The 144,179-nt window shown below is 46.1% G+C and overlaps 6 protein-coding genes, 5 non-coding genes and 2 pseudogenes across 17 annotated transcripts; 6 read left to right on the top strand and 7 right to left on the bottom strand.

The window, feature by feature from the left end:
• Positions 1-19,834: 19,834 nt before the first annotated feature.
• On the bottom strand, positions 19,835-22,025 carry LOC125519591. The gene is made up of 2 exons (XM_048684341.1): positions 21,959-22,025; positions 19,835-20,693 (listed from the first exon to the last, which is right to left on the bottom strand). The coding sequence occupies exons 1-2, from the start codon at positions 22,023-22,025 to the stop codon at positions 19,885-19,887; spliced, it is 876 nt and encodes a 291-aa protein (XP_048540298.1). The 3' UTR covers positions 19,835-19,884.
• A 20,046-nt stretch (positions 22,026-42,071) lies between these two features.
• TRNAP-AGG lies at positions 42,072-42,143 on the bottom strand. Its single transcript has one exon. It is a non-coding gene; the product is annotated as a tRNA-Pro (tRNA).
• Positions 42,144-44,799: 2,656 nt separating this feature from the next.
• On the top strand, positions 44,800-47,248 carry LOC125520123 (annotated as a pseudogene).
• Positions 47,249-49,111: 1,863 nt separating this feature from the next.
• On the bottom strand, positions 49,112-49,183 carry TRNAP-AGG. Its single transcript has one exon. It is a non-coding gene; the product is annotated as a tRNA-Pro (tRNA).
• A 3,829-nt stretch (positions 49,184-53,012) lies between these two features.
• On the top strand, positions 53,013-57,667 carry LOC125522815 (delta(24)-sterol reductase). Of its 2 annotated transcripts, none has more exons than XM_048687850.1 (3): positions 53,013-53,144; positions 55,360-56,617; positions 56,985-57,667. In XM_048687850.1, the coding sequence occupies exons 2-3, from the start codon at positions 55,376-55,378 to the stop codon at positions 57,426-57,428; spliced, it is 1,686 nt and encodes a 561-aa protein (XP_048543807.1). In that variant the 5' UTR covers positions 53,013-53,144; positions 55,360-55,375; the 3' UTR covers positions 57,429-57,667. The 2 variants fall into 2 exon arrangements, with proteins under 2 accessions (XP_048543807.1, XP_048543806.1); XM_048687849.1 differs by lacking the exon at positions 53,013-53,144 and adding an exon at positions 53,524-53,680.
• Positions 57,668-58,024: 357 nt separating this feature from the next.
• LOC125522816 (gibberellin-regulated protein 2-like) lies at positions 58,025-58,997 on the top strand. The gene is made up of 3 exons (XM_048687851.1): positions 58,025-58,338; positions 58,433-58,511; positions 58,628-58,997. The coding sequence occupies exons 1-3, from the start codon at positions 58,252-58,254 to the stop codon at positions 58,813-58,815; spliced, it is 354 nt and encodes a 117-aa protein (XP_048543808.1). The 5' UTR covers positions 58,025-58,251; the 3' UTR covers positions 58,816-58,997.
• Positions 58,998-59,308: 311 nt separating this feature from the next.
• On the bottom strand, positions 59,309-66,277 carry LOC125522813. 6 transcript variants are annotated; one of them, XM_048687845.1, is made up of 8 exons: positions 66,069-66,277; positions 65,840-65,927; positions 65,031-65,143; positions 64,881-64,924; positions 60,965-63,643; positions 60,688-60,789; positions 60,396-60,567; positions 59,309-59,908 (listed from the first exon to the last, which is right to left on the bottom strand). In XM_048687845.1, the coding sequence occupies exons 3-8, from the start codon at positions 65,124-65,126 to the stop codon at positions 59,702-59,704; spliced, it is 3,300 nt and encodes a 1,099-aa protein (XP_048543802.1). In that variant the 5' UTR covers positions 65,127-65,143; positions 65,840-65,927; positions 66,069-66,277; the 3' UTR covers positions 59,309-59,701. The 6 variants fall into 6 exon arrangements, 5 of the variants coding, with proteins under 5 accessions (XP_048543802.1, XP_048543803.1, XP_048543801.1 ...); XM_048687846.1 differs by having other exon boundaries at positions 60,965-63,722; positions 66,090-66,273; XM_048687844.1 differs by having other exon boundaries at positions 66,090-66,273.
• Positions 66,278-75,528: 9,251 nt separating this feature from the next.
• TRNAP-AGG lies at positions 75,529-75,600 on the top strand. The gene has a single exon. It is a non-coding gene; the product is annotated as a tRNA-Pro (tRNA).
• A 1,937-nt stretch (positions 75,601-77,537) lies between these two features.
• On the bottom strand, positions 77,538-78,247 carry LOC125521763 (annotated as a pseudogene).
• A 24,742-nt stretch (positions 78,248-102,989) lies between these two features.
• Positions 102,990-103,061, top strand: TRNAP-AGG. The gene has a single exon. It is a non-coding gene; the product is annotated as a tRNA-Pro (tRNA).
• A 3,840-nt stretch (positions 103,062-106,901) lies between these two features.
• On the bottom strand, positions 106,902-107,612 carry LOC125523845 (agamous-like MADS-box protein AGL80). The gene has a single exon (XM_048688912.1). The coding sequence runs from the start codon at positions 107,610-107,612 to the stop codon at positions 106,902-106,904; it is 711 nt and encodes a 236-aa protein (XP_048544869.1).
• Positions 107,613-114,600: 6,988 nt separating this feature from the next.
• Positions 114,601-114,672, top strand: TRNAP-AGG. Its single transcript has one exon. It is a non-coding gene; the product is annotated as a tRNA-Pro (tRNA).
• Positions 114,673-122,094: 7,422 nt separating this feature from the next.
• Positions 122,095-123,423, bottom strand: LOC125525969. The gene has a single exon (XM_048690972.1). The coding sequence runs from the start codon at positions 123,421-123,423 to the stop codon at positions 122,095-122,097; it is 1,329 nt and encodes a 442-aa protein (XP_048546929.1).
• Between the last annotated feature and the right edge of the window lie 20,756 nt (positions 123,424-144,179).

Genomic DNA, 144,179 nt, shown 5'->3' with positions numbered 1-144,179 from the left:
CGCACCTAGCTGGCGGCCTGTCCTGCTCGAGGAGGCGGAGGACGAGGGGCGCACGTAGCTGGCGGCCCTTTCCTGCTCGAGGAGGCGGAGGACGAGGGGCGCACCTAGCTGGCGGCCCTTTCCTGCTCGAGGAGGCGGGGGCTGCCGAGCTCAAGCACGGCCACGACGACCCACCTCGGCAGGTAGCACCTCCATCTCCTCCGCCTCCTTCCTCTGCTCACTACTGCTGCTGCTAAGTAGAGGAATATGTGATGCAAATCCTCTTGTGTGAAGGAATTCTAGAGGGATTTGTATGAACAGAGAGAGAAGATGAGTTTAGAATCCTGGTTCTTTAGTTAGATAGTACCAATCATAGTAGCCGGAAACGGGGAACGGTGGGCCGTCCCTCGATCCGGATTCATCGACCCGGAATCAGATTCGGGAACAAGGGTCAATTCGGTAAGATTCGATGCGGATTCGGCGTTTTCGCAGCTGGATCGTCGATTCAGGTTCGGCGACTCGACAGTCTTGGTTCTTGAATCGATTGAGTAAGCAAAAGGTCAGCCATATCAATCATGAACTCCTCGTTTTAATTTCTGCCCCGTTCTTTTCCACTCCTCTAAATAACTTCTTATTCTGCTCTCCAATTACTCCAAGGCTGCTAATAAATTTTCCATTGGGAAGGAGATAGTATATTTTAGTCTTCATGAATCGACGATGCAGCCAGTTCCCTGTATAAGTACTCCCTCGGTCCCTCCCAGCCAGTTGCTCCCCGCACCCGTAAAGATTCACGTTCCTCGTTCCATGGTACCGTACCGGATTCATTGTACCGGAATTGATTGGATCGCGTTTCCGTTTTAGAAAAATCGTTCTAGAGATGTATACCCTCACTGTACCCTATTTTTTCCAGCCCCCGACTCTCGTCCCCCGTTCCCGTTCCTCGCTCCCACCGTACCGGAAACATGGCAACTATGGTACCAATAGGGATTGGTTAATTTTGCTGCTACTACTCGAACGGAGATGAGGAGCGAGACGTGGGTGAGAGGAGCTGTGGTGAGCGCCCTTCCTTTGCCTCCTCTTGCTTGTACGCCAACATGTGAGAGCTGGGAGGAAGGGGTGAAGGCCATGGAGGTCGTGGGGGAGAGGAACAGGATGCCAGGGGGGAAGAAGAAGATGCCCCACTCGTTCCTGGAGTTGGTATTCGCGTCATTTCATTGTATGCCCCTTGTTCTTCTTGCTCGTTGGCTGCTGCTCATCAATGATTTTCTTTGTTTTCATGCAGATTGGTCCGCTGTTACCGGATTCTTGTGCTTTTGGTCGATCCCCTGGTCGGTGGTGCGTCCGTTGATATGTGCATGCGCATCATTTGGTAGCAGCCTGGTGCGTCTCCCTTTGTGGATCTGCAGGTCAACCCCTTTTCTCCTCTTCGTTTCCACTCCTCTTTGTTTCCGGGGCTAGGTCCACTGCTGAATGGTGATATGATTGGTATGCAGTTTGGCCAATGAGGACCTTTTGTTTCTTGTCTTTTTTCTGGTAAAGGGAGTATTATTCTCTTTGCTTTTTTAGTGGAATGTGCCCCTATGCCTTTTGTTCCTTGCCTAGATCCTGGTAGGACCTACAATTGTCGTTTCTTTGTACATAGATGCTGGTGGTTTTGTTCCGTTGTGCATGAAAGGCTAGCTTCTTTGGAATTAGTGGGCTAGCTAGGTTCCAAGTAAGAGGGATGTTTGTTTATATTGATTGGTCAGATTGACCCCAAATCTCCAGGATGGACGTGAAGGTAATCGCTTGGCTAAGGGTGTTTTTGATTTCAAAGTTCAGGGCAGAATGCAATTGCAAAAATTGGACTTCAGAGATGGTACTCACTTTTGCCATGACTGCATTTGCAGAATTAGTAATATATAGCTCTTGGGAAAGTAAAGTGTGTATACATATAATCTGAAACTGGTGTGGTTCTTTCAATCCTACCTTGTTATTGTTGAGACACACCATAGAACATGTTATGCAAAGAGTATTAAAATTGGTAAAGTGCAAAGTATCCACTCAGGTGCAACTAGCTGATGCTTACGAAAGGATTGCAGTGTTGCTTGATTTTTGTCATACTGAATTCTGATATGGGCGAATAAAGGCTAGGTACAGAAAGAAATAATAAGTAAGAAAATTAAATTTATAATTGTTGATTACAAGCATGCATCTGTATGGATTTATGAGATTCACAAAAGTTTGACTGTAGCAAAAGATATGACATAAAGAAAGCCGAGCCACTGCACATGGGGAAATAGAAGATGATCCTATATGTTTGGCTAGCCTGAGTGACACGATAAGTTCCTGAGAGCCCTGTGTCAGAACAGAGTAAGGTTGCAAAGAAATGCAAGACAAACACCATAAAAATCTGCTAGAGAGCACTAGAATTCCAACAACAAAGGAAACAACTGACTCACTATTTGCTTCATCAGTACAGAATCTGTACAACGCAAATGGTAATCTCACAGAGAGCACTAGAGTTTTTTTCCTGAATTATGGCTATCCTTTATAGTAGTAATGCTAATTTGAGTCGATATATCGGTGTTCCATACCATCCTAAAAACGCGTCTCTGGTGACAGTCATAGTTCTTAATTTTCATTGGATTTCTATATGGTTTCTAAATATTTGATGCTCTGAATATTAAGGAATTACTTAATTTCTAAAATATGTGCATATCCTGTTATCATCGCATAATTTTAGTGTGTATGTATAGTTGATTAATATTCAAAATGTCATGCTATGTAACCATGGGGTTTAGTTTTGCATCATGCTTGCCTCTGTAGTTTTGCTTGCTTATTTGACTTGCTGTTTTGATTCAGCAGCATTGCTTTTCAGATAATGTAGGAGAGTGGAAGGTTCATGCTCATTTTTCTTTTTTGTATTTTTTCTTGTTCATACTTATACTATTTTTTCTTGCAAACCTGTACTATTGAAATAGAAAAATCATCTTGTGTTGTTCAGACCCATATACTTATCCTGCAATATGTGAATGAATGCTTATATTGGCATCCTGCTGTAGAAAATGGTTAGCTTAGCAGCAACTATTGTGTCTTCTAATTATGTCGCCTCAAATTTGTAGGAACGCCACTGTTGCTTTCGAAATGCTATTGGATCTTATAAAGATTTTTGGACCTGTTATTCATTCAACATTGTCAGCTAGCTCACTCGTTGGAGTAGAACTTTCAAGCCGAACAGAGGTATGCTCTCCAACTTTACTCGGGGAAGGGAACTGGGTGTTGCTAAGAGAAATGTTTTAAAAACTTGTGTTGCTACAAGCCACTCAGGAACTCAGTCTGAGGTGGCGAGTTGGTCGCGAACTTATGTTTTGCTTATACTGGTCCTGTCCCTGATAAGGGTGTGTATCAAGTGTTTGACAATTTAGTTCTGGCATGTTGAGTCCATGGACAAGTATGGATTATTCTCTTTAGCTTTAGCCAATTTAGGAGACAACCGTTGTTTCCTGCACATTTGCATATAGTTCCAGTTCATGTTCTTCTAATTCTAGATGAGGGTATGAAAAATCCATGCTCTTATACATTAATACTACTTTACTTCATATATGTGTCTTGATAAATATGCGAAGGATGTGAGGTGTCGCTGATGAGACCTTTGTGCTGGCCGGTGATCGTGGGCAATGTTATATAGTTAGTTTGATATGTTATATGGTCCAGCTAGGTTCGAAGGAATGGGATTTTTGGATCAGTCCCATATTCATGTTAGTTTTATAACAAATCGGTGAAAATTACTTCTGTGTGTTGTTGCTTCAAGTTAAAGTTTGGTCACTTGTTTTAAGGTCTACCCTGCCGTCATTTCTATAAAAAATAACCAAATTCTTTTATTTATAGTCGACTGCCATTTTTCCTTTTGGCTATGTGTTGGTGGCCCTTCATCCGCGGCTGCTCGCGGGCGCTCCCGCAATGCCGCTGGTCCAACAGCGTGACGCGGTGGTGGTGGCCATGGCATTGCCAGCGGCTCTGCCTCTTGCGGTGACTTTGTAGAATACAAGTCAAGTTTAAAGCTTTCGACCACGACGGCTGAAAAACCAGAGATCTTACACTAATTCAATAATTTTATGAACCAGAGATCTGCATCTTCCGCATAATATTACCTAGACACTGCTTCTGTCTTTGTTGATATATACTGTTTACTAAACGGTTTTTTTCTTCACATTTTCTGCTCTTGAATTAAAGATCTCTTACCAGTTAATGGCATATATTTATAGACATCTCATGTAAATATAGAATTTGATCAAAGAACGAATGAGGAGTCTCCATCATAGACAGTTTTTTGTATTTCGATTTGCGCCATGTATTGCCATCACACTAACTGAACCTCTGTTTATGTTCTATATCTTTATCTGAACTTTGTAAAATAATGATCTGTTGAAAAGTTTAGAGGTGGTCACTTTGATCTAATAACTGCAAGTCTTCTACAATTTATTTGTCCCTCTAGCAGGCTGACGGAATTAATCTTCTATCCCTCCCTTTTGAACCAGCAATAATCAACATTGGTAAATTTCTGTATATTTAGTTGATTATTGTTTCACCTCCATTTATTTTTGATAGAGGAGGACATGTTAGTGATGGATGTCTTGGTTTTGTCCAAAGCATTTGTTGTATTTTGTGAATACTGGTGATGGTGGAGTACCCATACTTTCAGGAGCTTTTGTGTGATAATGGTTTGGAAGAAGATGAATCAGAGGAATGATTGCTGGAAGTACTTATGATTTCTAGGCTTCTATATTGTTCTGATGCTATTTTCCTCTTGCTGTCATTTACATTTGTAAAGAATCACTGAAAACTGTTTTTTACACCGGAGAAAGTAATGACAGCTTTTAAAATGGAAAATTCACACCAAGATTATTTTGGGGTGTTCAAATTTCACTGAAAAAACATGTTTAATTTTGTTTTAGCACGGCACTGCATTGATGAGTTCTTGGGAGTATTTGATTGTCTATTTCTCTCATGTATATATATTCTCTCTTATGTATCTATTCTCAGTTCTGGACAATGTTTTGGTATATGCTCATCTACTAATTTCCGAATTGTTTCCTTTCTTAGTGTTCTCCAATGATGGAAGGGGGGATTCTAATGATTTTCCTGTCAGGAGGAAAGTAAACTTCCAAAATTTGCTGGAGCAGGGGGTATGCCCAAATGAGTTCTTGAAAGGATAGGATAGTGAGGTGTTGGAGCCTGTTCAATTCTTTAGTGATGACCCTTCCAAGATCATAATCAAGAAGTTAAAAACAAGACAGTGAGGTACTGGAGCCATCAACTCTACATTAGTGGTATCCTTTAAACTTCATTCAGACATTAATTTCTTAGCCAAGAGTCAGAGTTTCTCAGCAAGACCACACTGGCCCGCTATATCAATTTTTTAGGATAAACCAAATAAGAAAAGTCTGCATTATCTTATCAGCCAATAGTGGCATATGCATACAACTAGATGTCGATGTCATGACAGGCAAGAAATTTTTCCCATCACAGCAATTGGAGACCACATAGTAATGCCTTGCCAAACAGACTGGTACTTCCTTAGTTCTTTAAATAATTGGTATCCTTCCATAAAAAACACACCATGTCAGCATAAATACTTTTCCAAATGTTTAAACTAACATGGCACACTCCTTTAGTTTTTGGGTGTTTGTTCTGCCATACCATCTATATGTGTGTAATTGTGTATGTTCCTGATAGATAGTTTTGTTTTGTTGTGCAAATGTCCTAATATTTTCTGTCTAATGAGATTTCTTCACACGCTTTTCCATTGTTTTGTGTTGGTTGTTTTCCCCACATGGTGTTAATTCCTGTACGACCAAATAATACAATGGAACACAGAAAACACATATGCATGCACTTCACTTCTTTATCAACACCATGTGTGTCATCGTGTTGATTTATTCTTTGTTTTACCTGGATAGACGGTTATTTGGTTGATTTCTCAGCCGCGGCGACAATGAGAGAAAGTGTGTAGAGCAGGATTACCATCATTTCAGGATACTGTGAACGAGGAGAGGTGACTAACAGTAGCAATATGTTAATGATTCTTCCCCTAAAACTGAGCTGAGCTGATATGATAATTTAAATATAGACAATTACTTCATATGTTCTGACTATGGGATATGCTTTTCAAAAGCTAGGTGTACAGTTGTATGGTGATGTGTTTTTTGGCCTCACCATGCTCTTATTGTTTTGCTTGTTGGTGTGCAGGCTGGCCAATGAGGGCTTTTTGTTTCTCATCTTATTTCTAGCAAAGGCCAAAAGTATCATTCTCTTTGCCCCGGTCATCTCTGCCTCTGGTGGTGCTCTTGGAGGTGCTATACATCACCTTCTCGTCTCCTTGGCCGCTTCGGTGCCCGTGGAGTTCGTGCTCGTCGGCGGGACGGTGCAAGGTGCAACTCCGATGCAGCGACATGGATGTGTGGCGTAGGAGGCGGTTCCTCGCTGGTTGGATGGCGTTCAGGCGCAACCTCGGCGCCCACTGAGTACTGCCTCGGCTACAACCTCCCTTGGTGAGCTCCATCATCCTCCTGTTCCTCTGCTTCGGCTACTATATGGAACATGGCCGTGGCTATGTTGATATAATGCTTGTATGGTTGATGCTCTGTAGTTGTGGATCCATGCTTGAGCTCTCTCAAAGCTCAGGCACTCTCGGCCGTCGGATCTTTTTCCTGATGCGATCTGGGCCGTTGGGTCTCGCCCTCGGTTCACCTCGTTCGTCGGATCAAAACTGATGCTATTGCAATGAACAGTGTGCGCCCCGGGCGCACCGAATGACGCATGGCTTTGTGATAACCAGTTTGTGGTTGTTGAACTGTTCTATGTTGGATGGACTTTCTGTTTTGGCGAGCCCGCTAGAGTTGCTCTTAGCTTGCGCGGGCTATGATGATCGACTATGGCTGATATAAGCATGCTCTCGAGCAATTGAGGCACTTGTGGGTATTAAGTTGGACCCCTTCCCCCTCTCGTTTCTTTGAGCAATTTTGATCATGTGCTTATTTTAGTGGCTCTGTCCTTGGATGATCATTTCTGATGAGTGATAACCAGGGCAGTTTCACTTGTAAGAACATATTGATCTGGTGATGGAGACGCTAGGGGAAGGTTCATGATTGAGCAAAGGCGAATCTGAGCCCATTCAAATGCAGTTCTGGTCTCAAGCATAGTGTGCTATGTTTTTGCCGTTCTGTATTTGTATTTAGCGCCTCTTTGGGTTGTACATTTCCACAATAATAGCTTCAAATCTCTTTTGCTATTTGAAACTGCAGTTTTGTTAAGGGTCACACATACATATGATGTGTTCACATGTTAGTTGAAAATTGGTGAATTAAATATATATATCTCAGCTACTATTGATAATCATGGCTAAAGCAAAATTTCTTCTTTAAGTTTGCTTTCCATATACATGTGTTACTGCTTGTGAATCTCTACAGTTCATGAGAACTTGCTGCAGCTCACAGTAGAGCTAGCACCAAAAATTGTTGCTGAGCTGGCATTGATCCTTAAGAAACAGAGGTATGCCCATTCTATTGTATTCTGTATGTTCTGTTTGATGCATCTTGAATCTGCTTTTCCACACGTTCAGCTTCTAGCTCCAATACAACACCTTCATATTACCTGCCAATTCACAAGTGCATGTTCTGTATCAAATATAATTGTTCCCTGTGTCGAAACATAGATTATGCATGGTATAGGATTCCAGCTCTTTAACCCTTTCTCCAGGAATATGGTTTTTTCTTCACTTTCAGGTCAACGTTACTCAACTTTTCTTTGAGTGACGAGGAACTTCAACCATTCTTGGCGAAGGACTGCTATCTGATTGTCACTAGCCTCCTGTGTAAATGCTTCACTTTCAATATTTTGTACTATCTCGCTGCCCTATGTGCTACCCAAGCCTGATCTATTAAACATTACTTGGTCTATTCCTTTGTGTCGAGCTTGATGTGCCTCAGTTGTACTCTGTGATATGTACTTTGATAAGAAAATTCATGAGGTTAAAGATTTGCATTGCTTTTGGTGTTGAACTGTGCATTGGTTACATACTTCAGGGCGTGCTTCTTAATGCGTTACCTGCTTGACAAAATGTTGGGACCGGCACCCTCGCGCCAAGGCGTGTTGCCGATCTAGTTTATTATGATACGGTATCATAATATGATACTGCACTCTCTCTTTCTTCATTTAATGCTATGACACCTCATCAAAATTGCCTAGTTGACATGCATAATACTACTAGCTATGATATTTGTTAGAGTTTAATTAACGTGTGTTAATTATGGGGTAAATCTCCCCTTGTAACTGCCATCTCTCCCGAACGGATGCCTCTTCATGGCATCCCTTCTCCTTATATAAATGCCTACAATCATCTAATGAAAGAGATAGAGGATTCACTTTTCTCTCAACACGTTATAAGCACGCTCCTAGCCAAGAGCGATTTGGCCGAGAGAAAAAGCAATGGGAATCGGCGTCCTCGACGATCGAAGCACGCGATGCAGCCCTAGCGCCGTCGTCGCCGGCCGCAACAGGCCGTAGCCGCTCCTGGCCGCGTCCGCGCCGCTCCCCGGCCTCCGCGGCCGTGCCGAGCCTGTCCGCGCCGCCAGACTTGCGCCCGCGCTATGCAGCGCCGCGCCCGTGGCCACCCAGCGCCATGCCGCACTGCGCCTTGCCGCACGGCCCCCGCGCCGCTCACCGGCCTCTGCGCCGCGTCCCGGCCTCCGCGGCCGAGCCTGGCCGTGCCTGCTCCGCCTCGTCTTGCCGCCCGGCCCCGCGCCGCTCACCGGCCTCTGCGTCGCGTCCCGGCCTCCGCAGCCGAGCCCGCCCACTCCCGCTCCAGGCTGTGGCCGTGCCCCGCCCGTGGCGCCTGCCCCGCGCCACGCCGCACCCCGATCCCGGCCGCCACGCCGAGCCCCGCGCCCGGCCGTCCGCCGCGCTACGCCGGCCGCCCTGCCGCCCGGCCACGCGCCCTCTAGCACGCGCTTGGTCTTCCGACCTGCGGCTGGGCAACGCGGCGGCGCCCTCCGGCGTGGCTCCCCGCAGCAGCGACGGCGACGCGGCCCTCGGCTCGCATCCGCGCAGGCGGCGCCCGAGGAACGGCCCTCGGCTGGCCCTCCGGCCCCGGGAGCGGCGGCGCCCTCCGGCGTGGTTCCCTGCAGCGGAGATGACGACTCGCCGGGTTTTCCCGCTCCTCGCCGATGAGACGGCCGCCAGCAGCGGGGATCAGAGGAGCGGTTGCTCCCGAGGTCTCCCCCCTGCCTTATCCACTCCAGGCGGTGGGGCTGGGCCGCCTGTAAGGCCGTATGGGCCGGCAGGCCCTTGTGTTCTCGGTCCATTTTAAATCCTGCTGAATTAATCATATATTTTCTTGATTAATTCGCATTTTGTTCTATTAACAGTGGTTTAACTCTGTTTTAGACACTGTTAATTTTAGTATTGTAAATATGTTGAGTACTATGTATTCCATATAATATGTTGATGTAATATATCTCCAAGTTTCTTACATGTTGGGATTAATTACATCTATTATTTGCAATGTTGATGTAATATATCTCCAAGTTTCTTACATGTTGGGATTAATTACATCTATTATTTGCAATTGAGATTTTCTTTATCTCTTGCAAAGATAAATTCAGTACCTCTGTAGTACTGTTTCTCCGTTGAATACGAGGTATTCCGGAATATTTCTATGATGTATCTATTTCCATGTTAACCACATGTTGAGATTAATACGTCCATTTGCATTTAAGATTTTCAATTTCTTGCAAATACATATGCAAAATTCAAAGTGTCATCCTTAGCAATTTGAGATTCACACTAATGATTTCGAGCCATCTTCTTGAAATCTATTAATTTTGCAACATTGAGATGTATTTATATTACGCAATATGTAATATAAATAAATTACCGGTTTTTCACCGGAGATGATATGTTCTATGTGTTTACCACATTGTCATCCTTCATGAGCATGTCACGGCGGTCGAGATTGATTTCTCCCGGACAACAAACTTGTAAATTTTTGACAATAACATCTTCCTCATTATATTAGGAAAACACAAGGTAATGAGTTGCATCTACTGCCCATGTGCAGACTACCTCTATTACTGTGAGATCTGTATGATCTTCAATGTGTTATGTTCCCACAATTGAGGTTGAGCATTTTCAAGTTATACACTTGAGTCAAATTTTTGCATTCTTATTACAAAATCATGATGATTTTTAATTTATTTCTTGTAAATTAATTATCTCTGGTTTGCCCCTATAAGTAATCGATGGCTAAAAATTTGAGGCACATGTCCTCAATGGCCACAACTTACTTTTTTTAGAAAAGGAAGATGACCCCGGGCCTCTGCATCTGGGAGATGCATACGGCCACAACTTACTTAAGCGGGTCATGGACATCAAGATCAGTCTTGCATCCCATGAGATAGTGCGTGCAATCCAAGCCACGCCACCGGGACGCAAAGGACCTCAAGGGTAATGGTTTGAAACTCACTTCAAACCCTCAACCTGACACCATCAAGCTGTCACGAGACCCTATGAGCATGGAGAGCATGGTGGTTGAATATGCATCAACCGATGTGTTTGGAGACTATACATTTAGTCCCTTAGTCTCCTTAGTGATCTATTTATATCTGTCCATTTATGATGTTCTAATAAGAACATGATTATTATTGTCATCATATATTGTATATCACAATATATTGTATCGGCATTTTCATACAAATCCATGTGTATGTATTCTATATATCCGACAGTGATTTCTTGAGAATCTTCATGTCTATATATAGATTTCTATGGGAGTCAATTCGATGAAAAATGATATGTGCCTTGTGGACATATGCACCACAAACTCTATATTCAGGGAAGTCCAATGTTTCCACTCTCATTGAGAGAAAGGAGATATTTTACAATCGCTAGACGCGATGAGGTATTTGTTGGCTCAACTCGAGTCATATTTACTATCCCTGTGGGTACTCGAGTAACGTCGGGATGCTTCATTTCTTCCCAGGTTTAACTCGTACCCTACTAGGCTATAGAGATATTCGTCAAAATGGTTTCCATAGCGAAACTTATGCTGACAAGAAAGAGAAATACATTCTCTTTACCATATGCAACGGATATGGCAAGCACATTCTCTATGTATCATCTGGATTGTACTACACATACTACAAAAACCGTAGCACATGTTGCACCCAAGATAGTTTTCCAAAATGTCTTGTACATGAAAAACTTGGCATACTCGCCTTGGTCATCGAGACATTGGGTTGAAACCGAAACTATCAGCAATTCCGATAGTTTATGATTATTATGATGCTAAATTCTAACACCATTTGGATTTTATGTGCACTACAAGTGACATAGGGAAGCTAATTTTAAGGCTTGCACACCTTAAAGTCTATGTTGAACCACTCAGACTCCTTGAATGCATCAAGTTGAGGTAAGTGGCTCTTCCCATCCATTGACTAGACTATTCAGGTATTCCATGGTTCTAAAAGACATATCTACATGATGGTCTTAAGTGTGTACTTTATTCACACGAAACCATTGGCTCATTATCCTGACATCGATTTCAAGCAAATCGAATGGATAACATTGCAGAATTCTCCTTGAGGGCCTTCTCTATGGCTTTTGGATCGAAGTTTAGCAATTTGTCCTAATGTCTAGACTCAAAATGGTTTGGTAGAATCCTATCGAAAGAGTTAAGCTCATTGCATTATCTTTACTTTGGAATTGCAACTTACCAACTTTACGTTGGAGTCATGCAGTTTGACACGCTCATGACAGAACTGCATAATAGTATTCCCCTCTATCTTTGATATGTGGATATCTACCAAGTATTTCCTATCTGCGGTAATTCGGTTGCATACCGATATCACCACCTGGCATACATCATTGGCCCCTCAACATATAGTTGGGATCTATGTGAGGAATAACTGTATTACCGTCAATACCTCAAGCCCCTCACATGGGGAGTTATTCAAGGCCAGTATGTTGATTCAATGAGGAATATTTCCAGGCATTAGGGGGAGACTTCAAGTACCATAAAGAATGCCAGGAAATTAGTGGAATGTTCAACACATTTCTACCTCAAATCAATGTACTCAAAGAGCTGAACCATGCGTTCAGAAGATATGCAACACATTGCAAATAACCTGCCAGATTCATTTACTGACTATAAAGGTGTCACACAATCCTACAATCCTGCAAAAGTACGCCTGAAAGAGTGGAGATACCAACAAAATCCACTCCACTCCCCGTTCAAAGCAACAGGGGGAGATGTATGGCAGAAGTACATTAGGATTCAGCTTCTCGCAAGCAAGGATATCAAGGCCTGTGAATCAGTAAATGCAAGTCAACTTCACGTTGACAGACACCTGATGGGCATTATACACCCGGTGGACGGGAAACCTCCACCAACCCAGGTCATAGTGCACACAATGACCGGGACATCAGAATACCCGACTCAATCGCATTGGGAAATCGCGAGCAGTCACCATGGGTAACGATATTTCCATTAACTATATATTGATATATAGATTCTGGAGAAACATATAACCGGAAGTCTATAATTGTCGACATATATTTCTCAACTAGATTAAAAAACCTTTCAAGTGATTCAGATCCAAAGACCATGGCCATGGCAAAGTGTGAACAACACTCGGACTGAACTCAAGCAAAGGGTATAATCTAGGTAGAAATGATCTTGCTCAAAAATGGAAAGGTATGCATAAGCAATACCTGCACCAGTTTTCTTCTGGAAACAGAATTGAGAATAACGAGGTGGTGAAACAAAGAGCAAGTATTGTAGCACAAGGGTTCACGCAGATACCCAACTATTCTCCAGAGGTGGAATCTCTTTCCGATAACTTATATCATTGGCAGTACAAAATCATCTATCTCTGCAGTTGATAGATGTAGTGATTACATATCCATGTGGATCACTAGATTCAGACATATATGATTGATTCCCGATGGAATCTCACTTCTGAATCGAAATGCAAAATGCAACATACATTGTGTAAAAATCAGTAAGTCACCATACGACTTATTGTTGTCAGTACATATGGTACAACCGACGTAGTGAGTTTCTTATACACAAGGATTACTCCTACAATGATCATTATCCATGTTTGTGTGTCTGTAATGACGACACATGTAATCATCTAAATGACGGAGTTGAAAATGAAGGATTTGGGTAAACCAAAATACCGCTCGTTACTACAACTTGAGCACCTTCATTTATACATTATGGCACACCATGTTGTCTATATCCAAAATATATTGGAGAAATTCATTGTGGATAAATCTTATCCATCCATAATTCTCATGGTAGTTCATTCTCTAGACGTAGAGAAAGATCTATTTAAACCAAGAGATGATGGAAATGAGATATTGGAACTCAACGTTCCATAATGCCATTGGATCCACCAAACACAATTGGTTGGTACTCAAGAATGTCTTTCGATATCTCCAAGGCATCAAATATCTTGTCCTGGTTTTCAGTTTCACAGGAATATGAACACCGATATGATTTGATACATCGATCAGATCCCCACTATGTCAAATCATGGACAAGTTTAGTGTTCCTACTAGGTGTGGTAGCCCCCTCATGAATAGTCTTCGAAACAGACCTCGTGGCTACATCCACCAACCATTATCTCAACGATAATGTCTCTTGTGTTGCCCGGATGCAAACAGGTTATGTAATAAGTAATGTCGATATATTGCATATCATGCAAGTCAAATCATGCGACTGATTTGTTCACGAAGTCTCTATCAACATCTACATTCCAGAAATATGTTCATGGAGTTGGTATGTGACGGCTTCGGAATATGCAAGAATTAGGGGGAGTATCTTCCTGAATTGTTCATGTTCAATGCATCATATTATACTCTTTTTCCCTTCATGAGTTTACTTTATAGGTTCTCATAAAGGTTTTTAATGAGGTAATATCAACACAAGATCATATGCCATACTTTCTGTTTTCCCCACAGGGGTTTTTAGGAAAGTATATGTGGCATATTTATTATCCTCTAAACTCTATGAGTTTTCTCGTATTGAGTTAAAAGAGACAATAACCATTATATGTTGCATCATTTTCTCCTTATTTTCACTAAATTCTGAAAATAAATACATTAAAATGTGCGCTACACAACAAAGACAAATTTGGGGCCTTTTAACATATGTACTGTTCATCTATAAAGTCCATGATTTTGGGTTTTTTGTACATCTCGCAATTCAAGGTATTTCATTCTGAAATTTTTCACACATACACTTTACATCCTTGCATACATGTTTTTTTTCAGAAACTTTTTTGAACTATAATTTATGAATTTCGAATTATTCAAAATAAAGGGCTCCATGGAGCTCGGTCTCTAAAATGCCCTACTCATTATTTTCCTTTCTAATTCGAGGAGTGTGTATTTGTTGTACCACTATACCAGTGTATCCACTATCTAGACCATTATTTTTCCTTTCTAATTCGAAGAGTGTGTATTTGTTGTGCCACTATACCAGTGTATCAACTGACTCGTTTGAGCGTGTATTTGTCCGGACGTTTGATGGGGGCTTACAAGATGGGATGTGTTGCAGCAAGACTGAAATCTATGGGGTGTGGTGCTCGGTGGCGGCTGCGAGGGTTTGTAATGGAGACGGACAGTGGACGATGGATATAACAACCCAAGTACACAACAACACTGACAGCCGGGAAACACGAAGGGGCGGATTTATTAGAAGAATTTAAAAGAGTCAAGCAGCCATTCAGTGACAAATATTGGTCAATTTTTGTCTCTGGGACACAATATCACAGGCGGGTCATTTTTAGACCGGTCTGCAATGAGAATTCTGCCGAGCCACAAATTCTTCATCATTGATACGCCTGACCCGGGCGGTCAGTGATGAGCAGGCGGTCAATGATAATGCTCATCACTGACACATGGTCAGTGGCCCGTCAATGATGAGTGGTCAGTGCTTTCGAATCTATAGTAGTGAGAAGTTGTGTCGGCTCGGCATCTTGGAAGTACTCATATGGGTAAAGTGTGTGAGTGTATGTGTGTGTTGTTGGATATCTCGCACCTTCACTATCAAAGTCAGCCTTTTGTATTTGTTTACTATGTTCTTTTGTAGCGGACAAAGCATGGCAACTTATCTTGTTTTGTTTATCTCATCTTAGTCAATCACAACTGATCAAACATGGAAACTTTTTGATAGATGAAATGGATTCTTTCTTTTTCATGTACTTTTCGGCCTTGTTTTTTTGTTATCCGGTTCATGAAAGACTTTCAAAATCATAGTAATACAAGAGTTTGTGCAATAGGACAACAGTGCAACATTCACGGGCTCAATACGGGGCTTTTACATTGTCACTCTCTGAGTTGGCAGGGGTTGATTGGATTAAGGGGGGATATTGGGCCCCACACCCACCTGAAAATCAGGAGGCAGGTTTATTAAATGGAAGCAGCCCATAAAAGCATGTAAACAGCCGTGCGCTTAGCATTTTTGGGATTTGAGCCTGTTAAATTCTTTTTTCGTTTGACCTTTTTTGTTCCTTCCAGCGATGTGGTTTTTGTTCAAGTAATTTTTTTTACTAGTTTGGTACAAAATTAGTGTATTTATGGGCCTCACCAATAGGAGCAAGACTTGTGTTCGGTCCATTCATTTGGATGGCTTGATGGGCTTTGAAGGATGGCATTGCGACGAGTGAAGCTTACGGGCACATCGTGGGGAAATCATTAGCATGCGTATGATATGTCTCGCTCCCGTGATATCGGGAGCGATATCGGGGGAACGGTCATGCGCTATCGCGCCCAATTTGGTAGGTTTAAATGGACGCCAAATTTACAGATGGGCAAATTAAAGTCGGGCCAAAGATCTGCTAGATATTCGATCGCGTTCACAAGTACTAAATAAGGCAATCTTCTTTGTACCTGTCACAGTAAACTCTTACCAAATCACGGTAACCCCTCCACTATAAATCCACCCCTCCTCCCTCACCGAAACCAGCAACTTTCTTTTCCTTTGCTGGTTTTATCATCTTGCCAGCAATGCCTCGCAACGGCCCTCCCTCCAGTACATCCCCCATGACTCGACTCGGCGTGATAGATTCAAGAAGCGCCTCAAGGGCCTGATGAAGAAGGCGGATGAACTAGCCATCATGTGCGATGCCAAGACCTGCGTACTGGTGTACGAAGAGGGCAAGGCGGCGCCGGAGGTGTTCCCTTCCCACGCCGAGGCAATGGGTATCCTGAATCAATTCGAAAGCCTGCCAGAGCTGGTGCCGTGCAAGGAGGCGATGAACCAGGAGATCTTCATCATCAAGCGCATTGAGAAGCTCCGAGACCAAGTCGACAAGACGCGCCGCGAGTGCCAGGACAGCGAGATCAGGTACCTCCTTCACAAAATCATGCATGGCGACCCATCGGTCCTCGTTGGCCTCAACATCGAGCAGCTCACCAAAGTTGGCTACAAAGTGGACGTGCTTCTCAAGAGCATCGCTGAACGCATGGCAAAAATCCATTCACAGGCGCCATCGCCAGCTCCATGTGTCACCACCGGCAACATAGACATGGGGTCTCCTGTTTTGTATCCGGCACCACCTCAGTAGCAGGAGGGCTGACTTGACACGGTGAGCTTCGGAGGGTGCCTCGACACCCTGGTCTAGAGTGGCTACTGAAGGAAATATGCCCTAGAGGCAATAATAAAGTTATTATTTATTTCCTTATAATCATGATAAATGTTTATTATTCATGCTAGAATTGTATTAACCGGAAACATAATACATGTGTGAATACATAGACAAACAAAGTGTCACTAGTATGCCTTTACTTGACTAGCTCGTTAATCAAAGATGGTTATGTTTCCTGACCATGAACAATGAGTTGTTATTTAATTAACGAGGTCACATCATTAGTTGAATGATCTGATTGACATGACCCATTCCATTAGCTTAGCACCCGATCGTTTAGTATGTTGCTATTGCTTTCTTCATGACTTATACATGTTCCTATGACTATGAGATTATGCAACTCCCGTTTGCCGGAGGAACACTTTGGGTGCTACCAAACGTCACAACGTAACTGGGTGATTATAAAGGAGCATTACAGGTGTCTCCAAAGGTAGATGTTGGGTTGGCGTATTTTGAGATTAGGATTTGTCACTCCGATCGTCGGAGAGGTATCTCTGGGCCCTCTCGGTAATACACATCACATAAGCCTTGCAAGCATTACAACTAATATGTTAGTTGTGAGATGATGTATTACGGAACGAGTAAAGAGACTTGCCAGTAACGAGATTGAACTAGGTATTGGATACCGACGATCGAATCACGGGCAAGTAACATACCGATGACAAAGGGAACAACGTATGTTGTTATGCGGTCTGACCGATAAAGATCTTCGTAGAATATGTAGGAGCCAATATGGGCATCCAGGTCCCGCTGTTGGTTATTGACCGGAGACGTGTCTCGGTCATGTCTACATTGTTCTCGAACCCGTAGGGTCCGCACGCTTAAGGTTACGATGACAGTTATATTATGAGTTTATGCATTTTGATGTACCGAAGGTTGTTCGCAGTCCCGGATGTGATCACGGACATGACGAGGAGTCTCGAAATGGTCGAGACGTAAAGATTGATATATTGGAAGCCTATGTCTGGATATCGGAAGTGTTCCGGGTGAAATCGGGATTTTACCGGGTTACCGGGAGGTTACCGGAACCCCCCGGGAATCATATGGGCCTTAGTGGGCCTTAGTGGAAAGGTGAAAGGGCTGCCCATAAGGGCTGCGTGCCTCCCCCCTTCCCCTAGTCCTATTAGGACTAGGAGAGGTGGCCGGCCACCCCTCTCCCTCTTTCCCCCTTGGGAATCCTAGTTGGAATAGGATTGGGGGGGGAGTCCTACTCCCGGAAGGAGTAGGACTCCTCCTGCGCACTCCTCCTGGCCGGCGCCCCCCCTCCCCCTTGGCTCCTTTATATACTGAGGCAGAGGCACCCCAGAAACACACAAGTTGATCCACGTGATCTATTCCTTAGCCGTGTGCGGTGCCCCCTGCCACCATATTCCTCGATAATACTGTAGCGGAGTTTAGACGAAGCCCTGCTGTAGTTCATCAAGATAGTCACCACGCCGTCGTGCTGACGGAACTCTTCCCCGACACTTTGCTGGATCGGAGTCCGGGGATCATCATCGGGCTGAATGTGTGCTCGAACTCGGAGGTGCCGTAGTTTCGGTGCTTGATCAGTTGGATCGTGAAGACGTACGACTACTTCCTCTACGTCGTGTCAGCGCTTCCGCAGTCGGTCTGCGTTGGGTACGTAGACAACACTCTCCCCTCTCGTTGCTATGCATCACCATGATCTTGTGTGTGCGTAGGAAATTTTTTGAAATTACTACGTTCCCCAACAGCTACCCCGGCACCAGCTTCTCTTGCAGCGATATGATGATGAAGATGCAGTCGTTTGATATGGGGTTCGGTTCGATTCCTTTCGCTCCCATGTACCAGGAGGCCAGCTACATGCGCCGATCTCATCTCATTTTTATTTGGCTTTGGTGGTTAGTATGAGACATTCAGTTAATTTCTTGAAATTGCTATATTCGTCTATGTGCATCATTGTAATCATCGTGTTCTTTGAACCAAATCATATTTAATTCCAATGTAATCATTAAAATTGTTATTCAGTTGATCTCTTCCCTATGTTGTTTGTTTGATCTCTATTGTTTAGTTGGTCGTAAATCTTGAGTTGCACCTATTTTTTGTGTCAGGGCCGTGTTTTCTTAGGCATAGTTGCACCAGCTACATGCTAGACAATTGATTGATTGCTGAATGTTGGTTGTGTGTTGGGAGATCTATTGTTGGGGCCTTTAGTTTCATGCTATTTTTGGTGTATGCTTTTTTGTGATAGAAACAAGTTGAAGATTCGTTCTCCTAGAGCAAGCTAAATGTTATGGATGACTTGCCTGGATAAATATTTGTGAATTAATTATCTTTTATGACTTAATTACATGGTGACAGCTCGCCAAGCGCAAACATCAGAAATAGCGATGATCCACATTGTGTTCTTGTTAGTTGTAGTCATGTTCTCTATTCTTCAGACCATCCTCTGTTGTGCTCTCCTTAGTTGGAGACATGTTCTCTGTTCTTCAGACCATCCTTCATTATAGAGACGCAAAGGTGGACAACATTTGCTGGTCAAGACGATATATGGCTGATCCAAGGTGACAAGGAGACATGGTGGCCTCTTTCTCGCCTTCATGCAATCATGCTGGTGGTAGCCGAAATCTTGACTCGTTGTCGGCGCTATCCCATGGCTTCCCTGAGGCTCTCATAGCGCCTATGGCTAAGAGTTTCTCTGCACCTCTCCTTCCCACCAGTCCTCATTGTCCCACTTACCTGACCTCCTTGAGCATGTTAGTACGAGATTATGAGCTATTTCCATGATGTGTTGTGGTGTGAACAAGGTTATTTTCTCTCTCAAGATTTTTGTAATAGACCGGTTACCATATTTACACTGCTTCCCGAGAAAAAAATGTTACCTGCTAATTTGACTGAAATTGAACATAAAAAAGGGTCAAATAACATCCATGTGTTACTTCTAACTTGTAGTATCCCATTGTGCAGGGGCAGACCTAGAGAGGAAATGATCAGGTGTCCTAGCATATAATCACCCATAAATTCCATTTGAAGATGGGGTGTCACACACTAAACTTTTCAAGGAACTTACTCTTAAGACTAATTCTGTAATTAGGTGAAAATCTCCCCTTGCCCAAACTGTCGTTGCGGTTTGTCCCGCAACCGATGCCTTCCTTCGATCTCCTGGAACCGACGCCCCCTCGAGGGATCGTCGTGTCTCTTCGGGACGTATAAAAGGGGGCATGTAACCATCGATCAGTGGATTCGATCATTCTGATTCAAAACACGTTATCATGCATGTGGACAACCAGCAAGAGCGAGAAGAAACAACAGAGGAAGGAGAAGAGAGGGAGCACTCGCCGTCGGTGAGATGACAGGCCTCGTCTCCTTCTTCCTCCGTCTGATCTGCGAGGATGGTCGCCGCTACCGCTTCATTGCCCTTCATCGCCATGGAGTTGGTGGCCTCCGCCGTTTCCGTCGCCGGATGCAAGCCATCTGACGGTTCGGCCGCAGCGCCGCTGGACATGTCGCCCCTGGCAGCCACCGCGCCGCTAGACGCGCCCGTCGCGGTGCTCACCACGCCCCTGGACATGGTCCCCGTGCTCCTGGACGCGCCCACTGCGGTGCTCCCCGCGCCTGTGGCCAGGCGCCCATGGGGTACGACCCTTGGCTGGTGGCCGGCCCGAGCGCCCCCATGATGCACGGGGTCGCTGCCGCGCCTGCCTTGCCCACTGGGTCTCCGCCTCCACCACCTCCTCCGCCGGCCGCATGGATCCCGCCGACAACGCCGACGCCTGATGCCCTGGCCGCTGGCCCGAGCCTCCACCCGCCTGGCTACGCCCCGGTGCCGATGCGCTCGACGGTGAACGCAGAGGAAGCGCTCGCCTTCATCTCCGCTCCATCCGGCGCCTCTTGTGTCGTCCGCCTTGGAGTCGGCATGGAGGGCGCCGCCGCCGCCGCTGGCACGCCTCAACAGGAGACTGCCGCGGGCTCGAGCAGCCGCGTGGAGCGGCGCTTCGACCGCCTCTTCGGGCGCGCCGTCGCATCCCTCGACCGCTGCCTCGGTCGTCGCCCAGGCTCATGGGCTCCGGCGAACCTCGGATTCACCGCTACTCCACTGCGCTAGGCCTCCACCGTCGTTGTCTCCTCTTTAGATGAAGAGGCCTCGTCGGTGTCGCGTTGCTGAGACCTTGAAGATGCGAGGGGAAGTGCCGGCGCTCGTCACAATCGCCGGCGACTAGGCTCCCTCCTCCTCGCGAGCGCAGGTGCTGGTGGGGGATCGAGTGTGGTGCGGGTCGGGGCGGGTCCTTATCCGTAACCGCCCCACCCCTCGCCTCCTCTTATGCGGTGAAGCCTCGGTCGGCTACGGGCTGCGGGCTGGCCTCGGTCGGCTGTGGCAGCCCAGGCCCAGGCGACCGACACGCTTCCTATTTTTTATCTCTGTTTTTATTAGTCTAGTACTAATTATTGTATATGGTGCAGTTTTAGACTATGTTTAGTATTGTCTAGTACTTAGATTGACTACTACTTACATTCTAGTCCTGTTCTAGATTTATTCTATGTTAGGACTTGTGTAATTATTAGTAGGTGTGTTTATATTATGTAATGGATTGCATATAAATAAAGTACCAGAGTTCATCTGGGAAGAATGACATGTTCTATGTGTTTACCACATACCCAGTTCTCTTGAACATGTGCTTGCGATTGAGATCATCTTCTCTCGCATATCAAACTTACAAATTTTTGAATATTTCTCCCTCATCTTATTTGGAATCACAAGGTAATGAGTTGTGATCTACTGCTCATTTGCAGACTATCCTCTCTTACTGTGAGGTCTACGCTTTGTCATTCTCGACAAACGATTACCGCCAACGTGTATTCCTTATATCTGAATTGTAGCATACACAAGGTAATGGCGATGTAGCCTATTACTGTGAGATCTAAGTGATCTTCAAAGTGTTATGTTCACACAATTGAGGTTGAGAATTTTTCAAGTTTACACTTGAGTATCAATTTTTTGCATTCTTATTACACAACCATGATGGTTTTTAATTTACCACCCGTAAATTAATTATCTCTAGTTTCCCATGTAGGCGAAGATGACTGCCAAAGAGTTTGAGGAGCTTGCCCTCAATGGCCACAATTACCCTACATGGGCTATGGACATCAAGATCAGTCTTGCGTCCCGTGGGATAGCGCGTGCAATACACCCCCGAGACTCCTCTCCTAGATGGGGCCACGCCGCTGACAAAACAGCAGGACTATGTTGCCTTATTCATCATAAGGCACCATATTCATCCAGATCTCAAGTCTGAGTATTTATAGGAGGAATCTCCTAGTACTCTGTTTCTGGCCCTCAAAAGGAGGTATGAACAGCAGAAGGCAGTAGTCCTGCCCGAAGCACTCCATGATTGGACTCATCTTCGTCTTCAAGATTTCAAGTCCATTGGTGAGTACAATCATGTTGTTCATAAGATATGTTCCAAACTGCGCTTTTGTGAGAAGGAACCTACTGAGGGGGAGAAGATAGAGAAAACTTTGTCTACTATGCTCCCTTCGGATAGGATCCTCCAACAGCAATACCGTGCTCGCAACTACATTGTCTATTCCGAGCTGATTCACATGTTACTTCAGGCTGAAAAGCATGATGAGCTACTCGCTAAGAATGGCTCTCAGCGCCCAGTTGGGGCACAACCTTTACCTGAAGTTCATCTGAATGTTGCAAATAGACAAAAGTTTAATGGTACCTCTCAAGGTAAACAATCCAATCCCGAGCATAAGCGAAAGCGCAATGGGAACAGGAGATCTAGACACCCAGGCAAGGGAAAAGGCACTTCAAAGCCCAGGTTTGATAAATCTAAGCTTTGCAGCAAGTGTGGATGCTACACGCATTCTACTGAAAAGTGCACAATGCCCAAGCATCTGGCTATGCTGTACCAGCAATCCCAGGGACGCAAAGCACCTCAAGGGAAAAGGTTTGAAGCCAACTTCAACCTTCATCCAGATAGCGCAAAAGGAGCTGGTGATTTGCACGATGTTCCTCCTGGACCGAGCAACGCCATGGTTCCTTATATGCCTAAGGATACTGCTGAAATGGAGAACACGTTGATTGAGTACACCGCAAACAACGTGTTTGGCGTCTTCGACTAGTCCCACAATCTCCTTAGTGATCTACTTAATTATGTCCATTTGTGATGATTGTAATAAGAACACAAGTTTATTATTGTCTTTATATTGTATTATATCAGCACATTTGATATAATAAAGATTGTATTCTGCATATTACTATGAGGTTTTCTTATTGAAAATTCTTTGTTTTATATAATTTTCTATGGGGACAATCCGATGGGAGAGGAACTATGCCTTGTGGACAGTGGTACCACAAACTCTATACTGAGGGAGATGAAATATTTCCAAACTCTGAAAAATATGAATGGAGATATTCTAACTATCGCTGGATGCAATACAGTGATTGTTGGTACTGGACGTGCCATATTCGCCCTCCCAAGCGGTACAAAAATGACGATTGAGGATGCTTTATTGTATACCGACTCATCATGTACCCTGATCAGTTATCGATATATCCGTACGAATGGTTTTCATATTGAAACCCATGAAGACAACAAAGAGGAGTATCTACTCTTTACTAAAGATGACGGATATGGCAAAAAGGTACATGAGAAAATTCCTTCTCTATCGTCTGGTTTGTACTATACGTACATCAAACCCGTGGAACATGTTGCATACAAAGTAATTTTTCAGAATGTTAACGCATTCCAAACCTGGCATGATCGCCTAGGCCATCCTGGAATAGGGATGATGAGAAAAATTACTAGCAATTCCATTGGTCATAATTTGCTTGAGTCAAAATTTCCTCAATCTTCTGATTTTGTGTGCACATATTGTGACACGGGAAAGCTAATTTTGAGGCCCTCACACCTCAAAATACAAGCCGAACCACTTCAGTTCCTTGAATGTATTCAAGGAGACATTTGTGGTCCCATTCAGCCATTATCTAGACCTTTCCGGTATTTCATGGTTTTGATTGACGCATCTACACGATGGTCACATGTGTGTCTTCTATCCATACGAAACCATGCATTTGCCGAGATAATGAGGCAAGTCATTAAGTTGCAAGCCCATTATCCTGAAAGTCGAATTAAGTCAATTCGAATGGACAATGCTGCATAATTCTACTCATGTGCTCTCAATGATTATTGCGTGGCTTTGGGCATTGAAGTTCAGCAGTCTGTTCCATATGTCCATACACAAAATGGTTTGGCTGAAGCATTGGTTAAGAGGATCAAACTCATTGCAAGACCTTTGTTGACGAATTGCAACTTGCCAACCTCTTGTTGGGGTCACGCTGTTTTACATGCTGCTGACTTGATACAATTAAGGTCAACTGCATATCACAGTTCTTCCCCTCTGGAATTGGTACGTGGAAATCCTCCAAGCATTTCCCATCTGCATAAGTTCAGATGTGCTGCATACATCCCGATCTCACCACCACAGCAGACATCTATGGGCCCACACAGGAAGTTGGGGATCTATGTGGGGTACAAATCGTCGTCGATTATCAAGTACCTGGAACCCCTAACTGGGGATCTGTTCACAGCCCGTCACACTGATTGCATATTTAATGAGGAACATTTTCCGGCATTAGGGGGAGATTTCAAGTACCAGAAAGAATGCCCGGAAATTGATTGGAATGCTCATGCCATTTCATTCTATGATCCACGTACCCATGAGACCGAACTTCAAGTTCGGAAGATCATTAATTTGCAACATCTTGTAAATAATCTGCCAGATTCATTTACTGATTTAAAAGGTGTTACAAAATCCTTAAACTTGGCCAGAAACGCGCTAGAAAGAGTGGAGGTACCAATAAAAACCACTCAACTCCCTATTCCCAAAAAGAGGGGGAGTAGTACAGCCTCTGACGTAGAGCATGCTTTTAGAAAGCAGCAAAGGAAACCGAGGAGAAAAAGCTCGGAGTTAGTAAATGCAGGTCAACTCAATGTTGACAAACACCTGATGGGTAGTATACACCCAGTGGAAGGGCAACCTCCACAACCCAGTTCTAGTGTGCACAAACTGACTGGGACATCAGAACACCCAGACTCGATCGTATTGGGAAATCACGAAGAGTCACTAGGGGTGCAGGAAATTTCCATCAACTATGTTGATTCTGGCGAATCATTTGACCATAAGACTACGACTGTCGACGTATATTTTGCTGAAAAGATTGCAGATACCCTTCTCACTGATCATGATCCAAGGCCTATAGTTGAGTGCCAAAAGCGCTCCGATTGACCTAAATGAAAGGATGCAATCCAAGCAGAAAGTGCCTCGCTTAACAAAAGAAAGGTATTCACTGAAGCAATACCTACACCTCCCAGTGTTTTCCCTGTGGGATTCAAATGGGTTTTTCTCCGCAAACAAAATGAGAACAATGGGGTGGTAAGATATAAAGCAAGACTCGTAGCACAAGGTTTCACGTAGAAATCCGGCATTGATTTCACTGAAACATATTCTCCGGTAATGAGTGCAACCAATTTCCGATATCTTATATCCTTGGCAGTGCAAAATCGTCTATCTATGCAGTTGATGGACGTCGTGATCGCATACCTTTACGGGTCACTAGATTCGGACATATATATGAAGGTTCCTGATGGAATCTCTGTCCCGAATAAAAATGCAAAACGCAACATGTATTGTGTAAAGCTGAATAAGTCATTATATGGCTTAAGGCAGTCAGGACGGATGTGGTACAACCGACTCAGTGAGTTCCTTCTTCAGAAAGGTTACTCCAATAGTGCTGATTGCCCATGTGTTTTCATCAAGAAGTCCTCTACAGGATTTTGCATCATTTCTGTGTATGTTGATGATCTCAACATCATCGACAGCACACCAGACATTGATGAAGCACGCAATCACCTAAAGATGGAATTTGAGATGAAGGATTTGGGTAAAACCAAATTTTTCTTAGGTATTCAACTTGAGCACCTCCCCTCAGGAATCATGGTACACCAATCTGCCTATATCCAAAAAATATTGGAGAAATTCAATATGGACAAATCCTATCCATCTAAAACTCCCATGGTGGTTCGCTCTCTAGATATGGAGAAAGATCCGTTTAGACCAAGGGATGATGGAGAAGAGGTGCTGGGACCTGAAGTTCCATACCTCAGTGCCGTTGGAGCGCTTATGTATCTTGCAAATTGCACAAGACCTGATATTACATTTGCAGTGAATCTACTTGCTAGACATAGCGCAGCTCCCACCAAACGGCATTGGTCTGGAGTGAAGAATATCTTTCGATATCTCCAAGGCACAAAGGATCTTGGTCTATTTTTCCAGTTCCAAAAAAATCAAGACTCTGATATGATTGGATATGCATATGCCAGTTATTTGTCTGATCCCCATAATGCCAGATCTCAGACCGGTTTCGTGTTCCTACATGGTGGCACTACTATATCATGGAAGTCTTCGAAACAGACTCTGATGGCAACATCTACCAATCATTCTGAAATAATTTCATTATTTGAAGCAACATGTGAATGTGTATGGCTTCGCAGAATGATAAACCACATACAACAGTCATGTGGAATTGGTTCGATAGGATCACCTACCATTATCTATGAAGATAATGCGGCCTTTGTTGCGCAGATGCAAACAGGATACATCAAGAGTAATATAACCAAGCATATTTCTCCTAAATGGTTTTCCCCCCATAATCTTCAGAAAAGCGGGGAAATAAGCATTCTGCTAGTCAAATCATGCGACAACCTTGCTGATTTATTTACCAAGTCTCTACCAAATTCTACATTCCAGAAATGTGTTCATGGAATTGGTATGCGAAGACTTAGGGACTTGCAGGTGTCAGGGGGAGTCTCTTCTTGAGATATCCTCATTGTAATGACATCACATTATGTTATCTTTCTTTGTGAGTATATGTTTTCGGATCTCATCAAAGATTTTATGAAGAACTTTTGAAGGAGAATCTTTTGAGATGATAGAGCTTCCCGGACAATCGTGGAGATGATCTACATGGTCAAGCGTATAGGGGGAGTGTTAAGACTAATTATGTAATTATGGGAAGATCTCCCCTTGCCCAAACTGTCGTTGCGGTTTGTCCCGCAACCGACGCCTTCCTTCGATCTCCTGGAACCGACGCCCCCTCGAGGGATCGTCGCGTCTCTTCGGGACGTATAAAAGGGGGCCTGTAACCATCGATCAGTGGATTCGATCATTCTGATTCAAAACACTTACAAAGAAAAAGTTTTGCAACCGGTGTCCTGTGCACCCGAGTAGTTAAACATGGGTACGCCCCTCCCATTGTGTGGTGTTATCAATCCTTCGTGTGTGTGTGTGTGTCATGGTGTTATTATCGAATCCCATCCACCTCGTGTTTTTGCCCTCTCTCTCTCATATGGGTCCTTCGTGGTTTTTAAAAAGCAAAAAAGGAACTTACAAAGAAAAAGTTTTGCACAGGGTAGTTAAACATGGGTACGCCCTTGCCTTTGTGTGGTGTTATCAATCCTTCGTGTGTGTGTGTGTGTGTCATGGTGTTGTTATCGAATCCCATCCACCTTGTGTTTTTGCGCTGGTCTCCCCCCCCCTCATATGGGTCCTTCATGGTTTAAAAAAAAGAAAAACTAGGTACATAACAAAATTTGAACCGGTGACCTGTGTGAAGAGACGAGGTACACTAACAGCATGGCTAGGTGTCGTGGTTCTAAGTATGACAGTAGAATGGGGGTAGGAATGTAGAGGCAAGATCCTAGCTATGGAGGAGTTGTACATGCGAGTTTTACGAGTTCAGGCCCTTCTCGGAGGAAGTAACATCCCTACGTCTCGGAGCCCGGAGGCGGTCGACTGGATTATATGCGTGTGAGTTACAGGGGGTGCGAACCGTTGTCCCTGAGAAGGGGGGTAGCTTATATAGAGTTCGCCAGACCCCTCCCGCCCTCAGTTACAAAGGGTTTAAGGTACATAAAGGTAGAGACGTTACTGGTAACACCTGTAATAAAAGTACATAAATGACCATTAAAGCTATGACTTAAATCCTGACCGTTGCAGAGTGAGTGGCTCTTAGTCTTCTGGTAGTCGAGCGGTTGTTCGTATGGTCGAGTGTCTTCAAGACTATCGAGTGGAACATGGCTTTATGGTCGAGTGGACGATGATTTTTCTTCGACTGCTTCTGGTTCTTTAAGGGATGTCCTTGGGGAGGGTATCTGGATCAGATCCATGACCCTACCCTAGGTACATAGCTTCATCATTAGCCCCCGATTGGATCAGGGTTTGAGTGAGGAAGGAGTTGAGAACACTTCCGACTCATTCTTCATGCTATGAGTATATCTTCCTCTGGATCAATGAACTGAGGGGATGACATCAACTTCTTTTTCAGTCGCCTTGGTCCATTCTTAGTTTTTGTCGAGTGAACCTTCACGGTAGAGTTCCGAATGACGATGTGGAAGATGTTTTCCGTCTGACAAGTTGCTCTGCTCTCCGTGGATTTCATGGGATTCAAATTTTGGGAAGCGCGCCGGACGGGCGAGGCCATGGTAATCGAGACGGATTAGGCAGGTCGCCTCGGTCCCCGTGCCACCTTTTTCGCCACGTATCGCGCACGCGACTGTTCGGGATTTGTTTAGATCGTCTAGGCCTACAAGTCAGTCACTCGGGAATGACCTTATAAGAGACACCGGACCGGGCCTTTGAACAGCGCGCCCTCATTCTCTTTCTTCTTCCTCAGACTTCTCCGTCGCGCCCGCTTCCGCTCTCGGCGTCGCAACCTCGCTCGGACTCGATCCGCCGCCATGGGAAAGGAGAAAACGGTGGCGTTGGAGCGCGCGAAGAAGGAGACCGCGAATGCGAAGGGCAAGAGGACCAGCCAGGGCGAATCCTCGTCAAGATCCGGCCTGCCGCCGGGCTGGATCCAGGGCTACTGGATCCGCTCGACGATCAGCCAGGACGACCTCGACGACCTGGTGGAGGGGGGACTGATCCCCCACGAATCGGCGTGGCTCCCGGGGAACGAGACCGAGCCACAGCCGCGGGAGGGTGAGTGCGTTCTCCTTGCCACTCACGTCGACCGCGGGTTTTCTTTGCCTCCCCATCCTTTCTTTCGTGACTTTTTGAACTTCTTCAGGGCTCAACTCCACCACTTCACTCCAAACACCATAGTTTATCTGGCTGCCTTTGTGTCAATGTGCGAAAATTTCTTGGGTTGTCTACCGCACTGGGGTCTCTTCAAACACATATTCACCTGTCGCTCCCAGTCGGTCAAGAAGGCCAACCCAAGTGATGAGAGGACGCACGTGATCCGGATGTGCGGGGGCCTTGGGATCTAGATGAGGAACAAGAGTACCTTCCCAGCGATGATCCTTCCCGACTCGGTCTGGGGCTGGCAGTTGACTTGGTTTTACTGTAAGGACCAGCCGACCCCGGGTCAGTCGACTGGACTTCCCCCCTTTTCCCTGGCTCGAGTGGAGAAGCCCTCCTCCTTGAGGGTGATCCCAGAAGAGAAGGCACAGGTCAAGGCGTTGGTCGAGCGGGTCATCCAACTTCTCCGCAACGGGGTGACTGGGATGGACCTGCTGGAGGTCTTTCTCAGTCGACGCATCCAACCGCTTCAGGCCCGTGACCATCCGATGTGGATGTACTCGGGACTCGAGGACTCCACTCGGATCCACCCGGAGGATGTCAGCGAAGACACGGTGAAGTGGCTGAGGGGAATCACTAGCAACAAAGACAATCCCCGTGGGTCTAGGAGGGTGATTCCATTCGACCACTCATGCCAGCCGGAACAGGTATGATTCTGCTTTACCAAGTATCTTCTCGATTCCCTGTGTGACATCTTGTTGATGGTCGACTGTATTTCTTTTGCTCGTTGTCCTTTCAGGCTCTCATTGATATGTACTCGATGCCCAATGGAGTGCAGGAGCAAGACGTCGAGGAAGTAGCGAGCGGGGGCGAGAGTGGCGAATGGCACTCGGAAGCAGAGGAGGACGAGGAGATCGACGACTCGAGTGATGACGAAGAGGTCGACTCGCCTCCTCGCAGAGAGAGGAGATCCAAGCACGCTCGTGACCCGACGAGCACCCCGGTCCTGGTGACCACGCCGACTGTGCAATCTTCGAAGCGCCCCGGGCATCTTCCCCAGCGCCGATTGAGAAGGCTCCGAAGCATCTCAAGGTTGTGCTGCCTCCTGCTCCAAAAGCATCGAAGGCCACCTCCTCCAAACTACAGAAGGCTTTGCCCAGAATCAAAGTGACCGTCCCCACCATCTCCGGGTAATCATCTGATCTGTTCTTTTCGTCGACTCGAGCAATAGAATGTAACCGACTGAGTGTGGACATTTGCAGTGCTGCTACATCAGGAACCTCTTCCTACCAGTACCGAGACGAGGAGATGGAAGATGCGGTTACCTCCAACCCAAGTAAAAACTCTTATTATCTTGTTCTTGATTACTTGGTCGATTGAATTCTAGCGGTTCACTTGGGGTCGACTGAACTTCTCTGCAGCTCCACCCAACGTCATCGATCTCCCAGATGATGACGAAGATGTGGCTCCTAGGCCCAGAAAGAACAAAAAGGTAGCCGCTGGTAAGATGTCTCAGCAGGGACCAACAACAACACCAACCGTCCGTCAATCTGAAGACGCGGGCGGGGCCTCTATAACTTTCGATGTACCCTTGTCGAGTGAGCGCCCCGCACCGTCGACTGTACCGGTGTTTCCTTCAGTCGTCCAATCTCCCGCCCCGGAGCTCCAACCTGCTGCACCTGGGTCGTCTGCCCTCTTCTTCACCAGCTACCCTGTTCCGGAGAACCAGTCGGATGCGGCTGCGGAAGCCATCCGTCAGGTTAACGTGATGATGGAGCATATGAAGGTGGTGCACGAGAATAGCCAGGCTGCTTACGACGCCAGCGCTGCTCTCCAGGCCAATGTCCAGGTAAGTAGACTTTCGACTGACCTTGTTCTATTAGGATATGCTACCTGGAATATTTTCTTCCATACAATCTCCAGTTGTTTGCGTCGAATCTGTACACCCACTGGGTGTTTTGTTGTCTTTGGTATTTGTGCTCTTCCACTCGGTCTGGGCGAGTAGGATCTGAACCGGTGGGGGCACGCTAAGTGCACCCACTGGTTGTAGTCCCTGAGACCGCAGTCGACTGCTGTCAGTCGACTGGGGTCTGAGTTCTTTCTTCCTTTCTTTTCTTCCACTCGACCCGGGTGGACCGGTAGAATGAGATCTGAACCGGTGGGGGCACGCTAAGTGCACCCACTAGGTGTAGTCTCCGAGACCGCAGTCGACTGCTGGCTGTCGACTGGGGTCTGAATTTTTTTTTGACTTGACCCGGGCGGACCGGTCGAGTTGGGTCTGAATCAGCGGGGGCATGCCAAGTGCACCCGCACGCCAAGTGCACCCGCTGGGTGTAGTCCCCGAGACCGCAGTCGACTGCGTGCAGTCGGCTGGGGTCTAAGTGAACTCTTTAAGTTTTATTCACTCGAAAGTAAATAACCTTTGATCATGTCGATTGACACGTCTTTTGCCTCCTGCAGAAATCTTGTACTCTCATTTCCAAGTTTGCTGAACTTGAGGATAAGCAGAGGCAACTCAACCTCGACTTGGAGCTGGCCCAACAGAATTTGAAGAAAGCTCAAGATGAAGCTGCTTGTATGGAAGGTAACTGCCTGTCGACTGTTCACGTCGATCGTCTTTTAAAATATTTCTTCGGTCTCTTGTTTGATCCGATTGCTTCTTTTGCAGAGAAAATGAAGTTGGCTCTGGAAAAAAAGGACTCGGACCTTGCAGCTGCACAGAAGGGAGCCCAGGATAAGACTGCCCTTGCAGACCAGAAGCTGGCTTCAGTCGGAGCGTTGGAAGGGGGGGTGAACAAGCTGAAGTCTTGTCTCAATGAGTCTAACCGAGAAGTGAGTCATCTGAAGAAGGATAAAATTGTCCTGAATGAAAAGCTGGAGTCTGCGGTCCACAAGAGGAATGATACGGAAGCTTATCTGAGAACTCTTGCCAAGAAGCTCTACCTTATGCTGGAAGGTACTCCTTTTAAACCGACTGTGTTGATGCTTGCAAATGAATCCTGTCCAGTCGACTCACTAATGTTTTGACTGGAGAATTTTGTTAAGACTTTGACGAGGAAACCGGAAGGGTCGAGACGGGTCTGGACCCTATAGCTTCTCCAGTTTGCGACGAAACTGCCATGAACGTGCTCCGACTGGAGTCTCATGTCGCCAGCGCCACAAGTTACCTCACGCATCTGAGGGTGGCAGTCTCACGAGTCAACTCATTGCTCTGGCCAATGGCGACGCTTCAAAATGACCTGGAATCTCTGATGGCTCGACTCGACGAGATCCCTGATCGAGTGCAAGAATGGAAGAAGTCCTCCGCCCGATGTGGTGCTGACGTGGCGATGTCCTTGGTACGAGTCCACTGCAAGGAGGCTCGTGAAGACAAGCTGGCGGCGATCAAGGTCGCCAACACCAAAAGGCATGACTTCCAGTCCTTCATGGAGACTTTCATCGCTGCTGCCACTCGGATCGCGGATGGGATCGACTTGGACGAATTCGTCGAACCTGTCAGCCCTCCTCCTGCCGAGTGAACAAACTTATGAGATTTGAATATGTCTTAAATTTGCCTCGGAATGCCGAGTGATTGATGTAACCATTAAACTCCTTCGGGCTTGATGCTCGAATACTTTTGATTTGCTTCTTGGAACTTTAGGATTTATCCGAATTGCTTTTGAGTATACTTGCGATTGCTTTCGGGGTCTGGTCCATTGTACATGTGGCGTAGCTCGGAAGAGAAGGTTGCAGTCGACCTGCGTTTTGCCGTCCATGCGGACAAGGATGGAGCGTATATTGTATTTGTGGCTTAGCTCGAAGAAAAGGGCCGCGGTCGACCTGCACCTCGTCGTCCTTGTGGACAAGGAATTTATAAACTTAGGCGAGTGCTGGACTGCAGCTAAGCCCCCGAGTGGGAGGATTGCTCACCACTCGGTAGGATTTTACAAACTTAGGCGAGTACTGGACTGCAGCTTAGCCTCCGAGTGAGAGGATTGCTCTCCACTTGGTAGGATTTTATAAACTTAGGCGAGTACTGGACTGCAGCTAAGCCCCCGAGTGGGAGGATTGCTCACCACTCGGTAGGATTTTACAAACTTAGGCGAGTACTGGACTGCAGCTAAGCCCCCGAGTGGGAGGATTGCTCTCCACTCGGTAGGATTTTACAAACTTAGGCGAGTACTGGACTGCAGCTAAGCCCCCGAGTGGGAGGTTTGCCCGCCACTCGGTAGGATTTTCTTTCGAGCTTAGGCGAAACGGATTCCCGGCTAAGCCTCCCGAGTGAGAGGCTTGCTCATCACTCGGTAGGATTTTCTTTCGAACTTAGGCGAAACGGATTCGCGGCTAAGCCTCCCGAGTGAGAGGCTTGCTCATCACTCGGTAGGATTTTCTTTCGAACTTAGGCGAAACGGATTCGTGGCTAAGCCCACCCACTGGGGGATTTCTGAGGTAAATAAAAACAACAACAATTGTGCGAGAAGACTGAAAAGCTCTTGTCTTTGACGAACAAATTACAAAGGTACTTCTTATTACATTTTATTTGAACGAGTGCTTAAGTATAAAAGGGGCGAAGCAGCTCCGCGTTCCAAGCCCGTAGCTCGTCCTTCTGATGCTCAACACTGTAAATATGGTATGCTCCATTGTGGAGAACTTTGGTGACGATGAAGGGGCCTTCCCAAGCTGGGGCAAGCTTGTGTGGTTTCTGTTGATCCACTCGAAGAACCAGGTCTCCCTCTTGAAAGGTTCGACCCCTCACGTTTTTGGCATGGAATTGACGTAAGTCTTGCTGATAAATGGACGACTGGATCAAGGCCATCTCTCTTTCCTCCTCTAAGAGGTCGACTGAATCTTGTCAGGCCTGCTCTGCTTCCTCTTCGGAGAAGAGCTCGACTCGGGGTGCGTTGTGGAGCAGGTCACTTGGCAGAACAGCTTCGGCTCCATAGACCAAAAAGAAAGGAGTTCATCCAGTCGACCGATTAGAAGTTGTCCTCAACCCCCAAAGAACTGACGGAAGTTCGTCGACCCAAGCGCTGCTGCGTGTTTGAGATCACGCATCAGTCGGGGTTTCAGTCCTTCGATAATTAGGCCATTCGCCCTTTCTGCTTGTCCGTTCAACTGCGGGTGAGCGACTGAAGCATAGTCGACTCATGTGCCTTGAAAAGCGCAGAAAGCTCTAAACTCATCAGAATTGAAGTTCGACCCGTTGTCAGTGATGATGTTGTGTGGAACTCCATATCTGAATGTCAATTCTCTGATAAAACTGACAGCGGTGCTGGCTTCAAGATTCTTGATAGGTTTAGTTTCGATCCATTTGGTAAACTTGTCGACTGCCACGAGCACATGAGTGAAGCCGCTCCTACCAGTTCTCAGTGGCCCAACCATATCCAATCCTCAAACAGCAAAGGATCAGACGAGGGGAATGGTCTTCAGGGCTGACGCTGGCTTGTGAGACATGTCCGAGTAAAACTGGCAGCATTCACATCTGTCGACTATATCTTTCGCCATTTCATTTGCTCGTGGCCAATAGAATCCGGCTCGGTATGCTTTAACCACGATGGCCCGAGAGGACGCATGGTGACCACAGGTCCCCGAGTGGATGTCGTTGAGGATCATTCGACCTTCTTCTGGCGTTATGCATCTCTGACCGACTCCAGTCATGCTTTCCCTGAACAGTTGTCCTCTTATCACAGTAAAGGCCTTGGATCGACGGACGATCTGCCGAGCCTCTTCTTCATCCTCTGGGAGTTCCTTCCTATGGATGTACGCAATGTATGGCACTGTCCAGTCAGGAGTAATGACCAGAACCTCCATGATTAGGTCGACCACGGCTCGGACCTCGACTTCAGTCGGATCTGTGGCGCTCTTAGGCTGCGGGGGCTCTTCCGTAAAAGGATCTTCTTGAACTGTCGGTGTGTGAATATGTTCCAAAAACACATTGCTGGGAATGGCTTCTCTCTTGGAACCTATCTTTGCCAAGTCATCGGATGCTTGATTTTTCAGACGGGGTATGTGATGGAGCTCTAACCCCTCAAACTTCTTTTCCAACTTCCTCACCGCATTGCAGTAACCAGTCATGGCTGGGCTTCTAATGTCCCATTCTTTCATCACTTGATTGACCACCAAATCTGAGTCGCCGTAAACCATAAGGCGACGGACGCCGAGTCAAATGGCCATACGTAACCCATATAGGAGTGCTTCATATTCTGCTTCGTTATTGGAGGAGTCGAAGTGAATCTAGAGGACGTATCTGAGCTTGTCTCCTCAGGGGGGATACCAGTACCACCCCAGCACCAGAACCATTCAGCATTTTGGATCCATCAAAGAACATGGTCCAGTGCTCCGAGTGAACTTGAGTCGGTAGTTGTTGTTCGATCCACTCGGCGAGGAAATCTGCCACTGCTTGGGACTTGATAGCTTTCTTTGCCTCAAACTTGATATCTAAGGGAAGGAGTTCAATCGCCCATTTTGCCACTCGACCTGTTGCGTCTCTGTTGTGCAGAATCTCCGACAATGGAGCATCGCTGACGACTATAACAGAGTGATCAGAGAAATAGTGTGCAACCTTCTTCGTGGTCATGTAAATCCCATAAACAAGCTTCTAATAGTGTGGATATCTCTGCTTTGACGGAGTCAGAACTTTAGAAATATAATAAACCGGGCGCTGAACTTTATAAGCTTTTCCCTCTTCTTCCCGCTCGACCGTAAGTACTGTACTGACGACATGTCCAGTGGCTGCTATATAAAGCAGTAAAGGTTCTTTGTTGATTGGGGCAGCAAGCACCGGCTGGGTGGAAAGCAGGGCTTTTAGCTCTGCAAATGTTGCATCAGCTTCAGGAGTCCACTCGAACTTATCTGATTTCTTCATCAGTCGGTAAAGAGGCAGTGCCTTTTCACCGAGGCGAGAAATGAATCGACTTAGGGCGGCCAAACAACCAGTAAGCTTCTGGACATCATGCACACGCACGGGGCGTTTCATCCGGAGTATAGCACCCACTTTCTCTGGGTTAGCGTCGATCCCTCGTTCGGAAACGAGAAAACCGAGTAATTTTCTGCCCGGAACTCCAAATGTGCACTATGGATTAAGCTTGACATCATACCTTCTGAGGTTGGCAAAGGTTTCAGCAAGGTCAGCCAGTAGGTCGGAACCTTTACATGACTTGACCACAATGTCATCCATGTATGATTCTACGTTCTGACTGATCTGAGTGAGCAGGCACTTCTGAATCATCCGCATGAATGTGGCTCCAGCGTTCTTCAAGCCAAATGGCATAGTGACATAACAGAAGCACCCAAATGGGGTGATGAAAGCTGTTTTTATCTCGTCGGGTCCGTACAGACGGATCTGGTGGTACCCGAAGTAGGCGTCCAAAAAGGACAAACGCTCGCACCCCGCGGTCGAGTTGACTATCTGGTCGATGTGAGGGAGAGGAAAGTGATCTTTCGGGCAGGCCCGATTGATATGTTTGAAGTCGATGCACATGCGAAGTGAGTCGTCCTTCTTTGGGACCATGACAACATTGGCTAACCACTCGGAGTGGTAAATCTCACGGATAGACTCAGCTGCCAAAAGCCGAGCCTTTGTTTCGCCAGATGACCGGAGTGGTAAATCTTTGGTGAATGTGAATCGACTTTGTTTCGCCAGACGACTGGAATGTTGAATCCGTGGCGGGCTTCTTGGCTCGAAACAAATCACTCGGATCTGCACTTTTTTTGTATTCTTGCAATTCTACTGCGGCCATCTGTGCATCGGCGATCTTTGAGCCCTTCTGGAAGCACTCTTCCGCCTTCTTCCGACTACCAGTGATAGTGATCACCCCTTTGGGACCAGGCATCTTCAATTTGAGGTACACGTAACATGGTCGAGCCATAAAACGTGCATAAGCTGGCCTGCCCAGAATAGCATGATAGGCACTCTGGAAATCCACAACTTCAAATGTTAACTTTTCTTTGCGGTAATTCTTGGAATCACCAAAAACTACGTCGAGAGCAATCTGGCCGAGTGATGCAGCCTTTTTGCCAGGAATGACCCCATGGAAACTCATATTACTTTCATGATAGCCTTTTTGTCTGGACATCGGAATGCCCATTCCTTTCAACGTCTCTGCATACAGTATATTCAGGCCACTGCCACCATCCATCAGAACCTTAGTCAATCGGGTGCCTTCGACTACTGGGTCGACCACCAACACTTGCCTCCCGGGTGTGGCTATGTGCGCTGGGTGATCGGACTGGTCGAATGTAATGGCAGTCTGGGACCACTTCAAATAACTGGGTGTCACCGGAGCGACCATGTTCACTTCTCTTTTGATGACTTTTAATCGACTTTTACTCTCAACGTCAGCGAAAATCATCAGAGTGGAATTCACGTGGGGATAACCATCATCATCCTCTTCCTCATCCTCAACCTTGTCTGCTTCTTTCTCCTTTTCCTTGGGTTGTTTCTCTCGGAATTGTTGGATTAGGAGTCGACACTGCCGAGTGGTATTCTTCGAGTAAATGAAGTTACCCTCTTCATCTTTTTTGGTGTGGATGTGGCATGGCAAATCCAGCACATCATTTCCATGTTGATATTTTACTTTCTTGGGGTTCCACGGCCCTTTGGGCTTCCCCTTGAACTTTCCTTGAGTCACGGCTAAGGCTTCACCAGGAGCGGCTGGCTCGGCTTTGCGCTTCTGCTTCCGACTGGAGTTTCCTCCTCCGGTTTCATGGGCGACCGTTTTGTGCTTGCCACTCCGGAGTCGGTCTTCTTCTTCACCGTTGGCATACTTGGTGGCAATTTCCATCATCCGAGTCAGAGTCATATCTCCTGTCCGACCGAATTTCAGAGTCAACTCCCGATACTTGACACCTTCTTTAAAGGCACAAAATGCCTGATGATCAGACACATTTTCCACCGTGTGGTGCAATGTGATCCATCTCTTGATATAATTGTTGGAAATATGCCCTAGAGGCAATGATAAATTAGTTATTATTATATTTCCTTGTTCATGATAATCATTTATTATCCATGCTAGAATTGTATTGATAGGAAACGCAGATACATGTGTGAATACATAGACAACACCATGTCGCTAGTAAGCCTCTAGTTGACTAGCTCGTTGATCAATAGATGGTTACGGTTTCGTGACCATGGACATTGGATGTCGTTGATAACGGGATCACATCATTAGGAGAATGATGTGATGGACAATACCCAATCCTAAGCCTAGCACAAGATCGTGTAGTTCGTATGCTAAAGCTTTTCTAATGTCAACTATCATTTCCTTAGACCATGAGATTGTGCAACTCCCGGATACCGTAGGAATGCTTTAGGTGTACCAAACGTCACAACGTAACTTGGCGGCTATAAAGGTGCACTACGGGTATCTCCGAAAGTGTCTGTTGGGTTGGCACGAATCGAGACTGGGATTTGTCACTCCGTGTAACGAAGAGGTATCTCTGGGACCACTCGGTAGGACATCATCATAATGTGTACAATGTGACCAAGGAGTTGATCACGGGATGATGTGTTATGGAACGAGTAAAGAGACTTGTCGGTAACGAGATTGAATAAGGTATCGGGATACCGACGATCGAATCTCGGGCAAGTATCATACCAGTAGACAAAGGGAATTGTATACGGGATTGATTGAATCCTTGACATCGTGGTTCATCTGATGAGATCATCGTGGAACATGTGGGAGCCAACATGGGTATCCAGATCCCGCTGTTGGTTATTGACCAGAGAGATGTCTCGGTCATGTCTGCATGATTCCCGAACCCGTAGGGTCTACACACTTAAGGTTCGATGACGCTGGGGTTATAGGGAAAGTATGTATGCGGTTACTGAATGTTGTTGGAGTCCCGGATGAGATCCCGGACGTCACGAGGAGTTTTGGAATGGTCCAGAGGTAAAGATTGATATATAGGAAGTGTGAATTTGGCCACTGGAAGTGTTCCGGGTATCACCGGTAATGTACCGGGACCACCGGAAGGGTTCTGGGGGTCCACCGAGAGGTGCCACCAGCCCCGGAGGCTTTCGTGGGCCAAGAGTGGGAAGGGACCAGCCCCTAGGTGGGCTGGGGCGCCTCCCACCAAGGCCCAAGGCGCCCTCAAGAGGAGAGGGGGCAAACCCTAGGGGCAGATGGGCCCTAAGGCCCACCCTAGGTGCGCCCCCTCTCTCTCCCCCTTGGCCGCCACCCAGATGGGATCTGGGGGCTGCCGCCACCCCTAGGAAGGGAACGCTAGGTGGGGGCGCAGCCCCTCCCCTCCCCCATATATAGTGGAGGTTTTGGGGCTGCCCAACACGCGAGTCTCTCTCTCCCAAGGCGCAGCCCTACCTCTCTCCCTCCTCGTCTCTCGTAGTGCTTGACGAAGCCCTGCAGGAGTACCACGCTCCTCCACCACCAGCACGCCATTGTGCTGCTGCTGGACGGAGTCTTCCCCAACCTCTCCCTCTCTCGTTGCTGGATCAAGGCATGGGAGACGTCATCGGGCTGCACGTGTGTTGAACGCGGAGGCGCCGTTATTCGGCGCTTAGATCGGAATCGACCGCGATCTGAATCGCCACGAGTACGACTACCTCATCTGCGTTCTTGCAACGCTTCCGCTTAGCGATCTAAAAGGGTATGTAGATGCACTCCCCTTCCCTTCGTTGCTAGATTACTCCATAGGTTGATCTTGGTGATGCGTAGAAAATTTTAAATTTCTGCTACGATCCTCAACAATAATCCCTCAAAGTCTCATTCGGTTTCTGAACACAACACTGTAATTCAGTCAACCCTGCCCGCCGTTTGCAAGTACCTTCGAATGTTCTGACAAATACTCGGGCAAGATCTTCCCAAGTATAAATACTACTAGGTGCTAACTGATTCAGTCATGCTCTAGCCGAGCCCTCCAACATCAGATGAAGGTGTTTCATGGCCACTTCATCATTGCCGCCACCAATCTAGACAGCCACTCGGTAGTCTTCAAGCCAAGTGTCCGGCTTGGACTCACCAGTGAACTTACTGACTCCAGTCGCCAACCTGAAGTTGGGTGGAATAACTGCAGCCCTGATGGCTCTGCTGAAGCACTCCGGGCCTGAGACATGCACCCTGCTGCTGGTTGGTAGATCTCTATCATGACCTTCTCGGTGAGCCCTGTTTCTGTCGACCAAGCCCTGAACGAGAATAGATCTCGCATCAAAGCCTGGTTCTCTGGGGTCGACTGGAATCCCTCGCCCCATACTGTGAGGGTGCCTGTCATCATGTTGCCGAGGCACGTACGACCCACTCCTTGGGGGATGCGTAGGCACTCGACGACGATCATCGCGATCGACTCGGTGATCATACTGCTCACGGTTTCTGTACTGATCTCGTCGATCTCCACGTCCCTCACGCCTCGGGGGCGATCTTGGGTTGTGAGCCGACTGAACAGTGTCTGCAACCACAGATCTGCTATGGATCTTATTCCGCGACTGAGATACTGATGTGTTCTGCTCTCCCGCCGCACGGAGAAAGGCTCGGATCTGCACCAGACCTCGACCAGCTTCCGACTGGGAAGGTTGGATCGATTCCGCTATTCGGGCTGCAGCTGCGAGATTCTGGATCGGAGTTCGGTATACCTGAGTCGGAGGCGGAAAAAGTTGACGTCGACTGGATTCGGGAGCACGCTGTCGAGCACGCTCGTCGAGTGCGCGCTGGAGATTCTCCAGTCGAGTGCGCTCAGACAAGTTGGCTAGGCGCGCCTCCTCCAAGGCCTGGGCCTCGGGGGTTTCTCCAACGATAGGAGTGTGAAGCGCATCCATGTTCCGGCGGCGAAATTCTTCTCTCCGCTGCGAAGAGAGGGGTTCGGGGCGGTACTCTTCATGAATACGCGATGGATCGCCGGCCCCATCGCCTCCGTCTTCACAGGTGAAGCCAGGAGGACTGCGTGGTCCATTGACCATCAAAACTTCCGTCGCTGGGTCGCTGTTGTCGCACTCGAATGCAGTATCTACGGAGCCAGTCGACAGATCGAACAGGCCGTAGAGGGTTTCGTCGGGCTCGATTGCCGCGACTTGAGGGGTGGCCGACTGGCGAGCCACCGCATGCTTCACCCACCGCTGAAGCCTCGATCGACCGGAACGTTTGCTCCGGCGGGCCGCAGGGAGGGGAAAAGCTACAGGAGCCGACTGATACTGGGTCGACGGCTGCCGCAGGAGGACGCCGCGGACGCACGCGTGAAAGTGTGTTGTTCCGCGGGTGGGGAGCGCTTCGACGTCGAGTGGAGCCTCCTGAAGCCAAGCGGAGTCGTCGGCGATAAACACGAGCGCGCCGAGACGGATCTCGCGGCCCTCAGCCAAATCTCCGCCTGAAACCATGATGAAGGGGATCGGAAAAATTGCAACCTCTCCAACAATTTGCTAAGACACCTGCCCCACGGTGGGCGCCAACTGTCGTGGTTCTAAGTATGACAGTAGAATGGGGGGTAGGAATGTAGAGGCAAGATCCTAGCTATGGAGGAGTTGTACATGCGAGTTTTACGAGTTCATGCCCTTCTCGGAGGAAGTAACAGCCCTACGTCTCGGAGCCCGGAGGCGGTCAACTGAATTATATGCGTGTGAGTTACAGGGGGTGTGAACCCTTGTCCCTGAGGAGGGGGGTAGCTTATATAGAGTTCGCCGGACCCCTCCCGCCCTCAGTTACAAAGGGTTTAAGGTACATAAAGGTAAAGACGTTACTGGTAACGCATGTAATAAAAGTACATAAATGACCATTAAAGCTATGACTTAAATCCCGACCGTTGTAGAGTGAGTGGCTCTTAGTCTTCTGGTAGTCGAGTGGTTGTTCGTATGGTCGATTGTCTTCAAGACTGTCGAGTGGAACATGGCTTTATGGTCGAGTGGACGATGATTTTTCTTCGACTGCTTCTGGTTCTTTAAGAGATGTCCTTGGGGAGGGTATCTGGATCAGATCCATGACCCTACCCTAGATACATAGCTTCATCACCAGGCGCATTTTGTGTTGCTAATGGGGCAAAAACTTTGGAGACTTTTCGGAAAGCAGTCCTTCCGTCCCTACCGACAGAAAAGGAGGGCATCCAAAAAAAATCGATGGTACATAGCAGTTGCATATTAAGGTGGAAAGCCGAGTTTGAACCAACCAGAACATCAAATGTGATAGACTCACTCAATGGGCACAATATAAGATTATTCGATGCCCTTTATAAACCAGCATTGGACAAGTGCCTCGTCTCCTTGTAGAGAAGGGTATATACATCTCCGAATTCAATGCTACATAACTGATATTGATATTCATGGCATCTGATTCGCTTAGCTACACGAACAAATTCTACTACTATACATGTACAAATGGTAAGAAAAAATCTACCATATGTAAAAATGGTAAAAAGGAAAAATAAAGAGGGGCATTCCGAGAATTGAACTCAGGACCTCTCGCACCCTAAGCGAGAATCATACCACTAGACCAAATGCCCTTTCATGCTGCCTTTCTCCTAAGTTCTCTTTGTTATTCTCTTTGTTTTGTTTATCTTTTTTGGACTTACTAATTCACAACTAGCTGTCTTGATCTAGACCAAATGCCCTAGGATGACGACTTTTTCCTAAAGCATTTATTTAGACACATGCGGGGGACAATAATCTGGATCTGAGATCGAGTCAACTCTTAATGAACCAGCTAATTCGATCGATCAACTGAGGTAGCTTTAGGTTGCGCTACACACATGGTCTCATCGATCCCATCAACTACGGCCGGCCTCAGCGAGATGCCGATCGATGGATCGATCCACCGATGGCAGCTAGCAGCATCCAGGACGAATTTGTTTTCGGATACATCGATCAACTCGCGCGTTACGCAGGAGCTTAAACAAGTGGATAAGTTGTGATTAATCAAGTAGAGTAGCGATTTTTTGAATCTGAGACGGCGTACGTTTACCCCCATCCACATCGAGCCATCTCCATCGTCACATGCCAATGCCTCCTCCATAGCCGTTTCATCAAATCGAATCTGATTAAGCAGCTAACTGCATCGGCCGATCGTCCTTGCATAGCACACACATGCCCATGCCCTACCTAGCTAGCTTGCTAGCTAGAATTATATGCTATGTATCCAGACCAGTAGTACTTCCCCTTTCGTTGTTTGTTTGATCTGGCATGCATTGCACGACCGACCCACGCACGACGATTCCATGAACCGCACCCTCGGACATTGTCTGCGTCGTCCGATTCGCCCGTGCCGCCTGCCTAACGGCCTCTCCACTGTCTGATAATGCTCATCACTAACGCGTGGCCAGTGGCCCAGCAATGATGAGCGGTCAGTGTTGTTCGCCTCTGTATTACTAGTGAGGTGTGTGCCGGCTCAGTATTTTGGACGTGCTCATAGACGTAGGATGTGTGTGTGTGAGTGTATATATGTGTATTGTTTTCGCTTCTTACTTACGGTTATTTTCAACGTTAAGCGCCGCCGCCTCCTCCTCCTCCAAGAAAGAAATTTAGGGTACGTGTCTCTCGCCGGCGCCGGCGCAGGTCCGCCTCGTCTCCGGTGGCCCTAGGACCATGGAGGCGCGGTGGATCCTGGCAAGGGCCGGCGGGAGGGCTCCGTTTTTAGTCTTTTTTCAATCTTGATATAGTTTGTGTCATGCTCAGGAAGATGAGACGGCGGCGACTCCCTGAAGATGGAATAAAGGTCTCCCCGCCTAGTCCCCGTTCCGACGGTGCGTCTAGTATCGTTGTAGGGCATGTGAAGGTGTGTCTCCGGCAGATCTATTTTTAGTGGATTTGCTCGGATCTCGTCGTTGTTTTTGTCTATGTTCGTGTGTCTTTGGTTTGGATCCTTCCGATCTATGTTATTTTTCATCGGCGACGGTTGTTATTCTGGGGTGCTGGTCCTATGGGGTCTTAGCACGACGACTTCCCGACTGTCTAGTACAACAAGTTATGCCTGTCTCCGGGATGGAGGGGCGATGACAGCGGCGCGCCTTCGGCTCGCTTCAGTGCTTATAGTCGTCGCTAGATGGTCTATGGATCTGGATGTAATTTTTATTTCTGGTGTTCATTGTACTGCCATGATTGACGATGAATAGATTGAAAGTTTTCCCGCAAAAAAAAAAGTGTATGTGTGTGTATTCCTGGATGTCTGGCAGTTTCATTGCCGTCCGATAATGCTCATCGCTAGCAAGTGGTCAGTGGCTCAACAATGATGAGGGGCCAATGTTATTCCATTCTATAGTAGCGAGGTGTGTGTTGGCTCGGTATCTTGGACTTTCTCGTAGGAGTAGGATGTGTATGCATACGTTTATAGGCGTGAGTGTGTGTGTCTTCTTGGATATCTCGCAGTTTTATTATGAAAGTCATTGCAATCTTTTCCTTTGAGTTATATGTTCTTTTGTAGCGCACAAAACATGGCAACTTATGTTGTTTTGTTTATCTCATCTTAGCGTCAACCACAACTAATCAAACATGGCAACTTTTTGATACATGAAATTGATTCTTTCTTTTTCATGTCTTTTCTGAGCTTGTTGTGTTGTTATCTGGTTGGTGGAAGACATAGAAAAATCATAGTAATATGAGAGTTAGTGTGATAGAATTTTAGCCTGTTCATTTTTTTATTTTTCCTCCGAGCTTTTTTGTTCCTTCCAGCGATGTGTTTTTTGTGCGAGTATTTTTTTACTAGTTTGATACAAAATTATGTATTTGTTCGGTCTAACTGATACGAGCAAGGCTTGTGTTCGGCCCATTCATTTGCACGGCTTGATGGGCTTAGTGGGATGGCATGTGTAGCATGTGAAGCGTTCGAGCACGAACAAACACATCATGTGGAAACCATTAGCGCGTTATATCTCACTCCTGTGATATAAGGGGGGACGGTCATCGCTATCGCTTCCAATTTAGTAGGTTTAAATGGACGCCAAATTTACAAATAGACACAATTAAGATTGGATCGAAGATCTGCTAGATATTCGATCGCGTTCACGGGTACTAAATAAGGCAATCTTCTTGGTACGTGTCACAATAATCTCTTACCATATCATGAAATTATTTCCTAGGCGATCCATCCACTATAAATCCACCCCTCCTTCCTCGCCTAAACCAGCAACTTTCCTTCCCTTCGCTAGTTTTATCCCTTTGCCAGCAATGGCTCGCAAGAAGGTGACTCGCAAGGCGACCCTCCAGTACATCACCCATGAAACGACTCGGCGCAATAGATTCAAGAAGCGCCTCAAGGGCCTGATGAAGAAGGCGGACGAATTATCCGTCCTGTGTGATTCCAAGACCTGCGTACTGGTGTACGACGAGGGCAAGGCGGCGCCGGAGGTGTTCCCTTCCCACACCGAGGCGGTGGATATACTGAATCAATTCAAAAGCATGCCGGAGCTGGGGCAGTGCAAGGAGGTGATGAACCAGAAGGGCTTCATCAACAAGCGCATTGACATGCTCCGGGAGCAGGTCGACAAGACCCGCCGTGAGTGCGAGGACGGCGAGATCAGGTCCCTTCTTCACAAAACCATGCATGGCGACCTCTCGGGCCTCATTGGCCTCAACATCGAGGAGCTCACCAAAGTTGGCTACAAGGTGGACGTGCTTCTCAAGAGCATTAGCGAACGCATGGCAAAAATCCATTCCCAGGCGCCGGCACCGGCTCCATGTGTCGCCACCGGCAGCATAGACATGGGGTCTCACGCGTTGTATCCGGCACCACCCCAGCAGGAGAGCCAGCTTGACATGGTGAGGTCCGGAGGGGACCTCAACACCCTGGTCTACGGTGGCTAAGCCGGCGCCAACTTCTCTAGCAGTGATATGATGATGCAGATGTAGTCCTTTGATACGGGGTTCGGTTCGAGTCCTTTCCCTCCCATGTAAGCCAGGAGGCCAGCTACATGCGTCGATCTCATCTCATTTTTTTATTTAGTTTTGGTGGTTAGGATGAGACATTCAGTAAATTTCTTGAAATTGGTATATCCATCTATGTGCATCGTTGTATTCATGCATCATGTTCTTTGAGCCAAATCATAATTAACCCCGATGTAATCGTTGAAATTGTTATTCAGTTGATCTCTACCCTAGGTTGTTTGTTTGATATTTGTTGTTTAGTTGGTCGTAAATCTTGAGTTGCACCTTTTTTTGTGTCAACACCGTGTTTTCTCGGGCATAGTTGCACCAGCTACATGCTAGACAATTGCTTGATTGCTCAACCTTGGCCGTGTTTTGGGAGATCTAATGTCGAGGCCTTTAATTTCATGCTATTTTCGGTGTATGCTTTTTTGGGATGGAAACGATTTGAAGATTCGTTCTCCTAGGGCCAGCTAAATGTGATGGATGATTAATATTTACCTGGATAAATATTTGTAAATTAATTACCTTTTGTGACTTATTACATCGTGTCAGCTCGCCACACGCAAATGTCAGAAATAGCGATGCTCTACATTGTGCTCTCCTTAGTTGTAGTCACGTTGTTTTTTTAGAGCGTCCTCCTTTGTGCTCTCCTTAATTGGAGTCATGGTCTCTGTTCTTCAAATGGTCCTTCATTCTTCAGACCCACAACAGGACAACATTTGCTCGTCAAGAGGACATCGTGGCTGATCCAAGGTGACAAGGAGACATGGAGACATGCTCCTCAACGACATCGACGAATGCATGGCGCAAATTCATTCCCAGGCGCTACTGCCATCTCCATGCATCACCAACGGCCACATAGACACGGGTCTCCCACGCTCTATGTGGCACCATCTTAGCAGCAGGAGGTCATCTTGACATGGTGAGCTTCGGAGGGGACCTCGACACCCTCGTCACAGTGGCCGTGTTGTGCCAGCTTCTCTCGCAGCTATATGATGATACAGATGTAGTCCTTCGATTTGGGGTTTGGTTCGAGCTCTTTTCTCCTATGTAAGCCAGGAGGCCAACTACATGCGTCAATCTTGTCTCATTTTTATTTAGCTTTGGTGGGTAGGATGAGACATTCAGTTAATTTCTTGAAATTGTTATATTTGTCCAGCTGCGTCGTTGTATTCATCATGCTCTTTGAGCCAAGTCATTTTCAATTCTAATGCAGTCATTCAGTTGATCTCTTACCTATGTGGTTTGTTTGATTTTTTGTAAATCTTAAGTCACACCTTTTTTTTGCCGGCATCGTGTTTTCTCGAGCATACTTGCACCACTACATGCTAGACAATTGCTTGATTGCTGATATGGATGAAAGAAGGTACCTAGGTTGTGTATTCGGAGATCTAATGTTGGAGGCTTTAATTTTTGGTAATTTTGGTGAAATTTTTTGGGATAGAAACGAGTTGAAGATCCATTCTCTTGGAGCCAGCTAAATCTGATGGATGATTAATGTTTGCCTGGATAAATATTTGTGAATAAACACCTTTTGTGACTTAATTATATGATGACAGCTCGCCACACGCAAACATTAGAACTATCGATGCACTCTGTTGTGCTATCCTTAGTTGGAGTCATATTATCTATTTTTCAAAATGTCCTTTGTTGTTTAGACGCACAGCAGGACCACATTTTCTTCATCATGTGCGTCTGTGGTCATCTTGCTCATCAAGACGACATCGTGGCGGCGTGGCCAAGGATTTGAGGAGACATGGAGGACTCACTCGCCTTCATGCTGGTGGTAGCCGAAATTCTGACTCGGTCAGGAGTTTCTCGGCACCTCTGGTTCCCATCAGTCCTCATCATCTCCCTGATGTGACCTCCTTCAGCATGTAAGTTTGAGATTATGAGCTATTTCCATGATGTGTTGTGGTGTGAACAAGGTTATTTTTTTATCTCAAGATTTCCATAACAGACCGGTTACCGGATTTTCCGCAGCTTCCCGATAAAAAGAGTTACCATTCTAATTTTTCTAAATTTGAACATCGAAAAAGGGTCAAATAACATCCATATGTTACTTCTAACTTGTAGCATCCCATGGTGTCGTGTTATTGATCCTTCATGTGCGTGTCATGGTCCTGTTATCGAATCCCATCCACCTCATGTTTCCTGCGCTTAGCGCTCTCCGCCCATCTCTCTCTCTCTCTCTCTCTCTCTCTCTCTCTGGAGTATGGGCCCTTCATGGTTTAAAAAGGGGGAAAGTAGGTACATAATAGAATTCGAACCGGTGACCTGTGTGAAGAGACGAGCTGCACTAAAACTAGGTACATAATAGAATTTGAACCGGTAACCTGTGTGAAGAGACGAGCTGCACTGACAGCATGACCAGGCGCATTTTTTGCAGCTAATAGGGCCACAAATGAATGCGGAATTTGTTTGAACTTTTGAAACGGTGAATATCACAATTTTCAAGATTTTTTGGAAACTGCTCTTTCGGTCCCTACCGACAGAAAAGAAGGGTATCGGAATAAAAAAAAAACCTTGGGTGGTACATAGCAGTTGCATATTGAGTGAAAAGCCAAGGTTTAACCAACCAGAACGTCAAATATGGTAGATCTTTTTTGTGATAGTCTCACTCAATCGACACCGTATAAGATTATTTGATGCCCTTTTCTATTTGTCCATCTTGCTCTCAAACAACTACTGCTTATGTCGATCTGTTGTGATTCGTAGATGTAGAGCAGGAGATGTCTACATCGTGTTGGTGTTTTAACTCGGTTGGAAGTGAAAGTGTGACTTGGTGAGACAATGATGAGGTATGTATAGTTGAGAGGAAAAGGCTCTTTAAAAGGGGAATTTTGTGTGGGATCGAGCCTGAAAGACCGATCCCAGTCATATATCCACGTCGATGTGTGTGGTGTACGTGTTGCTCTCAAGAAAGAGACAGACTGTGAGCCGATTATCTTCATAGTAGATACACTCCTTTTTCTTAGAACCAGTAGGTACACTAACTTGAATAGATATTTTGCGGTCATTGGCCTTTTCATTAAAAAAATATAAAGTAAAGAATATTAAGATTGTTTTCTAAGTGTCGCCCGCATTTGTTTTTTTTAGCGTAATAACTTTATTCCTCAAATAACAGCAAGATCGTTTACATAATGGTGGAGAATAAAGTCAGGGACGATGGTCTCCCACTCTTCTGATTTACTAATGCTGAAACAGTGCTTTGCTAAACCATCCGCTATCAAGTTTGCCTCTCTAGTACAATGATCAAAACTGATAGAAGCATAATCCATTGACATGAGGGAGCATTCTGCTATAATTAGGACATCCACTCCCATGTAGGCATTAGGATCAGATATAGCCTCCAGCGCAGTCAAACTATCAGACTCGATGATAAGCTTCATACAACCCAGTTTCGCTGCTAGGTACAGACCACATTTGTTGGTGGGAGAGCCATGACGGATAAGAATATTTGAATTTAATATCATTTTGCACAGGCAAATTTCCGTTACATGTAATTCGAATATATTCAAAAGATGGGTGGAATACTCTCGAAAAAAAGATGGGTGGAAAAAATCTACCATATGTAAAAATGGTAAAAAAGAATAAAAAGAAAAAATAAAGAGGGGCATTCCGAGAATTGAACTCGGGACCTCTCGCACCCTAAGCGAGAATCATACCACTAGACCAAATGCCCTTGGATGTTTCGTTTTCCTAAACAATCTCTGTTATTCAGGTACTAGAATAAATACATGGGTGCACGTGAGCACTAATTGCAAGACGATCTGAATCAGAGATGGAGTCAACTACTCTCTTGTCGATCTGGCCATCACGTGAGCATGCATGCACGGCATTGGCGGTATGCTCTCCAGTGAACGACAGACAAGTTCAGAAAAAGTTCAGGAGGTAATGTTGATTCTTCAGGAATGTTTGTAACTAAGTTACTGTTGAGGTTATAAATCACTCTTGTTCAGAGAGTACATACGTCTGATTTGGCCCATCTTTTTTATCCTTGTGTTCCATTAACCGCATTCTCAGCTTGTCCACACTCTACACTAATGACTTGTTCTTCTTCCCACTTGTAATAATATCAAAATAAAAGATCCAATCCAACCAAATCTTATGCACGTGATAACAGCTTTCTAGCAAACTGGATGGATGGATCAGCTGGCTCTAGCTTTAGGTTGTCCTTTGAGGTCCCATCAACCGACGGCCGCCCGGCCGGAGCTTAGCTAGATGCCGATCCACTATCTAAGCATGCACGACGAAACGCAATTTGGATGGATCGATCGGCTCGCGCCTCACGCAGGGGGCTTAAACAAGTAGCAGGAGTGCCTACGAACCGATTAACAGCTAGCTCTTGTAATTAAGTAGCACAAGTAGTAGCAGGTAGCGATCTCTGAATCTGATCCATGTCGACCGTCACATGCCATGCCATAGCACTTCTAATTTGTTCCTCTTTGATCAAATGCAGGGGGGTCTGACCAAGTAGCAGCATCGCATCGCGGGTTATGTTTACTCTGTTATCACCGTATAAGTATGCAGTACAGGTGTGTTGGTGTTTTTTCTTTTATCGGTGTGTTGGTGTTTCGTTTGTATCCCTGCAGGCGCAAGCATGTTTTGTCATGATACAGATCGATGCATGTGATGCGCATGTGCCATCCGCTCGCTCCCCCATCGGATCCGCTTCCTCTGCTGCTGTCCGCCAAGGAAAAATAAATAAATAAACACATGCTAGCTAGCTAGCGGCCAAAATCCCCCCTTTGGTGAATAAATGCTGAGCACAATACGATCTCTGCCAGAAATTTTGAACATCGTCCCACCGGGCCATCAGCCTATCACTGACCGATCACGAAATTTTGACCCAGTCTGGTGTTTGAAACAGGTCTCAAACGTCTGAACTGACCGACACCCCTCATATCGAGCCCGAATATGGTGTAGATATGGGGGAGCCTGCCACGTCGGACTGATGTTGAGGTCCCACGCGGAATCGTCTGGAAACCCGATGGTTTGAAGCTCGTCTCCTTCATCGGTCGATATCGGCCCGTGGCGCCCCTCCGACGGGCCAGAGCCGCGTAGTGCCTAGTCCGGCTATTTAAGTTGACCGTCGGCACCAAAACCCTATCCTCCACATTTTTCTCCGTCCGTCCGCTGCCACTTTTTACTCCCCGTCTGTCGCCATTAGTAGCCATGCCCCCACGCCGCTGGATAAGGGGACACCCATTTCTAACGCCGGAGCGTCAACTGCAGCTTCTTGAGCAGATCCGGGCAAGACGTGAAGTCCGGATCGCCGCCGGATGCAGTGGATCCAGAGAAGGACGATGAGGTTGAGGAGGAGGGGGAGCCGGAGGATGATGTGGGGGACGCCGGGGATGCTGATCTCCAAGCGGAGCATAAGGCCATCCTCAATTCCCTCTGGTTGGAGTCGGATGCGGAGTCGCCAGCAGGAGATGGAGGCGCAGCACGCCGGAGGAGGAGGAGATGTTCGCCTACGTGGATGAGGTCGAGCAGGAGGAGGAGCCGGAGCCCTCCTGCGCTCCCGTCCATCCGGGGGCCGGCCGACGTCGTGGACATCTGCGACGATGAAGATTAGCTAGGATAGTATGTAGTACTTAGGATTTTTCTTTTTGCATGCTTTGTATTGATCTAGGGGTTGAAATATGGGATGCAGAGTAGCTAATTTGAGGCATGATCGGTCAGCGTCTGCGGACGTGGATGTTTAAGGGACCGGATTTGTCAAGTCCCATGCTCTCACAGTTTTGTACAGGGTCATCTTCCGCTCAACTCTCTCACCAAGGTTCAAATCTTGCCGCTCACATTTATTATTAAATTTATTTTAGGATTTCCGGCGATGCACATTTAGTGGGAGGAGACGTTTCCGTCGATGACGAGATGCTTACGGTGACTTCGTAAATTTTAAGATGATATGCCGGCTCAATCTATCGAAGGTGTTCATAAAGATAGGATGTACGTGTGTGCGTTCATAAATGTGAGTGTATGCGCGTGTATATGAGCGCTTACGTCCGTATTGTGTTAAATAAAAACTCTCTGAAAACAGTGGTTTCGGGCAGTGGCCATGCTGCCGCGGCCGTGGTGTACGATGGCTGCCGCTTTCCGTCGGGGCCGGGCCCGTGCATCCCTCAGTTGATGCGGCAGATCAGGCCGGCCGTCGATCTCGCCGTGGTCCGACCGCCGGATCGGGTCGTACCCGCCCACGCGCGCCGGCATCTCCTGTTGGAGCATGCTCTGGTCGGACAGTGTCCATCGTGCCAGATGAGATGAGACGAGAAGAACCAAACCTTGAGATGCGATCCAAAATATCTCATCGTGCCAAAGATGAGATGAGGTGATTTTTTGGAGATGCGCCGGGCATGCACGTGTGCCAACGGAGCGGAGGAGGCACGCACCCGACGTGGCGGTCCCACACCCTCGATCTGCTCCACTTGCACGTATTGCAACGCCGTCGTTTGTCCATTGTCGGGCCTTAGGAATCTCATAGAATTTCTATAGGATAAGATTTGTATAGGAAATTTTTTTTGAAGCCCTTTGATTTGTAGGATTGGATTTTTATTTCTACGTAGGATAGGAATCAATCCTTCACATTTTGGAGAAAAAAATATTAGCTAAGACTCAATGCAAAAATTCCTATCATATACATCATATACATCAAATGACATCTCTTTCTCTATAGGAATTGAGATACATGTCATCTCACTTTCTATGATTTTTTTATTCCTATAACATTTCTATCCTATGAATCAAAATAGGCCTCAGTGGCGTGTCCGACCCGATCCAACGGAGCACAATATGAAGATGGATTCACGACTTTGGGGTTGCCACAAACACGAACACGAATATGCAAATGAAAGTTAATTTAAGCTTCTGATTCAAAAGACTTAAGCGATTGAAAAATCCAAAACCAAAAGGGAAAAAATGGGCAGGGGCTGCGCCGTGTTTGAAGTCCGGGTCGAAAGGGACATGTATGCGGAAACAAAACTCGGACGCGTGTGGTGCCAACGGAGCTGAGCGGGGCTTCACGCTCGCGCGGGCGGTTGTCCCGTCCGTCCGATAGCCGCTTGCCCGCCTTTTTTTTTTTGGTAATAATAAAAATGTCGCCATTTGTCTCTGCTTGTGCGTTTTGTTTCATCTTAATTGGTAGTCTAGATACATTCGTATGTAGGCAAATCCAAGACAAATAATTCAAAACGGAGAGAGTAGCACGTGTTTCCAACAGCTTCGAGTAGTGGTGTCTTTTGCAAAAAGGATGGGCCGATTAAGTCCGACTCGCCGGCGTGCGAATCCATCATATCAGAAATGGCGCCGTGATGACAACATATCCCCAACTGAAAAAGAAATGGAATATGTACTAAGTCTAACAGAAGAAGGACAGCGAGATTGGGCCCAGTTCAAATTCAAACGCCTTATTTTATTTTTAGTAGCGTAGGAGGAGCAATAATTGAGCAGGGTGGTGCAGGACGGACGGATGGATCGAGATGGCATCTGCATGCATGTGTGTACCCACATCCACATGCGGCCCCATGATCTGATTCCGATTCCGATCTGTTGGTCTTCTGTAGCCCTGTAGCCCGCCCGTTTAAAAGCCCCAGCATTCGCAGCTCGCTCCACGCTTGCCTCCGCCCCGGACCGGACCCAGCCAGGTTGGTTTCAACTTCTTCTTCTTCTTCTTATTCTTCAGTTACTCTTCGTCTTCAGTTATGCACTGCACTTGATCTCCTGGCTACCAGTGCTACTCTCTTGTGTTCCTTGTGCAATTTTTCTTCCTTGCCTAGCTTGCGCTGCGTGAATGCCGCCGGAAATTAGTGCTGCCGTCCTTTTTCTTTTTACAGTTCCGTCGTCTCTCCGCCCGCGCTGCCGCCGCATACAGAGAGACGGGAGATGAGTAGGAGTATGGATCCGGTGTTCCGGCTAGGTTCATCCAGAAATGTCCGTACGCTTCCCTCCGGCTCTAGTAAGGGCAGTTTCGTCAGGCGTTGCTTGTTCTACTAGCAGTAGAATAGAAGACGCCAAATGGAGTGAGGGGCACGGGAGTAAATGCGCACCCCCCCACCAACCCCAAAACCTCATCTCCCCCAAACCCACGCTCCAAATACTATTACTGCCCAGCCGAGCGCCTTACCCTTGGAGCGGGGGATCTGCTCTGCTCTCCTCACCTCCTCCTCCTCCTTCCCTCCTGGTAAGCAGCTCCGCTTCGATTGATCGATTGATTGTCGCAAGCTGTTCGTGGGCGGATCCGCCACTCCCGCCCGCGCGCACACACCCACAAAGCCTGATTCTTTTGCTGTTTCTCTTCCTTTTCCTTCTCGCCGCCTGCTCCGCCGGGCAAAGCCGCACCCCGCGTTCCTGCGTGCGTTTCGGCCAAGCTTTCCTCCGCCGGATCCACCAACTCCTGGGCAGGAGCAGGATTCTATCTAGGTTCTTGTTCTTGTTCTTGTTGAGACGATTAGACTCTTTCTTCACCCTGGTGTCAAATCCTCAGCCAGAATACAGGCAGATCTGTCCCTCCTGCACCGGGATTCTAGGTCGTGCCACTTTAGGCAGGCAGGCAGGCAGGCAGTTGGACTCTTTTCTTTTCCTTTTTCTTTTTTCGTGAATACAGCTCTTGGGAAAATCTTCGGTCAACGTTCGCCCCTTCCTACCATGTTATTACCTGCCATAGGATTACTAATTTTGGCATGAGTTTCCCGCGGATCTAGATCCGTCCGTATAAGTTCTTGCAGTGCCATATATAGTAGGAGTACGTTTCTTGCATGTGCCTCGCAGCTGCACAAATCTGCCTAAACTACTGTCATGTTTCCCTGAAGATAAAATGGTGCAGCGCAAGTTAGACAGGGCGTTCTCGCATGTCAAATTCTCAATGTCAGATAGTATCAGTGCTAGGAATCCAAGATGGTGCAGCAGTGACAACCCAGCATTTTTTTACTTTTCGTGGAACTCTGAATGAATGACAGGAGGTGTGTTAGGGAATTACTTATGGTTGTGCATGTAGTCCTCATGGAATTACTCATGTCATGTCCAGTTCCTTGGCAGCTACTAGGTTGCTCTGCCTGTGAATGATAGTGCCTGTCACCCTCTTAACATGTTGATCCACTTTGTGCAAAGAACATGCTCCGTGTTAGATGTCACTGCATCATTTTCACCTAACATCATGTGGCGATTACAAATAGGATACAGATGGATGCATCTTGGCAACCAAGCCATGAGAAAGGGGCTACTCTGCTTTTGTTATGTTTTGCCTTTGCTGTTTACAGTTTAACCCTAGCTAGTATATGCTTCCCTGTTACTCTTATATATACCATCATGCTTCAGCTAACATTACTGATGTGATGATGCCCAATGGCCTGGCAGCTGCATTGCCCTGTTCGTGATAGCATCTGTTTGTATAATAGGATTTTTTATTTTTTTGGAAATGGAGGAGGACCCCTCGGCCTCTGCATCTGTTTGTATAATAGGATATGCTCATCCATGTTGCCGCACCATTTTCAGTTAGTTTCATAACATTATATGACAATTAAAAATTCAAAATGGAATTGGGATGGATAAAGAGTCTTACTGATACAGCCCTTGGTCAATACTTGTATGTCTTTGGGGGCCATGACAATGCTACTGTTCTGTTCTTCTTTTCAGCCTCGCCTGTGCATAACTTCTTCCTGATATGCTTCGCTTTTAAACTGTACGTGGTAAAATGGAACTGGGATGGTTGTGCTTGGCAGTCATGAGAATATACTAGTACTGCTGCTTTTGTTATTTATCACCTTTACTGTGTATATTCTTTCTCCCTGATATACCTTCCTGTTACTGTTATATCATCAATCATGGCTCGGCTAACATCTCTTTCTACTCTTTTCATTTCAGAAGTCAGCCTCCAGCCATGGCGGACCTGCAGACGCCGCTGGTGCGACCAAAGAGGAAGAAGGTTCTGGTGGACTACCTGGTGCAGTTCCGATGGATCCTCGTCATCTTCGTGGTGCTTCCGGCCTCGGCGCTCATCTACTTCAACATCTACCTGGGCGACATGTGGTCCGCCATGAAGTCCGAGAAGAAGCGGCAGAAGGACCACGAGGACAACGTGCAGAAGGTCGTCAAGCGGCTCAAGCAGCGCAACCCCAAGAAGGACGGTCTCGTCTGCACGGCCAGGAAGCCGTGGATCGCCGTCGGCATGCGCAACGTGGACTACAAGCGCGTCAGGCACTTCGAGGTCGACCTCTCCGCCTTCAGGAACATCCTCGAGATCGACGCCGAGAGGATGGTCGCCAAGGTCGAGCCGCTCGTCAACATGGGCCAGATATCCAGGGCCACCTGCCCCATGAACCTCTCCCTCGCCGTGGTGGCGGAGCTCGACGACCTCACCGTCGGCGGCCTCATCAACGGCTACGGCATCGAGGGGAGCTCTCACATCTACGGGCTCTTCTCTGACACGGTTGTCGCGCTGGAGATCGTCCTGGCCGACGGCCGGGTCGTCCGAGCCACCAAGGACAACGAGTACTCCGACCTCTTCTACGGCGTGCCCTGGTCGCAGGGAACTCTCGGGTTCCTTGTCTCAGCCGAGATCAAGCTCATCCCCATCAAGGAGTACATGAGGCTCACCTACACCCCTGTGAAGGGCCCTCTGAAGGAGGTGGCGCAGGCGTACGCCGACGCCGTCGCGCCGAGGGACGGCGACCCTGCAAAGGTCCCCGACTTCGTGGAGGGGATGGTGTACAGCGCGACGGAGGGCGTGATGATGACCGGCGTGTACGCGTCCAAGGAGGAGGCCAAGAAGAAGGGCAACAAGATCAACAGCGTGGGGTGGTGGTTCAAGCCATGGTTCTACCAGCACGCGCAGACGGCGCTGAAGAGGGGCGAGTTCGTGGAGTACATCCCGACGAGGGAGTACTACCACAGGCACACCCGGTGCCTCTACTGGGAGGGGAAGCTCATCCTGCCCTTCGGCGACCAGTTCTGGTTCAGGTTCCTCTTCGGCTGGCTGATGCCCCCCAAGGTGTCCCTGCTCAAGGCCACCCAGGGCGACGCCATCAGGAACTACTACCATGACAACCATGTCATCCAGGACATGCTGGTGCCCCTGTACAAGGTTGGAGACGCCCTCGAGTTCGTCCACCACGAGATGGAGGTAAAAATGTTCCTCTTCTGCGTAACATTCATGCAGATATGCTTGCATCAAGTCTTTTAGCTAGGAATTCATCTTCCCTTTTTTGGGCTACTTAGCATTCATTTCAGTAGATATGTGCATCGAGTATGCTAGGCTGCAGGAGCTGTGAATTTCTGCGCATTGTCATTGTGTAGTTGTTGCTTGCTCTGATTGTTCATCCAGCAGGTAACTAATATTGCTGCTTGAATGTCGATACAAAGTATAATATTGCTGCTAAAAATTAGTCTGAAAGAAAGAAAGAAGGAATGTTGTTGGTTACTCTGAAACTAACCGAAGAACGTTCTGTTTGGTGTGTCTCATTCTCATGATAATGCTTATGACATAACAGGTGTACCCGCTGTGGCTGTGCCCTCACCGGCTGTTCAAGCTGCCGGTGAAGACGATGATCTACCCGGAGCCGGGGTTCGAGCACCAGCAGCGGCAGGGGGACACGAGCTACGCGCAGATGTTCACGGACGTGGGGGTGTACTACACGCCGGCGTGCATCTTCCGGGGGGAGGAGTTCGACGGGGCGGAGTCGGTGAAGCGGCTGGAGCAGTGGCTGATCGAGAACCACAGCTACCAGCCGCAGTACGCGGTGACGGAGCTGAACGAGAAGGACTTCTGGCGCATGTTCGACGCGTCGCACTACGAGCACTGCCGGCACAAGTACGGCGCCGTGGGCACCTTCATGAGCGTCTACTACAAGTCCAAGAAGGGGCGCAAGTCGGAGAAGGAGGTGCAGGAGGCCGAGGCCGCCATCCTCGAGCCCGCCTACGCCGACGAGGCCTAGGCCGTCAGCTCGTTCGGAACTCTGGATGAATTAATTCGCTTTTGCTTTGCTTGGTTATGATTATTAATAAGTAGAACTTGATGGACGGGTCGTGTAGCGTTGGAACTTTGGTGAGATTCGTGACACTTTGTGTGTAGCAGTGTCATTGTTGGATTTGCCCCGTTTTTAATCTGTGGAATTGGTTGTTAGAACTTGTCCCTGTTTGACTGGACTGGAATAATAATGTGGTGAGCCCTGGATATGTATGTATCCGTGGCCGGGAGTTGTGCGGCGAGCTGATGAGAACCTGCGTGCTGTTGGGATGTACGTACACGACGCGTATGGTGCTTGCCTCTGTGTGTGTGGGACCGACCAAAAGTGACCGTCCGTCCTTTGTACCTTGTGTGCTGCTGGGTGGTGGTAATAATACAGATACAGTGATGTGCCGCTCGTCTCGTTTCACCCGCCATCATCACGCGGGAGAGAAGCGAAGCAAAACTGTGCGCGTGGTACCTTGTTGCGTTTTTCATGCATGCTTGCTTGTTAAAAATGAAAAGAGAGAGGGATGGGATGGACGGTGGTGAGTGAGTGCCGACGCTGGCCGGGCTGGGCTGGCAGGTCAGTGGTGTAATCAATGAGCGCAGAGGCATGGTCACCGTGGTAGCTGCTACCTCTGCCACCACCACGCCGCACTGCACTGCTGCCGGCCGGTGTTATTACATACTAAGCGACAACCCCTCCTCCTGCCATCGATCTTTCTCTCTCTCTCTCTCGCCTATGTCGAGGTAGAACCCTCACAAACCCCTGCCTGCCACTTTCAGAGCGCGAGCTCGAGCTAGCACCCATGGCGCCGGGCAAGCAGCTTCTCCCTCCTCTGCTTCTGCTGATGCTCCTCCACCATCAGCCTGCCGCCGGCGCTTCCGATCCACCGGCAAGCAAACCGCACAATCAAACACGCACGCAGATGCAAATGCACACCCTTTTGTTTTCACCCTCAGATCTGAGCCCTTTTTCTTGTGCTGCAGGTGACCCACGGCGGCATGCGAGCCAGCACCGCCAGGTCCCTTCTCCAGCAGCAGCAGCAGCAGCAGCCTCCCAGGCTAGGTACGTACGCCCTAACGAACGCACACCGGCTCAAAGCTCTCTGTGCTCAATGTACACTGACGCGGTTGGTTTTCTTGCCTTCCTTCGCCGGCGGCCGGATGGGATCTCGCTCGCAGACTGCCCCAAGGTGTGCCTGGGGCGGTGCGCCAACAACTGGAGGAACGAGATGTGCAACGACAAGTGCAACGTCTGCTGCCAGCGCTGCAACTGCGTGCCGCCCGGCACCGGCCAGGACACCCGCCACATCTGCCCCTGCTACGACCGCATGACCAACCCGCACAACGGCAAGCTCAAGTGCCCCTAGAGGCCTAGACACAACACTTTGACCCGGAGAAATCATGTGTCTTCTGTCATGCATCTTCTTTCCACTAGTACGTGCTGTATGTGATCTTCACACAGCGCTCTGCCACTGTTCCCACTCTCAGGGAACAATGCTCTGTGATCTTATCATAGTCATAGCATAAATAAAAAGAGAGAGTTTCTGCCTGTTGATTCCCTGCCTGCCTTGTTGCTGGCCAGATCTAGTTGCATTCCATAAGCTAAGAGTTACAGTGTTACACACAGGCAGTGTTGAGTTGCATTTGCAGTTGCAGACATGAGTGATCTCTTCAGGGAACAATGCTCTGTGATCTTATCATAGTCATAGCATAAAATAAATAAAAGAGAGAGTTTCTGCCTGCTGCCTGTTGGTTCCCTGCCTGCCTTGTTGCTGGCCAGATCTAGTTACAGTATCCCATAAGCTAAGATAAGAGTTACACACAGCCAGTGTTGGGTTGCATTGCAGTTGCAGACATGAGTGATCCCTTCTCATTCTCACTGAATGACGATGATTTCCTGCATTGTTGGTGATCAGATCTATATTATGCAGCTACAGAGTTAGATAGATACAGTGCTGAGTTGAGTTACAGGCATATATGTACACACACCACATGGGTGAGCAAGCTAATTAGATTTAAAAAGGGGTTGCACCTATGATATCAACCCCAACTAGTAAGTAAGCAGTGAGCTAAACATTTTCTGGTCTGGTTTCACTTTCAATTGAGCAGCACCTCCACATGTACCTCTATCTCAAATATATACAGGGGTAACACAGGCGGACGGCGCCGCTCAGTCCGCATGGTTCTGGTTACAGGGGAAGTGGCCCCCGTCAGTGTTCTGAAACATGGTGTGTGCAAAAAGCTTGGGGTCGTCTACCGTTGCTGTCGGGACAGGAAGAACTCATAGTCCGGGTGCCTGTTCCTGTGGGCCTGGTCCTTCTTCCACACGTCCGCCCTGGCCATGGCCGCCGCGGCTTGGTTCAGCGTCGACAACCTTTCTTCAAGAACCTGAGATGGTTCACTTGACGAGGACTCTGAGTCTTCCGAACCGGATCTGCTCGTCTGAAACCACCACTCCCCCTGCAATGCAAGATGCAAAGAATGGTCGCATGAGCAAAACATGTATTTGCCGTTTCGAAAGCAAAAATAAGCCAGCAAGCACACTAGCCACTCTGTTTACACGACCATATTCGACTGAAACCATACATACACTTGACCACATACTAGACACACTGCAGATTAACTTGGGACCAAAACAAGCCTTTGCCACAGCTCAACGTTTCATTCGCGACAGAACTTTTCTGGCCATGACTTGGAACGAAACTACAAGACATTAAATTGGGATCTGTTGATGATAGGACCAACGAGGATCCCTCTTTAGCCAAACGAAGGGCTGACAAATAAGAAGCATCAAACAATTTCAGAGTTTGTTCAGCAATATCCATGTCACCGTCTGCAATTTTGCATCAGAACTAACATGTCTTTCAATGCCTGGGGTCTTAAAACCAACTTAAACAATCTTCGGTTAACCTGTATGTACATGTCAGGAGAAAAGCAGCCATATTACCTTGTCGTTGTAAGATTGCAAACCCATGACTGGCAAAACAGCATTACAATGGCCAGCCTGATCTGCTGAGTTTCCTCGATGAACCCAGTGTCCAAGAGAATGGTACGTCAGGAAAGCAGCCTGGAATTTCCCATCAGGTATACGGTATATGGGATACCACGCGACACAGTACCTGAAATCCAGAGTAACATGTTATCTGAAAACAAGCTCGTCCAAAAAATAGTTTCACATATCTATATGCAAGAATATGCTGCTGATGACGGGTCAGATACTACTAGAGCATAGAACGGACCAAGAGGCGGGATGAAGATCATGCAGGCTGAGCTCCAGATTCTTTGGGTCTCCTGATATTTGGCAATTTGATTGTTTTGCACCACCAATCAACTCCTTTACCCTAGTAAAATTGCAATGAGATTTCAATAAAATCATCTCACAAACAAAGTACCTTTCCTAGAGTTCAGTGTACAATATGAAGGTTTATACTACAATATCAGAGCATAAAAAAGGCTAACAAATGAGGGCCAGAATCCTGAACGCCTTTGCTCATGAAGGCAGAGACTCCCACTCACCTGTCAAATAATTGTCGCCGCCAAAATGGTTGTTCTGATTCAAAAAATTCAAATATGATCTCTGTAGTCTCCAACTGTTGATCCTCTTTATCATGGAAAGCCAGTGAGCTATTTCTTTTATTAGACTCTTGAGGTAGAAGCTTCGCTAATATTGGGAGAGAGCTCATACATGGAGATGTTTTAGATCTTGCACCCATATCAGCTTCATCCTTATCAACGGTTCTCTTAGGTTGCCTAAACAATTGAACCGCAGATAGGTATGGCACAAAGTAGGCATTAAACTGATAACGACTATTCCATAAGCCTTTCGATCTACGGAGATCCTGTGCCTTCACTTCCAAGCCATAGCAGCCAGGTTCTTCATACCACTGCCAAATGCTACTTAGAGAGATATCTGCAGTCTGATGACAGCACAAGCCATCTCTAATCCATTCCTGTGAAGAAGAGTTGCAGCCAGTAGGGCAAGAGCTACAGTGCAGAACTGGAGAAGCAGAATAAATGAATTGTTCAAAATCAGCAAGAGGCCTGCCAATGTGAAGTTGAATATCTTCTGCTCTCTGTTGGGCGGTATGAGCATCACTCACTGCCTCTCTTATCATGCTGAAAACAGTTCCATTGTCAGTATGTCCTTGGCATTTCGAATCAAGCTGTCCAGATGGCTTCAGTTTAGCAGTCAACTCAGTAGCAACTTTGCTGCCTTCACATTTAGTTGATGCAGGAGCATCTGAAACATTTCTCTGCACTTCTATATTAGCAAAAAGAGAAACATCATTAGCTGGAACTGATGCCTCAACAACAGAAGCCTCTGGAACATCCAAATGTGTTATATCTTTCTTTCCAATAGGAACCCATTTATGTGACATGTGCCCAGCAGAAGAATATGACTTCACACATTGAGTTTCTTCCATTTCTGCGGCGCAAGGACCGACGCACAAGTTCCTGCAGTCCAAATCTGTTGATATGGCCTTATTTTCAAGGCAAAGAGAGTGACTATCGTCTTGAATCACCAATGTGCATGGTTCGTTGGATGTAACTTGTGGCACCAAATGAGAACCCAAGTTGTAAGATGCTACTGTTGCTTTTTCAGTACCAGTTATGATTGATGTATCACTGATGTCCCTGGCACATACTGGCTGTAACATCGACAATCCTTCAGTCTGTTGCGAGTGGTTCTTGGGCGTCTTGGGGCTACCATTCTTAGGAGCGTAGTAGTTCCTCGGCGACGGACAGCTACCCTTTTTACAAGACAAACTTGTTTGTTCATACAGAGACAAGGTTTGCTTCTTGTGCTGTTTGCAGTTTTTTCTACAGCGATGTTTATCCATTGGCCTATTTGGATCGTGCTGCACACCCTTGCTATCATCTTCTAGTGCACTTTTATCCTCAACTGCTGAAACAACCACATGTCCTGCTCCAGATGAGTTTTCCTTGTCAGTTTTTTCTACTTTCTGCCACACAGAAACTGGACTGTCTTTTCCACTATGCTTGTGCCTATTAGAACCTACTACCCTATTAGTCGCAGTCACATTAGTACAGCTAGATTTGTTTCTTGATTTCCTGCCGCTCCTCCCCGGACTAACTGGAAGAAACGTCTTGCTGCTACAGGCTTCACTGCTGCACTGAACTCTTTCAGAATGACTACTAGTATCAGTAACATCTTCAGCATGAGCGCCACTTAAATGGACATCTGTCAAATGGCATACCTTATTTACACTATCCAGACAAGTAGAAGCGCCATGTTGCAAACCATCTCGTGTATTTCCCTCAAAATCAATACTGCAATCCCCACAGTTTTCACTGTTCCAACCCGTAAAGAATGAAGCTGTGGTTGCATCACTGGAGTTACAAACACAGGCACACAATGACTTCTGGCAGCTATTGCTTTCTTCTCTCGCATGTTCAGTGACAGAAGGTTCACCAAATTCTGAAGAATCCGCAGTATTTGGCCCATCATTCAGGTAAGGAGCACCTTTGCAGCTAACTCTTTTGCCTACATATATATTAGATGACCCTGCATATCCAGAGCCATCCTTCCCATCACTTCCGTGTTCCACATATTCATTGTTGCTCTCACCATTATCTTTGCCCAAATGGGCATCTTTAACCAATGAGCAGGCAGATGACGAGGCATCTGACAATTTACCAGCTAGTAAATCAGGCAGAAATACCTCAACAGGAGAAGCGGTATCAATATGCTCTTCACGGGGGAGTTCTGGCAACAAATTAAGCTTTTCACCGGTTGCTCGCCTGCACTGTTTCCACTTGTTTACTTTCTTCTTAGAACTCCTTTTAGGAGGCTTGTCATCGTCATGCAAAATATCAGAATCAGATCCCAGAGGAGCAGTATCAGGCCCAGAAGAGGTACTTGCAACCGCGTGGCACGGAGGGCAAGCTGTCAATGACTTCTTAATCTTTTTCCTATGCCGATGTTGTCCTACAGTGCTTCCTCCATTGGGATGTGGTTTAGAAGAAATGTCCTGATCATGCATGTTCTTTTCATTCGGCAGATCTAGCCAGTATACTATTGTTGGCTGTGGGAATAGTAACTCAAAGCCCTCTGTAGCAGCAGTTCCTAATGTCAAATATCTTGCCCTGTTGACCTCCTGTCTGCTAGATGAAAACGGCGCCAATTTCCAATCTGAACTGTGCCCAAGAGAAAGCACCGTAAATGGACTGTCCCTGCCACACCACAAAAAGATAGTAAACAAGTAGCTTCCCGAAAAACTGAATAACAGGTGAGAGGACCACAGTGACTGCCCTGAAAAGTAAAAAAGAAAAAGGATATTGAGGGTAGAAACTATGAAGTGTTTGGACATGGTGATTGTGTCATGCATACGAGAAAGGTACACATAGGTCACTGTAAGCTGGCAAGCGCAAAATGTTAACAAACTAACAGAGAAGAATAACAAAATGCATAAAAAGACAATAAAATGGTTGTTTCAGTGATAATTTGTTCACGTACAACCATTTTCTAGTCATCTCACATTTTCACAAATGGCCCCAGCAAAAGAAAAGGCTTCATGACCACTATTTTCACACACAAAAAATCATCTAGGCAGCCTGGGATTTAACCCGGTGCTTAGACCCAAAATACCACTAAGTATCTCTTATAAAATAAAGGGAAAACAGGTAAATTGAGAGTTCAGACCTGAATACAGGGGCCAACCTGGGTTTGCCCCTGCCTATATGACACAGCGAATATACTTGACATGCAGCGGATTACTCACAATTAGTCAACAGTTATACATTTATACCTGCACTCAAGGTCCATACTGTACAGACCACCGTACCAATATTACAAATTATTGAATCGATATTGGCACGTTTTTAAGTGAAATTAAGAGGCACATTATTCATAACAGTTTACCTATCACTGACTACAAATATAGATATACACGCCTTACACATTCATCAACCAGTTATGTACTCCCAACCTAAGTTTCCTAGATTCATCAATGGCGACCCTATGATACAAGTGGAACATAAGTTGATCACAAACCCTTATTTGCCAGCCTTTCATATTCAGTAGCAAAGTGGGGCAGTCCCCAAAAACAGTCAAACAGATATGAACACCAACTGTCCCAAAATGGTTACGTATATGCGTTTCTTAAATTTTATTATTGCATTTCCTAACAGTAAGATATATTAGTGGTCTTTCCTATTGCTTCTCCTTTTTCTTCATTTTTATAACCCTGTAAAAGCTGTAGCTTTTCAAGTTCATAGAATTAGTTTTAGACTAGTTCATTTCATGCATGAACCTCTTGTTTCACTAAATACATGTACTCAGCAGTAAATCAGATAGCAAGCTTAGTCAAGTACTCCCTCTGTAAACTAATATAAGATTTACTAGATCACTACTTCAGTACATCCCACTGAAGTTGGTTGTTATTAGAAGGGTTTGGTGACAAATAATTACCTGTTATCAGGGAAGCCGTAAACCGGTCTGTGAATTAGATGGTCCTGATCGATGAGAAGATAAAAGTGGCAATTCATTAAATCCCACGAGCAGATCGGTAATCTTTCTGGTGAAGAATGGAACACATTTGTGCGGTAGAATGTTATAAACCTCTGGAAAGAAGTTGTCGTTCCCAACCAGTCCGTTACACCGCATACGCGACGTGTTCTTCGGCCTTTTGTCAGTTACTTCGAGTGCACATGGCATGACATTTCTCGGCGATCCTGCAATGACAGTAGCAGATTTAGTGCAACACATGTGCGCCAACCACCGAAACTGCCTAATCAGTCATTAAGCAAGCCTTATATTTAGTACAAATGATATAGCAAAACCACATCTTGTACTAAACTAGTACTCCCTCCGTCTCATAATGTAAGACGTTTTTTGACACTACACTAGCATAAAAAAATGTCTTACATTATGGGACAGAGGGAGTAGTACATGAACCCAAATGGAACTGCCAGGCTAACTTGGAGCACCCTGGCCTCTCTATGTAATGGCATCATAAGCTCTACCAAGCAATGAACCAGGCAGCCATTAAGCAAGCAAAGATTTTGGTTAAGAAAGCAACAATGTTTACATTAGCGCCATCGTAATTCGTAAGCACTGATCTTAGCATGACGTCCGTGAAAATTCAGAACAGCTTGCGCTTAAGCTGTAGCAGGATCGAAGCGGCCGTCACTGAATCTCCGACTAATCGGCGCGCAGAGCTCTAATCACACGAGAATATGAACGAGCGGCGACCTGCCCGGTCGCAATCACGCGGGAATCTACACGAGCAAGCACAGATTCCTACCAAATACGACCTCGCTCCTCCTAATCGCAGCGCCCAATCGACGGGCAGCAGCAGCAAGAAGCGCCCCGCGAACGGTTTCTGCATCGGGAAGCAAGAGAAAGGCGGAGATTGGCGACGGACGGACCTCACGAGCTCATCACGGTCGGTATGTCGGTCGCCGGCGCCGGCGGAGAGCAGCGGAAGGGGCGGGGAGGCGAAATCCGGAGCGGAATCTAAGAAAAAAAACACAAACTTTTTGTTAGGAGAGAAGGGAAGGGGGGCGGGCAGCGACGAGGACGCCACACAAAAATTGGAGGCGCTAAAAAAAGGCAGGAGGAAAGCACGCGGATTCGCGGCCGGCGGCGGCGGCTTACTCGAGGGAAACGTGCGATTACCCGGAGCGATCGACGGCGAGGAGACGATTCTTCGGCGAGCGGCGGCGGCGGCGGCGGCAGCTCTGCAGTGTGAGTGGGAACGTGTTCTTCGGATTTGGGTGGGGCTTGTGGGTGGCCGGCGGTCGTGCTTCCTGTCCCGTTTACTGCTGGGGACGCCTAGCAAAATGCACCCCACCCCACGCAAAAGAATGCAGAGATAGAGAGAGAGGGAAAAGAATATGCTTATCCAACAGTATTCCCTTTCATCTCAAGCATCTTTAATAAGTGTAAATAAAATCTCAATTTACAAAAAGTTTACAATTATTGACTAGTGGTAGATTATAAAGCTGATGTGGGTAGAACAGATGAGCATGGTCAATGTCGAATTGAGACCGATGTATCTACGTAAATCTACGAGAAAATATCATCTCGTGACAGGCCCGTCAATACAGTGTAGGAACAGATTACGACACGGGGATCCGCTCTCTTTATTTCTATTCACAATAGTTGCTGATGTGCTTCAAAGAATGATCGTGAGCGCTTGTGAACAAAACTTTCTTGCAAGGGTGGCACTTGGATGGATGACGACGCTTCTTCTTTGCGTCAGTTTTCCGGACTTCGATCCTCCTCAAATTCGTTCATCAGGACGGATTAGACGGAACCAAGGTCGAAAGGATTGAAAAAGTCAGTCATTCACTGGCCTTCCACTCTCTCCACACAAACTACCCCCCTTGCGTTTCAACTTGTTATCGCCCGTTGTGATATTTACCTAGCTGCATGGCGTGCACCTTTTCTCGCCCATGGGGAAACCTCATCTTACTGTCAGCAGTCCTGGATAGCCTGCCCACTTATTTTATTATGTGCTTCTCACTCCCAAAAAGCGTCCTCGAAGAAATTGATAAGCATAGAAGTTTTTTTTTCCTAGTCAAACGACAACTCCTTCTTTGGGGCAAAGTGTCTGGTTGCGTGGGACCGTGTATGTATGTCAAACAAGCAGGTGGTTTAGGCGTTAAAAACTTACTAGCACAATTTTTTTTGCCTTTTGTTGAAATTTGAATACAAATTCCTACACTCTTCACTTTTGCCTTGGAAGGACCGAATTCTCAACCAGTCCTTGCATATAGGTCTAGGTAAAAATGACTCCTTCATTGGCAAAGCCTATTTCAAGCATTTACATACACTCAGAGAGATCTCTTAGGTTAATATTGGCAATGGCTCCTCTAATTTTTTTCTGGCTAGGTCGATGGTTACTTCATGAGCCTCTCTCCACCACTTTCCCAGCCCTCTTTTCACACCGCACAAAGCGAAATGCTCTGGTCAGGAAATTTTTTATGGATGGGATTGATTCAGACTCGCATAGTTGGCTAACCTTAACCACTTCCAATGAACTACCTTCTTTGAGACTTTTGTTGCGGGATGTGCACCTCACTGTAGTTCCAGACGACAGATCCCTGCTCAATGACACAACTTTCTCCACCAAAGGAGCCTATGATGTGTTTGCTTCTCAGTTGTCTAATCTTACCTCACTCACATTTGGGACTCAAAGGTCCCTAGTAGGGTTCATGTGTTTGGGTGGTTGTTCTACTTGGACAGATTAAGCATTCTAGAAAATTTACACCGCAAGACCATCATTGAGTCATCGTCATGTCCACTATGTAATGTAGCTCCCCAAGATTGTGCTCATCTGCTCTCTTTTATTTTGCGGGGAAGTGCTCATCTTCTCTTCCTCTACCCCACAGCCACCTCCATTTGGACTGCGCCTACAGACATGTTTCACGCCACTAGTTGAGTTGTGGAGCTCGCCATGCCACCCGGGTTTGCCTCCATGGGCCCGGCCCTTTACTCTTTTGCTTATGCTCTGGAAAATATGGGATGCTCACAAATGGGGAGCCTTTTAGGGATGTACATCACTCCCCAAATGATGTAATCAGGGCTATAATCTTTGACCTCACTTTCCGGTCTCACCGTCTCAAGTAGGCGGACCAAAAAATCCATGTCGCCCTGTGGCGGGATTTTTTTCTCCTCTCGCCTCATCTAAACCTTGTTGCTTATTTATTGTGACAGGCAGTTGTACTTTTGTGAGAGAGAGAGAGAAGAGAGAGAGTGTGTTTTCTATCATTATTCCTTTTGATCTTAATGTACAATCTTAAATTGCAAAAAAGCTGAGAATCGATTCAGGGAAAATATTTATATATTCCATTTTCATATGGGTAGACAACCATGGACATGGCGAATGGAAACCGATACAGATCTACACGATAGAAAAAGTGGATAAATATATTGTTAAACATGATTGTGTGGGTGTATGCTTATTTTCATTTGAATAAACATATCCTCTATTCCTAAGTAGTAGAATCTCCCTCTCTCTCTCTCTCGGCTCCTCTCCCTTCCTCCTCCGGTGGCCTCGCCGACCAAAGCATGGGAGGGAGAGAAGTTTGGCCCTCCTTGTATATAGTAGGCTAGGTTCGAGGTTGTGGCCTGGATTTGCCATGATGGCGACTGGCGTTATGTCATTCTGTGCAGCTTGCAATGGTCGGCGGTGTTGTTTTTATTCTTCCTTCATGGTGGAGACAAACAGGAGGTGAAGGATCTTGTGCGAACTCCATAAATAAGCATGCAGTTCCACCGAGATGATCCACCATGGTGGTTTCCATCCTCTCTTCTCGCCGCCAAGGTGATGTAAGAGGATTTGGCAGGAAATCGCAACATGGCTCGACTGCCTATTGTGTTTTCTCATCGGATCCGAGCTTCCGATGAGAATGCTGTCTTGCCCTGATCGGAAGTAGGGCCTCCAGCTTGACCTCAGCTGTTAGATCCATCATGATGATGAAGGTGTAGCAGAGGATTTGCAATGAGCTGGAAGCTATAGATAGGACCGTGAACATCAAAGATGGTGGTTATAGAGGAGCTATGGCGGCCATTGTGACCTGTCGGTCTTCTCCGACGGCCCATCCTATCTTCTGGCCTAATGGCGGCCCAAGCTATTCCTCCCGGCCATGTTTCCATAGGGGAGGCAGTTCTGCTTCTGGATTGATTCCATGGCATGGTGCCATGGAGGTCTTGTCGGGCCAAGTGGTGCTGTCCCCGGCGCCGGCGAGCTTGGTTCTGGTAGGAGCCACACTTATACCCGATTGCATTCCTTTTTCAATGTAGGGGTGCTCTTTGCAAAAAACAGGATCTTATTGTCCTTTTCTATTTTCCTTGGGTCCTGGTGTAATATGTACCTTGATGATTATCTAATGGAGTTATGGGTCTCTGGGGACCCTACTACTGTTTAAAAAAACTGTAGCATCTCATTATGGAATTTTCTTACATTTTGATGATGGCATGTCATCCCTCCCACGGTTTTCTATCCCACCGCATTTTTTCTTCTAGACTTGTTCCGATTGATATTTTCAGTAATCTTTTGGACCTATTAAACAACAACATAGTGATTATTACATACTGTACTAATCAATTATTTCCAGCTTGCATGTCGACTCCTTAGTGTCATGATTTGGTCGAGCGAGAGATGGTTGACTGGCTAGAATGATAGTTTACTTGCAGGGCCGGTCATGAGAAGTTGGTGGCTGAGGGCGAACCTAGAAGCCGGGGCCCCTTAATATAAACTTCTTCAGACATTTACATAGACGGCATTTTTTCTTTCAATATGTAGCTATATAAAAGATGCACATGCTGCTTATAACAGGAAAAAAACACATAAGGCAACAATGCTTACCTCAGCCGACATCAACACATCCAGTGCCAACTTCATGTATGTTCTTTTCTATAAGTTTTTTTTTTGCTTTTTGATGAAGGATTAGACCCATGTTCCAAGCCATGTAGATAATGAGGAATGAGAGTTAAATTTCATTAATTGTGAAAATTGTTGAAGAGAGTATTCACTATATTACTTGATATCATATATAGACCCGAAACATAGATTAGTGGCCACTTTTATCCTCAAGATCTAAGTTGAAATCTTTTACGACCGTCTGAATGCACTTGACAGTGACTACAATTTTCCTGGAGGGGTATAAGTCTTAATCTCAAAATCGAGACAGTACTACAAATATACGGTAAAAGAGAAGCGAAAGACTGGTTGGATGAATACATACTTATGAAAAACTAGATGAACTCATGGTTGCGACTCGTGGTATCGAGGATTCCGGGTCGCCGGTAGGCGGCGGCGCAACACCAGGTTGTTGCGCACATCGGCGATAATGTGTCAACGAACAAGAATTCCAGTCGCGATTGATGAAGAGTCGAAGACAAAACGAACATGCGAATGATCAGATATGACGAGTGACGATGCTTCACATATCGCTAACAGCAATTGGGCCTAGCCCATCTACACCCGTTCGTGCCTGCTTTTCTCCTTTAATTTTTTCCCCTGCCCAATATGTTTGCTGGGCTATATTACACATACATAGCAAATCATGCCCCCCCCCCTTGACCTCGGCCGAAGGCCGTCGCCCCTCCGACCATACACCAGGGGCGACCCTGTTTACTTGGCCGGCTTGTCCATGTTTTATACCAAACTTTTATATTTTTAAATTTACTTGTACAATGGACAAGCAAATATGTTGTTTAGTAGTATAATTTTCTGTTAGCTAGATGGTGTAGTTAATCACATAAATATATTGCTAAATATGAGTTATAGCCTGTTCTTGCTATACATTTCTAATGTGCTATATTGCTAAAAATATTAAAATATATATTATTCTATGCACATATATTTTGTTTGTATGTACATGTGTACCATGTATTTTAGTATCGTTGAATAATATCATAGAAATCTCTAAAGCGTATTAATATCTTAATAGTGGTTTCCGGTGTATTATTAGCTAGGTATAAATCTTTAGAAACTTCTAGTGTAGAAATTGAACCGTGGGGAAGATGTGTCTCGCAAGTTGGTTTCAATAATAAGTTCATAACATGTGCTTGCTTTGTACTCCCTCCATTCCACAATGCAGTGCTTCCTCTATCCTCGTGCTTCAACTTTGACCGTAAATTTAACTATCAAGACTGATTGCGGCAGGAGCAAAAGTTATATTAGTGAATTCGTATTCGAAAGAAGTTTTTAATTATGTAACCTTTTTTCCCGCTGCAGTCGGTCTCGTTCGTTAAATTTATGGTCAAAGTTTGACCTCAGGAAACGCGAGCGCACTATATTTTGAAATGCAGGGAGTATTTGTCAATGAAATAACATCACTTATAATAATCACCGACAAACACAAAAATGATGTCAATTCTACTCGGTGCTCTTGAAACCCATCCGATTTCCTTGTCTTCGTGGAAGCAAAATAGGCCACCACCAACGGACATTGCGCATTAGGTGTGGGAATGCTTAGAGCATCTCCAGCCTTTCGTTTCTTCAGGGGGTTTGAAATATCGCCGCCTAGGGGCGAGCCGGTGCTAAAATTGGCGTGGGGGTGATTGGGTTCCTAGCCGCCGTCCCCAGGCGCCGATTTCGGCCCACTTTTGGCGCAAATTTGCCCACTTTTGGCGCAAAATTGGCCCGCTATCAGTGCAAATTGACTAATGCCGGCCCATATTCGCCGTGCTTCGGTGCAAATTCAACATAAAATATATTTTTTTATCACATAGTTCATCACAGAAAATCAATAGAAATCAAATAGTTCAACAACAAATAGTTCAATACAAATTATATAGTTCAACAAATAAAAACTCATATTTCATCACACGTCGAGCTAGGCGTTGCCCTTGAGCCTCCATAGGTGCTCCACCAGATCCTGCTGCAGTTTTTGATGCACTAGTGGGTCTTGGATCTCCTGACGCATATTGAGAAAGACCATCCAGGTAGGCATGCGGGGGGGAGGGCGAATCTGGACGTGCAAAGATGCGTTTTCGCCTGACAGTGGTGGCCCAGATGCTCTTTTCCCTTCTGCCGGAGCCGCGAAGTTCCCCCAGTGCGCTGGGTTCGGCCTGAGATCACCGGGCCCAAAAACGGGCCGAGCCGACGGATTTCAATGTCTTGGGGGCGCGACTGGGTTTTTTTTTCCGGCGTCGGCGTGAAAAAAGTCGCCCTGAGGGGCCTGTTGGGGGCGCGGCTGGAGATGCTCTTAGTTTAGCCCCCCCTACAGTGTATGGAACAAGTGGTACATAGTTGTATGTGCCATGTTACCAATCTCAATGGAAGTGGATGACCATTGTGTATGAAGGGGATGAATTTACTGAGAGTTAAGGTAGAGACAGATTGCTTGCATGATAAGAGCATCAAGGATGATGTCGGTCGATCGCAGGAAGAAGAACCTCCCAATAGTGATCGTATATTTATGTACATAGAAATGCAAACTTGCTGATCGATGGATCATACATTTATGTATATAGAAGTGCAAACCTGCCGAACAAGAGATTGTTACAATCACAACTATTAGTTCTTATCTACACTGCAGATGCACTTCCTTAGGTTTGTTATAGGCTACGGTCTACGGAGACTACATACTCCTTCAATTCCAAACTATAAGTTATACTAGTATTATTCTTGTAAAAAGTCAAACACCCCTATCTTTGATGAATTTGTAGAACATGTATGGAACAAAGGGCATTTGGTCTAGTGGTATTATTCTTGCTTAGGGTGCGAGGGGTCCCTAGTTCAATTCTCAGAAAGCCCCATAATTGTTTTTTCGCTGTTTTTGTTGTTGAAAATAATAATAATTCTGCTTAGACGCCATGAAAATCAAATTCCTTTTCCAACTTGGGCATGTACATGTGTGGGGGTACAAGCGGACGGACGGCGAGGCAATACCAATTGTGATTCTTGTCATGACAAGAAAGAAACCGTGATTCTCGGCAGAAAGGAAGTATTCATTTTTCTTTTGCGAGAACATGTATTCACTTTGATGAGTGCACGTACGATAAAGATAATCGGACCATCGACCGATCACAGTGTGACTCTTGCTTGAGAGCAACTTGCACACCACACATACCGATCAGCATACGTATGTGACTGCACACAAAATTCCACCTTTCAAGAGCCCTTTTCCGCTTTTCTCCTCGATCGCAGATACCTCATCATCATTTTTTCTTGTTCGGGATTGTTTACCACATGTGTCACATGGTTGTAGCTCATCATCATCTCATCAATTCACACACCATCTTCATAAAGCACGTTGTGTGGCATCTTCATAAGCACGTCGTTTGGTAGTGATGAATCCGTCCGGGCCAATCAAGAATGACCAGCAGTGTTATTACTGACTAATGCCTACTCCCTCCATTTTTAAATATTTGTTTTTCTAGAGATTTCAACAAATAACTACATACACAGTAAAATGAGTGAATCTATATTTTAAAATATGTATATATATATATTTGTATGTGATAATCTATTTAAAATCTTTAAAAAGATATAAATATTTAAAAACGGAGGGAGTACATGTTATCCAGGTCACTAATGCCTGTCGTCAGGCCGCTCACACTGACCCGACCTTGGTTGCCTTCCGCGAGCAACGAGAGGCTGGCGAGCTTGGTGATCCATCGGCTCTCATTGATAGCACCATCACATTTGACGTGCTAGCAGCCCATGATGACTACCACGAAGGCATCAAGAAGTCGCTTCATCGTCTCTGCTGCGACTTCCACCTGCCTCAAGCTCGAGTGTGGCTGCATGGTGTGCCAGCGCAACAAGATGAAACAACTCCACCCAGCCGGCTTGCTTCTACTACTGGTTGTTCCCTCCCGTATTTGGGAAGATATCGCCATTGACTTTATAGAAGGGCTTCTCAAAGTTGATGGCAAGTGTGTCACACTCACGACGTGGACCGTTTCTCCAAATATACTCATTTGGGGCACCCCTACACGGCTGAGACAGTGGCAAAGGCATTCTTCTCCAACATTGTCCGCCTCCATGGGTTCCTGCCTCCATCGCCTCTGGCTGCGATGCCGTGTTCACTTTTGGCCTTCAGATGGCTTTTTTCACGCCTTGACGCACTCGTCTGCATATGAGGCCTGCCTTTCATCTACAATCTGACAGACAATCTGAAGCCGTTAATCATGTAATATCCATGTACCCATGCTGACTCACCGATGACCGTCCTCGCCAATCTTCAATGGCTGCCATGGGACGAGTATTACCGTTTGGAACTGCCACCTCGTGCTCGCATTCACAATGTCTTCTATGTGGGTCTCCTAAAGAAGTACCTCCGGAGACGCCTCCGGAGACGCCTCCAGGACTTCCAGCAATTTTCCAAGAACATGCACATCCGACTCCTCACAAGGCGTTGCGAGCCCACCTTGCCAAGGGAATGCAACCGATCCTGATTTGGTGGGAAGGCCAATCGGCATCAGCGGCCTCATGCAAAGATGTCACAACTTTCAAAGAACGCTACCCGACTTTCCAGCTCGAGGATGAGCTGTTTCACAATGCAGGGGGATATGTCATGTGGGGGGCGACTTACAGGAGGCGCAAGCCAAGTCCTAACCAGATGGCTAGGGATGTGTTCAAGTTCAGTTAGTCTAAATAAGGTAGTAAGATTGAAGATAGGAAGATTTTTGTCCCGTAGAAGGTCTTTAACCTTGTTGGCTTAGCTGCAAAGCTGTATTGTGCTACATATATATAGCTCCCCTGGACGTGGAGGAAAGCAAGTATAAATCTATTCGACCTATTTTCCTTGATCCTATGCCCTGGTGCCCCATCCCAACCTCTCTTTCCAGCGATAGGTCGGCGTAGCTACCGACCGTGCCCTATGATCTCCCGCAACTAGTACCTGAGATCACTTCCGTTCCTTCTATCCAAGTAGGCCCGCGACACTACATGTAGCACAGTTTCTTTCATATAGCTAATAGTTTTCTTTTTGGCAAAAAGAAAGACTCTAAGTTGTACATTTTTGTAACCTAGCTTTTTATAGAATCCTAACTTTAATTGTGATAGTTTTTCGCTATTTACTTACTCCATTGCATTCAGAGATATATTACTAGTTAGAGCTTAGTTTACCAGCTGCAACCTACAGCTTCCTTTTGCAGTAGCGACGCTTGCGTGAGAGCAACGTGTACACCACATGTACCCACATACACATGTGACCGGGATCGGTCTCTCAAAATAGCTAAGCTCCCACACAAAATTCCCCCTTTCAAGAGCCTTTTTTCCCATCATGGCATCGTCTATGCATACCTTATCACCGTCTCATCGACCACACTTTCACTTACAACAGAGTTAAACATCGGTCTGATAAGAAACGACGACACGATCTTCATAAGCACATCAACGATCGACCGTGTGTCCCCGTTAAAAGAAACGATTGACCGTGTGGCAGTATGTAATCTATCTGGCCAGCAGCAACTCAGAATGGCCAGATAGCGATATTACTGATGTCTAGTGCCAAATCATTAATCATATATAGTTTCTGAATATAACCACTATCCATTCCCTCTGTTCCAAACTATAAGGCATATTGTTCTTTTAAAAGGTCAATCTCTGCTGCGTTGTTCTTCATATGTATAGAAAAATATAGCAAACAAAGGGCATTTGGTCTAGTGGTATGATTCTCGCTTAGGGTGCAAAAGGTCCCGAGTTCAATTCTCGGAATGCCCCAGTTTTCATCTTTTTATTTTTTACCATTTCCTTATTTTTTCTTACCATGTGTGATGTAACTAGCGAATCAAAAGTCATGAAAATCAATCTCTGTGAAGTAACATTGTACTCACAGATATATATACTCTTCTCTTCAAGGGGACGGGGCTCTTAGTACTCCTGTCCAATGCTGGTGGAATCGTCTTCTTTGCCAGAGCTTGATTAATTTGCTAGCTAGCTGCAATGCAATCTCCCACGAATCAAGGTAGGCAGGCACCGCCTGTCCAAATGTGGCTGTGATGGATCTTTCAAGCTAGCTAGCTCCCACACGAAATTCCCCTTTTCCTCATCAGAGTTTACATCAACGTCTCATGAAGTCACGTTTTCACTTCCAATAGAGTCAAAACACCAACACGATGTAGACATCTCCTGGTCTACCTCTACGAATCACAATAGATCGATACAAGTAATAGTTTTTTATTAGAAAAGGAGGATGACCCTGACTTCTGCATCTGAAGATGCATGCAGTCATTTTATTAATTATTCATAAAGATCTTACAAGGTCATACATCAATATGTCTGAAATCGTCATCTTAGCAACATCTGTTGCTACTCCTGTCCTCAGGGCCGGCCCTGTGCATAGGCAGTTAGTGCGGCCGCCTAGGGCCCGTCCCTGGCATGTTTCTTACGTACGGTATGTGCGCACTGGTTAATAAGAAGAAATTGATTCAGCAGGCCCAACCCACTCGGAGAGAGACACCTCCCTTGACGCACACACGCACCAGATTGCTAATCACCCCTAGAAAAACCAGATTGCTAATCGCTTCGTTATTTTACCTGAAAAAAAATGCTAATCGCTTCGTTCTCCGGTAAGCGCCCCAAGGGCCCCAACCTCGCTAATCGCTTCGTCTCTCGTTCTTTCCCCAAGGGCCCCAACTCCATCTCCTTCACTCCCCAGCTAATCAACCCAAGTCCCAAGGAGCTTCCGACTCCAAAGAGACAGATTAATGAACTTTTCTCCATTCTTCTACTCCCTCCTTTTCGGTTTATAAGGCTCAATTCAAAAATCTCACCAACCAAAGTAGATGATGAGTGGTGGAATATTTTTTGTAGTTTGCAAAAGCACCCAATTAATGCTCTTGTTTTCCTCAAAAAATTATGTTTACGAATGTATTAATTGCAATGCATGCATGCATATAGTGCATGCATTGGTCAGTTTTCTCTTAATACTTGCATGCAATGATTTAATGCACCTTAAAGTCTGAACATGTGATGGGGAACAACCAAATTGAGCCTTATAAAATGAAAATACTAAAATTTTGAGATAAGCCCTATAAACCGGAAAGGAGGGAGTATCTAGTGCATGGCGACTAGGCCTAGGCCGGCGGTGGCGTCCAATTGTTTTTAGGCTGCAAGCATTTCAGGTAATTGTTGTAGCAATTGAGAACCTTGTCTAACTCTTTTCTTTTTTCTAATGGAGAGATCATTAGGCTTGTTTTCTTTCTTTTTAAGTACAGTTGCAGGCAGGAGATAGCAAATCTTCAACTCGTTTCTCTCCCAAAAAAACGTACACCAAAATAGCATGAAATTAAACACCCTAACATTAGTTCTCCCAGCACACGACCAAGGCTCAGCAATCAAGCAATTGTCTAGCATGTAGCTGGTGCAACTATGCCTGAGAAAACACGGTGCTGACACAAAAAAGGTGCAACTCAAGATTTACGACCAACTAAATAGCAGAGATCAAACAAACAACCTAGGGAAGAGATCAACTGAATAACAATTTCAACAATTACATTGGAATTAATTATGATTTGGCTCAACGAACACGATGCATGAATACAACGACCCACATAGATGGATATAACAATTTCAAGAAATTAACTGAATGTCTCATCCTAACCACCAAAACCAAATAAAAATGAGATGAGATCGACACATGTAGTTGGCCTCCTGGCTTACATGGGAGGGAAAGGACTCGAAGCGAAACCCATATCAAAGGACTGCATCTGCATCATCATATCACTGCTAGAGAAGTTGGTGCTGGTGTAGCCACCGTAGACCAGGGTGTCGAGGTCCCCTCCGGAGCTCACCATGTCAAGCCGGCTCTCCTGCTGAGGTGGTGCCGGATATAACGGGGGAGACCCCATGTCTATGCTACCGGTGGCGACACATGGAGCTGGCGACGGTGCCTGGGAATGGATTTTTTCCTTGCGTTCGGTAATGCTCTTGAGAAGCACGTCCACCTTGTATCCAACTTTGGTGAGCTCCTCGATGTTGAGGCCAACGAGGCCCGAGAGGTCGCCATGCATGGTTTTGTGAAGGAGGGACCTGATCTCGCCGTCCTCGCACTCGTGGCGGGTCTTGTCGACCTGCTCCTGGAGCTTGTCAATGCGCTTGGTGATGAAGCCCTTCTGGTTCATCACCTCCTTGCACCTCCCCAACTCTGGAATGCTTTTGAATCGATTCAAGATACCCACCGCCTTGGCCTGGGAAGGGAACATCTCTGGCGCCGCCTTGCCCTCTTCGTACACTAGTACGCAGGTCTTGGCATCGCACAGGACGGCTAGTTCGTCCGCCTTCTTCATCAGGCCCTTGAGACGCTTCTTGAATCTTTTGCGCCGGGCCGAGTCATGGGGATGTACTGGAGGGTCACATTGCGACCCATGGCTGGCAAGAGGATAAAACCAGCGAAGGAAAGGAAAGTTGATGGTTTCGGCGAGGGAGGAGGGGTGAATTTATAGTGGAGGGATCACCGTGATTTGGTAAGAGATTATTGTGACAGGTATGAAGAAGATTGCCTTATTTAGTACTTCTGAACACGATCGAATATCTAGCAGATCTTTGACCCGGCCTTAATTGTGCCCATCTGTAAATTTGGCGTCAATTTAAACCTACTAACTTGGACATGATAGCGCATGACCTCCCCCCCTCCCCCCCTCCCCCATATGACGAGAGCGAGACATATCATACACGTGCTAATGGTTTCCCCACGATGTGTTCGTTCGTGCTAGAACGCTTCACGACGACACGGTGACATCCTTCAAAGCCCATCAAGCCGTGCAAATGAATTGGCCGGACACAATCCTTTCTCCTATCAGCCAGGCCCATAAAGACACTAATTTTGTACGAAACAAGTAAAAAATAAGCACAAAAACCACATGACTAGAAGGAACAAAGAAAGCTCGGAGGAAAAAAAAGAACAGACTCAAATCCTATTGCACTAACTCTCATACTGGTAAGACTACTAGAATGTCCGTGCATTGCTACGGACTATAATGCATATAAATGAATCAGACAAATGATTAAAGTCGTCTTCAAGGTCAAGGCTCATTTCTCCCTCATTAGTACTAAGTGTGTTCTGACATCAAACGAGCGTGAACAAGCTCCCAAAAATTCAATTATCTAGATAGTCCGAGCTCCCCCAAAATCCAGCCCATATGTGCGGGGAAATTATGGTTGTTCGGACCTTCCTTATCCTCAACACACAATCCCAGCACAAAATCCCTGCCGCCAAGCACATATGGTTGCACCTTGAAACATCCATAGTGAAAACGAGCACAAAAACAATTTTTTTACTCATTTATGAAGCCTCGGACACCATATTAAAAAACAAGTGCAGTAAACAAGCGCCTCAGTCTCTTAAGTCACCAAAGCAGCGGACCTTGACGTCAATTGAGAAATGGGTCCGCCACCGGAGGGCCTAATGCTGATCAACATGGACGCTGCGATCTTCTCCGGTACTGGAAAGGCTGGATATGGTGCTGTCATGTGTTAGAATAAATCCGAGGCCACTGTCGATCATCCGAGGACCAAGCAATCACACGAACACGGCACCGAGATTTGTTAACGAGGTTCACCGATATGGCTACATCTCCAGGGCTTAACTACGGGCGCTCCTCCCCGTGACACCGTGTACAGGTAGACTATAACGCAGAACCTGGGTCGCTCCTCCCCGTATATCCGGCACCGTGAGAACCTTCAGCATCGGGAGAGCCCGGCGTTGAACATGGTGAAGCCTCGGAGGGACCTGCGATGCACCCTGGTCTACGGGTGCACTACCAGCACCAACTTCTCTAGCATGATTATGATCGAATGCAGATGCAGTCCTTTGAAATGGGTTCGTTCGAGTCCTTCTCCCCCCCATGTGCCAAGGAGGCCAACTACAAGTGTGTCGATCTCATCGCATTTTTTGGGTTTTGGTGGTTGATGAACATTCAGTAAATTCTTTGAAATTGTTATAGCCTCTATGTGGGCGTGTGTATTCAGGCATCGTGTTCGGTGAGCAAAATCAATAATAATCAATGTATGTTAAATGTTATGCAGTGATCTCTCCTAGGTTGGATCCTGCGATTTAGTTGTCGTAAACTTAGTGCACTTTTTGTGCAGCACGTTTTCTCAAGGCATAGTTGCACCACTAGCTAAGCAATGCTTGATGCGAGCCTTGGTGGTGCTGAGCAACAATTAGGGTTTATTCAGCTATTTGGTGTACGTTTTTTTGGGAGAGAAACGATGTGGTACAAGACAGATCATCATTGCGCTAGCTCCTCCACCCGGCTTCGGTGCATTTAGTGTGGACATGATATACAATAAAAGGAAAGAAGTCATAGCCCGCTATAACTAGAGGAGGCCCTAGATGAATACATATTCCCTATTAAGGTAGAAAAAGCAGCTCATATATAGAGTCTAAACACTAAGATACCAAAGCTAGAGTAGTTCCAACATTAGGCTTAATACCTAAATCGTATACTGGACAAATGTGATCAGCCACTACCAACCAATCACCACACTAATAGGCGAAAGATTTCGCAACCATCTACCCTGGATTCGCCTGGCACTAGCGAAGGCGCCCATGCATTACTATGAAATACCCTCCTTAAGGTTATAATAGGGCTATCTCAAAAATTTTATTAGTTTCATTAATAAAGTCATGAGTCCCCAATCCAAATGTCGACGGATCATAACTCCATGTACAATGTGGCAACTATAGCAGCTTTGAGCAGTGCCAAGGTATATTTGACAGGGCAACACGACCAAAAAACGTCCATCGTGCTCCTCGACCCTACAAACGCGTTAGTCCACCGCATTGCATATCCTTATATTCACACCTCGGATCCAAACACGATTCAACACACGTATGCATAAATTATGAGATGTCTCAATAACAATCAAACATGAGGGTCTGTGACTTACGCACGCCAGTAGTCATTCTCTTTCAACCACAGACCACAACGATAATCACTGAAACTGCTGAAAGAGAACAAACTCACTATATTGGGTGCACACTAATCTAGAGTTACGCCTGAACTACTACAACTACTTGGTTTGAGTGGAGACACATCCCGTCTGTAAATTGCTGTGACTTTTGCACATAGCCTCGGAAACTGAAGGTAAATACACAGGGGTGAGTAGAGCATACAGAGTACAAATTCGACAGATATAGTTCATCATCAAATAGAATCTGGTCACTCATCGAGGAAGAGCGCGCTGAAGCCTCGCTCTTCAGGAAGTGTGAGTACTCTGATTACGGGGAGGTCAAGGAGGCCTATGCACTTTTGGGAGTCCGGCGATCACGAGATCTGCGAGCATGTACGATCGAATCTGCAGAGAGGTTGCAGGCAAGGTGGGCCTTGGGCGTTTACCGGAGAACGAAGCGAATTAGCATTTTTTTCAGGAAAAAAACGAAAGCGATTAGCGATTGCGTTTCTAGGGGTGATAAGCAATCGGTGCGGTGTGCGTCAAGGGAGGTGTCTCTCTCCGAGTGGGATCTGGCCTGCTGAATAATATTCTTCTATTAACCAGCTGCGACATATACCAGTACGTAATGAAACATCAGGGACGGGCCTAGCGCACGCATGAAACGCCTATGCACAGGGCCGGCCCTGAAGGACAGGAGTACAACAGATTTCTAAAGCACGATTATCAGACAATGAGTTATACCTTGTACGATCTTTATGATAATTAATAAATGACTGCATGCATCTTCGGAGGATGCAGAAGTCAGGGTATCCCTTTCTAATAAAAACTATTACATTGTATCGATCTATTGTGACGTAGAGGTAGACAGAGATGTCACATCGTGTTGTGTGTTTTGACTCAATGGAAGTGAAACTGGACTTCATGAGACGTTGAATGTAAACTCTGAGAGGAAAAGGGGAATCGTGTGGGAGCTAGCTGCTTGAAAGATCCATCACAGCCACATTTGGACAGGCGGTGCCTGACCTACTTGATTGTGGAGAGATTGCATTGACAGCTAGCTAGCAAATCTCCCACGAATCAAGCCTGGCAAAAGAAGACATCCACAGCATTGAGGGACAGGTACAAGAGCCACAGTCCCTGGAAGAAAAGTATATAATATCATAATGTGAGTACAATGGTAAACTTCACAGAGATTGATTACATGACTTGAGATTCGCTAGCTACACATGAAGAAAAATAAGGAAAATAGGTAAAAAAAAAAGATTGAACTGGGCAATTCTCGAGAATTGACTCGGGACCTTTTGCACCTAAGCGAGAAGACAAGCCACTAGACCAAAACGCACCACATCGTTTGCTATACAACTTCACTTTCATCAGTACCTGACGAAAGAACTGCATCAACAAGATGACTTGTTAAGACAGAGTGATGCCTTGATAGTCATGGCTATACAGAGGGCAGGATACCAACTGGGTACTCTCATCATACAACATATGATCATGATCTACATTCGAGCGTCATCTCAACCACTCTATAGGTAAGCTCATTCGGTAATTCTACTAGGCCCAGTATCTGCGAGTTTCGCTCAGCTATCGTCAACAATAGCTTCAGATCATCGACTACAATGGTAGATGACTCATTCCCACCACCTCGACCGCCCGCGTCGAGCTCAATCAAGCTCCACATTTGCTGTCTATCTACAACCGTTGAATCAAGCGCCAGCGCACATTACCGGTCGTATGGAGGTCTGATAGCCACACATGGCTTATAGCAGGCTGGTCGGTCGCCAGTGCTCGGCGTGGTTTACCAACGGTCCAAGACCACGCAAACGGCACTCATCAGATCCAAACTCACACTAGTTCTCGTCGCGGCTGTATCCGCACACGGTCGTACAGTCCGACTCCGAGCGTTGTGCGACTGAGTCCCGTCACACCGGTATGATTGTTCCAACCAAGCGAACTTCTCCGACTGCATGACATGCTCGGGCTCACCCAGGATAGTCCCTATTACCGCGAACGTATTGCTCCTCACATGAGAATACTTAAGTCTCAACTGGAGAAAACCATGACCTCAAGGACCGCAACGCTTTCAAGCATCCCTGTCTGTGCGCAATAAAGGATCGTATTATCTGTAGGCCATGGTCGCAATATTCACGCATATCTAGCAATCCGTTGAGCAAGGCCATGATTTTTCATACTCGCATGTAACGTGCTGACTCCTATGAAAAATAACACTTAGCACGGATCCCAACATGCATCATGTTTGCATATTGTTCCACATGTGTGCCGGTGTCCAAGTACTTTACAGTGACACTTTGGATTTTCCGTTCTCGATCTGATTGCATCTGGCCATGTATCATGGACTCGGGTCCCACTTTGTCCCAAGACAATCTCATATACAAGCTTCCTCCGTTCCTCGATCTGTCCGATTCAGCGCTGCACTCTAAACACCTGGTGCTAACAAGACTCGCCCTAGCTGCCCACGCTGGGCCAGCGAAGCATAGCGTCGTACGCTCCATAGAAGGGAGAATGAGCACAAATAAGGAAAGGAAAAGAGACTAGCTCCCAGCGATGGTAGCGTTACCATCCATGGCGAATCAGCAGACCGCAAAATAACTACATGCACGTACGTGCACAGCCAAGTCCTGTCACGCTCGCCTCGATCGAGATCCGTGTGATCAAGACCGCATACGGCACGGTCACCTGCCATAGCCGAGAGAGCAACCAGTAAGACCACTTCCGCGATCATCCCAAAGCGGCCGCCGAATATCTGTCTAAGCGATGCGTGTTTTACAATCCTCGTCGAGCAACCACAACCGCAGCCGGGTAGCATCTTCGACTGATACTTCTCTAAAAATACGAACAATTCACAATCTTCCGCATATAAAACCATAGCTGTACATAGAACACTACTTTAGAAGTAAGTCCGCAGGTCCTCATCTTTGTCGATCCTCCGAAAGACACAAACAAATCACATCGAAGCACCTGAGCACTAGATGAAAGGAGAAATTTGTGTATATCGAGGGTTCACACAAGATATGTGGGCTATACATTCGCCCGGTGCTTCGCCTGGAGCGGGTGATCGGCGCGACTCCTTCTCGTGAGGAAAAGAGACCAGCGCACAAAAACGTCAGACCCGCTCGAAGGCTACTGGACACAGCGGCTGCGGACGATCGCAGTAAACGTCCCACCGGTTCGTTCCCGTGATGCTTTTATAAATAAGTTGATATGCTGGGTAACATCTTAAGTGTCGCCGCGAAGCAAAGCCGCATAGTAGGGTATTGATGGGAAGGGCCTAGGAGTACCAAGACGCAGTGTCCTACATAGAGGGGAAAAAACAATCAGACTCCAGTATCTTCTTATCCATAATACGAGCATTTCTATTAACATGCTACTACACAGTCCAACTTCTAAACCGATCGGTCTCACGTCATCCAACTATATTTCTGACGTGACAACTCCCCCAACAATCAGCGTAAAGTCATTGCGTCACGGGTTTAAATCGAAATGCTCGGATTGATGAGGGACGCCAACTGGGGTGGAATACAATACATCCTGCAATAAGTACCTTTGAGGCATAAAATCTATCCTGCTTATTGAAAGGACCAGAAGACTGGGGGCACACCCATGGCGGATATCCCATGTTCTCTGCAAAAGCATAGGGATAATAGTTTTCCCAACTTAGATCTTGGTAGATCTGATTGCCGTCGTCACTTGTCTAATTAGAGTTGCGAACAGCCGGCCACCAGCGGTTTGATCAGGTGAAATTAAGGTTCCGAGCATGTCGCCCCATTGGTTCATAGATACTAATGGACAGAAGCCGCAAAGTTATTCCCTCACCCCAACCATGTCTAGAGCGCATATAAACGAGAACCAACGAAAGCAATCAAAATATCACTGAAAACCCGAGAGAGGATATTCGCACGAGTAAAGTGTGAGGGCAATTAGGGCGGTGTTCTTGTCTCGTTATGTAGTAAAATGTGGGTTTGTTGGACATCCTTTGAACATGGAATGGGAGACTGAGCTAGCAAAAAGACAAGGATAATTGGAGCCTTTTGCACTGCCTCTTGAACGCGCCAATCCCAACGACAAAGGAAGCATCAGTAGATATGAGCAATAAATTCTCACCATTGGCAAAGGGAAGGGAGTCTGAACTGGCTTTGCACTCAGTAAAACTGCGATATACGGTCCGGCAACACACCACGATATCAGCTCACCTCTTTTGGAGAAACGGACTACACCGACGCTACACGAACATGCTGGCCATCTGTGGAGCTCTTTAGCTTGCCAAAAAAGATTGCCCATTGCGCAGTCGCAGAGGAGCCCCGCTGCAGGCAAGGCCACTGATCCTCACTACCGCTGCTGGATCATATCTGGAGCACTGCCCTATCTTAAGGAAAGACCTCCAATCAATATGGACATGAAGCAATATGCGTGACAAAGCTGCGAGCAACGCAAGGCTGGCAAGTTCCAAAGGCTGTATATCAAGACCGGTCCCTAGGACACATTCGAAGACTTGGAGTCGACGGTATCGGATCATCCACAGGTGAAGCTGCAGACAAATCGGTGTAAGGAATTACGCCTATGCATTAACGCGGCAGTTCCGATTGTTCGACGAATGTGCGAGAAGATAGGCATGCTCAATCACAGAGTAGACGTCGAAGAGTCAGGTAAGAAACAAAGGTCCTCAATTGCTGAAGCTCAAAAGCGAACACGCGTGAGGCAGATACGCAGTCCTAGTAGGCAAGATGGAGAGCAAGGAACGCGCTGGTCTAAAAATGACGAGCCACGTCTGCTGGAATGCTGGACAAGTGTGTGCTCCTGGAAGAAGAAGCAAAAGCACTTTGGCCGACATGTCCAGCAAGTAGAGGTGGTCGAAAATTAGATAATTGGGAGCAAACGTTCACTAGTGGGTGTGAAACGAGAGGCAATCAAAATTCTGGACTAAAGGTCATATTAGCAATTGGGCAGATTATTGACCAAAAGTACAGGTGAGGAAAGTTCATCGAACAATGCCTGGAGCTCTATGGGTGAGATTTGTATAATCTTTTTGCCGGCAACATGCAGCCACACCGACTTGTACAGCAAGAGCTCGAATTGTAAGAAGAGCGAACGTGAAGGTTCGACTTCTGATGCTTTCGTGTGCTGCATCTCTCGGGCCATGCATAATGATAGGTGTCTTAATTTAAGTGATGAGTCGGTGTATCAACGAAGGCACCGCACGTCTTCTCGTTGCTGCGAAGGTCAACTAGAGGTTCGAGTCAGTGTTAGAGCGGCTCGGACAGGCATTATAGTGACCAGGATATCTCATGTAGTTCCCCTCGTATTCTCTATTCAGACATTTACCCGACACAGCCACCAATCCAGCCTACCGCACCGTATTTTATGAATGATTTATAGTCATGTTTCAATACGCATCCTTATACACAAAATTGATTCTATCCATATCACATAAAGCTCCAATCAAATAAACGTCAGACTGAGACGACCGTCTACACACAGAGACTCTCATTAGACCAACTTAAAACCTACAGTGCCCAGCATGTCCAATCTGGTCCCTCGATGTAGTGCTCACCGCTCAGTAGAGGTGCATGTGAAGATTTAGATGTGAGCTCTAGTAGTATATTCATTTGGATTTCTCACACAAGTATTATATAGCGTTAAATACTGCTTTGTATGTGTAATGCTAATTCTTTGAAAGAGAAGAAAATCCATTTTTCCGTTATTTGGTAGGAAATATCACACACGGAAAGAAACCAAGTGAAATTATCACAAATCAAGCTAAATGGAGCAACTTCCATATTGGAGGATGCTACTTGTGATAGGCGTTGAGACTACAAAATTTGCTCTATTTTGCGAGGTTTCACTTGTGTCACATAAAACCATTTTTCGTCACGGAAAATGTACTGGCGACGTTTTCCGGCCGTCACATAAAAAATAAAATCTTGACGGTACCACTTCCTCCTTCATGCAAGATCGTATCTTAAGTGACGAACCAAAAGTTGTCACTGATGGCCATTTTCGGTGATGGCCTAGAATGTCACCTATGATAGGCTAATATGTCGCTCTTCCTTTGACATCAAAGAATGGGCTTGGTTCCCCAACACCGTTGCTCAATTGTGTTCCCTGATGGCCATTTTCGGTGATGGCCTAGAATGTCACCTATGATAGGCTAATATATCGCTCTTCCTTTGACATCAAAGAATGGGCTTGGTTCCCCAACACCGCTGCTCGATTGTGTTCCTTGTTCTGGTGCCAAAGACAAGCTTGCGCCCAAGTACTATCGGCCATACAAGGCCATTGATAAGATTGACTGTTGCTTACCGTTTGGAACCGCCACCTCGTGCTCGCATTCATAATGTCTTTCATGTGGGTCTCCTAAAGAAGGACCATGGTCCTCCTCCGGAGAAGCCTCCAGGGCTTCCAGCCATTTTCCAAGGACGTGCACATCCGACTCCCCACAAGGCGTTGCAAGCCCACCTTGCAAGGGAATGCATCCGATCCTGATTTGGCGGGAAGGCCAAAAGGCCAATCAACATCTTAGGCCTCATGCAAAGATGTCCCAACTTTCAAAGAATGCTACCCAACTTTCCAGCTCAAGGATGCATGAGCTATTTCAGAATTGGCTAGGGATATATTCAAGTTTAGTTAGTCTAAATAAGGTAGTAAGATTTAAGATAGGAAGGTTTTTGTCCCGTAGGTCTTTTACGTTGTTGGCTTTGTTTCAAAGTTATATTGTGCCATATATATAGCTCCCCTGGACATGGAAGAAAACAAGTATAAATTTATCCATTCTATTTTCCTTGGTCCCAAGCCCTGGTGCTCCATCCCAGCCTCTCTTTCCAGCGATAGGTCGGCGTAGCTACCGACCATGCCCTATGATCTCCCGCAACTATTACCTGAGATCACTTCCATTCCTTCTATCCAAGTAGGCCCGCGACACTACATATGTAGCACAATTTCTTTCATATAGTTAACTTAGATGTCATGACAAATCAATCAGTGGACGTGATGAATCAATCCAGAATGCCTGAGAGAAAAGTCTTGAGAGAGGGGAGGGTTGATGATGACATGTGGGCCCCGCTTCCAACTATAACGGTCAACCTAGCAGACTTGGCGTTGTGGTGCCATGTGAACCTGATGCGTGCGGGGGGGGGGGGGGGGGGGGAATTTCGGCTGAACCATTTTTTTGAAAAGGAGGTTATCCCCCAGCCTCTGCATCAGAAAGATGCATGCATCATTTTATTAATAAGCAAATAGTTCAACAAAGTCTCCAAGTCTCAAAAAGCAAAAGGGCTCACAAAGAGCTAAAAATATGAAAACAGGATAGCCACAACCGGCGGAATAAAGATAGATATGAAACTAAACACCTATCCTATTATATGACCACCATCCAAACCAGTTGAAGATAGCCCACTCTACCGTCTCCTAATGTGTAGATTCGGGAGCACTGACCCCTCATCATGATGAGCCACCAAGCACGCGTCAGTGTGACGAGTTTTATCACTGACTGGCCTACTCAAGCGCATCAATGATAAAATTCTGGGGCTCGATAGAATTCTTATCACAAGCTAGTCTAAAAATGACCCATGTGTGATATTGTGGTCCAAAGACAAAAATAGACCAATATTTGTCACTGAACGACTGGTTTATTTGACCCGTTTGAGTTCATTTAATAAATTCAACCTTCATGTTTCCTGTCCATAAGCGTTGCTGTGTACTTTGGTTGTTATATCCATTGTCCACTGTATGTCTCTATTAGAAACCCCCGCAGCTGCCAGCTAGCACCGCACCCTATAGTTTTCAGTCTTCCTGCAACACATCTTCATCTTATAAGCCTCCATCAAACGTCGACGATTCCCTCACCAACGACCCCATGACCCTCTTCAACCACAGCGCCCTCGCCATCGCCCTCTTGGTTAGCCAGTGATGGCTCGAGAATTTATGATTATTTAGTGTTCATTTGGTTTTCACCAGATTATATTGATTTCTGCTTATTTCTAATGCTAACTCTTTGAAAGAGAAGAAAATCCATTTTTTCCATTATTTGGCAGGAAATATCACACATGGAAGGAAACCAAGTAAAAATATTGTAAATCAAGCCAAAATGGAGCAACTTCCATGTCGGAGGATGCTACTTGTGATAAGCGTTGGCACTACAAAATTTGCTCTATTTTGCGACGTTTCACTTGTGTCACGTAAAACCATTTTTTCTCACGGAAAATGACTCCCCCCCCCCCGGTCACTGAAGCGTCGTCATAAAAAAAATAAAATCTTGACGGTACCACTTCCCCCGTCATGCATGCTCGTATCTTAAATGACAAACCGCCATTAAATTTTGGCCACTGGGCAATCAAGAAAGAGGTGTTTGATAGATTCATCATGATCACAGAAGCTACATCATCGAGATCTTGTCCAGTTACATTTTGCCAAATTGTCCTTATTGAGAATGACTTGTTTGTGGAAAAACCACATGAACACTTTAATTTTTAAGGGCACTTTGACTTCCCAAATATGCACAGATCGAGGGACAGAGCCAAAGTTGATAATACCCAAATACATGGTTTTTACCGAAAACACTCCATTCTTGGTTAGTTTCCAGTGCAACTGATCTGATTGTTGAGAAAGGTTAACATCCATCAATCTTCTCACAAGATGGAACCAAGCTTCCCAACGGTTTCCCGCTAAAGTCCTCCTTAATTGAATATTGAGAGGATTGGACTGTAATACTGCTGCAATCGTAAGCATCTCTACGCTAAGTAATATTATAGAGAGAAGGATATTGGATAGCTAGAGGCGTCTCCCCTAGCCACGTATCCTCCCAGAATCTCGTGAAAGTACCATTACCAACGATAAATTTTTTCCTATGGAAGAAGGCTGATTTCACTCTCATCAGTCCTTTCCAAAACGGCGAATCGGTTGGTCTGACCATCACCTGGGATAAGGTTTTGGAATGAAGGTACTTATAACGCAGAATATGGGCCCATGTGGCATGGGTCTCTACAGATAGCTTGTACAACCACTTGCTGAGATGGCATCTATTCTTCACCTCTAAATTTTCAATGCCAAGACCACCTTGGTCTTTTGGCCTACAAATAATATCCCATTTGGCGAGTCTGTATTTTCGTTTTAACTCATCACTCTGCTAGAAAAAATGTGATAGATAGAAGTCCAATATTTTCTGTACCCCTACAGGTACCTCGAAGAAGGACAAGAGAAACATTGGCATACTCATGAGCACCGAATTGATGAGAATTAGTCGGCCTTCATATGACATAATTTTGCCCTTCCAGCAACCTAGTTTCTTTTTAAATGGATCTTCAATGCACTTCCATTCTTTGTTAGAGAGCTTGCAATGGTGAATCGGTATGACCAAATATGTAAAAGGCAAGGAAGCCAACCCACATCCAAACAGTTGTTTGTAAGCTTCTTGTTCGTCTTTAGCTCTCCCAAAGCAGAATAATTCATTTTTATGGAAGTTAATCTTTAACCCTGAAAACTGCTCGAATAAGCAAAACACAAGTTTCATATTTCTTGTTTTTGCCAGATCATGTTCCATGAAGATGATAGTATCATCGGCGTACTGTAGAATGGACACTCCACCATCCACTAGATGCGGGACGAGACCACCTACTTGGCCATTTTATTTAGCTCTTCCTGTCAGAATTGTCAACATGTCCACTACTATGTTGAACAAGTAGGTGACATAGGGTCTCCCTGTCTTAGACCCTTTTGTGTCTGGAAATAATGACATATGTCATCATTCACTTTGATTCTGACACTGCCTTTTTGCGTGAAAGAATCTACCTGCTTTCTTCAGGACTAATCGAATCCTTTCATCCGCAAGGCCTGCTGAAGAAATGGTCACTTAACCTTATCGTATGCTTTCTCACAATCCACCTTAAAAACCACCCCATCTAGTTTTTTTGTGTGGATTTCATGGAGCGTTTCCTGTAGGACCACAACCCCTTCAAGGATGTTTCTGTCCGGCATGAAGGCTGTTTGAGATGGCTGCACCACACTGTGTGCAATCTGCGTCGACCTGTTAGTCCCCACCTTGGTGAAGATTTTAAAGCTGACATTAAGAAGACATATTGGTCGGAACTGCTCAATACGCACCGCCTCTGTTTTCTTTGGGAGCAAATTTATCGTTCCGAAATTTAAGTGAAATAACTGCAAATGCCAGAAAACAAATCATGAAACATTGGAAGCAAATCATCCTTAATAATAAGCCAACACCTTTTATAAAACTCACACGGAAAGCCATCCGGCCGAGGAGCTTTATTATTCTTCATATGTGAATCACCCCTGAAGGAAATATGCCCTAGAGGCAATAATAAAGTTATTATTTATTTCCTTATAATCATGATAAATGTTTATTATTCATGCTAGAATTGTATTAACCGGAAACATAATACATGTGTGAATACATAGATAAACAAAGTGTCACTAGTATGCCTCTACTTGACTAGCTCGTTAATCAAAGATGGTTATGTTTCCTGACCATGAACAATGAGTTGTTATTTGATTAACGAGGTCACATCATTAGTTGAATGATCTGATTGACATGACCCATTCCGTTAGCTTAGCACCCGATCGTTTAGTATGTTGCTATTGCTTTCTTCATGACTTATACATGTTCCTATGACTATGAGATTATGCAACTCCCGTTTGCCGGAGGAACACTTTGGGTGCTACCAAACGTCACAACGTAACTGGGTGATTATAAAGGAGCATTACAGGTGTCTCCAAAGGTAGATGTTGGGTTGGCGTATTTCGAGATTAGGATTTGTCACTCCGATTATCGGAGAGGTATCTCTGGGCCCTCTCGGTAATGCACATCACATAAGCCTTGCAAGCACTGCAACTAATATGTTAGTTGTGAGATGATGTATTACGGAATGAGTAAAGAGACTTGCCGGTAACGAGATTGAACTAGGTATTGGATACCGACGATCAAATCTCGGGCAAGTAACATACCGATGACAAAGGGAACAACGTATGTTGTTATGCGGTCTGATCGATAAAGATCTTCATAGAATATGTAGGAGCCAATATGGGCATCCAGGTCCCGCTATTGGTTATTGACCGGAGACATGTCTCGGTCATGACTACATTGTTCTCGAACCCGTAGGGTCCGCACGCTTAAGGTTACGATGACAGTTATATTATGAGTTTATGCATTTTGATGTACCGAAGGTTGTTCGGAGTCCCGGATGTGATCACGGACATGACGAGGAGTCTCGAAATGGTCGAGACGTAAAGATTGATATATTGGAAGCCTATGTTTGGACATCGGAAGTGTTCCGGGTGAAATCGGGATTTTACCGGAGTACCGGGAGGGTTACCGGAACCCCCCGGGAGCTATATGGGCCATAGTGGGCCTTAGTGGAAAAGAGAAGGGGCTGCCCTAGATGGGCTGCGCGCCTCCCCCTTGCCCTAGTCCTATTAGGACTAGGAGAGGTGGCCGGCCTCCTCCTCCTCTTTTCCCCTCCGAGGAATCCTAGTTGGACTAGGATTGGAGGGGGAATCCTACTCCCAGAGGGAGTAGGACTCTCCTGCGCCCTCCTCCTTGGCCGGCCAGCCCTCCCCCTTGGCTCCTTTATATACGGAGGCAGGGGACACCTCTAGACACACAAGTTGATCCACGTGATCTATTCCTTAGCCGTGTGCGGTGCCCCCTGCCACCATATTCCTCGATAATACTGTAGCGGAGTTTAGGCGAAGCCCTGCTGCTGTAGTTCATCAAGATCGTCACCACGCCGTCGTGCTGACGGAACTCTTCCCCGACACTTTGCTGGATCGGAGTCCGGGGATTGTCATCGAGCTGAACGTGTGCTCGAACTCGGAGGTGCCATAGTTTCGGTGCTTGATCGGTTGGATCGTGAAGACGTACGACTACTTCCTCTACGTCGTGTCATCGCTTCCGCAGTTGGTCTGCGTTGGGTACGTAGAGAACACTCTCCCGTCTTGTTGCTATGCATCACATGATCTTGCGTGTGCGTAGGAAAATTTTGAAATTACTACGTTCCCCAACAGTGGTATCAGAGCCAGGTTATTTATGTTGATGTTATATGCACGAGTAGAACACAAGTGAGTTGTGGACGATACAAGTCATACTGCCTACCAGCATGTCATACTTTGGTTCGGCGGTATTATTGGACGAGACGACCCGGACCAACATTACGCGTACGCTTACGCGAGACCGGTTCCCTCAACGTGCTTTGCACATAGATGGCTTGCGGGCGACTGTCTCTCCAACTTTAGTTGAACCAAGTATGGCTATGCTCGGTCCTTGTGAAGGTTAAAACGGAGTCTATTTGACAAACTATCGTTGTGGTTTTGATGCGTAGGTGAGATTGGTTCTTGCTTAAGCCCGTAGCAGCCACGTAAAATTTGCAACAACAAAGTAGAGGACGTCTAACTTGTTTTTGCAGGGCATGTTGTGATGTGATATGGTCAAGGCATGATGCTAAATTTTATTGTATGAGATGATCATGTTTTGTAACCGAGTTATCGGCAACTGGCAGGAGCCATATGGTTGTCGCTTTATTGTATGCAATGCAATCGCGATGTAATGCTTTACTTTATTACTAAACGGTAGTGATAGTCGTGGAAGCATAAGATTGGCGAGACGACAACGATGCTACGATGGAGATCAAGGTGTCGCGCCGGTGACGATGGTGATCATGACGGTGCTTCGGAGATGGAGATCACAAGCACAAGATGATGATGGCCATATCATATCACTTATATTGATTGCATGTGATGTTCATCTTTTTATGCATCTTATCTTGCTTTGATTGACGGTAGCATTATAAGATGATCTCTCACTAAATTATCAAGAAGTGTTCTCCCTGAGTATGCACCGTTGCCAAAGTTCGTCGTGCCCAGACACCACGTGATGATCGGGCGTGATAAGCTCTACGTCCATCTACAACGGGTGCAAGCCAGTTTTGCACACGCAGAATACTCAGGTTAAACTTGACGAGCCTAGCATATGCAGATATGGCCTCGGAACACGGAGACCGAAAGGTCGAACGTGAATCATATAGAAGATATGATCAACATAATGATGTTCACTGATGAAACTACTCCATCTCACGTGATGATCGGACATGGTTTAGTTGATTTGGATCATGTGATCACTTAGAGGATTAGAGGGATGTCTATCTAAGTGGGAGTTCTTAAGTAATATGATTAATTGAACTTAAATTTATCATGAACTTAGTCCCTGATAGTATCTTGCTTGTTTATGTTGATTGTAGATAGATGGCTCGTGCTGTTGTCCCGTTGAATTTTAATGCGTTCCTTGAGAAAGCAAAGTTGAAAGATGATGGTAGCAATTATACGGACTGGGTCCGTAACTTGAGGATTATCCTCATTGCTGCACAGAAGAATTACGTCCTGGAAGCACCGCTGGGTGCCAGGCCTGCTGCTGGAGCAACACCAGATGTTATGAACGTCTGGCAGAGCAAAGCTGATGACTACTCGATAGTTCAGTGTGCCATGCTTTACGGCTTAGAATCGGGACTTCAACGACGTTTTGAACGTCATGGAGCATATGAGATGTTCCAGGAGTTGAAGTTAATATTTCAAGCAAATGCCCGGATTGAGAGATATGAAGTCTCCAATAAGTTCTATAGCTGCAAGATGGAGGAGAACAGTTCTGTCAGTGAGCATATATTCAAAATGTCTGGGTATAATAATCACTTGATTCAATTGGGAGTTAATCTTCCGGATGATTGCGTCATTGACAGAATTCTCCAATCACTGCCACCAAGCTACAAGAGCTTCGTGATGAACTATAATATGCAAGGGATGAACAAGACTATTCCCGAGCTCTTCGCAATGCTGAAAGCTGCGGAGGTAGAAATCAAGAAGGAGCATCAAGTGTTGATGGTTAACAAGACCACCAGTTTCAAGAAAAAGGGCAAAGGGAAGAAGAAGGGGAACTTCAAGAAGAACGGCAAGCAAGTTGCTGCTCAGGAGAAGAAACCCAAGTCTGGACCTAAGCCTGAAACTGAGTGCTTCTACTGCAAGCAGACTGGTCACTGGAAGCGAAACTGCCCCAAGTATTTGGCGGATAAGAAGGATGGCAAGGTGAACAAAGGTATATGTGATATACATGTTATTGATGTGTACCTTACTAATGCTCGCAGTAGCACCTGGGTATTTGATACTGGTTCTGTTGCTAATAAGCAACTCGAAACAGGGGCTACGGATTAAGCGAAGATTGGCTAAGGACGAGGTGACGATGCGCGTGGGAAATGGTTCCAAAGTCGATGTGATCGTGGTCGGCACGCTACCTCTACATCTACCTTCGGGATTAATATTAGACCCAAATAATTGTTATTTGGTGCCAGCGTTGAGCATGAACATTATATCTGGATCTTGTTTAATGCGAGACGGTTATTCATTTAAATCAGAGAATAATGGTTGTTCTATTTATATGAGTAATATCTTTTATGGTCATGCACCCTTGAAGAGTGGTCTATTTTCTGAATCTCGATAGTAGTAATACACATATTCATAATGTTGAAGCCAAAAGATGCAGAGTTGATAATGAAAGTGCAACTTATTTGTGGCACTGTCGTTTAGGTCATATTGGTGTAAAGCGCATGAAGAAACTCCATACTGATGGACTTTTGGAACCACTTGATTATGAATCACTTGGTACTTGCGAACCGTGCCTCATGGGTAAGATGACTAAAACCTCGTTCTCCGGTACTATGGAGAGAGCAACAGATTTGTTGGAAATCATACATACCGATGTATGTGGTCCGATGAATATTGAGGCTCGTGGCGGATATCGTTATTTTCTCACCTTCACAGATGATTTAAGTAGATATGGATATATCTACTTAATGAAACATAAGTCTGAAACATTTGAAAAGTTCAAGGAATTTCAGAGTGAAGTTGAAAATCATCGTAACAAGAAAATAAAGTTTCTACGATCTGATCGTGGAGGAGAATATTTGAGTTACGAGTTTGGTGTACATTTGAAAAACTGTGGAATAGTTTCGCAACTCACGCCACCCGGAACACCACAGCGTAATGGTGTGTCCGAACGTCGTAATCGTACTTTACTAGATATGGTGCGATCTATGATGTCTTTTACTGATTTACCGCTATCGTTTTGGGGTTATGCTCTAGAGACGGCCGCATTCACGTTAAATAGGGCACCATCAAAATCCGTTGAGACGACGCCTTATGAACTGTGGTTTGGCAAGAAACCAAAGTTGTCGTTTCTTAAAGTTTGGGGCTGCGATGCTTATGTGAAAAAGCTTCAACCTGATAAGCTCGAACCCAAATCGGAGAAATGTGTCTTCATAGGATACCGAAAGGAAACTGTTGGGTACACCTTCTATCACAGATCTGAAGGCAAGACATTCGTTGCCAAGAATGGATCCTTTCTAGAGAAGGAGTTTCTTTCGAAAGAAGTGAGTGGGAGGAAAGTAGAACTTGATGAGGTAACTGTACCTGCTCCCTTACTGGAAAGTAGTACATCACAGAAAACTGTTTCAGTGACACCTACACCAGTTAGGGAGGAAGCCAATGATAATGATCATGAAACTTCAGATCAAGATACTACTGAACCTCGTAGATCAACCAGAGTAAGATCCGCACCAGAGTGGTACGGTAATCCTGTTCTGGAAGTCATGCTACTAGATCATGATGAACCTACGAAATATGAAGAAGCGATGGTGAGCCCAGATTCCGCAAAGTGGCTTGAAGCCATGAAATCTGAGATGGGATCCATGTATGAGAACAAAGTATGGACTTTGGTTGACTTGCCCGATGATCGGCAAGCAATTGAGAATAAATGGATCTTTAAGAAGAAGACTGACGCTGATGGTAATGTTACTGTCTACAAAGCTCGACTTGTCGCAAAAGGTTTTCGGCAAGTTCAAGGGATTGACTACGATGAGACCTTCTCACCCGTAGCGATGCTTAAGTCCGTCCGAATCATGTTAGCGATTGCCGCATTTTATGATTATGAAATTTGGCAGATGGATGTCAAAACTGCATTCCTGAATGGATTTCTGGAAGAAGAGTTGTATATGATGCAACCGGAAGGTTTTGTCGATCCAAAGGGAGCTAACAAAGTGTGCAAGCTCCAAGCGATCCATTTATGGACTGGTGCAAGCCTCTCGGAGTTGGAATAAACGTTTTGATAGTGTGATCAAAGCATTTGGTTTTATACAGACTTTCGGAGAAGCCTGTATTTACAAGAAAGTGAGTGGGAGCTCTGTAGCATTTCTGATATTATATGTGGATGACATATTACTGATTGGAAATGATATAGAATTTCTGGATAGCATAAAGGGATACTTGAATAAGAGTTTTTCAATGAAAGACCTCGGTGAAGCTGCTTACATATTAGGCATTAAGATCTATAGAGATAGATCAAGACGCTTAATTGGACTTTCACAAAGCACATACCTTGACAAGATTTTGAAGAAATTCAAAATGGATCAAGCAAAGAAAGGATTCTTGCCTGTGTTACAAGGTGTGAAGTTGAGTAAGACTCAATGCCCGACCACTGTAGAAGATAGAGAGAATATGAAAGATGTTCCCTATGCATCAGCCATAGGATCTATCATGTATGCAATGCTGTGTACCAGACCTGATGTGTGCCTTGCTATAAGTTTAGCAGGGAGGTACCAAAGTAATCCAGGAGTGGATCACTGGACAGCGGTCAAGAACATCCTGAAATACCTGAAAAGGACTAAGGATATGTTTCTCGTATATGGAGGTGACAAAGAGCTCATCGTAAAGGTTACGTTGATGCAAGCTTTGACACTGATCCGGACGATTCTAAATCAGCAAACCGGATACGTGTTTACATTAAGGCTGGGAGCTGTCAGTTGGTGCAGTTCTAAACAAAGCGTCGTGGGGATCTTACATGTGATGTAGCGGAGTACATAGCTGCTTCGGAAGCAGGCAAGAAGGGTCTGGATATGAAGGAGTTTCATATCTGATCTAAGGTGTCATACCTGGTGCATCGGGTCCAATGAAAATCTTTGTGACAATATTTGGTGCAATTTGCTTTTGGCAAAGGAATCCAGATTCACAAGAGACCACACACAATGAGACGCTTTCAATTCCATCCGGGATCTAGTTCCAGGTGGGAGACATAGAAATTTGCAAGATAATACGGATCTAATGTTTGCAGACCCCGTTGACTAAGCCTCTTCCACGAGCAAAACATGATCAGCACCAAGGCTCCATGGGTGTTAGAATCATAACTGTGTAATCTAGATTATTGACTCTAGTGCAAGTGGGAGACTGAAGGAAATATGCCCTAGAGGCAATAATAGAGTTATTATTTATTTCCTTATATCATGATAAATGTTTATTATTCATGCTAGAATTGTATTAACCGGAAACATAATACATGTGTGAATACATAGACAAACAAAGTGTCACTAGTATGCCTCTACTTGACTAGCTCGTTAATCAAAGATGGTTATGTTTCCTAACCATGAACAATGAGTTGTTATTTGATTAACGAGGTCACATCATTAGAGAATGATCTGATTGACATGACCCATTCCATTAGCTTAGCACCCGATCGTTTAGTATGTTGCTATTGCTTTCTTCATGACTTATACATGTTCCTATGACTATGAGATTATGCAACTCCCGTTTGCCGGAGGAACACTTTGGGTGCTACCAAACGTCACAACGTAACTGGGTGATTATAAAGGAGCATTACAGGTGTCTCCAAAGGTAGATGTTGGGTTGGCGTATTTCGAGATTAGGATTTGTCACTCCGATTGTCGGAGAGGTATCTCTGGGCCCTCTCGGTAATGCACATCACATAAGCCTTGCAAGCACTGCAACTAATAAGTTAGTTGTCGAGATGATGTATTACGGAACGAGTAAAGAGACTTGCCGGTAACGAGATTGAACTAGGTATTGGATACCGACGATCGAATCTCGGGCAAGTAACGTACCGATGACAAAGGGAACAACGTATGTTGTTATGCGGTCTGACCGATAAAGATCTTCGTAGAATATGTAGGAGCCAATATGGGCATCCAGGTCCCGCTATTGGTTATTGACCGGAGACGTGTCTCGGTCATGTCTACATTGTTCTCGAACCCGTAGGGTCCGCACGCTTAAGGTTACGATGACAGTTATATTATGAGTTTATGCATTTTGATGTACCGAAGGTTGTTCGGAGTCCCGGATGTGATCACGAACATGACGAGGAGTCTCGAAATGGTCGAGACGTAAAGATTGATATATTGGAAGCCTATGTTTGGACATCGGAAGTGTTCCGGGTGAAATCGGGATTTTACCGGAGTACCGGGAGGGTTACCGGAACCCCCCGGGAGCTATATGGGCCATAGTGGGCCTTAGTGGAAAAGAGAAGGGGCTGCCCTAGATGGGCTGCGCGCCTCCCCCTTCCCCTAGTCCTATTAGGACTAGGAGAGGTGGCCGGCCTCCTCCTCCTCTTTTCCCCTCCGAGGAATCCTAGTTGGACTAGGATTGGAGGGGGAATCCTACTCCCAGAGGGAGTAGGACTCTCCTGCGCCCTCCTCCTTGGCCGGCCAGCCCTCCCCCTTGGCTCCTTTATATACGGAGGCAGGGGACACCTCTAGACACACAAGTTGATCCACGTGATCTATTCCTTAGCCGTGTGCGGTGCCCCCTGCCACCATATTCCTCGATAATACTGTAGCGGAGTTTAGGCGAAGCCCTGCTGCTGTAGTTCATCACGATCGTCACCACGCCATCATGCTGACGGAACTCTTCCGTGACACTTTGCTGGATCGGAGTCCGGGGATCGTCATCGAGCTGAACGTGTGCTCGAACTCGGAGGTGCCGTAGTTTCGGTGCTTGATCGGTTGGATCGTGAAGACGTACGACTACTTCCTCTACGTCGTGTCATCGCTTCCGCAGTCGGTCTGCGTTGGGTACGTAGACAACACTCTCCCGTCTCGTTGCTATGCATCACATGATCTTGCGTGTGCATAGGAAAATTTTGAAATTACTACGTTCCCCAACAACCTCAAACACCTCTTTCTCCGAAAACGGGGCGGTCAAGATTTCATTCTCATCCGTCGCAAGTTGAGGGATATCCTCAACCCTTGACTCGTCTAAGGACACAAAACTATCCTCGGGAGCCCCAAACAACTGCTTGTAATAATTGGTGATGTATAATTTTAGGTTCTCCTGTCCCAAGATCGTCCCCTCATCTTGCTCGAGCTGAATTTTCTTCTTCTTTCGATGCTTGCCATTCGCAATCATATGAAAGAATTGCGTGTTAGCGTCCCCTTGGAGGACTTTTTCGCACTTTAGCTCTTAGCGCCCACTTCAATTCTTCCTCTCGAAGCAATTCTTTCATTCTCAGTTCCGCCTCCACTTTAGTCTCCAGCTCTCTAATATCTAAAATGGAGGACTCGGCTTTTAAATCTAAGGCATTTATAAGGTTAAGGAGCCTTTACTTTTCAACCTTATAAACACCACTCAAATGTTTGGCCCAATCGCGTAGGAACTGTCCTAAGTGTCTAATCTTATTCTGTCATCTTTCTATGTTTGATCTCCCTCCTGAATCCTTTGGCCACTCCCGTGCTATCAGATCCAAGAAACCTTCTCTCTCAAACCATGCTAATTCAAAAGAGAAGATGTTTTTATTTCCCACACGAGTTGCCTCCCCAGACTCAACAAGCAGTGGGGTATGATTAAAGATCGCTCGCGACAACACATAGACCGTCACCAAAGGAAACTTCCGCTCCCATTCCACACTGGTGAGAACACGGTCCAACTTCTCATACGTTGGATTTGGTAATGTGTTGGCCCAAGTGAATTTTCTACCAGAAAGCCCGATCTCCCTGAGATCCAGGCTTTCAATGATTGTGTTAAACATAAACAACCAGCTGCCGTCAAAGTTATCATTGTTCTTTTCTTCCCGTCTTCTTATAATGTTAAAATCACCCCCAACCAGTATTGAGAACCGTTCATCTCCGCAAATACGAACTAGGTCAGCCGGAAAATCTGGTTTTAGCTCATGCTGCGTGGCTCTATACACTGCCACTAGTGCCCATTGGAAACCATCAACCTTTGATCTGAATCGAACCTTAACCGCAAATTCTCCCATGACAACGTTCCGAACCTCCAACATTTCACACTTCACCCCAAGTAAAACCCCATTGGATCTTCCTCTTGGGGGTAAGAAATGCCAATCAAAATCAACTCCTACCGGTAAGGTGCCAAACAAATGAGAGGTAAAATTGTCTCTACCGGTTTCAGAGAGGGCAATGAAATCTAACTTGTGTTCGATAGATGCATCTGCCAGAAATCTTCTTTTAGCCAAGTCTGTCAGACCTCTGCTATTCCAAAAGATTCCTTTCATTTTTCATCATGGAATTTTTTAGCAGTCCGGATCCGAGCACTTTTGTGCACAACCGAGGCCGGATAAATCTTCCGGTTCCACTTGCGCTTAGGCTTGTTTTGCTCATCAACTCGGTCCATACAACCGAGCTTAGTGAGCTTACATGCCTCTGGATCGACGTGAGTTGAACCCCTCTGAGAAACAAAACTCTCGTCTTCCTTTGACTCAGAGGGAGAGGGTGCAAGATCCTTACAAAAACTATCAAGAACCCTAACACCCAATGCATCTATTTCCGAGTCATTTAATGGTTTAACAGCCACTTAGTTTCGAATCATCTCTATAGCTCGTTCCGCCTCAAGATCAAGTAGGTCATTAACAGATTTAGCAATTTCTTTTTCATTACTACCTAGTGAAACTCCCAACCGATTTACATTATTCATAATATCGTCCTTGGAAAAATGCAAAATGGAATTGGAAGTATTGACTGACATACATGTAGTGACCTCAATGTCACAAAGCTTGGCCGCTTGCATGGCGCGCCCCAGCTGCAGGTCATCAACGTCAGGCTGATCGTGGAGACGGTTGCTCATCCGTCGAACTTCAGACATGGGATTCGAGATCCCTCCGAAGGCGACGATCTCGTCCTGCGTAGGCCCACTCGGGGTAAAGCCTCCTACCCGACCCCCAACTGGACCTAACTCCACCGAGCCAGTCAGGCTATGGTCGCCTTCCATCAGCCCTACCGGAGAAGCCGCACCCGCCTCCATGGGCGCGTGTGCCGAAGACCCCCTCAGGGTCAAGCGCGGGCTGCAATCGGGAGTCCTCGGCCGATGCACACCCACGTCAGATGAAAGGCCTCCAGGTGAGGCCGCCCTCCTTGCCGAAGCCCTCCCCACCGATGGCTCCTCGAGGGTAGGCACCATCATAGGGCTACGCGGGCTGGTGGGGCTGGACAAGGCCGCCTACCTAGTATCCCCCACCACACCCCACACAGAAGCTGACGAGACGAAGAAGGCAAGGCATGAGGGGTCACCACCTCCCGCCCCCTTGGCCAAAGATGGCGCGACTGGCGAGGCCAACGGAGATAACGACGGTGGCAGCTCCTGTTCCACCCGGTCGTCAAGGTCGGCCCTGTGACTCCACAACCGGCTGGGGGCCGACGCAGCACCGAAGGAGCCGAACCTGAGGGAGTTCATCGGGATCGCTGGGGGCGCCTCCCCCTTTCCTCCGGAACCCCCAGTCGACTGGGCCGGCCGGGCCAAGGTCTTGTTAGACCCACCGTGGGCCGAGCCATCCGCGTCCGAGCCACGCAAACCCTTACCATCGCCCCCCTCGGTCGTGTCCCTATCCTAGGTCCCATCCTTCAGCTCTAACAACGGTGGACTCTCAATCTCTATCTCTATCTCTATCTTTGTTAGAGCTTAGTTTACCAGCTGCAATCTACAGCTTCCTTTTGCAGTAGCGACGCTTGCATGAGAGCAACGTGTACACCACACGTACCCACATACGCATATGTGACTGGGATCGGTCTCTCAAGATAGCTAGCCCCCACACAAAATTCCCCTTTTTCAATAGCCTTTTTCCCCATCATGGCATCATCTATACATACCTCATCACCGTCTCATCGATCCAAACTTTTACTTTCGACAGAGTTAAACATCGGTCTGAAAAGAAACAACCACACGATCTTATCTTCATAAGCTCGTCATCATTCCGGCTACTATCTACTCCAGAATGACCAGCTAGCGATATTATTGATGTCTAGTGCCAAAGCATATATAGTTTCTGAATCTAGCTACTATCTACTCCATCTGTTCCAAACTCTCCTACTTTTTGTTTGTGTTTATAGAAAAATGTAGCCAACATAGGGCATTTGGTCTAGTGGTATGATTCTCGCTTAGGGTGCGAGAGGTCCCGAGTTCAATTCTCGGAATGCCCCTTTTTTCTCTTCTCTTTATTTTTTTTACCATTTCCTTAATTTTTCTTACCATATGTTACATGTATAGTGAAATTTTGTGATGTAGCTACCGAATCAGATGACATGAACATCAATATCCGTCAAGCAGCAATGCATTCGGACATATATATACCCTTCTCTACAAGGAGACGAGGCTTTTGTCCTGTCCAATGCTGCTGGAATGTCTTCTTTGCTAGAGCTTGATTAATTTCCTACAGTAGCTAGCTGCAATGCAATCTCCCACGAGCAGGCGCCACTGTCGATGCACATAGAATCAAGCCAGTTTCGTTTTGCACTACTCATGAGTATACACCACACATACCCGACGTACAAATGTGGCTGTCATGGATCTTTCAAGCTAGCTAGCTCCCACACGAAATTCCTCTTTTCCCCATCAGAGTTTACATCGTCGTCTCATCAAGTCACATTCTCATTTCCAACAGAGTTAAAACACCAACACGATGTAGACATCTCGTGGTCTACCTCTACGAATCACAATAGATCGATATAAGCAGTATTATTTTTTTTTAGAAAAGAGGATGACCTCTGCATCTGAAGATGCATGCAACCATTTTATTAATTATTCATAAAGATCTTATAAGGTAATACATCAATATGCTTGAAACCGTCATCTTGATAACATCTGTTGCTAATTCTAACCTCCTGATGAAGGGGTGTAGAAAGTCTGAGCCGAATACCCAGACCTCTCACCAAAGGCTAACATCTAAAGCCGGAGGCCCCAGCCAAGCCACAAACCAGGTCTGGGTGCAAACCGGTCCGACGCACAGGTCATCACCGCCGTCTTTCACTGATCCATCTTCAGAGCAGGTACTGACGCAACAACCTTGTCAGGCCTGCCGTCGACGCCCCCACTGCGCCAGGCAACGCCTCCTCCCTGCGCACGTCCATCATCACACATCTATCGCCGAGACCCTGCCATACCACGCCGCCGAGACTCCACGTCGTCGATGTGTCACTTGGAATGCCGCTCCACCGCTGGAACCGTCCACTGGTCCCTCAAGTCCAATGCACACCGCCAAGAATGACGCCCCTAAGGAGAGAACGACACAGGTGCGCTGCCGCCATCCGATTGACTGATCGGCCCCAGCCAAGCCACAAACCAGGTCTGGGTGCAAACCGGTCCGACGCACAGGTCATCACCGCCGTCTTTCACTGATCCATCTTCAGAGCAGGTACTGACGCAACAACCTTGTCAGGCCTGCCGTCGACGCCCCCACTGCGCCAGGCAACGCCTCCTCCCTGCGCACGTCCATCATCACACATCTATCGCCGAGACCCTGCCATACCACGCCGCCGAGACTCCACGTCGTCGATGTGTCACTTGGAATGCCGCTCCACCGCTGGAACCGTCCACTGGTCCCTCAAGTCCAATGCACACCGCCAAGAATGACGCCCCTAAGGAGAGAACGACACAGGTGCGCTGCCGCCATCCGATTGACTGATCGGCTTTCCCCCCGAAATAGCGGAAGGAGATGAGACCTTCACCACGATGATGCCTTCAAGAAGGAAAGGACGCGGAGGGCGTCACCATCACCGGCTCCGGCCACCGGCTAGAGACCAGGTTTTCACCCGGATTTGTCCCATGGGCATCCAACCGACAACATGTGCACCATTCAGACCGTCTTCAAATCCCCAGATCTGGCCACCCAGATCCGGCGACCATCCGCAACAACACTGCCACCGTGGGAGCCCTGACACATCGGCCACTGCCTGCGTGTGCCACCACTGAAGCCTGGGAGGAGGGTTGCCACCACACGTCGCCAAACTGTAAGAGCCGCCGAGAGGAATCCGGCGCGCTCATCACCGTCGCTAATCCGATCCAATCTGGAGCAAAAGTCACTAGCTTGCCGACACAGATCCACCTTGGACAGGGACACCGCCACGCCATGCCGCCGCGAGAGGCCTGGGCTTCACCTGCCACCACCTTCCAGGGTCGCCGCCCCGGGTCGCCACCGCCACGAAGTCCTCCACACCGCCGCATCACCCACGCTGGCGAGCTGCCGCGCCGCGGCACCCTGTGCCGCGCCCAGGCCCGAGGAGGCCAGCCCGCGCTGCCCCATCGTGTGAGGGGAAGAAGACGCCCCGTCGCCGCCAGTCAGGCTTCGCCCGGTCAGGCCCTTGGGCGGCGACGAGGGAGGTGAGGCTGGAGGAGGCGACTGGCGGCGCCGATCGATGGCCTCTCCCCATCTCCTCACGGGGGCGGCGGGGGAGGGGGGAGGCAGGAGGAGGCGACCGGCAGCGCTGATCGATGGCCCCTCTCCGTCTCCTCGCGGGGGCGGCGCGGGAGGGCAGGCTGTACATTTTAATATGCACCTATACAAAGAAAAAAGGGCACCAAATAAACTTATGTAGTACCGATTGAGTGAGTCTATCACATTTGACGTTGAGTTTGTTGGTTCAAGCTCGACTTTCCACCTCAAGCAGCAACTATGTACCGCCCAATTTTTATTTTATTTTGAGGAACCGTAAGGGCCGGTTTCTGAAAAGTCTCGGAAATTGTGGCCCTATTAGCAACATAAAATGTGCCTGGGCACGCTGTCAATGTAGATCGTCTCTTCGCACAGGTCACTGGTTCAAATTCTGTTATGTACCTATTTTTCGCTTTTTTAAACCAGGAAGGGCCCATATTAGAGAGAGAGAGAGAGAGAGAGAGAGAGAAAGAGCAAAAACACAAGGTGTGCCGGATTCGATAACAAAACCATGACACACATATGAAGGATCGATAACACCACACCATGGGATGCTACAAGTTAGAAGTAACTGTTAATTGACCCTTTTTAAGTTCAAATTTAGGCAAACTTTTTCTCAGGAAGCAGTGGAAATCCGGTAACCGGTCTGTTAAGGAAATCTTGAGAGAAAAATAACCTTATTCACACCACAACACATCATGGAAATAGCTCACAATCTCAAACTTAGATGTTGGAGGTCAAGTAAGTGGGACGATGAGGATTGATGGGAAGGAGAGGTGCAGAGAAACTCCTAGCCATAGGCGCTCCGAGAGCCTCGGGGAAGCCACGGGATGGTGCCGACAACAAATTAAGATTTCGGCTACCACCATCATGAAGGCGAGCGAGGCCACCATGTCTCCTTGTCTCCTTGGATCGGCCACGATGTCCTGTTGACGAGCAAATGTTGTCCTCTTGTGGGTCTGAAGAATGAAGGACGGTCTGAAGAACACATAACATGACTCCAATTAAGAGAGCACATAAGGAGAGGACGGTCTGACTAAGGAGAGCACAATGTAGAGCATCGCTATTTCTGATATTTGCGTGTGGCGGGCTGTCACCATGTAATTAAGTCACAAAAGATAATTAATTTACAAATATTTATCCAAGCAAATATTAATCATCCATCACATCTAGCTGGCCCTAGGAAAATGAATCTTCAACTCGTTTCTATCCAAAAAAATGTACACCAAAAATAGAATGAAATTAAAGGCCCCAACATTAGATTTCCCAACACACGACCAAGGTTCAGCAATCAAGAAATTGTCTAGCACGTAGCTGGAGCAAGTATGCCTAAGAAAACACGGTGCTGGCACAAAAAAGGTGCAACTCAAGATTTACGACCAACAAAACAGCAGAGATCAAACAAACAACCTAGGGAAGAGATCAACGGAATAACAATTTCAACAATTACATTGGAATTAATTATGATTTGGCTCAAAGAACATGATGCATGAATACAACAACGCACATATATGGATATAATAATTTCAAGAAATTAACTGAATGTCTCATCCTAACCACCAAAACCAAATAAAAATGAGATGAGATCGGCACATGTAGCTGGCCTCCTGGCTTACATGGGAGGGAAAGGACTTGAACCGAAACCCATATCAAAGGAATGCATTTGCATCATCATATCACTGCTAGAGAAGTTGGTGTTGGCGTAGCCACCGTAGACCAGAGTGTCGAGGTCCCCTCCGGAGCTCACCATGTCAAGCTGGCTCTCCTGCTGAGGTGGTGCCATATACAACGCGGGAGACCCCATGTATATGCTGCCGGTGGTGACACATGGAGCTGGCGGCGGCGCCTGGGAATGGATTTTTGCCATGCGTTCCATAATGCTCTTGAGAAGCACGTCCACCTTGTAGCCAACTTTGGTGAGCTCCTCGATGTTGAGGCCAACGAGGCCCGAGAGATCGCCATGCATGGTTTTGTGAAGGAGGGACCTGATCTCGCCATCCTCGCACTCGCGGCGGGTCTTGTCGACCTGGTCCCGAAGCTTGTCAATGCGCTTGGTGATGAAGCCCTTCTGGTTCATCACCTCCTTGCACCGCCCCAGCTCCGGTGTGATTTTGAATTGATTCAGGATACCCACCGCCTCGGCCTTGGAAGGGAACACCTCCGGCACCACCTTGCCCTCGTCGTACACCAGTACGCAGGTCTTGGCATCGCACAGGACGGCTAGTTCGTCCGCCTTCTTCATCAGGCCCTTGAGGCGCTTCTTAAATCTATTGCGCCGGGTTGAGTCATGGGAGATATACTGGAGGGTCACATTGCGAGCCATTGCTAGCAAGAGGATAAAACCAGCGAAGGAAAAGAAAGTTGATGGTTTCGGTGAGGGAGGAGGGGTGGATTTATAGTGGAGGGATCGCCATGATTTGGTAAGAGATTATTGTGACAGGTACGAAGAAGATTGCCTTATTTAGTACCTGTGAACGCGATTGAATATCTAGAAAATCTTATGACCCCCCCCCCCCCCCCCCGCCCCCCCCTATGACGGGATACGAGACATATCATACACGTGTTAATGGTTTCCCCGTGATGTGTCCATTTCGTGCGGGAATGCTTCACGTCACGACACAATGGCATCCTTCTAAGCCCGTCAAGCCTTGCAAATGAATTGGCCGAACACAAGCCTTGCTCCTATCGGTCAGGCCCATAAAGACACTAAGTTTGTACGAAGCAAGTAAAAATAAGCACACAAAAACCACATCGCTGGAAGGAACAAAAAAAGCTCGGAGAAAAAAAATAAAAAAAGAACAGACTCAAATCCCATTGCACTAACTCTCATACTACTAAGACTAGTAGAACGTCCGCATGTTGCTACTGGCTATAATCCATATAAATAAATTAGACAAATGATTAAAGTCGTCTTCAAGGTCGAAGCTCATTTCTCCCTCATATGTACTAACGTGTTCTAACATCAAATGAGTGGGAGCAGGCTCAAAAAAAATTCAACTATCTAGACAGTCCGAGCTCCCCCAAATCTAGCCCGTGTGTGCGGGGAAATTATGGTTGTTCGGACTATCCTTATCTTCAACACACAATCCCAGCACAAAATCCCTACCGCCAAGCACAAACGGTTACAGCTTGAAACATCCATAGTAAAAACGAGCACAAAAACATTTTTTTACTCACTTATGAAGCTTCAAACATCATATTAAAAAAGAAGTGCAGTAAAACAAGCGCCTCAGTCTCTTAAGTGACCAAAGCAGCGGACCTTGATGTCAATTGAGAAATGGGTCCGCCACCGAAGGGCCTAAGGCTGGTTGTAATGGGGAGTATCATATACTAGTATCATGCATATGCTACTAGTGTATGATACTACTTCCGTAATGCATAGTATCATAAATTATCTTGAGTTGCCTTATTAATTGGCATGCATGACAATGCATGATACAAAGTAGTACAACATTTAATATGATACGGTATCATGATATGATACCACATCTTCTCTTTTTTTATTTAATTGTGTGCCACATCATCCAAATAGTCTAGTTGGCATGCATGATACCGCTTATGATACTCCCATTATGACCAGCCTAATGATGATCAACGTGGACACTGCGATCTTCTCTCGTACTGGAAAGGCTGGATATGGTTATGTCATGCCTAATTATCTAGGGGTAATGCATGCTGCTTGTCAAGGCGTTGTTGATCATGTACAATGTCATGAAATTGCTGAAGCAGAGGCCATCCGCCAGGCGCTTATGCTTGCTGAAAGCATAGGAGTTCAGTTTTTCCAAGTTGCTTCTGATTGCCTCTCACTAGTTAACAAGTTGCAACAGCAAGGATTTGATAGGACTTCGACAGGTGCCATTGTTCATTATATTAAGATGAGAGCCAAAAAGTCTTTCACCAACCGGCTAACCAAAAAACGAGACTAGAAAATACTCATCTATCAAAAGCAAAGAATCCATTCATCTATCAAAAGGTTGCTATGTTTGATTAGTTGTGGTTGACTAAGATGAGATACACAAAACAAGATAAGTTGCCATGCTTTGTGCGCCACAAAAGAACATAGAAAACATATACAAAAGGTTGAATGGCTTTGATAGTAAAACTGCGAGGTATCCGGCAACACACACATACACTCACCTCTTTGAAAACACACACATGCACATGCTGCCCATGTGAGCAATTCCAAAATATCAAGCCGTGACAACATCTCACTACTGTAGATTCGGAAGCACTGACCCCTCATCATTGATGAACCACTAACCACGTGTCAGTGATGAGTTTATCACCAACCGGCCTACTCAGGCGCAGGCGCATCAATGATAAAAAATTTTGGGGCTCGGTAGAATTCTTATCACAGGCTGGTCTAAAAATGACCAATGTGTGATATTGTGGTCCAAAGACAAAAATGGACCAATATTTGCCACTGAACGACTGCTTTATTTGACCCGTTTGAGTTCATCTAATAAATTTGAACCTTTGTGTTTCCCGTCCGTGTTGTTGTGTACTTTAGTTGTTATATCCATCGTCCACTGTATGTCTCTATTAGAAACCCTCACAGCCGCCAGCTCTAGCACCGCACCCTATAGTTTTCAGTCTTCCTCCAACACATCTTCATCCTATAAGCCTCCATCAAACGTCGACGAGTCCCTCCCCAACGACTCCACGACCCTGTTCAACCACATTGCCCTCGCCCTCGCCCTCTTGGCAAGCCAGTGATGGCTCGAAAATTTATGATTATTTAGTTTTCATTAGGTTTTCACCAGATTATATCGCTTTCCGCTTATTTCTAACGCTAATTCTTGGAAAGAGAAGAAAGTCTGTTTTTCATTACTTGACAGGAAATATCACACACGGAAGGAAACCAAGTAAAATTATTGCAAATCAAGCCAAATGAAGCAACTTCCATATTGGAGGATGCTACTTGTGATAGGCGTTGGCACTACAAAATTGGCAATATTTTGCGATGTTTCACTTGTGTCACGTAAAACAGTTTTTCGTCACAGAAAATGTACTGACAACGATTTCCAGCTGTCACCCCCACCGTCATTGAAGCGTCGTCATAAAAAATTAAAATCTTGACGGTACCACTTCTCCGTCATGCAAGATCGTATCTTAAGTGACGAACCAAGTGACGGCCCAGAATGTCACCTATGATAGGCTAATTTGTCGCTCTTCCTTTGACATCGAAGAATGGGCTTGGTTCCCCAACACCGCCGCTCAATTGTGTTCCTTGTTCTGGTGCCAAAGGCAAGCTTGCGCCCAAGTACTATTGGCCATACAAGGTCATTGATAAGATTGACTCTGTCGCTTACCGTTTGAAACTGCCACCCCGTGCTCTCATTCATAATGTATTTCATGTGGGTCTCCTAAAGAAGTACCATGGTCCTCCTCCGGAGACGCCTCCAGAGCTTCCATCCATTTTCCAAGGACGTGCACATCCGACTCCTCACAAGGCGTTGCGAGCCCACCTTGCCAAGGGAATGCATCCGATCCTAATTTGGTGGGAAGGCCAAAAGGCCAATCAACATCTTAGGCCTCATGCAAAGATGTCCCAACTTTCAAAAGCCAAGTCATAACTAGATGGCTAGGGATGTATTGATGTTTAGTTAAATAAGTTAGTAAGATTTAAGATAAGAAGGTTTTTGTCCCGTAGGTCTTTTACATGTAGGCCTGCGACACTACATGTAGCATAATTTCTTTCATATAGCTAGCTTAGATGTCATGAAAATCCTGCCGGCAATCTAGAATCCTTGAAAGAAAAGTCTTGAGAGAGGGGAGGTTGATGATGACATGTGGGCCCCGCTTCCAACTAAATGGTCAACCAAACAGAGTTGACCTTGTGATGTTGTATGGTCGTATGGACCTGACGGGAGGGCCAGGCCAGTCATAATCAGGGTCAATTCCAGGCTAACCGGTAACTAGTGCGAAGTGATAGTTTTCTTTTTGGCAAAAAAATAGACTCTATGGTGCGTTTGTTTGCAAAGTATTTTTGCAGTTTTTCGAAAATACCATGGTTTCTAAAAAAAAACTTTGGTATTATATACTTTGAGTTGTTTGTATGAAACAAAAACAGAAGTTTCGTAAACTGTAGTATGCCAGAAACTATGGTTTTTTTGAAGTATCTGAAAGAGAGGTGATCTTTAGGACCATGGTTCACCCGAACCTACGATCCACGCCGTAGGATGTACCCCCCCCCCCCCCCCCCCCCCCCCCCCCCCCCCACACACACACGCGCGCGCGTGTGGATCCATGGTTAATCCTGGTGCTTATAAGGACCCCCTAGGCCTGCGTGGGAAGTATTTTTTCCATGGGCTGGCACATGTCTCTAGGTACTGTAGCACTTTTGCACACGTCTCTATGAGCATAATTTTTTTTTGCAGGAAAGAAATTTCATTACTCAATCAAGATGTCCTTACAATCATCAGCAACTACCTCCAACAATGAGGCCGGACCCGCCCCTAACCAGGTCATGGTCCTACTTTCATCTCTAGCAAAAACAGCTAAGGAATGACTAGCTTTATTCTGGGATCTAGAAATATGAACAATGCAACTCTGTCTAAGACCCATCAGGTATTTAATCTCCTGCACAATAGGAGCATACACAGAGCGATCGACGCCCGCACATGTAATCATGGTCACTGCTTTCATAGAATCCATCTCCACAACAATCGGGAGATCACTTCGTTGAATAGCCAAGGAAAAACCCTCCATGCATGCACATAGCTCCGCTTCCAATGCATCCCGGCATGAAAACAGCCCCCTGCAAGCTGAAAAATTAATGGCCCCCCGATGATCCCTCAAAATCATTCCAGCTCCGGCTACTTCAGAGGAGATAAAAGAACCATCCGTATTAAGTTTGTTCCATCCCATGTCCGGAGGCCTCCATCTTCTCTCTATAGGCTCATTAGTAGACTTCACATCGGGTCTTTCATAGATGATACTGGTTTTACCTTTTGCCGGATCTCCCTGGGGATTTAGCTTGATGCCAACTAGGGAGTCAACATAACTTCGAAGAAATCTCATCGAGGCCTCCATAGGGGGTGCAGGCTTACCATGAACTATTTCATTTCTAACAAACCATGATCGCCAGAAAATCTCATAATCATCATCCGGCTAATCTCATTCAGGGGGGCCAAAACATGAAGCAACCACTCTTTTCCATTATTTGTCATCCCATCCAGCGCCGGAATTGCCCACACTTCAGACATAGCTAGGTAAAGATCTCGTCCAAACTGGCACCGAACGAAAGGATGATAGTTATCTTCCTCCTCCATCCCACATACCGGGCAATAGCTCATAGTTTCAAGGCCAATTTTGTGCTTTCTCTGCCAGGTCGGGAGTGAGTTAGTGGCGAGCCTCCATGCAAAATTTCGAACCGAGGGAGGAGCCCAGCTCTTCCAAATAAAGCTCCAGCATTTCCTTTGTCCTGACGGAACTGAGCTTGTATATATAAGAAAAATAAGAATTCACTTGGACTATTGAAAAATATCAGGCCAGAAGAACCTTCACAAACTTGTTTCGCAGACTGTAAAACTTCTGTACAAATTATACAACATATTCATTTATGTTTGTGAGAATCTGTACTGATGTCATGTCGCAAACAATAATTTTCTAACAGTTTTGTTTTGTTTTGTGTTGCCTGCATGATTAGTAGGACATCAACCTATATAGGAAAAAGACAACAATATTTTTTACTATTTATGATGTAAGCATCAAGTAGGCTTATTTTAGCAATGTAGGGCTTCTAACCTTCACTAAACTATTGGCGCCATTCATATTAGTTTGCCATGTCGCGTAAACTGTTCCCGTCATGCACATATCTCGAAAAGTGGTGTCCGAAGATCAATGGCGTGGAGCGTAGGTTCGGATGAACCATGGCCCCATACAACATTCTCCGTAATTGAAAAAGAGGTACGGATCTCTTTTTTCTAAACAGAAGCGGGGGAGATCTTTGAAGAGAGCGCAGTTGACCTTCCTGTCTACGTGGAGAGAAGATCAGATGCATGCTTTTATGGACTCGTTGGTGCCCACTTACTTTCCAGCAAGTAGCGCATGCCTCAAGCGAAGATTGATCATGGAGTAGATCGATTCGTCGGTACGCAGCAGGCTAGCTAGCTACCCGATTGATTATAAGCGGTGCACATACACGCACAAGGAGTTTTGCCCCGGCTGGGTTGCACTCGTAAGCAGCAGGCAGAGTACACTCAATAAGAATCCAGGTGGGAAGTTAGGAATTTGACCAAACAAAAGGTGCTACAGTATGTGAAGTGCACATATAAGTGATAAGTCAGTCTCCTACATAGGTGCGGGCTCGCTGACCTTCTGCATGGCGGCTGCATGCATCAGGCGTCTGTTAGCCCAGTTAGTTACATATGTTATCCAGCCTTACAATCCGTTAAAAATATAGTACTCCCTCCGTAAACTAATATAAGAGTGTTTAGATCACTATTTTAGTGATCTAAAAGCTCTTATATTAGTTTACAGAGGGAGTACTGTATAAGAACATCAGCCAAACACCTCGGTAGTTTTGGTAAAACTGAGAAAAACCATGGTTTAAAGAAATTGTAGTATTCCTTGCCCACACATCAAAACACTCTGGTTATCAATTACCACGATTTTCTAAAAACTGTGTTGCCAAACTAAGTTAGATTTTTGTAACCTGGTTCTTTTTGTAGAATCCTAACTTCAATTGTGATTGTTTTCCGCTATTTACTCCAATGCATTCAGAGAGACATTACTAGTTAGAGCCGTTTTTCCTTTTTTCACAATCCTTGTGCTCCTGTCCAATGATGGTGGAATCGTCTTCTTTGTTAGAGCTTAGTTTCTCCCACGAACACAGAATCAATCTACAGCTTCTTTTTGCAGCAGCGACGCTTGAGTGAGAGCAACGTGTACACCACACGTACCCACATATACACATATGTGACTGGGATCGGCCTCTCAAGATAGCTAGCTCCCACACAAAATTGCCCTTTACAATAGCCTTTTTCCCATCATCTATACATACCTCATCACCGTCTCATCGATACACACTTTCACTTACAACAAGTTAAACATCGGTCTGATAAGAAACGATGGACAGTACGTGTGTCCCCGCAAAAAAAGAAAAAAGAAACGATCGACCGTGTGGCAGTATGTAATTTATCTGGCCAGCTAGCGATATAATTAATGTCTAGTGCCAAAGCATATATAGTTTCTGAATCTAGCTACTATCTACTTCCTCTGTTCCAAACTACAACGCGTATTGTTCTTTTTAAAAGTCAACCTGTACTCTGTTGTTATGGTAATTTATAGAAAATTCGAACATCCAAGGGCATTTGGTCTAGTGGTATGATTCTCGCTTAGGGTGCGAGAGGTCCCGAGTTCAATTCTCGGAATGCCCCTCTTTATTCTTTTTTTACCATTTTTACATGTATAGCAGAATTTCTTTTTTCTTTCTTTTTACCGTTTTTACAGGTATAGCAGGATTTCTTTCATGTAGCTAGCGAATTAGATATCATCAAAAATCAATCTGTGACAAGTAGCATTGCATTCACGGATATATACTACTCCCTCCATCCCAAAATAAGTATCTTGATTTTAATACAACTTTATACTAAAATTAATATAAAATTGAGACACTTATTTTGAAATGGATGGAGTATTCCGTATTCTTTTGTCACGGAGTCCAATGACGGAATCGCCTTCGTCGTTGGAGCTTAGTTTACCCGCTGCAATCTCCCACGAAAAAACACAGGCGGCTTGGCTGCATGCCTCAATTGTAAATAGTTCATCATCGTCTCATCAAGTCACACTTTGACTTCAGCCAGGGTTAAACATCTGTCTGATAAATAAACGACCACGCGATCTATCTTCATAAGCACGTCGCCCATCCATCGGGACTCGATCGTGTGGCAGTAATTAATCCGTCCAGCAACACAGAATGACCAACAATATTATTAATGTCTCGTGCCAAAGCATATATAGTTTCTGAACTTATCTAGCTGTTTGAACAGGTGTATGCAGCTACTACTTTCAGGCAACCTCGAAAAATAGGGTAAATGCCATACGAATCACTCGGAAAATATCTAGTGCTCCCAACCTTAAGATACTCCCAGTGCTAGAATGTCAACAAACATTTTTAGATTTTTCAAACAATTCCGAAAAAAAATGAGAATGTTCACAAGGAACGTCATTACATCCCTTAAAAATTTCAGGTCCAAAATTGAAATGTACATTGAGAAACAAAAAAGAGAAATCCAGATCTGAATAAGCTGTTAATTTAAATAAGCTTATAAAGGTGACAATTGAGTCTATCATCATTTGGCAGTTCCAGTTGGTTCAAGCTCAGCTTTCCACCTCAATTAGTTCTCTTCAATTTTCAACTGTTATGTACTCTAGCTGTATTACTATGTACACGTGCATACAGATGGGACCCCAGCACAATGTATGCAGGACAAAAATACGATCTGGAAATTATCTCAAGCACACACATTCCTTGTATGTCAAAGCAAACAAAGTTAGAACGTGCCCGTATCTAAAAAAACATAAGTAGCCATAGGTAATTCTGTATTCAGATTGCATAGCCTATAAAATAATTTTATTTCATTTTTCCAGTTTGAGAAAAGTATGTTTTGGTCCCTCAAATTTCTCAAAAGTATAGACTTGCTCCCTCAAGATTTTTTGGTACCGGATAAGCTTGATCCAAAATCAGATTTTAAGCATGTTGACCAGGTTTGATCACATTTGACCAGGTTTGACCATGTTTACCAGATTTGATCGATGAAAGGTAAATTCGAAAAAAGTAGCAAAAATAATTCTAAAAAAGCTGAAATTTTTGTGGCAACCAAGATGCTTGGGTGCGCTAGGTGCGTGAAAATTTGTGTGGTGTTGTGACATTCGAGGAGCTCGTGGCAAAAGAAAACAAATTTGGGCTCACAAAAAAAGCCAAGATTTGTTTTTTTTGCTAGTGCTCCACGGATGTTATTTGAACACCAAAATTTGCATGCACCTCGCGTGCCCAAGCATGTTGGTTGTCAAGAAAATTCAGATTTTTTTAGAATTTGTTTGCTATCTTTTTGAATCTACTGTTCATCGGTCAAACCTGAGCTTTGTTCCGTGCGGGTTGGTGTGGGCAGCGTGGTGGTTGCAGACGTCGGTGCTGCGGTGGCGCCTCGCTGGCTGCCGGACCACCTTGGAGAAGCTTCGGTGCCGCCCGATCTGCTCTGTTCCGTGCCAACGCCGGTCCCCGGCGGCTGCGGTTGCCGTTTCTTGGTGAATGCTAGCCGGATGTGGCGTTTGGGCAAGGATCCGGGGGAAACCCCTGGCCGGTGCGGCGGCCCCCCAAAGTCGACGCCTTTGGCGCTGATCCCCTTCTTGGAGGCTTTGGGGTGGTTCCCCCCCCTTCCGCCCCCCCCCCCCCTTGAGCTTCGGTGAAAGTCAGCACTCCCCTGATCTGGGCATCGACGACACCTCGGTGCCGTGCTCCTTCTTGAAGGCGGCGACTGAGATTTGCTCTTGGGGGTGGTGTGGCTATTGGCTTGGCTCCGAAGCATGACGGCCTGGTCTTCCTGCTACCTCTTGCTCGGCTTCGCCCGGTGCATAGTGTTGCCATCTTCGGTCTTCTCCAAGGTTGTGCGCCTTCCTTCGATAGCTCGTGTCATGTGCTCTGTGCTGCCTCTGCCGGTTTGGTGCTCGCCGGGTTGGTCCTCTGTGGTCTGTTGGTCAGCTCTGTTTGCTTCTCATATGGCAGCTGGACACCTTGAGTTGGGTTTTGTGGTAGCCACTCTGACGTTCGCCGGTGCGGCACTCATCGAGCCTGGGTGAAAGGGTAGTGGTCCTTTGCGACGGTGGAGACATCTCAAGTGTTGCCCATGTTTGGCCTGTGGATGCAGCCGGTGCTCGATGCTTGCCCGGTGTGGCCCTCCTTTCGTGTTCTTAGTGGGCTAGTTGGTGTAGGCGTAGTGCTGGTCGTCGGCATGAGTGTGTTTGTTGTTGCCATTGTGGTGTTCTACCTAGTGCCTTGTATCTTCCTTCTGCTTTGCTTTGCATTTCATTTGTATCATGGTGCCTTTTTGTAATCCTGGCCGGTTGATGGCTTTGTTAATTCCAAGTCGGGCTAGGTTCGACCTCTTCTCGGGCTCGACCGGCGCCTTTTCTCTAAAAATCGGTCAAACATGGTCAATGTGGTCAAACCCGGCCAAATCCCGATCAACGTGCTCAAAATCTGGTTTTGGACCAAAATTATTTGATTTTGAGACTTGAAGGACAAAATGTATACCAAAAATTCTTGAGGGACCACGTCTATACTTTTTTGGAACTTCATGGACCAAAAATATACTTTTCTCTTTGAGTTTTGTTAGGATTTGTTTCTTGCTCAGAGAGGTGACGCGGCGGCGGCTCTCTGAAAATGGAATAAGGTTCTCCCGCCTAATCCCGTCCCGGTGGTATTTTTAGCATCGTCGAAGGGCGTGTGGAGGTTTATCTCCGACAGATCTCGCAGGATTCGGTCAACATTTGTCTTCGGTGAATCCACGTGGATCATGTCTTCGTTCGTATGTGATCGTGTGTCTACAGTTTGGATCCTTCTGAGCGACGCTTCTCTCCATCGGCAGCGGTGGCTGTTCTGGTGTGCTGGTCCTATGGGGCCTTAGCACGACGACTTCCCGACTATCTACTACAACAACGTTTGTCCGGCTCCGATGAGGGAGGGGCGAAGACGGCGCCACACCTTTGGCTTGCTTCAGTGCTAGTAGTTGTCACTATGTGGTCTACAGACCTAAATATATATTTTTTCTTCTGGTGTTCTTTGTACTACCTCGACAGTTGAGGAATAGATTGAAAATTCCCCTCGCAAAAATAAAAGACGTTTGATAAATTTAAAAGGACAGAAAATTAGGGCCATTTTTTTGGTGCTTATGGGTGGCCCGCAAAAATAAGTGGCCTCCTACCCACCTTATTCTCGCAGCCCAACCTTCAATTTTGTTCTATTCTAGAACCCTTCTAGCATAAAATTTTAAGTAAACTCTAGTACTTTTCACCCTCAAGTTCAGCTTTTGTATCAGATTTTACCCCATTTTGAGAGAATTCTTAAGTTTTGCCCCAATTGATCAGAGTTGTGCCACAATATTATCCCATTGCATTTTATTTCAATTTTGTGCCATATAGTCAGTTTTTTCTTTTAAGTCCTAGTTTGGTGTCTGGTTTTTTGAGCAGACGAACCGGACGTCCACGCCCAACCCTGTCTCTCTCCTCACTTCTCCCCTGACATCGGGACATCCAGCCACCCCCTCCAACGCCGGTGGCCGGCAAATGGCGGCTCCCAGCCACACTGTCCCTACCTGAGCCGAGCCGCTTGGCGTGGTGACAGGATTAGCCGAGGCTGAGATGCTGGTGCTACGCTGGATGGAGCGGCCGGCAGGGGTCACGGCGTGCTACATCAAAAACAGTGTCGTGGCACGGCTTGCACTGCCTCCTGGTGGAAGCTGAGGAAGCCATCGAAGCACGTCTGGCCTTGCTCAGCTCAGAGAACATTCTGATGAGAAACAACCAACATGTTTTGGTCAGTTCAGAGCGAACTATCAATGCCAAATGGCCACGAGGAACAAGAAGCCATTGACTGATGTAATTGTAGATCAGAACTACGTTATTTGTCGCTGACGCATTGTGCAGTGCCTCCGGCGCCTGCTCCCTCTGCTCCATGGCTTTATGAAATGAAAATTTTGCAGTGTCGGTTCATTTCAAAGTTCAGGCAGATAGAATAACCGGCAGAGACACGCTATGCCATGCAGCTCATCGTGCGAGCAGCCGTGTAGCTCATTCGTCTCTTCTCCGTGATATAATTAGTAAGTTTTCCACTTGTTTAAGCTCCTGGATGAGGTATGTAGCTAGCTCGCTCCATCCAAAAGAAACAAAAACTTCGTCGTGCCATCCATTCTCGCTCCGGTGCATGTAGCTATCTCGTTCCGGTGCCCATGGGATCGAATGATCGATGTGATGATACAAGAACTTGAAAGGATTTTCTAGCATGAAAGGGCATTTGGTCTGGTGGTATGATTCTCGCTTAGGGTGCGAGAGGTCCTGAGTTCAATTCTCGTAATGCCCCCATTTTTTTTTCATTTTGACCATTTTTACATATGGTAGAATTTTTGCCCTTATTCTTTTTACCATTTGTATACATGTCAGTAGAGTTAAACATCAGTCTGACAAATAAACAACCACACGATCTTCGTAAGCATTGATCGGGACTCGATCATGTAAAATGGACAGCACTAACTCCTTTTGGTAATCCACAAAATATCATGCTTGTCCACTTCACAGCAATACCCATGCCATGAATATGTCATTGACAGACTTACAATAGATCGATACAAGTAGTAGTTATTACTCCCTCCGATCCATACAAATTGTCGCTGATTTAGTACAAATTGTCGCTATACTAAATCGGCGACAGTTAATATGGATCAGAGGGAGTAGAGAGCAAGATGGACAGAGAAAAAAAGGCCCATAAGCTTATGAAGGTACCTTTCACAATGCCCACTAGGCCATCAACAATGCCATTGCCTAGCCACAAACATAATTAGTCAGTATTTTGACAAAAAGCAATCGAAACAGGAAGGGATTATAGGACAGTTTAGATTCAGAAACTACCCTTGGGAAAAATCACTTGCTTCGGTACCAGATTAGGAGCAGATAAGCAAAAAATTGCTCCGAACTGGCAAATACAGGGCATTCATATGTGCTCAGAAACTAACTCATTTTGGTAGTCCACATCCACCTCACAACAATACCCCTGGAAATTTTCATGTACTAGTCATAAGTTCCCAACTTATACCACATCTATCCACATACAAATACCAACCTAGCTGCAGAACCCATGCCTCCAAGAGGCGCGAAGAATTATCAAGATGGAGGTGATGATGGTGGCAGCAAGCAAAGCAAAGTCAGAGCAGACAGAGGAGCAGAAGGCACACATGGAGGCTAACCGGCTCAAGGCGCTTGAGAGGGCGGCAGCAGCCGAGGGTCGCGCATCCCAGTCACAGCCTGATAACGAAACTGTCACCTAGGTGCATGGAGGATCCTGAACCACCTAGGCACAAGTCTAGAAAATTTAGAACAAGGTAGAGAAACCTGAAGTTTGAGAGAGGACCACATCTTTGCGAAACCTGAAGCTCTGGAAGTTGATGTATGTATGATATCCATCTCTATTACAGCCAGTCCTCATTTGCACAAAACATCTATGCTGAGTGCATGATAAACTCAATCATCCAGAAAACTGGAAGGGGTTACAGATGAACTCATTCGCTCATGCAAATAAAAGCTAGTTCATCTAGACTAAGGACATGGATTAAAAAGGGGGACATAAAGCGAAGTCTTCCAACACAAACATCAGTACATAATATAAACCGGAGTCTTAGACCTCAGTGTTGGTCCTTGCTGATAGCATATCCTGCTTACATTCATACTAATACAGACATATCAAACCACATCAGCACAATCTTGAACATCCGCCATCCAACCCCACAGGCGTAGATCGCCCAAGCAAGATCAAAATGACTAGCAAGCGAGCTCAGATCTGCATAAATGTACTTAGTTAGAAAACTGAAGCAACTGCAGTTGATGCAATGGGAAATTTCCCTATCCCAACTTCTTAGGAAGGAGGAATGTGCTAAACCGCGGAGCACACCATAGCTTAAGAACAAAGGTGCACCCGCTGCTCATTTTGCAGTTTGGAAGCAATATACACAAAAATCGGCAGACCATAATAGGTGAATCCTATCTTTTCTTGGAAACAGAACATGGTAAATAAGGAGTGTTCACAAATATTAGATTCAGAACCTTCAAACATCAACTTACAGGTTATGCAACATTCTTGTTTTGAACATCCTTTCAACTGAGTGAATAATGTGTAGTAAGTGCTAAGTATGACTAACAATGTACTCCTATGTAAAGACAGATTTGCGTAGAGATGCAAGCGTGAATGCCATTTTCTCTCCTAAGATATGGAGCAACAAAAACTAGCTGTCGAAACTAGTGTCCAATCTTTCTTTTCAGTTAGCATTTTCAATCACATACATGGGAGTTAAACATGCATGCAGAATCAAACCATGAATTGACTACTTATCCTAGCAGGGTGACAAGGTAGTCAAGCCCAATAGAACTGTTGACGTATAATGTGTTGCCTAGTCTCTTCCATAAGATCGGTCTTTTGGTTGCATTGGCTAGAGCATGCACTTCTACATGGTATCAGAGCCAGGAGGTCTTGAGTTCAAGACCCGGCTGGCGCAATTAAATTGCAGCCCACTTTCGGTCCACGTTTAGGCCTGAGGGAGCCACACGTGAGGGGGAGTGTTGACGTATAATGTGTTGCCTAGTCTCTTCCATAAGATTGGTCTTTTGGTTGCATTGGCTAGAGCATGCACTTCTACATAATTAACTTTCTATATAACCATGGGAGTAGAACTTTGAAGCAACTGCAGTTGATGCAATGGGAATCTTTCCTATCTAAAAAATTATAGGGTAAAATATAGCTTAAGAACAAAGGCGCAATAATCCTATAGCCATCTTATTGCAGTGAAGCAAGATAAATAAAAAATAGCAGACCATGACATGTGAACTCTATGCTCTTGAAAACACAACAAGGCAAATAAAGAGTACTCAGATATCAGCTTATAAAACCATCGATTGGCCACCTCTCCTAGCTAGTTTCACAAGGTAGCCAGGCCCAATAAAACAATAACTAATTCTCTATATAACCATGCGAATAGAGCAAGCATAGCCTGCACCCAATGGCAATATAAAATAAAATAATCAGGCTTACCGGTTGATCATATAGTTGGTTCTGATAACAACGGTGGGAAGCTAAAGTATGGGAGGGCACGTCTGGGATTGAAGGTATTCTCCATCTTTGTGAAGACTTCGGTAATTTCATAAGTCTTGACCTCCATTGAGTAACAATCCACATTCCCAACATGAATACCTTCCGGAGCGCCTCGGAAGAACAAGAATCCCTCGGCTGCACGCATTGTGCAAATGGAATGATACTGCCCAGGAAGCTGTATGATCTTCTCTAGCTTCCACTGCTGCGAACTATTCTTCAGAGAGGTATGGTAGAGGGCAAAGGATCCATGTTGACCGACAAGGGAAAACATCTCAAGGACTCCTTCTCGGCCCATCACAACGGCATTTGCGTGACGATGGGCAAAGCACTCGTCAGGCAGATCGCTGAGCTCCAGATGGTAGCCGGTGAGAAGGTCGACAGTGGAAAACCTCAAAGTGCGTGTGTCCAGCACCATCAAATGGTCACTCCATCCATAAGGCCGTGTCCAGTAGAAGCAGCAGCGCACGCAGTCAAAACAGGACATGCGTTCCAACGAAGGTGAGGTGGGAGGCTCGAGCATAGACCATTGCATAGTTGTGGCCGGGAGCACAAAGAGGACAAGCTTCGTCATGTATCTTGCTATGCATATCACCTTGAAGGGATCTTCCTCGCCGTCGTCCCTGGTGTTGGGAGCAAGCACGGGCTCGAATCCATGGAGGCGATCCTGCGGTTGGGCGGCGAGGTCCTCAGGTATGGTTGGAAGCAAGACGTATTTGCTGGACAGCGGGTCACAGACGGCGAGGTGGAAGTCGGCAGCGTTGCACCGCTCCTGTTTGGTCCACGTCGGGCGGTCACAGCGTTCTTCGTCACCGAGCTCACTGGAGTCCATGAGGATGCTTACCTGACGGCGGGCACAGTCTTGGCGGTAGCTCCACATGTGGACGGAACGGGGGTAGAAGGATCTCCAATCGAGGAGGACGCGGCCGTCGCGGACGTCGCAGGGGCGCCAGCGTGGGCCTTCCCCGTCGTCTTCTTGGGCGCCCGGCGGGACATAGTAGGACGAAGAAGAAACGACGGCCGGGACGAAGGAGAAGTCGGCTCCGCAGGGGGCGAGCGGGGCGGAGGGGTGCGGCGCCTGGGCGGGGTGGAATCCGCCCGCGTCCATGAAGCCGAGGAGGGGAGGGCGATGCAGCGTGCGGAAGGCGCGGCCTTTGATGACCCGGCGGAAGGAGGTGCAGGCGGCGGAGGCGCGGGCGAGCGCGTCCGGGGTGGGCAGGCGGATGAAGATCTCCTCCAGGAGCTCGTCGGGAATGGTCGGCGGCGGCTGCGTGGCCATGGCGGCTGGGGTGGAGGAAGGGGATTGAGGGTTAGGGTTGGGGTTCGGGGCAGTGGGAGTGACGAGTGAGTGGGATAGTGAGCTCTACCAAGCCATTTTATTTAGCTCCATGGATTCAAAACTGTCGCTTTAAGCTTCAAAAAACGTTTGGAAAAAAATATCACTCCCCTAATTCTATATACATCTACCTACAAATATGTCTATCATTTCATGGATCGGAAAATTGTCACTTTAACCTTCAAAAACGTTTAGAAAATTAGGGCGACCAGTCACCAATGAGTGGGGCACTGAGCTCTACGAAGCCATTCATCTCCATGGATTGGAGAATTGTCGCTTTAACCTTCAAAAACGTTTAGAAAACAAATTATAGCTTAAAGCTCCGTAAATATGTCTATTAATTTTCATCTGTGGTTTGGATAAAAAGGGGAAATTCATCTGGACAACATCCATATATACATCACTTGTTGGAATCTTTCTGTCGGCGGGAATGGAGACGGGGTCCCCGGGTACACGGAGAAGCAGACTTGGTGCCATCATGATCAGAGATCCATTGAGCGAACTTAGGAGGTGCTCGGGGGCTTGTCGCCGAGCACTTGCTTTCTTGGGCACGGGAACTCTCGCTGCGACCAGCCCCCTTGAGATTGGGGAGGGGGCGCGTGAGGAGAGGCCCATGCCAATGGCGGGACACACTATTAATTTGGTGCGGTGTGGGTCAAGGATTGTGCAAAACGCGCACTCTCCCTTCCCCCCGGCGCACAAGTTTGGGTTAGCCCATTTGTGGGCCCCTACGTGCCCTATTTTTCTTTTCATTTTTCCATTTTTTTTCTGTTTTTGTTTTTTTCTTTGTTAAAATAATTCAGGATTAAATAGCTTCTCAAATTTTTAAAAATTGTGAATTATGAAAAAATGTTCAAGCAATCTTAAATGTTAATGGATTAAAAAAAATCGTGATTTCAAAAAATGTTAACATAGTTCTAAATTGTTCAAGAAATTCAAAAGTAGTTCATGAATTCGAAAAATCATGAATTAGAAAATATGTACGCGTATTCAAACACTGTTCACGATTTCATAAAAAATGTTGAGGAAAAAATGTTCGAATATTCCAAAAATATGTATGCGTATCCAAACACTGTTCATGTTCATCTTTTTTTAATGTTTCGAAAAAAATGAGAAAAATGTTCACAAGTTTCAGTAAAATGGTTTGCCAATTCAGAAAGATGTTCGCAGTTTCTCAAAATGTTTGTGAATTTGTAGAAAATATTCACAATATTCAAAAAAAGTTCAGCAAATTTTCTCAAAAGGTTATCAAATTTAAAAACAAATCACATGAACTCAAAAATGTTCTTGAATTACAAAAACTCTTCCCAAATTTTAACAAATAATCGCCGGTTAAAAAATATTGTTCATGTGTTCCAAAAATCTAGAAAATTTTAAAAAGCTTCTCTGAATTTTAAAAAGCTTCATGAACTCAAAAATTGTTTTTTTTCTCCTTATTTTTTCACCATTTTTACAAATGGTAGATTTTTTGTCCTTATTCTTCTTACCATTTGTACATGTCAGTACAATTTCTTTCATGTAGCTATCGAATTATAGATGTCATGAAAATCAATCTGTGTGAAGTAGCATCGCATTCAGAGATATAGTCCAGTGTCGGAATCATCTTCTTCCTTGGAGCTTAGAGCAAGTCCAATGGAATGACCCATTTCGTCCGCCCGCATTCATTTGGATCGGCGCGGACAAAAATGGCAGCCCAACGCGCCGACCCAAACGAACGCGCGTCCGTTTTTCGTTCGTGGACGACGCATTTCAGGTCCAATTTTGTGCCGGATTTGCGTCGGCCCGGACACGAGACGGACGCGCGGTGCACGCGTCTACTCCTCTTCCTGGGCCCGCTAGTCGGTGGCAACCACCATCATTTCCCCCATTTCCCTCAAAAACTCTCCCGCCCGTCCGCGCTCCCGCACCCCATCCGCCATGGCCACTGACGCCCGAACAGCGGGTAAGGGAGTCGGCCAAGAGGAAGGGCTGGAGGCACGCCGCGGATGCGAGGGATGAGGTCGCTGCATAGGCCGCCGCCGCCGCGCAGCAGGAGTTCACAATCGGTGCGCACATGATATTTTCGACTTGTGAGAAATGACCCCATGTTTTTTCCATCTGCTGGTATAACCAAGTCAAGCATCCATCCAAGTTGGTTTTCACTTACCACAAGTTATCCATATTTTTGAATTATTTCGGTCAAAAAGGGCGATAAAAGCTTACACGTGTCACAACATGCCAACGGTGTCCAATGTCGTTACCATCAGGCATGCTTGCCTAAAATGGCCATGCCTGCCTGTTCTGAAAAGATGCGATCATTTATGCAAAGTCCAAAAAAGCACTGGTTGAGAACATGGTGACAAACATAGGCCAGACGGGGTGACAATATCATTTTTCCGCCAAGCTAGAAATGGCCCCATCTTTTTTTCATATCACAGTATGACCAAGTCATGGCTCCATGCCAAATACTTTTGATTTGAAGTTCTATAACTGAAGTTATGAATTTTCAATCTTTAAATTGCTTTTCAAACAATTTCAAATTTTAATTTGAAAATAAAATAAATATGAATAAACATGAATAAATATACATATATATGAATAAACATGAAAAAATATGAAAAAAATAAACAGGAATAAATATAAATATAAATAAATAAATATGAATCAACATATATTAAAAAGTAGAAGCAAAATTCTAAGTCAGCACATTTTGAGTTAATTTTTAAAAAATAAAAGAATTCTAGAAAAAAAAGGCCTATGGCATTGGCCCAACGCGTGCACAACTGCTCGCCTGCCTCGGCAGCTATTGGGCCGGCCCAAGCGCGCACCACGCCTCAGCTCGCCCGCACGGCGAAATCACTAATTAAAAACTACTCGTTGCAAAGAACACTTCACTTTCTCAGGTCGCGATAAGTGGCGCACATGCAGCGCGTCACTTATCGCAACCTGCTAGTTTTCCCTTTTTTCGTAGATCCGTTTATTCAAAACATTTTATCTTTTAAACCGTGCGTCCAAATCTCGAATCGTTTTCACCATTGGATTCTTCGCATTGAGATCTTCAAAACTAGATCCCATGTTGATAGTTTTTCACAAACTTTTTTTACGAAAAAAACCGGACGAAAAAACCGGGCGAAAAAACGAACCAGGAACATGATTTTTTTTCCTTTCCGAAAGAGGCACGCCTGTGCCTCTCGCGAAGTCACACCCGTGCCTCTAATGAAAGCAAAACCGTGACTCTCGTGGAAGGAAAAAAAACAAAAAACGTATTTTTTTTCTGTTTCCAAGAGGCACGGCCACGACTCTCGTGAGAGTACAACCGTGCCTCTCGCGGAAGCAAAACCGTGACTCTCGCGAAAGAGAAAAAACAGAAAACGCATATTTTTTTTCTTTTCTGAGAGGCACGGCCGTGACTTTCGCGAAAGCACAACCGTGCCTCTCGCGGAAGCAAAACTGTGACTCCCAAAAGAAAGAAAAAGCAGAAAACATGTTTTGTTTATCCCTTTCCGAGAGGCATGGCCGTGAATCTCGCGAAAGCACAACCGTGCGTCTCGCGGAAGCAAAACCGTGACTCCCGCGAAAGAAAAAAAACAGAAAACACGTTTTTTCCGTTTCCGAAAGGCACGGTCGTGACTCTCGATAAAGCACAACCGTGTCTCTCGCGGAAAAAAACAGTGACTTTCGCGAAAGAAAAAAACATGTTTTTTTCACGCAAAAAAAAATTTCCTGGATTTTTTTCTTTGATCGAAAAGCTAAGGAAGACCGGGGGAAAACCAAAACATCGAAAAAACCGTTTAAAAGACCGAAAACGCGTGCGAAAAAATAAAAATAAAATCCGGAAGAAGCGTCCAAAGCGCGACATGTGACGAATGGCTGAAAGCGCGCCAAATAAAACTGATCGTTGCGAGGCAGCCGGAAGAGCGCCCGTTAACTAGTTGCTCCCCCCGCACGGGGGTGGGAGTTTAGTCCCACCTATGCCGTCGAGCTCCTCTTAACTAACTTGCCGTTCCTCTCGCCGTCACTGGCATGTTGGGCCCAGTCACTGGGCCATCTGCCGGCAGAGAGGCTTTTCATTATCGCCCGTGTGTGCTTGATTCGGGATGGGCCGACTATGCCACGCGAAGCCTAGTGACTAGGGTGGGCTTATTATTTTCAATTCTTTTCATTATATTGTTTTTTCACATACTTTTGAATTGTCATTCCAACAGAAACTGAAATTGTTTTCATTACTACAAATAAATGTAAGTCCTTATAAAATTTTTATGTCATATTTTCATTACTTCAGTTTTATTCTTCAACAATTATTTACATCTAAACTTTTTAATTTTTTCGTTATATTTTTTTGCAGCCTCTTACCCTTATTTTCTGTCTATTTTGTTTAGTTAAATTGATGTTTTCATTCATTTTTTTCATTTCAACATTTCAAACAATTCCAGCCCCAACTTTAAATTATTTATTTTTCCTTTTTTAAAATATTTTATTTATATTTTTTATTTTAGATTCTTCTTTTCTGTCTTTTTTCATTATTTAAATTGATGGTTTCCATTAATTATTTTCATTTTAACATTTCAAACAATTCCATCCCCAACTTTAAATTTAAATTCCTTTGTTTATTCCAAATGAATTTAAACCATTTTCATTATTTTATGTCTTATTTTCATTATTTAAATTTTTGTTCTTTAATATTTATTTTCATTTCACAATTTTGCATGCATGCCTTTTTTTACATGAAGTAGGGGTGGGCACTTTCAACCGGAAACTGAACCGAACCGAATAAATCAAATAGTTTCATTTTTTCGATCTTTCTCTTTTGTTTTGTTTTTGTTTAAATGAACTTCGGTGTTCGATTGTTACTTCAGTTCCAGTCACTAAACAACCGAAGACACCGATCTAATCTGTGTTTGCCTTATGAGCAACTACCATACAACTTCTTGCTTGGATGTACTCTACTTTTCCGAAATCTGATTTACTCCCGTGCACCGAAATACCGAATTAACCAAACCGAAGTAGGTCGGTCTATTTTTTTTTTCTTGACTTTTTAGGTATCATATTTCGGTTAGCATTTTGTAAAAACTGATATTTTTAAAATCTAATAAACCAAACCAGTTACGCCGAATAAACCGAATTTGAACGATCGTTTCAAACAACTCAAATTTTAGGATTTTTACAAATATTCAAACAAAATTTGTGTTTTAACCTAACTAGTCCTAATCCTCTTGTCCTCGTCGTCGCTGCCCAAGTCGTAGTCACTCAGGTCAGTGACGCCGCCCGGGTCCCTCGAAGCGGCGAGCGCGGCGTGGAGCCCCGGAGAATCCGGGGGGTCGTCGGGGTGACCGGCCTCGGGGGCCAACTTCTGGTACTTCTCCAGTAGCAGGGGCGACGTCGACGCCTTCTCCGATTCGCGAATCGCCTGGAGGAACCCCGGCGAGTCTTCCGGGTCGCCGGCCTCAAAGGCCAACCCCAAGTGCTCCTCCAGCAAGTGGCCGCCGAGGTCGCCGCGCGCCGCGGAGCTGGACTCCGGAGTGTCGCGGACGCCGCCTCGCGCCCCAGAGCCACGGCCACCACCTGTTAGTGACCTCGCCTTCTCCTTGTTCTTCTGACCAAGAAACCTTCCAGGCCACGACCCCATGATCTTCTTCTTCTTCTTCTTCTTCGGGATGAAGTGAGCTGAGCTGAGTGAGGTGGATGTGGTGTTTGCTTTGCTCCGGTTGGGTTGAGGAAGCCCGCATCGATGGCATGTATATATAGGAGCAGAATGGATTGTTGACGTGTTCCACCGGCCAGTCTCTCTCTCTCTTTTTTTTTGAAGTTCCAGTCTCTTTTGTTTTGTTGGATATATGTAGGAGTAGTACATATGCATATTCAATGCATTCATTAGTTATTGACGGATGAATGGACTCACGGATGGATGGATGCGGTTTGGCAAAGGTCGTGGTCGTCGCCGCGTTGATCTTCCTTTCTTATACATCAGAATTAGTGTTAGGTGGAGGATAGGAAGCAGATGCTAATAGAGTAAGGATAAAATGTATAGTTACGTACAAAAATTATAAACAACGTATGCATGATGTGGTACAAGCGGCAATCCATCTGCATGTCGACTCGGTCGGACATTGCGCACAAGGCAAGCTACGCACTATCACTACTACACAACAACTCATCGCACACGGTTTCAAGGCCGTGTCCGATCCGCCGGTCGCAGCCCATGTGTACATGGTCTTCTACGATTTGGTTGTCTCGAGCGAGACCTGCCAAAGCATAGAAAAAATAAATAAAGGAGACCTGCCAAACGAATTGTGTGATGACAACGGAGACAGGAGACGCGATTTATCTAGAGATTTTTTTAGGGTACATCATACTACCGAATTTAAGGTGTAGTATTAAATTGATCCAACAACTGATATTGTTCGCATCAAAGATTGATTCGAGGATAGCTTGATAAGAGCATCTTCAGTCGCGCCTCCAACAGGCCCTTCCCGGCGATTTTTTTGTGTCGGCGCCTAAAAATCGGCCCAATCACGTCCTTGAGAGCTCGTTTTTCGCTGGTTTGGACCGAAGCTGGCGTCGGCGGAACCAGGCCAAACCCGGCGCGCTGGGGGCGTCCGGAGGCGCTAAGGCGAGCGTTTTGGGCGCGAAAGTGGATGGGCCCGCCGAGTCAGCGAGACAACGCTTCATCGCCCTCATCGCCTCGATTCCCGTGGAAATCAATGCGAAGGCTGCCGCGCCGGTCAGCCTCCATTGATGCCTCACGAGCGGCGCAGTGAACGCGTCGCGACGCGCGTCCAGCCACGCGTCGCCCGGCATGCAGCCTGTCGCCGCCCAGCTACGGCTATAAAAGGCGACCTCCCCGCCGGTGGACGCAACTGCTCTCATTTTCCCCCCTTTTCGGCGCAGAAAGCAACACTCTCCCCTCTTCCCGCCGATGAGAAAGATGGCCGAGAGGTACCCAGGCGAACGGCTTCGGCCGCCGCCACCTCCAAGAGCCGGAGATGCGCCTGCTGTACGAGGCCGAGTACCCGGCGCCCCCTGACATGCGGGTGTTGGGGACGTGGAGGCTAAGCGCCGGCGGCGGCCCGGTGCCTCCGGTGCCCGAAGGGGCGGCGTGGCGGGCCAAGATCACCCGCATCCGCTCGTCCCTGACGAAGGAACAACGGAACGAGGCGTGCTACGCTGCCGACAGCCACGGCCACTGGACCATGTACTTCCAACGCCGCTGCGAGGAGTAGATCGCCTCCACCAACGGCGTCATCCCGCGGGGCCACCTCAACGCCGACGGACGGCGTGAGTGGTGGGGCGTGCCAGCCTGCACCCTCGAGGCCGTCCAAGACCATATCGAGACCGGCAACGTGCCGCGCCTCGAGTACCCGCCGCGACCGTCCTTCTCTCGCCGCCGTGGTAGCTCCTGGACGCCGCGGCGGATGGAGCCGGGGTCGTCCTCGTCGTCGAGCTTCGGCTCGTCGGCCGCGCTCCGCCCCGTCAAGCCCGAGCCGGAGGAGACGCCGCTCGGGCGCCGCACCCGCCACGGCGCCCTCGCCTGGCCCTCCCCGCGCGGTCCTTTCGCCTGGTCCAGCCGAAGCCGGAGCCAGGGCTGCTCTCGATGAAGCCGGAGCACGTCGAGATGGCGGCCCCCGACGACGAGTCGATCGTCAAGTGGGCGAAGGAGGACTACGTCCGGGAGCAGGTAAGCCGTCAGCGTCGGGCGTACGCGGAGCTCCAAGCCCGGCGCCGCGGGCGCGAGGAGGACGGCGGCATCGTCCTCGACAGCAACAAGGAGGACGAGGCCGGGCCATCCAGCGCGCCACCGCGCCTCGGCAACCCTGGCCAGGGGTGCAGCAGGGACGGCGCCGGCCAAAGCCAGCCGTGCAATGACGACGACGATGATGGCAACGGCGACGACTACACCCGCTTCTACTGGCTTCTGGGCATGTAGACGACGGCGACGGCGGTGGCGGTGACGGCTAGGCGGAGTTTGGCGTAGTTTAGGCGTAGTTCAGTCGTAGTTTGCATGTTTTCATGTTTTTTTTTACAAATTCCAATAAAGTATTGTCGAGTTCATGCAAAAATCGTCGAGTTTGCATATATTTTGTATGAAATATCGTCGAACCCGAGATGACCTGTTGGCCGACGACTGAGAGTTAAATCACCCCCACACGCGTTAATTTAGCGTCGGCTCGCCTTCAGGCGGCTTTTTTCGACGTCATGTGGACCGAACGGCTAAGATGCTCTAATTTGCTAGTAATGTTCATCTCTGCTTAGACTCCCGCCAGCACGTGATCTGTTTAGGGCCTCGGATCTATCAATCGAGCAGGAAACCGAATTAATCGATTGCCTCTGTACGGCCTCATCTCCCCTGGGACGGTCCCAAGTTGCGCTGCCGCACATGACAAGCGCAGGCATGCCCTCTCATCCCGTTGAGCCGCCCAAGGTATACGAAGCGGACGGCGACACCAGCCGCTGCTCGCCGTCTCCATCAACACTAACAAATACGATACTTTGAATTCAGCGTCAATTGCTCGTACCACACTGCGTACCAATTTAGCTCGTGATGCTTCGGCGTCAATTCTGAATCCAGGCTAAGCAAGCTAGCACCTTATCAACCGTGAACTAATGATGAGAAATGGAAGCGGCGCTAACTAGCACCATGTTCTCCCGCTTTGCAATGGCGACGCTCGGCAACGCGACCGAAGGAGAGCAACCTTTTCTCCCGCTCACTCCCGTCCAGGCCCGCACCCTCGGCTGTGGCGGAGCTAGCATTTGACATCAAGGTGGTCCGACCCCTCAAAAAACAATTTACAAGAAATATGACATTTGGGCGTTCTAACTAGTTACTAATATCACATAGAAATAGATAAATATGCTCGTATAAACACACTAAAATTCTAAATTAAGTCTAAGTTTTGCATAAAGAAGCATACATAGTACATACTATATGGATCATAGTACGTACCTTGAGAAGCTCAAAAAGACTATGTTTTTGGCCTAAGCTTTTGCATTGCCATGAAAGTATCAATTATATCATCTTCATTCACCTCGGCAAAAGCATCCCTCTGAATGTATGTGACTAGGCCATCATCCAAAAGACTATCACCCATCTTATTTCTCAACTTGCTCTTGACTATACTCATGGTAGAAAATGCTCTCTCAATATTTGTTGTTGCCACCGGTAGAATCAACACCAATGTCTCCAGGCCTCCAGCTTGCTCTTCGGCTATTGCATACATACAAGTTCTCTAACTTGCTCTTCGGCCACAACTGACATATTCATTAATTCATGATAGCATAGTGTAACAAAGCAAACCCTAAGTCAAAAAATAGGGGGTTTCGGTACCTTAAATTGTTTGCACACTTGCTGCCATATGGTTGTTCGGATTTCGGACTATCCTCTTATCTCCAACACACAATCCCAGCACAAAATCCCTACCGCCAAGCACATATGGTTGCAGCTTGAAACATCCATAGTGAAATCGAGCACAAAATATATTTTGTACTCACTTATGAAACCTGAAACACCATATTAAAAAAGAAGTGCAGTAAACAAGCTCCTCAGTCTCTTAAGTCACCAAAGTAGTGGACCTTGACGTCAATTGAGAAATGGGTCCGCCACCGGAGGGCCTAATGCTGATGAACGTGGATGCTGAGATCTTTTCCGGTACTGGAAAGGCTGGATATGGTGCTGTCATGCATAATCATCTAGGGGTAATGCATGCTGCTTGTCGATGTGTTGTTGATCATGTGCAATGTCCTGAAATTGCTGAAGCAGAGGCCATCCGCCAGGCGCTTATGCTTGCTGAAAGCATAGGAGTTCAGTCTTTCGAAGTTGCTTCTGATTGCCTCTCACTTGTTAACAAGTTGCAACAACAAGGGTTCAATAGGTGCCATTGTTCATGGTATTAATATGAGAGCCAAAAAGTCTTTCACCAACCGGCTAACCAAAAATGAGACCAGAAAATACATGAAAAAGAAAGAATCCATCCATCTTATTAAAAGGATGCTATGTTTAATTAGTTGTGGTTGACTAAGATGAGATACACAAAACAAGATAAGTTGCATGCTTTGTGCGTCACAAAAGAACATACAAAACATATACAAAAGGTTGAATGGCTTTGATAGTAGAACTGCAAGATATCCGTCAACACACACATATACTCACCACTTTGAAAACACACACGCGCACATGCTGACCATGTGAGAACTTCCAAGATATCGAGCCGTCAGAACATCTCACTAATGTAGATTCGGGAGCACTGACCCCTCATCATGATGAGCCACCAAGCACGCGTCCGTGTGACGAGTTTTATCACTGACTGGCCTACTCAAGCGCATCAATGATAAAATTCTGGGGCTCGATAGAATTCTTATCACAAGCTAGTCTAAAAATGACCCATGTGTGATATTGTGGTCCAAAGACAAAAATAGACCAATATTTGTCACTGAACGACTGGTTTATTTGACCCGTTTGAGTTCATTTAATAAATTCAACCTTCATGTTTCCTGTCCATAAGCGTTGCTGTGTACTTTGGTTGTTATATCCATTGTCCACTGTATGTCTCTATTAGAAACCCCCGCAGCCGCCAGCTAGCACCGCACCCTATAGTTTTCAGTCTTCCTGCAACACATCTTCATCTTATAAGCCTCCATCAAACGTCGACGATTCCCTCACCAACGACCCCATGACCCTCTTCAACCACAGCGCCCTCGCCATCGCCCTCTTGGTTAGCCAGTGATGGCTCGAGAATTTATGATTATTTAGTGTTCATTTGGTTTTCACCAGATTATATTGATTTCTGCTTATTTCTAATGCTAACTCTTTGAAAGAGAAGAAAATCCATTTTTTCCATTATTTGGCAGGAAATATCACACATGGAAGGAAACCAAGTAAAAATATTGTAAATCAAGCCAAAATGGAGCAACTTCCATGTCGGAGGATGCTACTTGTGATAAGCGTTGGCACTACAAAATTTGCTCTATTTTGCGACGTTTCACTTGTGTCACGTAAAACCATTTTTTCTCACGGAAAATGTACTGCCCCCCCCCCCGGTCACTGAAGCGTCGTCATAAAAAAAATAAAATCTTGACGGTACCACTTCCCCCGTCATGCATGCTCGTATCTTAAATGACAAACCAAATGTTGTCACTGATGGCCATTTTCGGTGACAGAACAGAATGTCACCTATGATAGGCTAATTTGTCGCTCTTCCTTTGACATCGAAGAATGGGCTTGGTTCCCCAACACTGCCGCTCAATTGTGTTCCTTGTTCCAGTGCCAAAGGCAAGCTTGCGCCCAAGTACTATGGGCCATACAATGTCATTGCTAAGATTGACTATGTCGCTTACCGTTTGAAACTGCCACCTCGTGCTCGCATTCATAATGTCTTTCATGTGGGTCTCCTAAAGAAGTGCCCTGACTCGCCGGCGAAGGAGGCGGTGGAGGAGGCGGAGTGCCCTGACTTGCCGGAGGAGGAGGAGGAGGCGGAGGCGTTCAGTTCGGAAGGTTGATGAGCTCCTTCCGCCATAGGCATGGAGTCTTCAGAGCAGACCCCAGCCTAGTCTCCCCTTCACCGGTAGGGTGGTCAAGCTGGAGGTCCTCAAATCCCTCCGTTATTTCATCCACCATCACCCTAGCATATCCTTCTGGAATCGGCCGGCAGTGAAAAGTTGCGCCGGGTTCAGTAGGATAAACAGAGCCAACAGCCGCCTTAACCTTCAAATTCATCCATTGCGTCATAAGGTGGCAATTTTGAGATTCCGTGATAGCATCCACGGGATAGTTGGCAGGAGCCGTCAAGGCATGCTCCGGCTGAAGCAGCTCGGTGGAAGCCACACTGCTTCTCCGCTGAGATGGCGGGGTAGCTTCGGGGGAAGCTTCGGCAGTACGTTTGCTGCGATTTTCTTCTCGTTCCTCTATCGCTTGTACCCTTGCTTGCAGCGCCTGCATTTGGGTCTGCTGCAATTTGTTCCTCTTCTCATGGGATTTGTAACCGCCTGCGTCCGGAAACCCAACCTTCCACGGAATGGAGCCTGGCGTGCCTCGTGTCCATCCAGGGTGCTCAGGATTCCCGAGGGCCATTGTGAGCTCGTGGTTCTCTCTGTCTGGAAAGAACGTCCCTTGCTGCGCTGCTTCGATATACTGCTGAAGCTTCCTGACTGGTATGTCCATTTGATAGTTCGTTCAAATGCACTTCCCAGTTACAGGGTCCAAGGTTCCGCCAGCCCCGAAGAACCAAGTCCGGCAATGGTCTGGCCAGTTAATTGTCTCTGGTTCGATCCCTTTATCAACCAGATCATTCTCAGTCTTGGCCCACTTAGGCCGGGCTACGAGGTAGCCACCTGACCCCGTGCGATGGTGATGCTTCTTCTTCGCAGCATTTTGCTTGTTTGTCGCCGACATCTTCTTACTCTTTTCCGATGTCTTGTGGGCCACAAATGCGGGCCAGTGATCTCTGATCTTCTCATATCTACCCTTGAATTCTGGTGTCTCTTTATTTTCGACAAACTTATTCAGCTCTTTCTTCCACCTCCTGAATAGTTCTGCCATCCTCTTAAGAGCAAAAGACTTGATTAATTGCTATTTAACTGGCTTCTCTGGATCATCCTCTGGCGATAGGGTGAAATTTGACTTCAGCTCAGTCCAAAGATCATTTTTCTGCATATCATTGACATAAGACACCTCAGGGTCTTCTGTAGCCGGCTTTAACCATTGCTGAATGCTGATCGAGATCTTGTCCCTAACCAAAACCCGGCACTGAGCAACAAATGCGCTCTTTGTCCGGAGGGGTTCAATCGGTTGGCCGTCGGGCGCGATTGCTATGATCTCAAACTTTTCATCCGAGCTCAACTTTTTCTTCGGGCCTCGTCTCTTTACCGAAGTTGTGCTCGATCCGGAGGGCTAGAAAAAAGAACAAAGACTTAATTAATATGTGTACATACCAAACCAATGAATGCATCAATTAGCTAGTCAACAGAAGCTTACTAATATATATACCTGGCCAGACTCGGTTCGGCCACCGGAGACGTCATCACGGTCTCCTTCTTGCACCGGCATTGGGTCACCGGAGCCGTCCTCACGGTCTCCTTCTTGCACCGGCATTAGGTCACCGGAGCCATCATAATCATAGCCAGCTGCTTCCAGACCATCGGTGTCGTTGAGAAACAACAAGCAGATGGCATCACTTCCTCGTGCGATTATGTCCCCCAACAACTCTTCTTGTACTTTGTCTCGGGCGGTGTCCATAGTTTCTACAAATATTTACAACATGACAATTATTATTCAAACATGACAGATGGATATATTAGTGGCAAACGTGCCACTAATATTAATTAGTGGCCTCGACGCTGCTTCTCTAGGGTTTGGGGTGGCCTCGACGCTGCTTCTCTAGGGTTTGGGGTGGCCTCGACAACGCTTCAAGGATAAAAAAAGAAGAGGAAGAAGAAAAAAAAAAGGAGAAGAAAGAATAGAGGAGTAAGAACTCCTCTATTCTCTTCTTTTTCTTCTTTTTTCTTCTTCTTATTTATTTCTCCTCGTCTTCCTCTCCCCTCTCGGCGACCCTAGACCCCCTCTCGACCCTCGACCCCTAGGCGACCGTCGACCCCTCTTTTTTTTTCTTCCTCTTCTTTTTTATTCTCTTCTTCCTCTACCGCTCGGCGACCCTCGATGACCCTCGTTCCCGATAAAAAAAAGAGGAAGAAGAAGAAAAAAAAGAGGAGAAGAAAGAATAGAGGAGATCTCCTCTATTCTTTCTTCTCCTCTTTTTTTTTTCTTATTCCTCTTCTTTTTTTATCCTGTTCTTCCTCTCATGTTCGACGACCCTCGACCCCTCGGCGACCCTAGACCCCCTCTCGACCCCCTCTTCTTCTCCCTCTTCTTCCCCTTCTTCCCCGCCTCTCTCATGAATGTCCGACGTCCCCCCTCCCCCCTCATCATCATCTATCATCCCCCCTCTCATGTTCGACGACCCTCGACCCCTTGGCCTCCCTCTCGACACACCCACGACCTAAAATGACCTAAAATGAAAATAACCTAAAATTCACTAAAGTTATCGATAACCCTCTCGACACACCCACGAATAAGAAAATATATCATCTTCTTCATCTCCTCTTCTTTGCATATTCACATAGCCACATACACATACATAGCCACATACATATTCATCTATGAATAAAATAACATCATAGGTACAATTCATATCGACATTTATACATACATGAAAAAAATTATATGAACATCGTGAACAAAAAGATCATCGAGCAAAATTATTTTCCATGAACATACATATAGCCACGTTCATATAGAACTTTCCCATATATGAACATATATAGATGATTTTCTAAAAATGTAACTTTTGCATATATGAACATATATACACAGGGAAAATACATGCATATATAGCCATATCCATAAACAGAGAGCAGCGGCGGCAATGGGTGGCGTCATCGGCGACGGGGATGGGAAGGGGGGAGCTCACGGGGGGGGGGCGGTGACGGGGAGAGGAGGCCAGCGACGGGAAGGAGGACGGCGGGCTCGGGGATGCCGGCGACGGGGACGGCGTGCGTGGGGTGGCACGCGGTGACGGGGACGACGGGCTCGGGGTGGCACACGGCGACGGGGACGGCCGCGGGCTCGGGGCGGCACACGGCGACGGGGACGAGGAGGCGGGGCTCGGGGCAGGGCGGACGGCAGCGAGCTCGGGGCAGGGCGTCGGGCGTCGGGTAGGAGGGCGCGACGACGACGACAGCGACAGGGCGCGGCGACGGCGACGGGGCAGGGCGCAACGACGGCAAGCATGCAGGGATGGGGCAGGGCGTGGCGACGACGACGAGGAGGACGAGCAGCTTGGCGGCGTCGGCGATGGGGAATGGAGCAGTTGGCGAAAATTTCCTAAGTGTGGACTTATATAGCAGAGTCTTTAGTCCCGGTTCGTGGCAGCAACCAGGACTAAAGGTGGGCATTAGTTCCGGTTGGTGCCACCAACCGGGACTAAAGGGGGGCAGCCCAAAGGGGGGCACCAACCGGGACTAAAGGGCGGGAAGCGGCGGCCTTTGGTCTCGGTTTGTGCCACGAACCATGACCAATGCCCCCCTTTAGTCCCGGTTGGTGCCACCAACCGGGACCAAAGGCCTTGTGCGACTGCTGCGTCGAAAGTTTAGTCCCACCTCGCTAGTTGAGAGGGGTGCGCAGTGGTTTATAAGCCCCACTGCCGCACCCCTCTCGAGCTCCTCTCCATTGCAGGCTTACGGGCCTAATTGTCACTGCTATGCCTGTGGGCCTAGTGGGCCTCCTGCGGGCCTGAATCCTGGCCCTTGGATGGGTTTCTAGTCATATTCAGGCCGTGGGGGCCCAGTAGGTGGCATTTTTTTTGTTGCTTTATTTATTTTCTTTTGCTTTTTGCTTTATTTTTTAATTCTTTATGCTTTTAGTTTTAGAAAAAAATTATAAACTTTTTGTTAATGCCATTAGTTTTCAAATTTGAAAACACTTTTTTTGTTTTCTTTGTTGCTTTATTTATTTTATTTTGTTTCTACTTACAACAAAATACTTATTGTTGCTATTTTTTCCAGTTTTTTTGTTTTGTTTTCTGCATTATTTATTTTCTTTTGTTTTTTGCTTTATTTTTTTTATTCTTTTTTGCTTTTAGTTTTAGAAAAATTATAAACTTTCTGTTAGTGCCATTAGTTTTCAAATTTGAAAACACTTTTTTACTTTTTTTTTGTTTTTTTTGTTGCTTTATTTATTTTATTTTGTGATTAACTTTACTATAAAAATAGTTGTTTCCTGTTTTTTATTTGTTTTTTGCATTATTTATTTTCTTTTGTTTTTTGCTTTAATTTTTAATTCTGTTTGCTTTTAGGTTAGCAAAATTATAAACTTTCTGTTAGTGCCATTAGTTTTAGAAAAATTATAAACTTTCTGTTAGTGCCATTAGTTTTCAAATTTGAATAGTTAAAATTTGAATTCTTTGAAAATTGTTTGAATCACAAGTTTGTGATTAACTTACTAAAAAAATGAGAATAGATGCGCTTATAGAGAAAATTCAACCTAAATTCCTTGTAAATTTCTATGAATTTCAGAGAAATTCACTATGAATTTAGGTTAAACTTTTCTCTATTAGGGCATCTATTTTCACTTTGAGAAGAGCTCGACAAGGCAGAGAGGGAAGGGCTTATAAACCGGTGTGAGCCCCCTTCGGTTGGCGAGGTGGGACTAAACTCTGCCCGCAACGAGGACCAACTCTTTAGTCCCGGTTTGTGGCACAAACCGGGACTAATGGTCATGGGCCAGGGGCGAGGAGCAAAATTATAAACTTTTTGTTAGTGCCATTAGTTTTAGAAAGTTGAAAGTTGAAATTTGGCATGGGCCAGGGACTAATGGTCATGGTATTACGAGGGCCGAACCATAAGACATGAAAGCATTTCAAATGAACTCTGAAAAAGTTAAAAGTTGGCATGGTATCATAATTTCACCCACATAGCATGTGCATGTACAAAACGGACAATGGTAGCATGTTCGTGTGTTACAAAGTTGGCATGGTATCATCATAATAGTTGCGGGAGAAAGTCTTCACTTTTTCTTCGCTTGTGTCATTTGCTTATTGCGCCGTAATCATGGATAATCTTCATTGTTTATCAGGATGCTTGGGTGAGCCTTGACATTGAAGGGAGGAATTTCATGAAACTTTTCATAATCTTCAGACATGTCTGTCTGGCCGTCCACTTCCAGGATGTCCCTTTTTCCTGAAAGATCTATGTGGTGCTTTGGCTCACCGTATGATGTATTCGCTTCCTTATCTTTTCTTTTTCTCGGTTTGGTAGACATGTCCTTCACATAGATAACCTGTGCCACATCATTGGCTAGGACGAACGGTTCGTCAGTGTACCCAAGATTTTTCAGATCCACTGTTGTCATTCCGTACTATGGGTCTACCTGTACCCCGCCGCCTAACAGACTGACCCATTTGCACTTAAACAAAGGGACCTTAAAATTAGGTCCGTAGTCAAGTTCCCATATGTCCACTATGTAACCATAATATGTGTCGTTTCCGCTCTCGGTGTCATCGTACTCTTCTTCTTCGCCGTCTTCCATCATAACCTCTATTTCTCCGTGCCTCGTCCAAACATTATAGTGTGGCATGAAACCCTTGTAAAGCAGGTGGGAGTGAAGGATTTTCCGGTTAGAGTAACACCTCGTATTTCCACATTCAGTGCATGGACAACACATAAAACCATTCTGCTTGTTTGCCTCAGTCGCATCGAGAAACTCATGCACGCCCTTAATGTACTCACAGGTGTGTCTGTCACCGTACATCCATTGCCGATTCATCTGCGTGCATTATATATAATTAAGTGTCCAAATTAATAGAAGTTCATCATCACATTAAAACCAAAGTGCATACATAGTTCTCATCTAACAACATATAGCTCTCCAGAGCTTCTAATTAATTAAACCATACATTGAAACTATGTAAAACATTTCAATGCAAAAACAAATGCGATCATAATCGCAACCAAGGTAACAATTGATCCAACGGCATAATGATACCAAGCCTCAGTATGAATGGCATATTTTCTAATCTTTCTAATCTTCAAGCGCATTGCATCCATCTTGATCTTGTGATCATCGACGACATCCGCAACATGCAACTCCAATATCATCTTCTCCTCCTCAATTTTTTTATTTTTTCCTTCAACAAATTGTTTTCTTCTTCAACTAAATTTAACCTCTCGACAATAGGGTCGGTTGGCATTTCCGATTCACATACATCCTACATAAATAAAATCTATGTCACGTTGGTCGGCATAGTTTTCATAAACAATAAATGAACCAATAATTATAAAGATAATATATATACCACATCCGAATCATAGACAGGACGAGGGCCGACGGGGGCGGATACCAAAACCATTAGACTATATAAGATGCAATAATAAAAGTAAGAAAATAATACAAGTATCTATGTAAACATACAAGTAAGAATATTTTTCCTTTCAGAAAGAAGATAAGAACAAGAGGCTCACCACGGTGGTGCCGGCGATGAGCTCGGCGCGGGTGATCGACGGCGGTGAAGACGGGGATGGGGCGTGACGGACCGCTAAACCTAGACAAATATTATGGAAAATGGAGCTTGGAGGTCGAGCTTGGAAAGGAGAAAGCTTAAGTAGTGTGGCTCGGGCATTCCATCGAACACCTTGTGTGCATAGGAGGTGAGCCAGAGCACCACCAAGCCCTCTCCCCCTCGGCCAGAGAAAAACAGAGCACTGGGGTGCTCTGCTCGCGAGCGAGGGGTATATATAGGCACCTCATTGGTCCCGGTTGGTGACATGAGCCGGGACTAAAGGGGAGCCTTTGGTCCCGGTTCAAGCCACCAACCGGGACCAATGGTGGTGGGCCAGGAGCGAGGCCCATTGGTCCCGGTTCATCCCACCAACCGGGACCAAAAGGTCCAGATGAACTGGGACCAATGGCCCACGTGGCCCGGCCGGCCCCCTGGGCTCACGAACCGGGACCAATGCCCACATTGGTCCCGGTTCTGGACTGAACCGGGACTAATGGGCTGACCCGGCCTGGACCAAAGCCCTGTTTTCTACTAGTGCATGTATAGCAGAATTTCTTTTTTCTTTCTTTTTACCATTTTTACAGGTATAGCAGGATTTCTTTCATGTAGCTAGCGAATTAGATATCATCAAAAATCAATCTGTGTCAAGCCACAGTCTAAAGTAGTAAACCAGCTTAGGGTATATCCAAGAAGAGCATGAAAAAACTTCAGGTCCACTGGTCTTCAGGAACACTTAGCCGACATGGGTTTAAGGAAAAGCCTTATGATTTCTGGATAGGCTCAAGTGAAGTTGAGATCAAGAGGGAGAATGTTAGGTTGATCTCTCTCCCGTTTGAACCCAATGGGTCGAACGGGCCCTTGAGTCGCGCCCTGATTGGGGGCACCCAACCAAACCATGGTTGGTGGGCCCCTGTGACCCGCGCTATATAAACAGAGGTGGGGGCCGGGGCATGACTTACGGGGTTAATCGCTGCCACAATCCCCACCTACAATCCCTACCGATCTAGGGTTAGCGTGGTGCTCACGGGAAGCACACAACCGCCGCCATCTCTCTGCCATCACCGGCCCCTACTTCACCATGGCCGGCGCTGAATCGAGCTCATCTGGACAAGCAGAAGGTAGGTTCACAGGAATGATCTAACTGTCCTGATCCAAAGCTCTCTATCGCACTGGTCTTCAGTAACCAGGGCATAGCAACCAGGGGTCGATGAATATCCCATGACGAAAAAAAACCCATCTTATATATTGTCCAATGCTTGACCTTCACCGTGCCCATCACCGATGCGGGCCGTTGCCTAGGCACAAACATATACTCCCTCCGTTCCTAAATATAAGTCTTTGGAGAGATTTCACTATGAACCACATACACATGTACGTAGATGCATTTTAAGTGTAGATTCACTCATTTTGCTCCGTATATAGTCCATAGTGAATCTCTACAAAGACTTATATTTAGGAACGGAGGGAGTATAACTAGTCGGTAACCAATGAGTACTCTGATGAAAAGTGACCGTTACAGAAAGGAAGGGATTACAAATTACAATAGGACAGTTTAGATGAGCCACAGAAGATTAGGAATATATAAACAAAGAAATGCACTAAACTCGCTGATGGGCGACACTAACTCATTTTCACACTCCACAAAATAGCATGCTCGTTCACCTCACAACAATACCCATGAATATGTGGCTGACAGACTAACAATAGATTGCCAGATTAGAGAGCAACATGGACAGAGGAAGAAGGGCATCAAATAAGCTTATAAAGTTGCAGATTGAGGCTCTCATCATTCGACGTTCCAGTTGGTTCAAGCTCAGGTTTCCACTTCAATTGTTTTTTTTTAAATTTCAACTGCTACTAGAGGCTAACACACGCTTCGCCGCGCCGTTCTTCACTCGTGGGACTAATTCTTTTATATCTAGTAGAGTGTCACGGTCGGTTGTTTTGTTTGGTTGCGCATGCGTGCAAGTGTTTCCTGTGCTTCCTTGTTCCCTTCCTGGGACCCCACACTCCCGATGCTCCTCCGTCATGGACAGAATGTAAATTAGGAAACTTTACCCTATGTCGTAGCATGAACCTTTAGTTTCCTAGAAGCCCGTTGTGCTTGTCATTAATTAACAACTCACGTTCCAAAAGTGCCTTTGGCAAATTGTGAAATCAGTAGTGCATTTTGCATCTTTGTAACAGTACATGTAATAAGATCAATGTTAATACTAAAAGTTGGACTCTGTAGTGCATGGAAGTTTAAGTGATTAATTATGCGAATCTGCTTTCATTCGCTTGTGCCTTAGATTTCACAATTTTATCAATGTTGTCTTGTGTTTTAATTACATTATGAAGGTGTTTCTTCATTTGTATATCGTGTCGGGTTTTTGTTGGAGACAATATTTCTAGAGGAGAATGAAGTTTTTTGGTGTCGTTGTGGTGCCTTTACACGTGTCGGTCTCGGTGCCAGTTGGTGGTGGTCGTTTGAGTCTCTTGAGAGGTCCTATCCACGCTAAAATCATGGAATTGCTGTTATAACACTCACATGGATCGGCCCATGAGCTCTCGCTAAGTTTGACTCCCTATTCCTCTCAGTTGGTTAGCTTTTTTCTGCTCGCCCTATTGCTCGCTTAAAAAAATGGACTATTTAAAAAAATAGGTTAGTTTAATTAAAATATGTTCAAGGATATTTAA

The sequence above is a fragment of the Triticum urartu genome, chromosome 7, assembly GCF_003073215.2.
Source record: "Triticum urartu cultivar G1812 chromosome 7, Tu2.1, whole genome shotgun sequence".
Lineage (NCBI taxonomy): Eukaryota > Viridiplantae > Streptophyta > Magnoliopsida > Poales > Poaceae > Triticum > Triticum urartu.
This window is presented reverse-complemented; position numbering and strand designations above follow the sequence as displayed.

Bases quoted from the DNA above. Each gene is read 5' to 3' on its own strand.
- LOC125519591 (XM_048684341.1), bottom strand. From the start codon at position 22,025: ATGGAGTGCTTCGGGCAGGACTACTGCCTTCTGCTGTTCATACCTCCT. The intron at 20,694-21,958 runs GTACTAGGAGAT...GGAGCCCATGAG, and splicing joins TTTTGAGGGCCAGAAACAGA to CCTGGGCGACGACCGAGGCA.
- LOC125522815 (XM_048687850.1), top strand. From the start codon at position 55,376: ATGGCGGACCTGCAGACGCCGCTGGTGCGACCAAAGAGGAAGAAGGTT. The intron at 56,618-56,984 runs GTAAAAATGTTC...ATGACATAACAG, and splicing joins TCGTCCACCACGAGATGGAG to GTGTACCCGCTGTGGCTGTG.
- LOC125522816 (XM_048687851.1), top strand. From the start codon at position 58,252: ATGGCGCCGGGCAAGCAGCTTCTCCCTCCTCTGCTTCTGCTGATGCTC. The intron at 58,339-58,432 runs GCAAGCAAACCG...CTTGTGCTGCAG, and splicing joins CCGGCGCTTCCGATCCACCG to GTGACCCACGGCGGCATGCG. The intron at 58,512-58,627 runs GTACGTACGCCC...TCTCGCTCGCAG, and splicing joins GCAGCAGCCTCCCAGGCTAG to ACTGCCCCAAGGTGTGCCTG.
- LOC125522813 (XM_048687845.1), bottom strand. From the start codon at position 65,126: ATGCCATGTGCACTCGAAGTAACTGACAAAAGGCCGAAGAACACGTCG. The intron at 60,790-60,964 runs GTGAGTGGGAGT...CAATTTTACTAG, and splicing joins CGGCGACAATTATTTGACAG to GGTAAAGGAGTTGATTGGTG. The intron at 60,568-60,687 runs GTCCGTTCTATG...TCTGGATTTCAG, and splicing joins GATCTTCATCCCGCCTCTTG to GTACTGTGTCGCGTGGTATC.
- LOC125523845 (XM_048688912.1), bottom strand. From the start codon at position 107,612: ATGGCTCGCAATGTGACCCTCCAGTATATCTCCCATGACTCAACCCGG.
- LOC125525969 (XM_048690972.1), bottom strand. From the start codon at position 123,423: ATGGCCACGCAGCCGCCGCCGACCATTCCCGACGAGCTCCTGGAGGAG.